Source organism: Ciconia boyciana, chromosome 2, assembly GCF_034638445.1.
Source record: "Ciconia boyciana chromosome 2, ASM3463844v1, whole genome shotgun sequence".
In the NCBI taxonomy this organism is placed as follows: Eukaryota; Metazoa; Chordata; class Aves; order Ciconiiformes; family Ciconiidae; genus Ciconia; species Ciconia boyciana.
Window position 1 is genome coordinate 78,392,465 of NC_132935.1, and position 144,179 is coordinate 78,536,643.

The following is a 144,179-nucleotide window of genomic DNA, read 5'->3' on the forward strand; positions in this document are numbered from 1 at the left end:
ACTGCAGCTGAATGTTCCCTTGAGAGTTTTAAATAAAAGTTGCAGTGGACCACCCACCCTTACCCACCCTGGAAAACTGAGCAGAGGTCTCTAGATTCAGTCCTGATGATGTTCCCACCTGTAAGCAGTGAGGGTAGAAGCTGTTTTAGTCTCTAAATCAGATTCTGAAAGAGCTCACATGCAGCCATGATGCTTGTTTTTCCATTTTTCTGCTGTGAAATTACATTAAAAGAAAGCAAAAATACACTTTCTATTACTGCTTTTTCATGCAATCAGATGCTGTACTTACTACAGGGATGTTATTTACCTGTCAGGATAAAGACAAGTTAAGGTTTGTAATAGGAAGTCCTGGAGACATTCCTTCTACTTCTCTGAACTCCATGTGATGGTGTTTAGGGGCTCCCGACTTCAGTGCGACAATGCTGCATAATTAGGATTGACAAGCTGAAACTTAAAATTGTGATTTTTTTTTCTTTTTTAAAGAGTGACATCTAATTACTAAATAACAGAAGAAAAGTGCTGGCAATCTCATTAGTTATTTGTATCTAGAGTTAGAACAGAAAACATACTAAAAAGGAATACTGGGAGAAGCCATCCTGTCCTTTCATACTTCCTTCAGATATTGGCAGTCTAAAAAAGCCTCTTTTCCCCAGTTATATAATTAGAGGAATTCATACATTTTCATTCAGGAAAGCAGTCACTTTCAAATGTGTTCTACAAAGCCATTTTATGAAAAGAGCCATTTCCAAATCATGCTGTTCTTCTAAGTGCGCTAAAGCATAAAGTGTAATTAGACTTCTTGCCTTAGAATTTAGTGGGAAATGTTTAAAAAGAATTCAGCCCTCCTTAAAGCATGAGTCATTGGCTGGCTGGGGGCCTGAAGAGCCACAGCACAGTCCTCTATCCCTTTGTTAAAAGGGATCCTTGTACATGAACTTGCCGCTAGAAAAAAAGAGACATATGTTTTGCTGGTGGTATTCCCATATGTTTGCAGAGAGATGCTGAGAATCTGTTCCTGTCTCTGTTTCTAGGACTCCCATTCCCATTACAAGAAGGCCCAGCAGAGGAAGAGTCTGCCTTTCCTCGTGCTCTGCCATCAGAGGAAGCACTGGGAAACTCAAAGAGGGACTTTCTGTTTTGTCAGCAGGGAGGAGGATCAGCAGGCAAAGTCCCTTCAGCCCAGCACTGAAGCGAGATGCACATGGATCTGCTCTGTGGCTCATTGAGCAGTTGCTGTTTGCTTGATATGTAAGACAGCGAAGGGATGGACCATACTCAGTGAAGGCCACATCTTTAGACAGTTTTGTAGCCTTTGAATGTATGTGAACTTCTGATTTCTCATTTCCAAAGGATTATCATTTGAATGTAATTGGGCACCCTCGAGAGCCAAAAAAGCCTTCTTGTTACATATGCAGTGACTGTAGCAACTCCTTCGTCTGCAGAAGTACTAAAGCTTTTAAAAGAAACGTTTATAAGAAGGGATTTTTCTTCTGGCTTTTTGTTTTTTTACTTATTATTTTCAGACCGGGGGAAATTGTGTTTTCGCACATCTATCTTGGAAATGGCTATATTACATGAGCTAAAAATTAAAAAGATAACAGTCAATTGAAGCAAGCATGTAAATGAGAGAATTCAAGCCCAAACAGTTTAAGATTCACAAAATTATAATTAACAGAAAACAAGTTTTATAACAAAAAAATGTTAGTCAATCTTAACTATATATTAAATATCCAATTAGTTACTTATTTGTGAGCATGAAAAATTTAAAAGTCAAATTGCGCCCACTTCCAATAAAATGTTAGTGGAAACATTCAATGTGCAATGTGGGGGTCATGACTTCTACAAGAACTCTAATTTTTACTTGTGCTGTTCAGTGTGGCCTCTAGAGAACCCCTTGTACTCATTTTAAATCAGATTCAAAGTGGTCTTTGCCAGTCAGTGTAAACTCACTTGGAACACTCTTAGGTTATGTATCAGAGGATGAGATGTCTAATACCAGTCTCCTCTCATCCACTTCCTTGGTTCATGGTAACATGAAAATTTAAAATACAGAGGGCGGCAAGAGCATATTCCATATGTCTCGGTCAGGAATGCCCAGCCAAAGACTCCAGTTTTCTTTGAAGCATTTTCTAACCTTGGTGCAATTTTCTGTTCAGGCTCAATTGACTGTAGTGCTCCAATATATCACCCAAGCAATGTCCTAGAGGATAACCACAAAAGTGTCATACAGAAGAAAAAAAAAATGGTGAGCTAGAGAGGAGTTACAAACAAAGTTTATGATAACAGCGCCTTAAAATTTTGGAGGTTTAGGTGACGTGTGCATGTGCCTTCCCAAGATTTGGGCCTCTTTTATTTATAGGAGAAATAATGTGTGCCCAGACAATGCATAAAGATGGCTTACATTTAACTAAAACAAGGAGATTATTTTGTAATGACATTTTGATTTTCTCAAAAAAGAGAAGTTATTCAACATTTTCATGAAGTGGAACACTCACTAACCAACTGTATGGTAAATTTTGTATCAAAGATATACAATCCTCATGTTGCTCTTTAGCTCTGACAAAATGCTTCTTGCATCATTAAAGTTGAGTTCTGCTGAATGCTTATTTATTTAAAATAATCTGTGAGCATTTTCTGTAGCTGACTGAGCATGGTTTTAATAGTCTTTTACTAGACAGTATAAATGGAGGCTGCAGGATATGTAGAAGGGAAGCATGCTGTGGAAAGATAATGGAGTCTATATCTGCATTCAGAATCTCTATGCTGTTCAGCTGTTAGCTTTATTATCTTTACTATCAGAGTCTGTATTTTTGTGTTATTTCTCATCCAAAACATTAACCATTTTTTAAAGTGTTCTGCTGTTCAGTGAGTAATTTGGATTGACTCTACAGCATAAGACAAGTTACCAGCTGCTTCTGGCAACTGATTGTATTCTTATTCATTACAGTCTTAATGCGTGCAATATACATTAATCACAGTATTACTTTTACTTTTGAATCAGTCTAATAAGCTTAATGACATTGAGGGTTTTGCCTCTTGTCAGATCAAATTTTATAGGTTATTTTACTAGAAGGATCAGAGTTTCTGAAGCAGAGTTATTGGTGAAATTTGGATTTTCTTGCAGTCAGCTGGAGTTTTCCCTGAAGCTTAGACGACAGTCAACTTTCTATGAGGAGTTTCTTCTTTTTGGGGGATGGGTCTAAGATGAAAGTGCTTGGACATTTCAAATCCGGTGTTGATTCTTTCAAGAAATCAGGGGTCGGATTGAACTTGTGTGGGCACTAAGAAAAGGAGAAGCATCAGGAGTGAGGAGATACAAGCCTCTCCCTATAAAACACCCCTCTTCGACCATTCCCCTCAAAGAAACTTCTGAACCACTTGTGCCAAAACATTTGGTGCTAACCATTGCAAAGCTCCACCAAGAAGGCCACTTTGCATTCTTCTTTCATGTTATCCTCCAAGCCAAGGCTGAATGTTGTCCCGACCTTACAGCACAAGGCATGTCTGGAGGGAAATACAATATAAATCAGGTGCTCAGACATGCTTTGTCCCCAGCAGCTGTCCTTCCGCAGCCATCACTTGTAGAACTCAAGAAACCTTTTATCCCGTTTTCAGACTGGAGCTGAGGCAGAGCTGCCTTTGGAAGATGGTCCAAGGCAGGACTGCAAACGCCTTTTCTCTGATGTAAGTAAGTTAGTCATGGTTACAGTTAAAAACTACCTCAGTTAAACTCTGCTCCTCTGACCTCAGGTGACTGCAAGGAAGAAAAGTGTGTCATTTATTTGCAGCCCTTTCAGTAACCCTAGGGATAGCATTTAGCATAAGATAAAGTACCTAGCTGTGTATGACAACACTTAGATAAAGATGATCAGAGACCTGTAACATATGGCTTGAGGAAGCATATGATGTTGAGGGGCTCCCAAAAAGATGAGACTGATGGATGATCTAGTTGTTCCCTACATCTTAGTGGGCAATTACAAAGTTGATGGAGCAATTCTTGTGCCAGATACTAAAATAAGGAAGTACCCTAGAGATATCATGCAAGCGCTTTGCAGTTTTCTCTGCCCAGCAGCTGGGACCCTGCCCCAGCACCACCAGCATGCCAGGCTGATCCCTTGTACAGTCAGAATTGATGACTCAGCTGGTTTATACTATGGCATGCCATGATATTTTTACAACGGACAGGGAGATTTCACAAAGAGAGGTCAGTGCCAGCACTGCCCTCTTCTACCTTAGCCACCTCCCTGGAAGAGTTTGAGATCCTTTCTCCAAAAAGCTACTCGAAATGGAAAGAACGGCAGCAGCCTTAATACTGGGTCTTTTCTGAGCAGTGGCTTTTTCATGGCACGTGGCAGGGATGGAAGGCAGCAGAAGTAAGGCAGCATGTGTTCAGCGTAGTGACCCCTCCTGAGGTGGCCACCTGACCAGGGGTGACTTAGCCTGTGCTACACTGCATTTCTGGTGTGTATTCCCAGACCAGCCTGTGAAGTACTTGGCTTAGGGGTAGGATGACCTTGTATGGGTCAGCTGGTGTTACTGCTTCTGCATCCCCACGTTTATCCTAGAGAGCCTTCTGCTCATCATTGTTGAGGTGAAGCATGCTCCCAACCTGCCTGTGACTGTGTAGCCTCCCTAGTGCATGTCACAGAATCATAGAATCATAGAATGCTTTGGGTTCAAGGGACCTTTACAGGTCATCTAGTCCAACCCCCCTGCAATGAGCAGGGACATCTTCAACTAGATCAGGTTGCTCAGAGCCCCATCCAACCTGACCTTGAATGTTTCCAGGGATGGGGCCTCCACTACCTCTCTGGGCAACCTGTTCCAGTGCCTCACCACCCTCATTGTAAAAAAATTCTTAAATCCAGTCTAAATCTGCCCTCCCTTAGTTTAAAACCATTACTCCTTGTCCTGTCACAACAGGCCCTGCTAAAAAGTCTGTCCCCATCTTTCCTATAGGTCCCCTTTAAGTACTGGAAGGCTGCTATAAGGTCTCCCGCAAGCCTTCTCTTCTCCAGGCTGAACAACCCCAACTCTCAGCCTGTCCTTACAGGAGAGGTGCTCCAGCCCTTGGATCATTTTCGTGGCCCTCCTCTGGACCCGTTCCAACAGGTCCATGTCCTTCTTGTGCTGAGGGCTCCAGAGCTGGACCCAGTACTCCAGGGGAGGTCTCACCAGAGCAGAGTAGAGGGGCAGAATCACCTCCCTCGACCTGCTGGCCACGCTTCTTTTGATGCAGCCCAGGATACGGTTGGCCTTCTGGGCTGTGAGCGCACATTGTTGGCTCATGTCCAGCTTTTCGTCCACCAGTACCCCCAAGTCCTTCTCCGCAGGGCTGCTCTCAATCATATCATCCCCCAGCCTGTACTGAGACCGAGGATTGCCCCGACCCAGGTGTAGGACCCTGCACTTGGCCTTGTTGAACCTCATGAGTTTCACACAGGCCCACTTCTCCAGCTTGTCCAGGTCCCTCTGGATGACATCCCATCCTTCTGGCATGTCAACTGCACCACTCAGCTTGGTGTCATCTGCAAACTTGCTGAAGGTGCACTTGATCTCGCTGTCAATGTCATTGATTAAAATATTGAACAGCACTGGTCCCAGTACAGACCCCTGAGGGACACCACTTGTCACTGATTTCCATCTGGACATTGATCCATTGACCGCTACCCTCTGGATGCGACCATCCAACCAATTCCTTATCCACTGAACAGTCCACTCATCAAATCTATCTTTCTCCAATTTAGAGAGAAGGATGTTGTGGGGGACCATGTCAAAGGCTTTACAGAATTCCAGATAGATGACATCCATGGCTTTTCCCTTGTCCACTGATGTGGTAACTCCCTCATACAAAGCCACTAGGCTGGTCAGGCAGGACTTGCCCTTGGTCATGCATGATCCAAATCTTGCTCCCCTCTGTGATTCAGAGGTTTCCCTCTTCGTAGGCACTGTCTGCAGGGGTGATGAGCCTCCTGTATGAGCACTACCTGCAACCTACCTGTGCTACAGAGTCTTTGCAAAAATGAGTTACCTGTGGGATGGTAAAATCCTGGGGGCATGAGATGAAGCCAGTGTCACATTGCCTTTGGGGTATGTACTGGAGAACAGGCCTGCTTTAGCATTAGATATTCACAGGTGAAAGTCAATGTCACAGCCCAATGGCTGGAGACACCCCAGAAGGCCCTGTCAGGGCCAAGCAGACCCAGCATTTCAACAGAGCACCCTCACAAGGCTTGCAAGTGTGCTTCAAGGCCAAATACACTGTTGCTGCCTGGGGAATTTAGCCCTATATATATATACATATTGCCTGGCATGACTAAAGTATGAGTTTGTAAAAGTGTAGTGCAATTGTTTGCCTTCCTCTTTAAGCACTTAAGCCCATTGTTTATATACACTATTAACATGCTCAAAATCACTGCATACCTATTGTCTGATTCTTTGTAGACCTGTACCTAACGAAGTCATCCACATTTCTGCTGGTAGGCCTGGGCACAAATGCCTTAAGGATGAAACTGTTCCACAATTAATAAGCTGCTTGGTGGCCTTGACATGCCCAAGGGAGAATTCCCAAAGGCTGTTTCTCCTACGTAATCAGCCAGTGGAACCTGTTGCTATGACATGATGAGACATGATGCCACACAAAATGAAGCTGGCACATTACGATACTTTATCACTGGATGTCAAGAACTCATGTGTGAACGCAGGGTCAGATCCTTCCTGTATCTGACTTGAGGCAAGCGGGGCAAGCCCAAAAGAAAAAAAAGGTTAAAATAAGCCCACAACAGCCAGTGACTTGATAATTAACCCCGTTGTTCAAAAATTTGAGTAAAATTCCTGCTCTGAACCTCTGGCATGTTTTAGTTTTGACAGTTCAACACCTATACTGTTCCATTTTGACACTGCCTTATGTGCTTCAGTCCTCCTAAGTCAAGATGGTTTGCTATGCATGTTTTATTATGAACATTTCCTGTGTTGGCACATGTTTTCTTTTTCACACTTCATTATATATTTCTGTTTCCATATTCCATTATGCATCTCAGCTATTGTATCTCCTTTGGCATTTCACACGCCATGCTGCATTAGCATTTCAGTTCTTGGTTTTGGTTGTCATTATGAATGATTGTTATCACAAATCATTTTATTTCTGATTTCACATCTCATTGCTCATTTTCCAGACCCTCACTGTGGATTTCAGTGTTCATGTTACATGATGCACTCGAGGGTTTGCTTCCCGTCAAACACTGATTTTTCACAACTTGTTATGGATTTTTCTTTCTGCAGTTCATCATGCATTTAATCTTTCATAATTCATTCTGCATATTCTCTACTGCATCACACGATTCACTACTTAACTTTGCATAGTATTTGATTTTTCCTCTTTGATCCTAAAGGTGCATATCTGGTTTTATCTACCATTACTCTTCCAGATTTTCTATTTCATGGCTTATTACAATTTTTCAACTTACTATGCATTTCTGATGTCAAATCCTGTTATGAGTTTTCATTTTCACATCTCATTACCCACTTTTTTGATTCTGCATCTCAATATGAATGCTTTTTTGCATCTCATTTCCAGTTTCCAGTTTCGGTTTTTGCTGTGCATGTTCATTTTTATTTCACTGCTTGGTTTTGCTTCAGCGTCTCATGTACTTTTAGATCTAATTAGGAATTTCATGTGTCATCGCTTATTAGTCAATTTCCCTTTTGTTGCCCATTACAGACTACGCATAACATTCTGAGCATGAGCTTACAGACTTCCCCATGCGTTTTCCTTTTCTCACATTCTTCAGTTAACTTCTTACATCTTATGATAAATTTCATATATTCCTACTAGCTTCTTACTATGATTTTTCAAATCTCTAATTTTTTTTTACAAATGTCTTTCTTTTGCACCTATGCATGAAACATATGAACCTATTCATGAAACATATGAAACATGTTCAAGAAACATATTCTTTTAATATATCATTACTCATTTGAATGGCATCATATTGCAGATTTAATTGTTGTATCTCATACTAGGTTTTCATTTACATGCATAATGAACTTCCATTTTTGTATTTTTTGAAACTTGGGGGTGGTGGTGCCTCTTAGCATACATTTTCATATTTGCAAATCTTCACAAGTTTCCTTTTCAGATTGTGCATCTTTTTCTGTGTTTTCTTTTTCAGAGCTATTTCTGCACTTTCCCTAATGCATGCAGTTATGCAGCTTGATTTATTTCTGATGATATGCTTCAGATTTTGTAGCTCATGACACATTTCCAATTTTGAATACTCTCATGCTTTTCTTCTTTATCTATTTATGCATTTTTGTTTTTGCATTTCCTTATGAATTTCCCCTTTTAGAATGAATTTTCCTTTTTGTCTCTCACCAAGCTTAAATTTTTCTTAGTAGTTTTCCTGAATGAATCACCTGGTTTGATTTTTTAATTTATACACTACCTCCTTTGTTGTATAACACTACCCATTTTAGATTTTTGCGTCTCCTCTTTTAATGTTTCTATCTGTTCTGCATTTCATTATGCTGTTCCATTATTCACATCTTGTTCCCCATTTATCTTTAAAATGCCATTAAACATTTCCATTTTACAAGTCCTTATGTATTGCTTATGTTGCATTTTTCCACTTATGAGCACTTGTTTGTGTTTTTGAGCAGCTTCATACGCACCAGATGTGATCTTTGCTCATCATCCATTTCTTTATCATCTCATTATATTTGTTCAGGTTTTTCTTTTGTTATATATGTTCTTACTGCAGGTTGTTTTTTTTACAATTGATTAGGTCTTAAATTGCACGTCTTGTTATGTTTCTCTTTTCACCTCTCATTGAAGCATTTCACTTTTTAAACTCAGTATGCATTTTCATCTCTAATACATGCTCTTTTCCCTGTAGCTCAACATCTATTTTAACTTTCCTATCACACGCACTCACATCCCCTTGCATATATTCTTGCATCTCTTATTTCCCACTTGCCACTATGTTGCACTATTTCATTTTTACTTTCAAAGCGCATGTGCCTTTTTTGTATGACACTACAGCTTTTCATTTTTACCTCTTATTTAACCTTTTACTTCTGTCACTTTGAATATTCTTTTCCTCAGGCTGTTATATTTCCTTTTTTATATAACATTATGTATCTTTTTATTTGCATTTCCTCCTGTTCACACATTTTTCTTTATTACACATCAGTCTGTGATGTTTTCTGCATATCTTTCACTTTTTCCTCTTCTTACATACTTGCATTTCATTATGATTTTTCCATTTCATCATGCCTTCTTCTACTCACCTATGACTTTTAAAAGTTTTACTTTTCACTTTTACACACATGTTCATTTCTATATATCACCTTTCATTCTGTATCTCCTCAGAAAATATTTTTTTCTCTTTTGCATCTCATTGCTTTTTTCCTTCTCATTGAATGTGTTCCTTTCTACAGCACAGTAGGTTTTGTTGGCATATCTCATATACACCTCCATTTTCACATAGTGCTGAACTTGCCTGCCTCCCATCATGTCTCCCTTTCTGCCCCGCATTATGCAAGTTTTTTCCCACACCACTACAGATCTGGCTTTCACATCTCATAATTCGTTTTCATTCCCTTTTCTCTCACAATAATTTTAAGTGGCTGATCACTCAGAGGTATTTATTTTGCCTTTGTATATACTATCTTAATGCTGAAACCAAAGTGTATTTCCTCACTTGGTTTACTTGGTCCTTCTTTTTTTTTCTAGTTGCTACTTGAGTATGTAAAAAAATTAAATTGATACTTCTTTCTTTTCTCCCTACTGGATGACTAAGTGCTTTTGGTTCACAGAAAAAGCCAAGAGGGAATACAACAGAAAATACATATGTCAGCACAGAAAATACATTGCAGACACTATGGGAATACAGAAAGTTGAAGATGAATGTATGCTTAAAAGGGTAATTAGGAACCTTTTGTCAGGTTTGTTCATTAAAATCATACATATTTTGAACTGCTGATTGCATTAGCAAGCACTCTCCATTTTCATAATCAGATTTATTTTATGAAAATCAGATTAGGTAGCTTCTCTGCTCTTTCCAGCCTGCCTTGGGGGAGGGAAAAGAGGTTAGAGAAATTTGGTTCTTTGGCTTGCTCCATGGCTCCAGTAATACAAATTAGGAGAACAGTGATGGAGGTTATGCGGCTGCTACCCGTGATTAACTGAGCATCATCTGAAGAACCATAGAAATGCTGTTTGGAGGAGACCTCTGGAGGGTTTCAGTTCAACAGCCCACCAGAGCTCTGAGGGCACTGCCTAGCCTCCAGGCCCTGAGACCTGCGGTCTCACCCTACCCTGCCCATGGCCCTGGAGCCCCATTTCAAGCTGAGCCTAGGGCCTTCAGCCCCTGCCTGAGCTGTGCTGTAGGAGTGCTAGTCTCCAGCCATGTCCCTGCCCATCTGGATCCTGACCTGCAAACTGTCTTCCCAGCTTGACTTCGGGTCTGCCTTGCTGCTACAGACCTGCCTGGACTCTTGGATGAACCTGGCTGTTCCCCCCGGCCTGCCCCGCCCACCCCTCTGGGATACTGTGGGACTGGGAGCTGGGGGCTGGTGAGCCCCTGCCCTGCCAGCTGCAGAGCAGCACTTGGCTCGTTGCGCCTCGATCTCCTCCTCTCAAGCGGGACAACACTAGGTTGTGTCAGCCTCGGTTTTGCCAAGCCACAGCTTGAAAGCCTCCAACCGTGCACACTCCACCTCTCCCTGAGCAACCTGTTCCGGTGCTGCATTGCCCTCCTGTGCTGGTTTTGGCTGGGATAGAGTTAATTTTCTTCATAGTAGCTGGTATGGGCCTATGTTTTGGATTTGTGCTGAAAACGGTCTTAGTAATATAAAGATGTTTTTGTTATTGCTGAGCAGTGCTTACACAGAGTCAAGGCCTTTTCTGCTCGTCACCCCACCCCACCAGCGAGTAGGCTGGGGGTGCACAAGAAGTTGGGAGGGGACACGGCTGGGACAGCTGACCCCAACTGACCAAAGGGATATTCCATACCATATGGCGTCATGCTCAGCATATACAGCTGGGGGAAGAAGAAGGAAAGGGGGACGTTCGGAGTGATGGCATTTGTCTTCCCAAGTAACCGTTACGCATGATGGAGCCCTGCTTTCCTGGGGATGGCTGAACACCTGCCTGCCCATGGGAAGTAGTGAATGAATTCCTTGTTTTGCTTTGCTTGCGTGTGCAGCTTTTGCTTTCCCTATTAACCTGTCTTTATCTCAACCCCCGAGCTTTCTCACTTTTACCCTTCCAATTCTCTCCCCCATCCCACCGGGGGGAGTGAGCAAATAGCTGTGTGGTGGTGCTTAGTTGCTGGCTGGGGTTAAACCACAACACCTCTTGGTGAAGACCCCAAGCTGCCAGATGCAGCTATTGATATTCGTTATATTGCCTGGCACTATGGAGAAAAGTTTTTTCCCTTGTCTTTGTAGTTCCCTCTTCAAGCAGTGTAGGCAGCAATCATGGTGTCCCCCCACTCTCTTTGCCAAATCCTCCTCAGCCAGAGAGGGGAACAGAACAAGGCCAGTGGTGCAGTCCGTGTTTGTGTGTGGGCTGAGTGTGTCTGCCTGTGTTGATCTGTGTGGCTGGATGTGTGTATATGTGTATAAGTGTTGTTCACATGTGCACGTGCCTGTGGCCAATACATGCTCAGCCTTGCTACTGGTTGGTCATGGAGGCATTGAGTTGCAGCAGCATTTCTCTCCTGGGCTACTGGATTTGGCAAATCCCAACATTCATAACCACACCCCTAGGTCAGGGCCCTCTACAGATTTGCTGAAGGTGGACTCTTGCACCATCCAGGCCACTCATGAAAATGTTGAACCACATGGGCACCAGTACGAATCTCCGCTTCACTCATTGCCATCTTCCAAGTGGATGTTGATCACAACCTTCTGAGCGTGTTAGTCCAGACAATTTTAAGCCCATCTAACAGTCTTCTTGTCCATTACACTCATTCTCAGTTTTCAAATGAGGACGCTGTGGGAGGAAGTACCTAAAGTCAAGGTATATCATGTCCACCTCTCTCCTAAAGTTTTGTGTCCTTTTCCACTTCCTTTTTCTTCTGTCTCCAAGAGGCATCTCAGGAAAGAAAGAAAAACTCTCTGATCCCTAGATCTTTCCTATGGTGGGAATTCCAGACATGTTAGTATTAAATTTTTGTCACACTAATTATTATTTCCGTGTCTGATATGACCTGCTACAAGCTGTAACTGGTGAGAAACACATATGATCTGTCTCTCTGTATCTACTATGTGGGGTCAGAAAGTTGGAAAGGAGTTATGGCTCTGTTCTGGCAACAAGGGACTGGGGAGTGTTGTAGGAGAAACAGGCTAATTGGAAATTACTTCCCTTGAATCCACACTAGTTTGATCCCACCTCAGTGAAACTGTTTTCAGCAGTTTGATCAAGGACTGTGGCTTTTTACAATTTTCTATGTTATCAACATTATCAATGCTATTAGTTGTCTAAATATTGTCTTAAAGTGCACTTAACTGTAAAATTATTTTTACAGGAGAGGAAACAAAAGATGTCATTCACAAATAAACTTGCCTGTTGAAGATAAATGATATTTGAAGCTGAAAAGTGAAACAACTAGGAAACAACTGAACTGTTACTCTAATCTCTCAGTGCCAGTAAAATGAAGATCTTATATTGTTTTCAGTTGTGAAAGAAGTATCTATCTCTGCACAGGACTGATTTTCTTACTTCATTTCATGGGCATGTAGAGTAAATAAGTCCATTTAAGGAGCAAAAAGTGTAAAACAACATAAGCACAACACAGCGAAGACTTTTAGCTCAGGATAAAAGTGGGTCCAGTACCTACCCAACATTAATCCTTTTTTGCATCATTCTTGAAATTCTGCTTAGAGAGGATGATAGATCTTTGAATATTCCTTTGTATCTGTCCTTAATTTCTGCATTTCTGAATGCTTAAGAGCAACATGTTACTTGCTTACATGTCACTGTTAAAATTAAAACTTAAAATCTCCAAACATTATACCAATTTAAAGGGACATGAATAAATGAGATTATGAGGGAAATTTTTGTGCATGAATACTTCCTTTATCGATATTATCTTCCCTAATGACAGTTCATTTAGTTTCAGACTCTGCTAGGCGATTTGTATTTGCCTGGACAGCAGTTTCCTGTGAATCTGGAAGGCACTTGCTTTGCTGCTGTACATAATTTAGTTCTTGGCTGGCAGTTGTAGCACTGATGTGTAACCTGAATATGGCTGTGGCTGCTTATTGCATTCACATTTGTTCTGCGTGAAAGTAGGCAAGAAAAAGCGCAATAACTTTGTTCAACCTCTGACCTCTTCTGAAAGTACATGCAAGGTCAGCATCCTTTGTGTTATAGGTTCCTTTTGCAGTTCCTTGTAAGCCACTAAACAAATGAACTGCATAAAGAACATATGGAACTTGCAGTTCCATTGTGCCTTTCAGTACATCAAATAAGAGTATTATTTTCCATTTTCATTCACTGTCTGTGAGAAACAGGATGCCTGCACTTGTTATCTGACAGATTTTCATGGGAATGAAAGATAATCAAGGGATTCTTCTAGTGAAGATTCATATTCTGGATACCTTGACAGCCTGGCTTCTGGTGTTGAGTCCTGGCCTAATATTCCCTGATGGCCAAAGGTTTAAGCCAGCTGATGACTTTTACATATGTACACAAGACAGCTGGAAGTATTTCAGAAGTTCAAGGTCAGACTAAGCTGGCATAGCCTGGGAGCAGTGCCTGAAATCATGCACTGCATTGGGCTATTGCCCAGTGTAAACATATTTGGGAAATATTAGGGCAGTATTCAAGACTGGAGATCTGACAATCCAGCTGCATCCCCTGTGGATGTAAAAAACTACCAACAAACAAGCAAAACCAAACCAAAGTATTGCATTTTGTTATAAAGATGATGGTCTAAGGATATCATCGAGATAAGGCCTATAGGCAGTAATATCTTATTAGACTAAGTGGTATAATGAGGAGAAAAGCAGACAAGTTTTGAGCAGACAATCCCTTCTCCATGAGCAGCAGATGTCAGACATAATTAGGGATTCAGTTTACTTCTTCTGAGGTGAGTTACTTATCAGACTAACTTTGAAAGGAAAGGTGTCTGGAGTCTTCAGAGCAGATAGATAGGATATTACTGCAAGGGGGGAAAGGAAGAGGGAGAGAGAGTTTTTGTATTCTGTGGAGCACAAAAAGGTTGGAGGGGGAAGAAGGAGACTGTAATGTACCATAAAAAGTGTCTTTATTGAATCCATGGGTTTTGATGTCCTAGTGTTATGTATTTAATTCCCAGGTGTATCTGTGTTTTGTAAGTCTCCCTTGAGGATCAGGACTGAGAGATGAAGTGCTTGTTCTGTGCAAAGCATTTCCTTGCTGGCTTGATGTTTCGTCCTTTACCATTACCACAGGATTTAATTCTGGCTCATAGTGGCTGCTTACTTTCAGCTCCACAGTTCCTGAGAAAGATCTCTTGGTGTGCTGGGTGAAGTGTGCAGAGGTCAGATCTGAGAGTGGAGTAAGGTCACTGGTAGATTTCTTTGGGGATCTGGGTTTATGCTTGTGCTGTTCAACACGTTTGTCAACAGGCTAGAAAAGGAAGTAAACAGTGAAGTGACAAAAGTTTGCAGCTGATGCGGAGGTACCGGTGTGGTAAAAAAGTGCCCACTTTTTTACTACAGCAGAAACTCATCATGGTACTAGCTGGGAACTACCGTGAATCATGAAATTCTAGTTAGATAAACGTGAAATGATGCACATGAGGGGAAGAATGATCCTAGTTACATGTATAAAAAGATGGGTTCTGAGCCTACTGTTACCCCTTGGGAGCGAGAATTTGCAGTTACAAAAGATGCTATCGTGCATATGTCAGCTTGGTGCCCTGAGGTGGCTGGAAAACAAATGGAGCAATATGAGGGGGGGAGGCTCAGTCCTCCAGCTGCTTTTGGTCAGGAGAAGCAGGATACTGGAATTAGCACCAAGAAGATGTATTTTAGGTTTGACTCAAGATGACCATCCTTATATTGATGATTCTGTCACATCACAGTATTAGTGGTGTTCCGTTGACAAACTTGATTGGTTGTAACAGATTTCTTGCATAGTCTAGATCCCTTTGCTATGCTTTGTATGTTGGAAATGTACTGCTGAATTTAGCAAGTTTGGGAGGCTTATTAGAGGTTAGCAGCAAGGTTTCATAAATGCTTTAGGGAAGGGCTTTTGTGTTCACAAATCTGCCTAATGTTTCCAGCTGTGTCACTTGGTCTAGTACACAAAGTGGTCAGGATTCAAAGGACTGAGTAGCCAGGATGAGCAAAAGTCCTTGGTCCAACATTGTTTACATACATCACTCACCTTTCAAATGTAATACATAATTCCAGCTATATTCCACCTACCTTTTCCAAATAAATAAGCAGCCCACTTCCAGAAGTTTTAATTTGTCTTATTCTATTTTTCCTCTATTGAAAACATTTTTTCTCCTCATCTGCCTCCTGAAAAAGAAACTACAAATGCAATGATTATGGGCTCTCAAAAACTTTTGCTCTATGGCTGGACATATGAGATCTCTGTTGACAAATAGTAGTTCATTGGTCATTTTATGCAAACTTGCATGTAAAATAATTGTCTGAGGGTAATCATAAAATTAGTAACTCTTGCCATCGTAAACTTTCTGGAGTACAGTTTGAATGCATAGCTTTCTTTATAAGCTCTCTATACGGACAATGATTTTCCAGACTAGAATACCATGCAAAACAAAATGAATTGAATGCATGCAGAAGGAAAAAGAGCGGAATGTATTTTATGTTAATGCAATCAAAAAATCCACAGTGCTAGTTAACAAATCTAGTAGAGTATAACAGCAGTAGAGAGCTGTCTCCTGTATCCTGTCAAATTAGCACTAGAAAATAACCCGTTTAATGGATGGGCTTTCTTAAGGTGTGGGTCACAGCCTGAGATTTAGCTAAGTGAACAGAACATGAGAAACTACAGGACATGACATGAGAAACTGCTGAACATAACGAATAACACAGTATGAAGCTAACGAAAGTTACAGGTAGTGCCCTGAGAAAAGGCCAGATTTCACGGATGGTTATGAGTTATGTGAGAGGTGGTCAAACTTCACTGACAATTGGAGTGGAGTATTGGGGGTCTTTGGGGGAGGACAGTCCTGCAAGACCCACAGTGTCTGGGTAACCATAACAATAACATCATGTAAGGCCTAAATGACCTAGATAACAATATCAGAAATACCAAATTTGGGTACATATGTGGCAAAACAGCGACCAATAGGAAAAACTAATTACAAATGTGTTGTTTTTTTGGGAAGGAGATAAGGATGAAGAAACAGGGGGCTGAAGGTAAATGGGGAGAGAAAAAGTATTGGGAAACAAAGGTGAGGATGAAAACTCATGTGTTAAGAAGGCTTATAAAGTGTAATCAGCTTTCCTACCTAGACAGGGGAAAAACCCCAGTTAATCATTTCATGTGAGATTCCTGTGGGAACAGACTATGTCCCAGGAGTGAATTAGTGTTTAAACTAACAGACCTAAATTCTGCCCATTGCACTAGTTAAGCCCTAGACCTGCTCCCAGAGGAGGAACTTCTCATTTTTCTCAGTTACTTTTCTTCCTGTCAAGTCATGCGCAGTAGTTCATCACTTTCATACCAAAAATGAGAGAGACACCTCCCCACATATACTTTTCCCAGTGATATAACCACCGCACCTTAAATTCTGGTTTCAGTCAGTTCAGAAAAATACCACAACCTGCAGTCTAGTTCAGACGGCATTAAAGAGTCTTTGTTTACTTTATCCTATTGAATCTGTTCTGTATTGCACAAAATAAATCTCATCACACTAAGGAGAGAGCAAACAAAATGGGCTTGAGCAGGGGAGCCAGGGCTCTTAGCTAGGATATAAAATATCAGGATTTGGGAAGTCCTTTTGGAAGAGGTGCCCTTTTTACTGTGTCACTCCACAGGCATTTGTGCTGACACAGTGGAGGGGGTGAGGCAGGGATGCAAATGAGAGACTGCAGCTGGAGTGAAAATTCAGGGAAAACAGACTGGTAGAGAGCTTTAAGTAGCAGGTTAGTGGATATTTTAGAAACATCCTGTGGTTTCTAAATGTTGGACTTGAGTATCTATATATTCTTTTATCTCCAATTCAAAAGCTTTTTAGAGTTCTTTCCTTCATCCAGTCAGTCAGTTGCTCTTGAGTTTACAGATAATGTTCTTTTAAGTATGGCACAGAATTTTCTTGAGTGTTTCAAGATGCAGAATAAAACCAGAGTAATTTAATTTGGAAGAGACCTTTGGATACCATCTAGGCTGACCTCCTGCTCCAAGCAGGGCTAACTTCAAAGCTAGATATGGGGTACTCCTTAAAGTACCTTCTGCAATTTGCTAAGACATTAAGAGCAGCTCAGTTTAATCTCTTGCTTCTAGGCACTCTGTGCTATTTGAATGCAAAGTGCTATTTTAATATTAAATTCTGTATGCATATGTAAAAAAAAAATAATTACTGCCTTGCTTCCTCTTTATCAGTTTGTGACAGCTGTTTGGCTCTGGTTTGTTGTTCATCCAGAGGCCCACCTTTCAGCTGCTGTTGTGCTGAAAGGCTTCCTAGTCAATCCAAATGTGGATTGGGAGCTGGCCATTCAGACTAGAGTGACATGCAGCCACCCTAGATTGCCATTGCCTACAAAGCTGAACTGTCTCACTGAGGAAGTTGGTTAAGAGGCTGGAGCATGTAACGTATGTGGAGAGGCTGAGGGAGCTGGGTTTATAAGTTTGGGGAAAAGAAGGTTGGAGGGGAAGGAGGGAACCTCACTGCAGTCTTTCTTTACCTAAGAGAGTGGCAGAGAAGATGGAGCCGGACTCCTCCTGGGAAATATCCAGCCTTGGAGATTTATGAAGTGTGATGAGACAAAGCCTGATACATCATGGAAGTTAGCCCCGTTTGGAGGAGGAGACTGGACTAGATGGCCTTCTGAGGTCCCTTCCAACCTAAAGTATTCTGTAGTTCGTTGAACAGGATCCTGTGAACTGAAGGTATCTGGTAACTTCATTTCTAAGCTTTGTAGAAAATCATCACATAATATCTCACAGACCTACTTAAGAATCTTCTGTAGTATTGGCCAAAGAAAGTTGGAAGAAACTGTAGATAAATATTATATAAATGCTAGATAAATATTACTTACTGCTATTTTTACTTTGAACAAAAGGATATGTCATCCTAAACTGAGAAATCATGTGCCAACATACAGTTCACATTAAAGAATCCTATGGACTATTCTGCCTGTGACTACTGCCTTCACAGAATGCATAGGTAGAAACTACCTTGTTTTCTTTAGCAAAATTTATTATATTTTTGCTATTGTTATTTTTTTCTAAAAACAAAAGATTAGAATAACAGAATAACTAGATTATTTTCTTCCTCATTTTTTTCTTCCTCAATTTTCTTCCTCAATCAATTTTTTTATAAGGAAGGATTCACATGAATTGCATAAAGAAAAGACAAAAAGATTTTGGCTGTGGGTTATGGAAATTGTCTGTTTTGCCTTCTGTTGTTATCACAGCCAAATTTCTGCAAGGAGTAATAAATTCTTAATGGTCCACTGTTCAAGCTATCTGATAAGAACAAGGTTACCTGTCAAGGAGTGAATGAAATACACATCCTATGCTGGCTGAAGTATAGACTGCCTGTTGACTAGATTTGCAGCTGTTGTGAATGGTGAAAAATTACATAGCATAAGTACTCATATACATTAAGAAAATGAGAACCCCATCCATTAATTTTAACTAGTTAGATTCTGTAAGGATTGAGGCACAAAAGACTGTGTATTGAATAACATCAAAGTGTGGACTGGAACCTTTTCTATGCCTGAAGCACACGCCAGTTTCATACAACACATTTTCATATAGTGTTCAAAATTTCTTTCAAAGCTACAAAAGTAAATGACCACCCTCCTTGACCTCTGGTTATCTTCAAAAGTCTAATCTGGAATTTCTTGAGTACTATAAGATTTGATATGACTGATGCATCTCTCAAGGAAGAGTATTTTGCCCTCCAGCTCACTAAAGAGTACTGTGATCCAAAGAGGACTTGATTGCAAGTCATTTTTGAGACCTAATGTTGTTTTCATATGTAGCTCTTTCCCAAGCCCCAAGAAGACTATGCTTTCCTCAGACATGAAAATTAAAGTGAAAATCCATGACCGCATTTGAAGCAAGACAAGGATTCATCTATGAATGCAAGCCAAATAATTTAATGCTACTTTTTGTCAGATCCAGTCCAGCAGGTCAAACCAGGTAGTCGGTCCACAGCTCAGGCACAGCAATCAGGTCCATGGCCAGGCACAGGCATGATATAACAGAGCTATAGACAAGCAAACCTACAGCATAGATCAGGCTAACAGGGACTAACAGCCCAGGACAGAGCTTAAATGGGCCTGGACTCATGAGCAGAAGGGGTGGATGGAGCCCATGGGTGAGGTTGACCAAGGCCTCTCAGTGCCCTCAGGGCTCTGACCCTTCTTGGAACTGTCAAGAACTGTCACTAACGTTACACAAACAGAAGATAATGAGATTTTGGACCCTGAAGTTGACTATCTCTGAGTCCACTGTGAGGCTTAGAACTTCATTAGATGTTTCCCATGGTCATCCTACCTCTTTCAGTGTACAGCCTAGCTGGAGATAATTTAAGCAAGTGCCTCTTCATTACCTGTTTTTTTCCTCTCTATTTTTCAATGAGACCTTGTTTACTATACACCACTCAGAACTCACTTTGGTGAAAGAAACAAATATTTTCTTCACAAACTATTGTCTGGAACTCATCAGAATATTATGAGCATGGATAATACATTGCTATTGTATCTTCACAGTACCCCTGGGGGGAAGGAAACTCATAGGTTCAGAGAAACTGCACTATTCATTTAATTTCAAGCTGCAAGTACTTGGTACAGTTGCAAATCAGAAAAATGAATTTAAACCAGGCAATACAGTCTCAGTTAAGGAATCCAAGAATAGAGGAACATAAATGAGTTATTACCTTCAGGTAACTTCATTTACTAATTTAACAAGCATCCTTACAGGAATGCTGAAGAGGCAAGGCTGCATACTAGGTCTACTAATTAGCATTTAATTTCCTTGATCAGGAGACCAATGTGGTCTCACATGGCCCCCTGCTTTGATCACACCATACCTTCAAACTCTGGCAGTTCTACTACCTCTGTTATTATACTGTCCTGTTTCATCCACAAGGCAGATACATCTAGTGTGCTGCATTAGATATTTAAGAGAAAAAAAGAGGATTTTTGCAGTGAAGATTAATGTTCATGCTTCTGAACTTTTTGCGCTTGAGTCTACTCATAACTTTTCCTTTGTATGACATTTGCATGCCTTTTTTCTGTTTTAAAACAGCACAGATCCCATCACAGAAGGGACTGTCATAGACCCCATCGTAAGCAGATCTCTTGCACACCTGATTGTCACTAAAGATAATGGAAGGACTAACATCAACAGCTGGTGTTATATTCTATTTCTATCAGCCCTCATTCCACAGATGTTTGTTGACAGCAGAGGAATGATAAAACTTGAGAATTGTAGGCACCATTAGACTTTCCAGAGTGGAAAGATACACTAATTGCCACAGGCTGTCATCCCATCACAGTCTCTTTTCCACTCTGTGCTCCTCTTTCTTGTATACCTTTTTCTGTCTTAGCTCCCCCAAGGGAAGCAAACGAGAAATACTGTTGCATTGGGAGTCTTATAGAAGACATTGTGTTTGAGGAGTCGGTGATCTTGAGCAAGGCCTGACAGCCATAGCGGGTCTTATGCTTGTGTCGTGGTTTAGCCCCAGCCAGCAACTAAGCCCCACACAGCTGCTTGCTCACTCCCCTCCCAGTGGGATGGGGGAGAGAATCAGAAGAGCAAAAGTAAGAAAACTCATGGGTTGAGATAAAGACAGTTTAATAGGGAAAGCAAAAGCCGCGCACGCAAGCAAAGCAAAGCAAGGAATTCATTCACTACTTCCCATGGGCAGGCAGGTGTTCAGCCATCCCCAGGAAAGCAGGGCTCCATCACGCGTAATGGTTACTTGGGAAGACAAACGCCATCACTCCGAGCGTCCCCCCTTCCTTCTTCTTCCCCAGATTTATATACTGAGCATGACGTCATGTGGTATGGAATATCCCTTTGGGCAGTTTGGATCAACTATCCTGGCTGTGTCCCCTCCCAGCTTCTTCTGCACCTGGCAGAGCACAGGAAGCTGAAAAGTCCTTGACTAGTGCAGCAACAACTAAAACATCTCTGTATTATCAACACTGTTTTCAGCACAAATCCAAAACATAGCCCCATACCAGCCACTATAAAGAAAATTATCTCAGCTGAAACCAGGACAGCTTGATATACCCATATGTTCGCATGAGCGACTGCTGCATAACCCCAGGTATATAGCGATAGAGGGCAACATGCTGGAAGGCTCTGGATATGTACTGCTCCTGGATACAGTTCCTAGATATGTTTACCTAGGTATGCTCCATCGGGCATAAAGAAAGAGACCTGCCAAAACAAGATGTATAGGTTTTTTTGCTACACTAGATACAAGGAGACACGGTACTGGGAGGGAGTGAACCTCACCATGGATGGGATCTGCACAGTGTGCTGTGGCTATGCATCTGGGGCCTGTCCGATGCTGAGGAGAGCAGGGTTCCCAGCACCTGAAAAGACGTAAGATTTACCCACTGTCTATATTTCTCTTCCTATTTCTGTTGTGTTGTGTTGTTGTTGTTGTTGTTATTATTATTATTATTATTAAAGCAGTTTTCTTACACCATTTGCTGCTGTGCCTTTACTACTGAGATCCAGAAAGAACCCTGCACCCTTCCTGGTGCAGAACAACTGTGCAGCTGAATGAGGAGGAGAGGAGTTAGCAGTTCCTTTATGAAATATATAAATAGTTCATATTGTTTACATAAAGGACTTTGATGGGACATGTCATTTAAGGCTTTGAGGGGTAGAATGCCTCCTGTGATATGTAGTTGTTAAAGCTGTGCAGTGAAAGAATGGTGAGAAACATATGTGTTGTCATACCACTCCCCCATGACACATTCCATCTTTTTGCATACTGAAGGGAAATAGCTCCAAGACTTTGTGGAAAGGTTATATCATATATCACTTTGAGGAGAAAGCATTTCAGCATTTGCATCTAAGATGAGCATTGTGTATAGCTCCTTTATAAAAAAAAAATCAACATAAGAGCAAAACATTTTTGCCACACTGCCTGCCTGTCTGTTTTACTCTTCCTATTACTTGGAAAGCAGTTTCAGGATGGATAACCTGATTTTCTACTAGTAGAACATTAAGTTCTACTATTACGTCGAACTCCTGTGAATACAAAGTAAGGCATTTCACTGCAATCCATTGTTCTATTACCAGGGATATCATCAGCAGCAATCATCATTAAATACCTCTTTCAGTTCCAGTGAAGTCTATCTTCACCTTTTCATCTGGAGAGAATAGTATATTTCTCAGCCTGCTAGATAAAACAAACAGGAAAAAAATCGCAGGGAGACTGAATGATCACTTAAAGGAACTTTCTCTGTGCCCCTCTCTCTCTTTTTTGTCTTGCTCTCCCTTTTATTTCCCCTTCCTAAGAAAGACACTTACTTTTGATTCAGCGGTAGTTTCTTCTCATGCTGAACTCTCATCAGTGAGAAGATATGCTGATACAATATATTGCTGTCTCCAAATCTTAGCTGATAGTTCTCAGTCTTAGTATATGCATTCAGACTATGCTTTCAGCTTATCCAAGAAAAAAGGAACTATCTTAGGAATTTAACTTTTCTTATAGTTCCTCTTCAATAAAGAAGAGAGATAAATCAAGGAATTCAAAACTCTTAGATGAACTTCTTCCTAGGTGAAGATGAGCTTGAGTTCCCCTGTGAAGTCATATGTCTTGTTCTGGAAATTCCTAGCTGAACTGAGTTCAGTGGGGTTGAGGACTCTTCCACCAGGGCACGGAGAATATACGGTGTCTCCATGGAAATGATGTACATTTTGTACTTGTCTTCTGAGAGTAGACTGTGGTTAAGCGTTCTGCAGAGTAATCCTGCGATTAACAGTCCTAAAAAGCAAGCCTCTAGCACTTTGCATCCAAACAATCATAAAGCCTTTTAGAAAATAAATGGCAGGACTTGGAAAACACAGCATAATTTCTTTAAAGAAATTGGACATGTTTTTGTTTGGACAAGCTCACACATTTTCATGATAAATTTATTTCAGACATTGGAATAGTCAAATACTGTGCATATAAATGTATGTTCTGAATTATTTTAGCCCCTTGAGAAAATACTATCAGAATGCAAAGCAGAAGAATTAATTTTACCAGCTTCCTGTTTGGTAGACCTTGGTGCAACAACGAATCTGGGTGAGAGATTTGTGAGATCTGCAGAAAGGTACAGGGAGACAAGAGATTTTAATGAAAAAGAGAAAGAGACAGGGGCTATTTTAATTTGTCTGCATTAAAATTTTTTCCTAAGCAAAACTTTCTCTAGCAGAACAACTCTTACCTGTGAAATCAGAATTAATGATACTAACAGTGACTCCTATTGCAAAGAATAGTATATTTTTCTATATTTGTTTTCACCCTACATGAATTATCCAGTCTTATACCACATAAAGGGGGATTATAGAGTACATGGGGCATGAGTCTTCTCACAAGCACAACAGAGAAAAGGGAAGAGGAAGCACTTAAAAGGAAAATTCTGAATAGATGTAAGGAAAAAATTCTTCACCACAAGAGCATTTAATCACTGGAATAGGTTGCTCAGGGATGTTGTGGAATCAGCATCCTTGGAGATGTTCAAAACTCATGTGGACAAGACCCTGAGCAACCTGAATTATTTTTGAAGACAGTCTTGTTTGAAATTGTGCTTGAGTCAGATCTTCAGAGTTCCTTCCAGTTTGAGTACTTTTATTATCCGATGATCTCAGTTATACCACTAAGTGATAAATAAACAAAAAAACAACAGGACTAATAACCAACTTTGCTGAGAAAAGGCATGGGACTGCATGAGTACATGAGGAGCAAGCAGCAAAATGCATTGCATCCAGTCTTGAAAAGGAGTAGAAGAGGTGGCATGCTGTGACAGCAATGGCTGCTGAGTTCAGAAATATGTGGAAGTACTTCACAGGAGGCAGATCAATGCAGGAATTTCCTTCATTGGGAAGTCATGATGTGAATTATTGAGGTAAAGCAATATCTAGTTAGCTGTACAGAAAAATAATGACATTTGCTTTTCCATAATGCTAAGCAAGGTGCAATCCAATATTTACATTTTGGATTTACAGACTGGTTACTTGCAGCACCTTTTGCATTTATGGCACTAAACATTAGGCCAGATGGTTTTAGATGTAAAGTCACTTAAATATTTCAGTTTTGCAGATCTCTGTAGTAGAGGTGAGGATGAAAAGCAGAACACTAAGATAAACAAGTCAGTGGTAAGATCCTATCAAATATTATTGCTATCTATCTCTTTCTCTTTGCTTGTCTGTGCAGATTAGATGCCTGTAGGCAAGTGTCCTTTGAGAATTCCAGGAAAGCTCTCCCCATGCCCTGTGATGAAAGTGAGTCTTGCTGGTATTCAAAATTAGAAAGGAGGAGTATACACTCCATTGACTGCGGTATGGTCAATGCAGCAAAAAGGATTGTTAAAAGATAAGATGCAAGCAATAGGTTTGAAATTGCAAATGTGTCCCTGCCTACAGTATTCTGTACACTGGTATGAATTTTTTTTCTGAGCATGCCATGCAGCTGTTATGTCTTGCTGCAGCATTGTCAGTCTCTTGGGTTAGCAAAGCCAGCAGGTTTCACATTCTTCTCCTAAGGGGGTGTTTTGTTTGCTTTTAGATTTAGAGGATTATAGTAAAAGGTGAGCTAATATGACCGTAATTTTATAATAGACATCAATGATTCATGGCATCAGAATGTAACATGCAGTCTGGAACGGATCACAATGTTGATCAAAGATAATAAAAGCATAAGCATTGACAAGAACTTTCCAACTTTTCAGCTTATTTGAAATCTGGAAATGTATGCTGAGGAAGACTTCAATCAGTTTCCTTTTATGTTCATATCATATATTCTCTATCTCCTAATTTCTTGGGTATAATAATTTTCATTATCAATAAGATTGGATCACATTTGAAACAGAGCTATTATAAATGGCTTTGATCCTCTGAAAGTCTTTTGACAAAGAATTTCAAACATTACAAAAACTAATTATGACAACTGAGTAATGCATTTCTGAATTGTTAGAGTAATTTCTAAAGATAAATCTTAAGAGCCAATAAAACTAGTGAAAAGTCTAGTCTAGATTGAAGAATTAATATATTTGTGACAGTATATTTTATTCCAGAATAGTATCCACAGTTTTAGATATGAGAAGGCTATGCATCTATCCAGTTATTTTCTAAAACAACGTTCTCACCTATGAGAAATTCAGTCCACATCTGATCTGAAGATAACTGAAGAGAACAGAAATAACATGTTGACATTACTGGTCTTTGGATATTACCTGATGCATAGAGATACAGAGAAAAGCTTTTTTAAAAAAAAGCACAGAGGAGTGAAGACCCTTATTTATGCATGATTTGTATAGCTGTCACTCTCTATTTTGTAATTAGCTTAAGTTATAAAAAAGGTTACAAAACCAGACAAAAATTAGAATAATGAGACGCTTTAAAAATATCCAAAAGTATTATTCCCTTCTCCTGTCAAACCCAAGTACTGCCAGCTCCTGTGTGAAGAGAACAGAAGAGTAAGTTGATAACCTTAGCAATGAGTGGGTAATGTGTCTGTATTTCCATGAAGTATTTCACTGATCTCAGTACTCTGTTAGCAACTTGTTTCTCCCTCTTTCTTTCCTTTTCTCCTGTAATTTTTGATTAAGAACTCTGTACTTCAAAGTTACAGCATGGAAGAAATTCGGTTGTACTTTCTCTGATCTTGTGGTTCTCAGTCCATGTGAGCACTGATCGAGGTCTGGCTACCTATCTGCAGGGGAAAAAGATCAGCCTAGAGCAGAAGAGTCTTGCTTCTGTAGCCCAGGATGCTCCATCGCAGTGTGCTCTGGGGCCACCTTTCATGGCAGGCATTACCTGATGCAGCAGAAGCAGAAGCTCTAGCACCAGTTTCTGGAGCCACAAGAACCTGACTTCTTAAAACGGGACCCCAAGCTCATCTCCCCAGTTTTCCCACTTTTTTGTGACAGGTCTCGCCTGTCCAAGCCAGGAATCCAACCCCAGGTTCACCACCTCCTACTGTAAACACTCACTTTCTGCTCTGAAGCCTGGAGCCCTCTGAGCCTTCCTCACCCACCTGCAGTATGTTCTGCCTCAACTGGTGCCATGTGCTGAGCCAGAAATGCAGACTCCAGACAGGATTATGTCAGGCACCACTCGCTGGGACCTCACACATCAACGAATTATGGCCAGGTAAGCACTGCAGCAGCATATTGGGAAAAAGTGTATTCTCATAACATATCCAGAGATGCTTTTCTCTATGTTCTAGACCTTACCTTACCTGATATCTTACCTGATATTGGCCATGTCTGGTTTTAGTCTTAGTTTGAAAGGGACTCAAGTCTTCTCTGTGCACAGCAGAAACAACAGCTAAGCAGGTTAGTACTGAAAAGCCTTAGGCACCCTCTCCATGTCCAACAGTGGAAATTAAAAAAAGATAATAACCTAGCAGGAGCTGAAGCAATGTGACTGTGCCATGGTAGTTTAGCAAGGGTGTTGGGGGATTAAGGTTTACTTCTGTACTGCAAGTGCTGATGATACAGGAAGACTCTTAAAATGAGTTTTTCTGGGGTTATAGCATTTTGTCAGAAGTCAGTGGGCACAATATTATCTCTTTTTTCCTCCAACTTGTTCAGAAGTGTCACATTTGAGAGTGATGTCTGAAAATGCTCTTGTGGTGCCAGGAGACATTTTTATTTCCAATTCTGTGATAACATTTCTGGAAATAAATTCTGCCAAAGGCAGTAATTAAAGAGACCTTCCAACTGTGCCTTAGGCTGCCCTTTCGTGTTTGTTTTCCATACAGGCAACAAAACTGGTCATGACAGTAAAATATTCTGCTGGCGTATCTTGGAGGCATATGTTCACCAAAAAGCCTTGCTCAGGTCCTAGATTCCCAGCTCAATTAATTAGCAGTATTTGCTATTAAGCTAGAAAGAGCTGAAACTTATAATTATGCCACTTCAGATGTTTAAGAGTGTATGTTACACAAGGGCATGCCATACATCCAAGCTTACTACAACACTTTCCCAGGGAACGCCTTTTTTTTCCTCATCTCTGGCAGATCAGTGTGGCTGTCTTCACTGGCTAAGATGACATTTTAAAGAAGTTTCTAGGCTTGAAGAGTGGGAGCAAGTGCTGTGCCTTTTCTGCACTCTCAAGAAACAGACATCTTCTGCTTCCCACTGAACTCCCTTGAAAGCCTCCCAAACTATAATCATCCTTACCCTTCCCACCTCCTGTCTTGTCGCTGGTACCCCCCCTTCCTAACAGCTTCCCTTGATTCTCTTAATGCTGCCTAGTAGTGATTCTAAACCCAGCTGGAGCAAAGCAGAGTAGCCAACACTCATTAAGACTTCCTTAGTTCAATCTCAAATGTCATGCCCTGTATGAGAAACAAACAAATTAAAAAAAAAAAATCCCATATGTTTTTAATACTGGGTGTGAAGTTTGGGCTAGAATATCATTAATCCCATTTTAAAGAGGAAATTTGCAAAATAAAGTTTTCCACACTTCCTGATATTCCTTCTGTACCTTGCCAATGTGACAGGGGAGTCCCACAGAGTCCAGTTCTTCAAGTACATCCTTTCAGTTCTCTTGTGAACTTTTTAAGAAATCTGAAATGTTAGCAGTAGAATAAATACTATTTGGTCTGCATTTCAAATAGTGATCACCACCAGGAGTAATTCAGAACACTTTTCTTTTATACCTTTGAGGAGAGCGCATGCAACAGCCAATGTCTTCTTTAACTGAACAGCTCAAAAACAGATTGGGTAGGTTCAGTCTAAAGTTTGAAAAGCCGAGAACAAAATTCTGAGGCATGAAGTAATCTCTTCAATAGACGCTAATTGAAGAAAGCAGGAAAACAGTTTCAAAGCTGAGAGTTTTTAAATAATCAGAAACACAAGGTTATTTGCATAATGTTTGACTGACTTCTTAAAAATGTAACAGAACAGTATATCTAAAAGATGATGTGTGCTGCAAGGTCAGCACTGATAGCAACCTTTTTCTTTAATACACTTAAAGCTATTTAAATCAATTAGCATGACGTGGAATAGACTTACAGAAACAAATAGTAATACAGTTTCACCTTTATAACATGGGGAAAAATGACTAATGAGGTGTCTGTGAAATACAGTGGTGTTAGTATGGGGGATTTATGTAATGAATATTAATTTAAAAAATCAGTTTAAAAAAAATCTGTAGCTTTACTCTTCCTTCTGAAAGGATGGCTTTTGTTAAAAAAAAAATAGAAAAATGAGGTGGTAGGACCATAGGAAAATTCAGTCTGGAAGGTGACTCAGGAAGTCATCTAGCTGAACCTCCAGCTCAAAGAAGAGTCAGCTATATGAGGTCAGGTTAGGTTACTTGGGGCTTTATCCAGTCTGGCCTTGAAAATCTCCAAAGATGAAGACTGCACAAGCTCTCTGGGCAACCTGTTCCGCTACATGACTGTCCTCATGGTGAAAAAAGTTCTCCTTATAGCCAGTCTGAATCTCTTTCTTTTTAACTTATGCCCATTGTCTCTGGTCCTCCCACCATACACCACCATGAAGAGTCTGGCTTCATCTTCTTGGTGACCTCCTCATCAGAATCTGTGTCAACTATCAATAAAATACTTGTCTCAGTCAGCAACACTTCCTTGTTAGTGAATATCAGATCCAACTGTGCCTCACCCTTGTTTGCCCCAAGAAGTGCTTTTATAAATAAGTTATCCCTGACACACACCCAAAATTTCCTTAACTGCTTACATACCACCATGTTGCTATTCCTGAAGATCTGTGACTTATAGAATTACTGGATTTGTTTAAGAAAAGCTTCTCTGCAAAGCTGCTTTCCAGCCAGTTGGCTGTCAGCATGTATTGGTGCATCGGGTTATTCCTCCCTATGTGCAGGGCTTTCATTTCCCTTTGTTGAACTGCATGAGATTCCTCTTTGAAGATCTCTCCAGACTCTCAAGGTCCTTTTGAACAGCACCACAACCACCTGGTGTATCAGCCACTCCTCCCAGGTTTGTATCATCTGCAAGCTTGCTGAGGGTATACTCTGACCCATTATCCAGGTCATTAATGAAGATACTAAACAGGATTGGACCCATTACCAATGCCTGGGGAACACTACTAGTGACTGGCCTCCAGTTCAACTTTGTGCCCCTGATCACAACCCTTCTGAGCTTGGCAGTTCAGCCAATTTTCAGTTCACTTCGCTGTGTACTTACCTAGCCTGTACATCATCAGCTCCTTTGTGAGGATGTTATGAGAGACAGTGCTGAAAGCCTTACTAAAGTCAAGGTAAACAACATTCACTGCTCTCCCCACACCCACCAAGCTAGTCATCTCATTGTAGAAGGTTGATTAAGCATGATTTCCCCCTTGTAAATCCATGCTGACTACTCCCAATCACTTGTTCTTCAACTGTCTGGAAATGGTTTCCAGGATTAGCTGGTCCCTCACTTTCCCAGGGATCAAGGTGAGACTGATGGATCTGTAGTTCCCTGAGCCCTCCTTCTTGCCCTTCTGAAAGACAGGAGGGACATGCACTCTCTTTCAGTCCTCAGAAACCTCCCCTGATCATCACCGCCTTTTAAAGATAACTGAGAGTGGCCTCACAAGTATGATGTTATCATAACATCAGCTGTTATGAAGTATATTGTCATAGGGGGAGAACTGTCCTGATGTTACATAGGCTATAGATTTTCTGTATTGTATGAAACTCTCTTTTAGACCCAAATCATGTGATTAAAAAAACCCAAAACATTTTCTCTAGTATTTGCTGTTTGATTATGAGCTTCTTAGAGAACATTTCCAACCTTTTTTTAATGTGGTTGTAAGACCTGGAAATTTATTGGTTTCAAAAATGAAAGCTAAAATAATCTCAGGACTGTATGCAATCAAGAGATAGGAGTTTCAAACTCTGTGTCATGTATCATGATATTTTTGATGAAAGCCAGAGTTCTGACATTGCTACTGCTGCACAAGTGAAATATAAGACTTTTCATTCCTCAAAAGTGGAAACTAATCTTTAGCACTTTTCTCATCTTTTCTCATCATTAAAACATCTGTTATTCAGACATAATATTTAATAAGTTCACAGCAAAAATTACATTCTAAATACTTTGTGATATGATACTTAGACACTGCCTTTTATTCAGATCTTTTCAAATAGTTTAAAAAGTAATCACATTTTATTGTATTAACTGCCTGCTTTGAGCTCATCTAAATGGCAATGAGGGAGAAAATGAATTAATTATTTCATTAATTTTTCATGTTTTCCATAAGTATTGAACCATTTTCCCTAAAACTTCTCCTTCTATTGGTTAGTGCACCCATTTCTGTGGATTATCACTACCCATATACTGAAATAATTATCTTTGCAAAGTAGCTTTTTCTTAGAGAAAAGTCTTAAAACTTTCTCTACTTTTCATGTAAGTGAAGAGCAAAGCTGATTTTTAGCCTTATCTTTAAGATCAGCTTCCTGTAAAATCTGCTTTTTCAGATTTCTAAGATAAAACATTCACCCTGCCTAATTTTGCACCATGAACGCTGCTAGTTCCAGGAGGAATACTTCTGATTTGTAACATCTCCAAAACCCGGTCCAGGTCCACTTAAGTGCTGAATTACCACTTCATTAAATTCTTTGCTCACTGAGTCAGAACCATGGAAATCTGTGACAGTGCCCATTCATTTTTGAAAGCTCTTATTCAGAAGCAGTCTGAGATGTTACTCAGAGATGTGACTGGGCCTTTTCTCACATGAGATAATAACTAGTATACCCGTTTAAAATATCGACGGTGTTAATTACAAAGTATTTTAACACTGAGTTGCCAAGCTCATCCCACAGACGTTTCTAGCACACCACCTTTCAACAGCTGCTTCCCAAATTACCAAAATTCCTGACTACGCAGCATAGCTGTGCATTTTCAAAATGAAATCAGTGCAAACAGTAGAGTATTATAGACCTGGGTAAGCCTCTGGAAGAGGCTTTGCTGAGGCAGAGGGAAAATGGATAATATTTCTTTTTGCAAAATCCCTTGTTATCAGCTTGCTGAAGAGACAATTTCAGGTTACACAGAACAAGGCGAAAGGCTTGCTTGAAAGCTGACCTTTCTGAGATGAGATGTCATAGCTCACAGGGAAGCACAGATGCTTTGGAGTCTCAGCATGGGTTTACAGGAACTCCTGGGGCTCCCACAGTGAAGTGAGAGAGAAAAGAATAGTAAACTGTAGTATATGGACATCTATCTCACCTGGAGATAGTAAGAATATCAACAAGCTGTAAGGAGAGAGCTCCATAGCCAGCGGAAGGAAGAAAATATATCTGTGAAAGCCTCTTGTACAGATACTGAAGTGACAAACGTCATGGTATATGAGGCAATGCAACACAGAGCAGAAGAATATAAAAACAGGTTCCTGCAGTTCAGCAAACCCACTACACATCAGCTGGGAGGCAGTAACTGGCCTTTCATGTACCCAGGCTTCTCTTATTCCACATTCAGTTCATAACCTTAGACACCCAAAGTGATTTAAACCAATGCGTTGAGCACCACAATTGTAATGAGCTAAAAATGGATTTACAGTCTGTTATGAAGTCTTGGATGACAGGCGATGAATTACTGAGCAAGTAAACTTGATCACTTTCTGGTAGGTGACATGCCCTTGGTGAAGTGTAAGGTAAAATCAGTTTAAAGCAAATAATTCTATTTAAATCTTTAAACCAGAATACTCTCGTGGTCTTTCCAAAACGTTTTCGTCCTTTGTTGAAGAACATCTTTGGAGACTCTTTGTAATTGCACTGCAACCTGAGGGATTTATTAATATAGAAATTGAGTTAGGTAGAAATAGCTTAGCATATATTTTGGATTCTTTGCTATTCTAGACAATTTGGAACCTGATAGATTAAATTAACAATGAGGAATGACAGTTAGAAGCAACTATCTTAAATCGTTATGGGAATTAAGTTACTAAAATGATGTATCAGTCTTATGAAAAAGTGTATAATAATGAGAGCATTCTCTGAGACAGATGCATGTAACTCTAGGGCTATTTGTTCACCATTTAACTTCTTCAAAACATTTGATTTGACCTTGGGATTCTTTCACATTTGAAATGTTTGTGCCTACAGTTTCAGGTTATAAATGTAATTCCTTCAAAACTTATCTAAATTAAAGCATTTGGATAAATGTGAAATATCAATTTAATACAATATTTCAAATACATTTTCTGTCATGGCTGTTAACTGATCAAGAAATTGAGGAAACTTGGAACTGTAAAAAGGACATGCTTAAATCTATTCAAAAAATTAAATTACAAAATCTTAAGTATGATTTCCAGTTGATAGAGAAAACAGTCCTTCTAGGGAACTGATATGCTTTCTGAATACTTCTAAAAAATGAAGCATGGGAATATAATGTAATGGGATGAAAAATTATGAAATATCGAAGCACTACAGGGAAGTGTGTCTCACAGACACATTGCATAAATTGAATGAATGGGTAGATAGAATAAGTATTGTAGATTACAATGATAAGTAATTATAAATATCCTAGTTTTCTCATGAAACAAAGACCACATTTTAAACAATGTCTGACATTTTGATATTGAAAGGTAATAGGAGCTAGGTACACTTGTAGTGTACCTGCAGTGTACACTGCTCTTTCACTGTCTGCAGTTAAATTGAAACTCTCAGTCTACATTTATACCATCTTCACTGTGTACACAGTCTGGTCCCTAGATCAGGTGGTATAGAATTTCTCATATCCATCCTTTTTATCGTCTAGAGAGCCCTGGCCAGGACCACAGAATCCTTTGCACCTTTACAGTAAAGCTTCTCACAAATATATGCTTCTATTTTAAACTATTTTAGAAAAGGACTGATGCAGCTTGTTGAAAGGGAAGGCATGGCAAACTTATGGCTAGCTAATGTTTTTGCCTGCTCAGTGGTTCTGCACCTTCAAATAGGCCATTTTAATTCTTTCTTTATATTTAAGATAGCATTGCTTGGTGCCATGCTGGGAGCTGGCAACTAGCAGTGCTGAACTGCCCAGCAGGCTTTTCACCAGCATAGCCCCATAATACAGCAGAGTTCTGGCTGGGAGCAAGTTCTTTGCAAATGTAGGCTCTGACTCCTATCCCCTCTGGACTACAAGTTGCTTTCTGCTGATCCTAAGCCATCACAATTGATAAGCACAACAGTACATATAAAAGGATTGCATTTTGCAGCCTGACAGACTTGATGTTTTACAGCATAATGTCAAGCACGTGGCATGCATACAAGGGCATGGCAGAGCCTGTGAGCACAGAAGATATCCTTGGATATCTTAGAAGATTGTATTAGAAAGAAGAAGCAAAATCTGGCAATTATTTGGGACTAAACTCTTTGCAGAACAAGGACCTTGGCAGAAAGCATCTTCTCTTCCACACCTATGTTTCCTCATGTAAAGAACTAGCTGGCTTGTTCCATATCAGAGCAGTGTGGACAACCAGAGTAAGGATCCAAACTGAAACAGGGAATGAATTAACTTGGCAAACAGATTTGAACAATGATTCAAATAATCTTAATTTTGAACCCTAGCATTCCCAAGCTGTGTAAGCTTGGACTCCTGAGCATACTTGAGGTCTAGAGTGAGGGGAACGCACGTGCACCTGGTATGATTCAAAACCAAGGTCAGTTCTGCTCAAGTCTCCATGGAACACAGAAAGTTAAGCATGCTCACGACCTAGGCCCAAGGTACTCAGAATGTTTTCAGTCCACTTACAAGTAGCTTTGACGCTGCAAGTGGCCACTTTTACATAATTATTAGTTGTCATTCAGGAAGGTGGAACATTTGGGTTCTGTGCTTTCCTAGTATGAAGAGGGTTGAACCACATCTTTGACATTCCAGGGAAATGTCCTCATTTCAAGGATCTTGAAGGACCCATCATCCACAGGTATGAGTACAAGAGTCATGGTACTAAAGAGAGAAAGAAAAATGATAAAACTGGAACATGACTAAGGTAAAAAGAGAATTTCTTTGTTGGAGGAAGTTGTGGGTTGCACATGTTAAACTATTGTTATAAGAAATCATACCTTTGAGTGTAAGATCACCCCTAAAAGAAAATGAAAAAGAAAACCACAGATTGACAAGAGTAGAAAGTGTAAGAAAACCAAGGCCTTACTGATTATACTTACTTCAAGAACAGGAGAATCTTATGGTGACTTGAGAGGGCTATTAACAACAGCAGGACTTTCTTTTAATCCTAACCACAGACAGGTGAGTTTTCATTGTGGCTTTCTGATGTTTTATCCCTCTCACACAAGTACTTCGTCCCCTACATTAGTATTTCTATCAATTTTTTTCTATTATTTCTATTCATTTTTACATAAGCAATGTATGCTTAATTAGATTACTTCCACGGCGAACCAGCCATGAAAAACCTTGTTGTCAGAAATATTAAAAGATAGTATGGCTATTGTTTATAAGAAGAAATTATTTTTTCTTTTTTTACTTTTAATGAACATAAAAGTCAGATAAAATCCATTCACTTGCTGCAAAAGTAAATTCTGATAATAATTAGGATTTTAAGTTGCTTTATTTGCAAGCATATTTCCTCTCATCTGGAAATATTCCAGTGTACTGATTAACCTAGTATAGCAATCTAATCTGGAATAGTCATGGAAGGAATTATAAAAATAAAATGAACTTTACTAAAAGCAATGTAAAGTCAGTGCTGCATTCATGCCCTCATATAACATTAATTACAGTTGAAACTCACCAGTTGTGCCATTAACATGTAAAAAATTAATCATTCAAAAATCCTTGTGCCTTACAACATCTCAAACTCAATCACTACTTTCAATATAGAAAATTTTAGACAAATCTTTCTGAGATGAAATTAATGAAAATCAGTTCAGTGTCCAAAGCAGGAATCGAAAAGTTGGTACATTTTTCTTGTATGAACTATTTAATCTTTTAATCTTAGAATTCACTTGAGAAATCAGTTATGACTATAGCAAATACCTTTGTCAATTCATGCATTTTGCATGAAATGAAACATATCATAGTATGTGTCTGTATAGTAAACCCCAAAATTTTCAAAATGGAAATGCTCTTCAAGTTTTTCTGGTTAGAAACAAGCACATCACCAGGGATTTAAGAAAAAAAAAGGATTATTCAATTAATCAAAACAAAAAATGAAAACCTGTAAGTAACTATAAGGCAGAAAGATTCCAGATGACAAAAGGCTCTTTAAATAGCAGAAAAAAAACTAAAGTAAGATTTAATGCTATCAAGATGAGGCTAGAGAAATTTGAACTTGAAACTGCAAATTTTAGTGGTACGTTAAGTTATTAATCACTGGAGCAATTTTCCAAGCATGTAATGGTACTCTAGAATTTGAAGTCTTCAAATCATTCTCCACTAAAAGAAGGAGACTCTTCACAGAAGTTACTTGGTGAAATCATATGGCCTGAGTTGTTCAGGAGATCAAAACAGACACAATGCTGATCTTTTCTAGTTTTCAAAATGCAGTCTATGGAATGCACTTAATATTGCAAGTATATATTTCAAGTCAGCAAACTATATTTGTATGAAATTTGAAATTTCACATTCTGTATAATGTACATTGAAATTTACATGTGAATTTATACATGTGAATTTATACATGTAAATATATACATGTAAATGTATACATGTGAATTTATACATGTAAATTTACATGTGAATTTACATGAAATTTATAATGTACATGTGAAATTTCCCTTGAAATTTCACATTCTGTATAATGTACATAATGTATAATTTTTGCCAAATTAACAATTTGATTTCATCTAACAGCTCTACCTCAGGACAAACTTTCTGGAAAGTTCAAACAAAAACATTCCAGGTGTTTCTGAGGACAAGAATAAGACAAAATGTGTATTTTTGCATTAAAATGGTCTGATGATCTTTCAGAGACACTGATGATTTTTTATGCAAAGATCTTGGCAGAAAAATGACATTTTAATCACGAATGTAGTTTTTCTTGCTATAGAAATCAACTAACTGGAGATTAAGATACAGGATTTTCAAAAATATCAGCCTGCAAATATTTATTAAGGAATGTTGAGAATTTATTCAGTAAAGTCTCTGAAGACTTGTTTTTCACTGAGCAAGGTAAAGTACCTCAGAGAGCCGTCCGTGCTAATTACTTGGCTATACAGTTTCCCCACACTGAAGATGCTTACCCCATTTCTTCACAGCTCCCAAAGCTGATGCATGTCTGTATGTATTACAGTCACTGTGAGACTTGAGTATCCTTCTGTCCAGAACTGCAGGAGTGAAGCTAGATTTTCTCCAAAATGTGTAGTAGCTCAGAATTAGAGGCAAGCTATTACAGCTGTGTAGCTTACAGGTCTGGTTTGTATTTGGACAGTCCAAAGTACAGCCAAAGTTTATATAGACATGCCCTGAAATGTTCTGTAAGGTTACAAAATTTTGTGGCTTATGCTGTGCATCATCTATTTTGGGAAATAAGTATATATATAGAGATATGTATATTAGATTAGTTGCTGATTTCAACGAATTTATTTGTTCCAATTTAGATCAAAGTTACTTGTGTAATATCTTAATGCTGACCACACAAACCTGATTTTTACCTGGCTTTTGTTTTTTTCATTAACAGAATTTTATAAAGTAGTTATTTGCTGATTACTTCTCTTGGTTAACCTTCCTTTATAGACATTCAAACTAAATTTTGAATTTTGATTATATGGGAAAGTTTCACAGCTGAAAGCTTATGGAAATAAATCTCTGCCTATTCCTTGTGGATTTTAGAATTTCCATAAAAGTATTAAAAGGAGTGTCAGTTTCTGTGAACTTAGTAACCTTTCCTATCCACAGACTGCTGAACAGGCTATGAACTTCAGCATAAATAGACATGCACCTTGAGTGGGATGTGAGTGGGGAAAACCTTGTCTGAAGGAAGGAAGCGAGGTGTGGGCATATTTAATAGATGTCTTGACCACTCTTTCAACAAGACAAAGCACTGTGCAGTTTTAGTAATTGCTTATGGAAACATGGAGGTGTCAGGAGGAAGAGGATGCTATTTGTAGCAAGCTCCTTTTCACTTCTACACAGAGAGGGTGACTTGAACACAGCTGGGTGCAAAGCCAAGTATCAATTCCTTTGAGGGCTGGTTTTGCCTGGCAGTCATGCTATTGGCACACCCCGTTACTGGTCATCGGTAACCTGTAGCAGTTAGTCACTGTGTGGAAGTAACTTTCCATCAGCAATCAACATAAAAGCCTGACAGTTTGTGGGTCATCGCTCCCCTTGTCTGCTGATGGTGTATAGCAAGGGGAAATATGGAGAGGAGATAATATTCTGGAGAATTATAATTAGCACTGGTCAGTGTATCCATGTGATGCCAGTCTCCTATCCAAAAAAGGCTTTCCAGGGTCCTATGTGTAAGTTCGCCGCCGATATGCCAAACTCCTTTTGCCTCCCAGACAAGTGCAACTAAAATGTGCACTCACAGAGTTAGGCTCTTCCCTTTGCCACAGTCTTTCAGATGTCTTCAGGTTGCGGGGTGCAGCTAGTGACTATGTGACACTAGAGAAGGACCCCTTCATGACATCTGCAGGACTGGTCAGGCCCAGTGAGTTAAGAAAGAGTACCCTACTCCCTTTCTTGTTTCTTCTCCTGAGGCTTTATTCAAAGCTTCTCTTGAAGACTGAGAAGGTTCTTCAGGACCTTGTCCTTGTAGCTGTACTGGCTTTAGCTAGGATGGAGTTAACTTTCATCATAGCAGCCCACATGGTGCTGTGCTCTGTATTTGTGGCTAAAAGTGTTGATAGCATACCAATGTTTTGGCTATTGATGAGCAGTGCTTGCACAACATCAGGGCTTTCTCCTCCATCCCCCTACCCAAACTGAGTAGTCTTGTCAAGAAGTTCAGAGAGGACATAGCTGGGACAGCTGACCCAAGCTGACTAAAGGGATATCCCATACCATATGATGTCATGCTCAGCAGTAAAAGCTCAGAGAAAGGAGAAGGAAGGGGTAATGTTCATGCTTATGGTATTTCGCTTCCTAAGCAACTGTTACTTGTGCTGAGGCCCTGCTTTCCAGGAAGTAGCTGGACATCTGCCAGTCAATGGCAAGTAGTGAATGAATTCCTCTTTTTGCTTTGTTTGTGCATGCAACTTTTGTTTCAGTTATTAAACTGTATTATGTTGATCCATGAGTCTTCTCTCCTTTCTTCTATTTTCTTTCTACCTCATGGGAGAGGGGAGTGAGTGAGAGGCTTGGGTGGGTGTTTGGGTGCTGGCCGGGGTCAACCCACCACAGTAGCCAAAGAGCCAAAGCAGCTCAGCACACTGGAAGTGCGCACACTGAACTGTGGTCTGCGTTCCAACCTTTCGCATAAGCAACTTCTAGCTTTTCCATATGAAGCTATATTGCTGAGATCTGTTGGTTTTTTGGCAGAACCAGAACTCTGTGCCTCCTTTTCCAGCTGTGCCTAGCAGATGCTGCTTGCAGGGGAGCTGTAAGTAAAGAATATGTACATTTGGAGACTAGTCCCTGCTCTGCGCATGTCTCAGGTGGCCCCTATGGCCCTGCACTGTTGTTTTCCATAAAAAGGCAGAAAATAAGAAAGCTACTTAACAGCCTACTATACCTGTGGATGTATACCAAGTCAGCCAATTGGTTCACTAGAGGTAATAGCTCAGGAGTGACCTAATATCATATGGACTGTGAGGGGTAAAAAGGCTCTGAAGCCAAACTGGGAGCAAATCACCATGATTTAGTGATACATGCACTCTAATAATATCTTCTGTTTGGAATATCTGCTTCTGTAAATTACCTAAAATTTTTATGTTGTGGTATCTCTAGTTCAATTAGTATCATCACCATATCAAATTTTAGTGCCAACAGAAAAAAAAGCTTTATGTTTGTTGTTCTCTGGGCAGCACTTCAGGTTAAAAAATGGCATAAAAATTGTGCTGAGGTTTTCGGGCCAACAAAGAATATGGAAATAACAAAAAAAGGAACCCTGCCACTCTGAATTTAGCAAAACTCCTTGATCAACTACAGGCATCAACATATAAATTTTAACTTAGGAGTCGGAAGACCTTCAGAAATTGATCACTATATGAAGTGCCAATTGACTAGAACTTTTAATTCAGCTGCTGATTTTCAAATTTATAGGAAAATGTAGAATTGTCACGAATGAAGAGTTAAGTCCCATTACTATTGTTTGCTGGTGAGAAAATAATTGCCTTAATAACTATATAAGAAAATAGGGCAAGGAGAACAGTATGTTGAAACAGTCAGTACAAACTGTTCCTATTACAATGGCTAGTAGGGTAATGGGTGAAACAAGCTGTTCCAGGGACGCACTAGAAGCAGAGTACCTCTAGGCAGAGCAGTTTGCCTTTAGGTTCTTCATAAGTGCACTAAACTATTGGTTCTCTGAAATCTTGTGCTGTTGTTAAGATTTGGGTGGCTCTAACAGTCACATGAGCAGGAAGGATTCCACACACTTGCATCCTCTAACAGGGATCTGTTCCTTTTCAACATACAGGGCCAGCCGCATAATAATGTTACTGTGTTAACAATTCATCCTCAAATATCAAACTGATACATAACAGATCCCTAGAACCCAGTTAGAGACTTATTAAGATACAGTATTTGTCTTATTGTGATGCCATAATGAATGCTTTAGCAGAACATGTCAGTTTTCTAGAGTGAAGACCTTGGTAGAAATAAAGCATCTGGTGTATGGTTCACATGTCCCCTGCCCATCCTTGTTATTCTGGAAAATGTTTATGTCATTTTTAGAGACGTTGTTTTCCAAAATGGAAATTTAAGTAAAAAAAAAGTCTAAGAATCAGATTAGGAAAAAGAAATCTACATAATCTTGTATGTGAATACAAGAAAACAGTGTAACAGTTTGTTGGAGAAGTTCTAGTCATAACAAACCATGCAAATATGACATCCTTATATATTTTCTTATTTTGAAAAAATCCTTAACTCTTGAAATGCTGAGACAGATAATTATTTGGGTACTCCATCTGAAGCAAGCTTGAAGTTGAGGAACTGAACACAAATTTACCTATAATTCCTGCCCCACGGCTTTAGAATCTTGCATATGACAAGGGGTAATGGCTCTCCTGTGATTGCAGTACTACTCCTGCTGGTGAATGCAGAGGGAGTGACTGTACCAGACTGATGTTGCAAGAGCACACTTTCAAGGAAGTGTCAGGAGTAGACTGGGGAAAATGGCCTGATCAGGGAGATTGAAACTGGGAAAAAATCAAAAGGTGTGGGAGAATGGGAATAAAATGAAAATGAGCTAAGAAGAGATGAAAGGAGAGCCTGGAATAAGTGGTGAGAGGTCATGGGCCAGAGTATTCTAACACCAAAGGACAAAGTTGCAGAAAGGTGAAAGATTTTTTAACAGGACGTAAGATCTCTGACCAGTATAGCTCCACTCTGTCAAAATAGGTGTAAAGTCCACTGGTAGAGTGTGTATCTTCAGTGGTTAAGTCAAAAAAGAGGACCACAACTGTTTTTCTTGCCAGTCACTCTTTTGGGACAATTAAAAGGGACCTCTGAAAATAAATCTAAAATTCCAAATCTCTTATCATACAAGTTACTAATAAAACATCACAGTTCAGACACTAGAAAAGAAATTTCACAGTGAAGCTGGTTAAGCAGTGGAACAGCTTGCCAAGAGAGATGTTGAAATTTCCATCATTAAAGATAGTCAAAGACTTGTCTGGACATGGCCTTGAGCAACCTGTTTTAGCTTCAGCGTTGCACTTGCTTGGAGCAGAAGTCTGGCTGGAAGACTGGCAGAAGTGTCTTCCAATCTGTATCTTTCTGTGAATCTAATATGCATTTTCTGGGGGAGGTTCCAGTTTCTATTAGAAGAGAAGAAAATCTAAAACTTACACACACCACAATCAAGCAGACAAAAGTTTATCTTAATCCTGGCATTTCTTATCTCTGCAACCTTGATCTGATAGCTTCCAGTAAGAATTCTTTTAGACCATTTTCAGGCATAGCCCTATGCTTCAGCCACACGATCTGTGCCTTATTTAGGTGATGGGCTAACTTGGGGCTGTGCAGCAGGGAAGGCAGCATTGTCAAGACCATGTTCTGATTCATTGCAGCTGCTGAAGTCAGTGAAGAAAGCTTTGTAGGAAGAAAAGAAGTTTCATTCAGGCAAACCAGTGTAGGCCTGGAGAACTAGAGGTTATCCCCACTTGTGTCACCGAGCTCAAAGGATTGCCTATTCAGAGTAAATTTTTGATGAATGTTTTCCTAGTTTTACATATGTACAACTTCCCATCCAGAATCTATTTTGTGGAAGTGCTGGGCACAGGACAACAAGTTAAATGCATGAAAGAGCTTTTATACAAGCAGACATTAAGTGAATTTAGGATCTTTCAACATGGAAAAGAAATAATTGAGGGAGGCAATATGACAAGGTCATGTAAAGTCATGACTGGCCTGAAAAAGGTGAATAGGAGATAATTCACTATTTCTTACAAGAACTACAGGAAACATCAAAAGAAATTACCAAGCTGCAGATCAGAAGCAAAGGACTTCCACACAAAGTGTAATTAAACTATAGAATTCATTGCCCCAGAAAGACATACGTGCCAAAATTATAAATCATTTGTAAAAGTGATTAGATGAATCCACAGAAGATCATACATCAAAGGTTATTACAATGAAAAAGGCAGATATAACCTTTGACTTGGGAAGTCCATCAAAGAAGTGACTTAGCATGAGGAGATCCATTTTGCCTGTTGACATAAGTGCCCCCATGCTAAGTTTTCTCATCCATTCACAAGCAACTGTGTAAACAGTCTGGGCAGAGAGTGAATGGCATGTGCCTAACAAACAGCAGTGTTATCTCCTTTGACCAGATGCAAAGATAGATACTATGATTTAAGTGCCCATTTACTTTACACAAAGGATGTGACATATTGCAAAACATGCTTATTTTATTGCCATGAATTCAGTCATACTGAAACCCAAGCCTTGGGATCCTGGAATAGAGCCAGCTATAATGTAAAAAAAATGCATGAGGAAATGTGTTATCAAAATAGAAGGACCAGGTTTGGGAGATTGGATTTACCACCACACCTAAAGAGTTTCTTTCTTTTACTGGAGTTATAATTGGGGTTTGGCTTTTTTATTTATAATACCTTAACTGAAGGATAATTAATTGTCGGTTTTGTTTTCCCATAACAAGTGGTTTTCCTAGTATTCGATAGAACTGTATCACTCTGTATTAGCCCTGTTATTATTCTCTTTCCCCAAACTTTCAGTTCTGGCTGCTGATGTATGTGAAACACATTTTTGTCTTCACACTTGTAACAGTAACTGTCAGTTTTACTGAGAGTTTTCCATTACTGCTTTAGTCAAAGATTTACTAGCATTGCAAAGAAGCAATTAAAATGCCTTCCCCTAACTTTTCCTCTTACATTTGGGGGGGGCAGTATTCTTTTGGCTGAGCAATCACAGTTTTCCACATGTGCAAGAGCCTTTGCAACTTCAATATATTGAAGTTTAAAAATTCCCCTACTGACTTGGTATTTTGATAGAGCATCCAGTGCTCTTGCTGCTACTTTGAGCCATTGCATTGCGCTGTCTCCCCAGCTCAGCAGCAATGTTCCTCTTGAAGTTCCTTAGGGACAGCTGGGCCATGGGGATTGATGGAACCAGAATGGCGGGGACCTAACAGCTGCAGAAAGGATCTGGAGGGAGTCCATGTCTCTCCTCTGAGGTATGAGGACTGCTTTTAAAAGGGGGTGTGAATGTGGATAGATGCCCAACCTCCCTCTTGTTAAAAAGTAATGTGAACTGGGCACCTAACAGACAAACAGAAAGAAATCCCAGCAGGTGCCTTTTTACATTTTTAGTCTCATATATCTTCTGTGAGTCTAGCCCTAGATGCTAAAAGGGCTCTTCTCTGACACTGACAGTTAAAAAGCTCACTGTGGTAACACATTAGACAGAGACATGCCCCTATGCAGTGGCTGGTTCAGATCTATAGCAGATCTGAGCAGACCAAGCACAGTAACCAGCACATCAAGGACATCCCATTGTGCTGCTGACTACAGTGCTGCTTCTCCTGCCATCCATCGCTCCCTGGCAATCTCCTCCAAGTGCCAATGCCTCCAGAGAATCTGTTGGATGGTCCCATCTCACTCATTTCTCAGGGCCACTGGCCAGCAGATAGCCCTGTCTAAAGCTGTGTAGGAAACAATTTTTATTCTCTTCACTGGAGTAAAGGTGACATATTTGGAAGAATTTCAGGCAGTTGTTGCACAGGCAGCATTCAGAATAGACAAAACCTGATGATGTTAGGGTTCTCATGCAGGGCAGACAAGACCATCATAGAATCAAGAATGGTGCCTCAGTCTGGCATGGATATGAACCCAGGCACTAGCCTACAGGCTATTCTCTGAAGAGTGTTTCTCGTGCTAGCTCTGGATATATTAGATTTTGTATATTTAATTAAGCTGTAATTAGGACAGACCGTAAACAAGAGAATGATGCTAACACACAGGAATGAGAGGCAAACTATCTCCTTCAGGCCATGTTAAATACAATTGAAGACAGACACTCTTCCTGGTAGGCTGTAGCCTAGACAGCAAACTGTTGGTTGTACCACTTTTTTCTATGATTCTGTGAATTTACTAAATCTGAGAGAGAGTGAAATGTGATTCTCTAATCTGTGAGCAGAGGCTCTCACCTCAGAAGAAGATGACTTGGATTCCAGTTTCTTATTCAATGAATACTTGATGTAAAATACTTAAACTTTTATCAGAGCAGCTACTTGAATCCAGGTGAGCAATCTAACCAAGTAGAGTAATTGCTGTTCTCTATAGACTGACAGTAAATGTATTAACCCATCTTTTGATGCTATCAGAACTCCTCCTATAACACTGCTGTTCTCCCCTTAACATGACAGGCGTGCAAATGTAATTCTTCCTCCAGGAAGGCTGATGAACAGGAAAAGCTGAAAGTCCTGATTTCAGTGCACTATTGAGGAGTTGGTTCCCTGTGCTTCAGGAGGTGGTTCTGAGAGAGCCACCCCTTAGATTATACTAGTTCCTGGAGCCTACTGGGTGGCTGGGGAGAAAATCTCCTCAGAAAGGGCACTGATTCCAGCTTAGGCTTTCTTCAACCTGAATGAGTCCTTTGAACCATTATAAGTTAGACTTAGAAAATGAGTAAGTCTGACTGTCAAAATATTGTGGAAATTTACAATGAAACTAATATAGAAGTTCAGGTGTCTCAGCTGTTCAGCCTATTGTCCTGCAGATAACAGGGTTTCCTGAAGAGTTTGTCAGAACTAGGCTTAACTGCTTATGTCACACATTTCCAGAAGCTAATTCCCTATTAACCAGAGAAAAAAGGCAATCAAAAGAGCTGTTAGAGAAGAACAAAAAATAACCACAGCCTCAGGCACAGAAAAACTGCATGGGTCTGATAAATAACTCTGTCTCTGGATCTCCAGAGCTCCACAAAATAAACTAAATTAGAACTTTGTAGTGTGAGAAAACAAAACTATGTGCCATTTTGACAGATTTTTTGTCAAATGACTAAGTTGCCTTCTATCATTATTTTCTCTATCTAAACCAACAAAAACAGTGTGTAGAGCCCCAAATATTGCCTAAGTACTTAGGTCTAGTAAAGTTAATATTATGGACCAAATGTTTCACTTGATGCAATTATAACACCTGACAGCAGGAAGTTCACAGATCAATAAAACATTATTGTGTTTCAAAGCCGCAAGTCAAAAAATTCTCTAAGAAACATTTTACTTTGGGAATAATATATTGACACACCACCTTCCTCTGCAGAAATAAATAAATAAATAAACAAATAAATAAATACATACATACTTTTGTTGGGAATAACTACTTATAGCTCATTTTGTAATTCTATGGAACATTGAGGAGCAATTTATACACAAATATGAAATATATGAAGTATGCGAACACAATGTAAAATTCAATAGCTTTCTAGATACCTTAGGAATCACCCCTTGCCTTTTGCTTGATGATTAAAAATAAAGCAGAAGTTAATAGACATTAATCTACAGTCTGCCCTGTCATGTGTGTTTAACATAGCGTCTTCCTAAAGAGATATAGGACTTCATGCAAAATCTTCTGAAATCAACATCACTGTTTGAAATTTTAAAGGAAACAACCCACATCATAACAGAGCAGGTAAAACTGCTAAATGTTTTACATTAAGTATGTTTTTTTATGGCAAACTATTTAGTTAGAGAAACTGAGGATGGAGTGACCCTTTTTAAAGATTCTTTGGTCACTGTTGCTGACCTCTCAGACTAACTATGCACTTACTCTATTGAAAAGTAAGTCCTTGTCTATTTCTAAGGACCTTCACTCAGTCATCCTGAAAACTAACAAGTATATTTAAAGGAATCAACCCCTGCTGAAACAAAAAAAACCCCTCTTGTGGCATTCTTGTTGTGACAATAGCTGCTAGTGATCTGCACATATAAATGGGTATCTATTCAAAGCAATATTTGCCACAGTCACATCACATTAGTATGCCATACTTATTTAATGGAAGTTGTAGAGAAACTGTACACCATAGTGACCATGCCAACACTTCTTCAAGGGCTTCTGACTGTTCTCCAAAAATGAATTAACTAACGTTGAAGAATAAAAACTTCAAAGTGAGACTTTTTTTACTCAATGCCAAATTGTTATTTTATGTTTTTTCTCCTCTAATTAGGAGGATTCTGGTTTTATTTCCCTTCACATCTGGCTACTCAGCATTCATTCTCAGATTCTGCCAATTCTACAATTAAAAAGCATTTACATATGCAGCTTGTATGAAACACAGTGACAAAAAAGTAAGTTTGACCATAAAGCACAAGAGAAAGAGATTCACTGATATCTTAGAAAAAATGTGTGTTGTAATAGAGGGTGACAACAGCAGTTGTTTCAGTGCTTGTGTCCTAGTTATCAATCAGGAGTCCCCATGGTTTGTCTTGTCTATGTAACCAGAGGCTCAGCTCAGAGGTAAAAAGTCAGACAGGCTTATTATAACTGGTAAGACAATGTGATAACATAGAATCATATCACCTTTGGCCAATAAAAAAGGATGTGGGTTTGGCTATAGGAAAACCTCTATATGAATAACAAATCACAGAATAATTACTGGAGTGTAAGAAAATGTGTACAGTTGCTTTTCTCCCAAACTGCCTTGTCTTCTCTGCTTGGTTCCCTGCTTGAAACACAGATGTTTTCTTAACCCACCAGATCTAGTTTTCAGGGGATGAGCACTATTGTGTCTTGTGAAAGTGCTTGTGGGCAAAATCCTACAGTGAATACACAGAATCATAGAGGGATGCAGGACTGAAGGGAACTCCAGACATCTCTAGTCCAGCCCCTGCTCCAGGCAGGCCTGACTTCAAAGCTAGATCAAGCTGCTCAGGAGTTTATCCAAGCATGTTTTGAAAATCTCCAAAGATGGAGATTCCCCTTCCTCTCTGGACAACTTGTGCCAGTGCTTAGACACTCTTGCGGAGGTGCATTTTTTCCTTCCATCCACTTGGAATTTTCCTTGTTCCAGCCTGTGAATATTGTCTCCGCTCCTTTCTTCATGCACCTCTGAGAAGAGTCTGACTCTATTTTCTCTACAATACCCCTTTGGGTAGAAGAACACAGCAATCAGATTCCCCCGAGCCTTCCCTTTAAGCTAAAAAAACAAATTCCCAGCTTCTCACTATACATCATACTCCAGCCCCTCAACCATCTCAGTGGCCCCCTGCTAGACTCACTACAGTTGTTCTGTTGTGCTGCAAAGTCTATAGCAGCCATTGTCTTTTATCTACTCCTGCTTCTTCCACTACCCAGCTGTGTAATTCTGAGAAGACTAAACCACAATAATTTTTCTTATTCTCTTCCCACTTTGTTTACTATGTCCCTTTGGGATGTGGATGCTTAGAAGTAGGAATTGCTTCTACCACTTGTACGTACAGTTCCAAATGTATCAGGATTCTGATCTCTGTTGGCTTCTGGGCATTGCTACAATAGAAAGAGCAATAATACTTATCCACAGTATGCACACAGGGAAAAAATAATGGAATAGGACAAAAAGAGAAAGACTTAACCATAAAAAAAAAAGCTAAAGTATGAAATGAGGAATGATGATTTTTTTACTGTGCACAGATTGTTTCTTTCACAGAGCAAAAGTAGAGGTTAGTAAAAGCTGGAATAACCACTATATTTTTTTCCCCCATTTTTGCTTCACTGCCTGGACCCGCCATCCTGGTATCTTCCACAGTCACTGGACAAAGATCGACATCTTGGGAATTGCATCTCCCGTTTCCTTTACACTAGAGTGCTCTCTGCAGGATGGGCTTCACCACTGCCTTTCTCTGGGTTTATGCCAATAGATCTTCACTGAAATGTTGGAGTTGTGCTGTTGTAAGTATAATGGGTGATGACAGAATCAGGCTGTAGATGTGATGTGTTTTTCAGAAGGTTCCTGGGATGCTAGATTTTTTAATGTGTCTTCAGTGCCATTGGGTGCCTCATAGGCATCTCCAGGCAGGTTTCATTGTAAAAAATGGGGTCTCTCCTTTTTTAGTTGCCTCACTGAATGCACAATAAACCTAAAGATTCTTAAGTCCAGGCAGGATATCTGTGTAGTTATCAGTGTTCTTGTTACACAAGTGATATTGATAATCTCATTCATGTAAACAGGTGGCCAACTGAAGAATATAACATGCCATTGAGTGAAGATTAATGTTCTTCACTATACTGTTAAAGGGTAAACAAATTGTATCACTTAATAAATCTTGACCTACCTTACTAGTCATTTAGAGTTTTATGTAAGCACAGTTTTTTCCCCTTTCTGAGTAGACAAGGCAGAAATTGTGTACATGAAGAATTCAAGGTACAGTGGATCAGAAAATTGTTAGGTGTTACAGAACATTTTTTTTCCCCAAACTTTTTTTTTTTCCAAAACTTTCTTTTGTTCCAAAGTGTTAAAGGAAGTTTTCCCATTTCCCATTTCTAAATGAATTTTTGGAAGCATATTCTGTTGTTTATTTCCCAGTTTTGCAGGATTAAAAATAAAAAATGTTGTCAAAGAATCGTCTGTGAAAGGGCACATTAATAGGCCATCAAAGTTACTGCTGGTAGAAAACGTTTTGTTCACGCTGATTTTTTCCTCTATTTCATAGATAAAGGGATCAGACAGTCTCAATGACTAAGGTTATAGAACACCGATCTTCCAGGTTACAGTTCAAAGTATTAAGCCCAAGTTCTTGCCTCCTTTCATAGAGCTGACATATATTTAAACCAGTAGATTAAAAGGCATGGAAAGATAATGGGATTGTCCTGATACAAAATTGGAGATCAAATTACTAAACCCAAACAAATACAAAATCCACACAGAAAATCTCCTGTAATTCAATTTATTTGGTGTTGAGACTCTCTTAGATGCATTCAGAAAATGCGATTCAACTTTTGCCTGTTTTAAATGACACAGTTCCATGTAATAGAGCAAAAATGATCTGTGGGGTTTCTGGGTCATCTGTCTTCTCCACAGCATTTCTTGACCCAAAAAGTACAGGATTCTTGACTTTCCTGGTTTGAAAATTCTGTTTACAGAATATTCCTTATTGCCTGGATAAAACCCTGCAGCTTTTCCCTCAAGAAACCAAAGAAACAAAATCATACAGAATTTTTTTTCTGGGAATTATCTAGATTGGTCTAAACAAATTCCATTAACATACAGGACTCCCTCTTAAATTAAAAATTTTTAATGCCTTTTTTTTTTTTTGCATATTATAGAGTTGGCTCTTTCCTGAAAATTAATAGTTCCATGGAAACATCAGATCAGTGCTCAGTGATGGCCAAAAACCATGGTGAGTGCTAGTAAATTATTAGGAAAAGAATAGAGAATAACAGATACTGTTATGCCACTGCCATGCAGTTCCAAAACTGTTTCTTGCCAACTTCATCCTCTACTCCTTCACCGCATAAAGGCGATAGCAGGATGGGAAAACATATGGACAAGTTCAACAGTGAGGATAAAAGGTATGGAAAGCCTCTGTATGAAAACAACTAGACAAGGACTCTTCAGTTTAGGAAAGAGGTGACTGAGGTCATGGAAAAGGTACATAAAAAGCCTATGAAATCAAAACAGCCTGGGGAGAGAGAGGATGCAGGTCATTACTTCTACCAAAAAAACGCCCTAGGAGCCATCAAATAAGGCTAGTAGGTAGCAGGTTCAAAACAAACCAAAGGAGAAGGTTCTTCGCACAGTGTTAAACTATGAAACTCCTTGCCAGCTGTTGGTGAGAGCTAACCATTTGCATGGCTTTGAAGGGAGATGAGATGGTGTAAGACAGAGAAATCCATAGAGTGGTAAAATATGGAGAAGTCACTTCTGCACTAAGCTTAGTCCCCAAGCTGTGAATCCTTCATGCTGGAAGAGTATTTGGGGCGCTTATCACTACATGTTTTCTTCATTCCTATATTCTTTCCCTAGGTATCTGAGCTGGTGACAGGGAAGGCAGAGGCATGAGGCCATCCATGCCTGTGTGGCAATGACCAAATAACTGCACTTCCTGCATAAACATCCATGACCTTCAATCTTCCCTCATATCTATCAAAAATGGATTTTCTCTGCCTTCTTCCAGCCATTGCAAAGACAAATCTTTAGCTCTGGCCAAGCTCACCAGATTTTGACTTTCCCTGGATTCTGCATTACACACTGGTTTGTACCAGCCACCCAGACTCCCTCTGCATACTAAACTTAATGCAACCCCAATTCATCCTCTTGCTCTAAACATTGTTTAGAAACCAAGTCAGAGCTTCTTTTCACTCTACAGTTGCTGGCTGTCTGCACTGCTTATCTGACTTAACAGGGCTAGCTGAGCCTTAAGAGCACCTTAGCAGGCTGCTGCAGATACTGCAAGTGGTTGGGAAGCAGGCAAAGGCAAAGATAAAGGGGATGGAGAACATTTATCACAATCATGCCCATTGTGTGTGGTCTTGCCAAGCTCAAACTGGTTCTTACTGATTGGTGGTGGGATCTCAGAAGTGGATGTGCTGGTGCTAGTGTGTGTCTTCCACACGCCAAGCACGAATATTCCCTTAGGTCTGTGTGTACCCTGGCCAGAGCAGCATCCGCAGCTGATTCATCTTGCCAGGCCAACACCACAGATACAAACTAGCATTCTAGATTTTTGTCATCAATATGACACAAAGGCTGAAGTCACGGTGACAATTTCCTCTCTCCATCTGGAGTCACAGAATCATAGATTCATAGAATAATATTGGTTGGGAGGCACCTCTGGAAGTCATCTTGTCAAACACAACATTCCGTATCTTCCTGAAAGAAAAGCCTTTAAACTACAGAAGCAGTCAGTGTTATCCATCTTGGAGTTAGGCTCCAAGATCTCATCACTTTCCTCATCATTTCTTGCCAGCTGATGAAAGTTACTTTTGGCTTAGTGTTCTGGCTTCTGTTAACGTTTCTCAGGTGCACAATGTTGCCCACACATTATTTGTCTAAGCTGGTATCTCAGTCAGGTTTGAGAATTCCCTTAAATGGTACAGCACCCAAAGAGTTACCGTCATAAGGAGGTTAAGGAGTGGTTTACAAAATGGTGAATGTAGAGTGCATAAGACCCACATGGAGACAGGCTCCCATCCAAGCAGAAAGGGCTATTAAATCATTTTAGCACACCAATATTTATAATTATGGAAGGAATAAAATATTTATCTAAATAACAATCCAATAATAGGAAGCCAGAAAGAATCCTCTCTGGTTTCTTTATAAGAAAAATACAAGAGGTATTTTATTTCATAAATTTATTTTTAAGAGCTCAATAGATCACATCCTATGTGATCTAATGGAACTCTTCATAGACTATAGATTTTCTCAGACATCATATATTTTCTAAAAAGAATTTTGCACCATGATGAGTTATTTCTATCTTCTTGTTTTCCACGTTATTTTTTTACCTTCTTTCTGATGGTTCATCTGGTGAAATTTAAACTTTTAAGTATGTATTATTTCAAATGAACCTTACCAATGACTAATTCAATGTCATTTGCCACTTTTCTACAGCATTTAACTAGACTGAATAAAATATATTTAAATATAGATCATCTAATTAATTTCTGCCCCCATGTGTCTCATGTGAGGTGATATATTACATGAAGGAAGTATGGGGATGGAGAGTCGGTGATAATCGGCTACCACAAATGTGTTTGGGTTCTAGTATGTATGGAAAGAGCAGTTCTAACTTACTCAGACAGTATTGAGTCCTAATTTTGTGCAGTATTTAGCACACACTGAGTGAAAGAACGAGACTGCAATCTAAGATAAGATAGAATTCCACAAGTGTAATGACAAGAGGAGTAGGAAGAGGAGAGGTGAGTTGACCAGTGCTGTAAACTTGCATTTTCAAAAGCCGTTATGACTCTAACAGTAAAAACATGCAGGATTTAATCTTACAAGAAAATAATAATAAGCAACCTTTGCTGATGACTTTTTGCCAGCCAGCTGGTGATCCCTGTTGGGAAGAATCTACTGGAGCACGAGAACAGAGCAGAACAAAAGCATGTCCTGTGTGTGGTTGTAGGGATGGGAAACAGTTGAGTTTAAAACTCTCTGATTTGTTCCAAAAGACTGAGAATTAAGTCTGAATGACTGAATATATATAAAGAGATAAGCGATGTCATCACCAGCACAGTTAGCATAATTTTTTTTGAGAATGGCAAGCACCTTAGTTGTTCATACCACAGCAAGGTTAGCTTATGTCTTACTGAGCAGAGATTTTCCCTTCAAATTTGTTTTTTCAAGGAGATATTATCTACATTACCAAGGCATTGTTTGTTGAACTTACCTGTTACTGGTATTTTATTGTATTTTGTCTCAGCTTTGAGTTTGTTTGATATTAGTAGATCACTGTCCATGTTATCCCACAAGTGTGAGGTCGTTTACCCGGTGTGCAGGACGCCAATATACACACATGGCAGAGGTGTTTTATTTCTTGTCTCTGCAGAGATGGGTGCTAGGTGGTAGCTCCACAAAGCTAGCACAAAGTTTGGTCATGCAGGTACAGTATTTATACAGTCCAGTTATGCATATGCAGAAGTAATTACACAAAACAGTTTTCTGTTGGTCTACATTTCTCTTATTTCAACTTAAAGCTACAGTGCTACTTTAATATTCTGTGCATGCTCAAAGGTGAGGGGTCTCTGCTTGGGCCAGGGTCTCCAGCTCAAGGGGTGTGACTTTTAGTATTATAATGAGGATAGTTCACGTGAGGGTGCTTCTTATCACACTTCTACTAGTAGTTTCAGATGGTTCCCAAAACATCTTAATTAGCTTACATATTTCTCCAGGATGTGCTTGACTCCCAAGGACAGTAATTCTTGTTTAGACGTTCCATGTTCCAGTCTGAATCCCCCTTATCAGCTTTACGTAAGTCCTGGCCTTCCACCAGCTCCTGATAGACTACATCCATATCTTCATATTTAGCTGAACTGTTTCTGTTTTAGAGGCTTAAAAATTCTGTCCATAAGAGTTCTATTACACAGCCCTTCAGTCTCTGTCCTAGGACCCCAGCTCAGCACCTGCAAGTCTGCAGATTCTCTGGGATGTCAGACTTTAGCAGCAACCAGCTAAGTGCCACAAAATACAGATTTATTTATTTATTTTTTTAAATATTAAAAGTATTGCAAAGAAAGCCTATCATAAAATGAAAGCATACATCAATGCTAAAATGAATGGATGCTGATTCTTGTTCACTTGTCACTCTGTCAGTTCTGATATATTGGTACTCTGTTGGAAAGAAGGTCCTCCAAAGCAAACTGTCCAGTAGATATAATTTGGAATTTGTTATTTAATAATCTTCTTCAACAAGCTCAACCCAATATATACCACTCCTTTCAGAAGTTTCCTGCCATTTGTTCCTCTCTTATTCATTTTTAGTTCCTGTATCAAACTTCCAGGAATCCTCCAAGGAGAAAATAATCTCCAGGTCATACAAATTGGTTGTAAACTTTAATGTTGATGAAAAAGTTAATAACATTTAGCAGAAGATATTACAATAAATTAAGTTTGCTGTATCATTACAAACTTATCCATAGTGGTGTTATTTTAAAGATACATAAATACTTTCACGCATAGATACTAGTAAGTTTCATGAACTATCATTTGTATGTTTCTTTTATCTACTTGCTTTATTACTGAATGGCTTCAGGACAAGCAATTTCCTAGAATTCTCTGTTTTGATGGCACAGAAATGAGGGTATTAGATTCCTCACAGATTGTCTACATTTAGGTGTGAAGGATGAAAATGGTTTGCAAAGAGGGCAGCTGTCCCACAGAAAAAGCATGTTGCCTGAGGGATTTAGTTCTGCTTGTAACTGAACAATTTTACATTCTTAGTTTTACATTGACTTGTTGTCACATTTGTTGTGCCAAGAGAAGATGGTCCAACTGCTCACTTCAGCTAAGGATGTGTTTGTTCCATGTTTGTTATTTCAGATGTACTACTTTCCTTTTTCCTGTTATTATGACATATTGTTGCTTTTCCATTTTTATACACTTCCACCACAAATAGCATAGATAGATAGGAAGTAAAATCATTAACTTGAATGCCTAGGGATCTGTACTTGAGAAGGGTAGCAGACTCCAGCATCCTTGACATGCTCGAGGGCAGGGCTACCATTCAGAAGTACCTTGACAGGGTGCAGGGAGGGGCTGGGAGGCACCTTATGAGGTTCAACAAGTTCTGTACCTGGGAAGGAAAAACCACTCGCAACAATACAGGCTGGTGATGTTCTGGCTGAGGAGCAGCTTTGCTGGAATGAGAGTCTTGGTAGTAGCAAGCCAAACAAGAGCCAGCGGTGTGCTCTGGCAGCCAAGCAGGCCAACTGTACCATGGAGTGTATTAATAGGAGTTTAACTATTAGATTGGGGAAAACTATTATCTCCTACTCAGCATCCATTAGACTGCACCTCAAATGCTGTGCCCAGTTTTGGGCCCACTAATGCAAGAAAGGCATTGATAAACTGGAACATGTTCTGAAGAGGGCAACCAGGACAGTCAAGGGGCTGGAGCACTTATACTGGGAGGAAAGGCTGAGGGAACGGAGCTTGTTCAGCCTGGAGAGAAGAAAGCTTGGGGTGGGACACACACCTAATAGCAGCCATCTAAAACCTAAAAGAAGGTAATCAAGAATATGGAAGCAGGCTTTTCACAGAGGTGTGTGCCAGCAGGACAAGAGACAATGGCATAAGTTGAAACAACAGAGATTCAGACTGGATATAGGGAGACACTTTTCCACCATGAAGACAGTCAAGCAGTGGATCAGATTGCCCAGAGAGGTTGTGCAATCTTTATCATTGGACATTTTCAAGGCCAGTCTGGGTAAACCCTTAAATAACCTGGTCTGACCTCATAGCTGACCCTTTTTGAGTAGTAGGTTGGACTGGATGACCTCCTGAGGTCCCTCCTGACCAGGATATTCCTATCATCTTATGATCAACCTAGAAACCTTCCTGAATTTTTTAAAATGGAAAGAAGTAATTCTTTCCAATACTAGCACTGTTCTAAATATGGCTATTAACACTGTGCAAATAGTAATTTCCTTTGGCACAAAGACTTTCACTGTATAATTAGCTTCAGAGACTTTGTAGCTCTTGGTCTACATAAAATGAATTATATTCAGTACTTTCTCCACGTGTATTCAGTAACAGCATGGCAAGAACTATAAAAAAGCATTTCTGTGAATCTGTTTTTACAGACTACTGTGGCTTCAGTTCTCCCAGAATGATCCACAATTTTTAATTATATTTGGCAGAGAAAGAAAATTAGTTTTGCATTTACAGGCATTCTGGAGGAAATGAAATGTGTTATTCAGTTCAGCAGCTAATGTTTAATGATGGAACAGCACGGTCAAAGTTCTTTTATTGCAGAGAGAATTTAAACATGTATATATATGTCTCTAAAAAATATTCCCACACCAGATCCTATAGGGATGGAGTACACTGGGATAAGGAGAAGGCAGTACTTTCAGTCTCGTACTAAGCACTTCTACTTGAAATAGCAAACTTGAGTGTTCATTAATTAAATGCATGTAAGAAAGAGAAAAAAGTTATAAACCTGTTGGTTATGGTATTCATTTATAAGACTGGACATGCAGACATCAGTACTTTTTCCAGAGATGTTGTTTTGTATAAGGTGGATCGGGTTCTTCAAAAGAAATTGGTAGCACCCTTCTTCCCCAGAATAAAACGTAGGCCATTAAAACACCCTTGAGGAGGTTGCAGATATAGGAGCATGTCCTTTGAAGAAATTGTGAAACTGGAAGTTGGGTCTTCAAGTGAATGCTCTAACTCCTCACCTGCCAGCAGACACCAGCTCCTCCATTTTGGGTTCCTCTGGTTTTGTGCTTCACTTACCATTTTCTTATTAGAGCCTCTTGGCCTTTTTTTTCTCCCATCAGCTTATGCTGAAGACTGAAAGTCTGCAGTTGGGCAGGGAGGGTATCTACAGCTGTTGAAGGAGAGTTGAAGGGCTAAGTTACTTGGCCTGAGAACCCAAGGACCAGCACAAGTCTCAACAGGAGCCAGACTTGCCTCACACTCAAAGCACTACCAAGATCAAGGAACAGGAGCAGCACTGTTTTAGGAGTGAATGTTTATGCATCCTTATTCTGTGTATTTGAGTGCTGAGAACAAAGCCCACTGTGCTACTGATACATACATGTGTGTACTGGACTCCCTAGGGGGTCGTTTTAGGACAATGAAGGCTTGTACTTGCTTGGATGAAAGTGTTGCTGATGGCTCTTTGCCAAAGCATCTGGATAGACTATAAAGAGGCTTGGGTCTAGTGGGAAACAACTTTTTCTCCTTATTCCCAAACACATGTACAGCTCTCTAGTGCTAAACTGGCAATGGTGTCCCCAGCTAGACCCCACTTTGCCTCCTGCTACTACATGGTCTCTCATAGTCATCACATCTGGTCAGATGTGTGTTTTCCCACATTTCTGTGTAAATGTTAGTAAATAGCGTAAGGCTAACTTTGAAAATGTTAAAGAATAGACACTATTGCAAACTAACCCAGGGATTAACTCACCCAAGAATATCAACACTCAGCACCTCCCAAAAATGCAAAATGAAAGTATATGAAAAAATTTTACCTTTAACTGAACACCATGTTTTATCTTGTGTTATCTTCTAGCACAGAAGAACTCTTTGGGAACACTAGCTATGCTGGGAAGAATCCTTGAATATTTCAAGTAAAATCACAGGTATTTCAAAAGAGACAGCAACCAGCCTTAAATGTGATTCTGGGCAGCCTAGTTTAGCAGTTTTCTGAGATCACAAAATTCCTTGGAATTAAGCAGTTTTGGTTCATTCACACAGTTCAAAATTTGCTATATTTCACACATAGCTGTGTGCTGTATCTTCCAGTTATCCATCAGCTACATAGATATGTGACTAAATATACATAAATACATGAACATATCTTTTCTTCATCATGTGACAGAAGATGAATGTGTCCCATATTTGTCCTAAGTCTAAGGTATTTGCAAACATTATCTGCATCCTGCCCATATAATTTATCTCTTGGAGTTACTTTTAACAATAATTTCTAAGCTCCAATGCAATCCCCACATAGAAAAATAAAATAAAAATGTACAAATAAACTCAAGCTAATTTCTAAAGCATGAGTTTAGGAAACTATCTTAAAACGCATGAGATGATTGGAAAAAAAATGCCCAAGTTTCTAAGGCAGAGCTTCAATTTGGCAATATGGTTTTGTTCAACTTTATTCTCAAACATAAATGTATTTCAGTAAAATCTCATATTTGAATACCTTCTATTAAAATGCAAGTTCTTTTATGGTGCATTTCCTCACACACAAAGCTGTGATGCTCTTTGAGAGCAACAGAAAGTCTGGACAAGATGATCAGGCAATGACACATTTACTAGTGGCAGTAGCTTGCAGGTATAAGTGATACCAGATTCTTACAATAGTTAGAAATATAAGTGTGTGGTGGGTTGACTCCCACCACCAGCTAAGCCCCCACCCAGTCGCTTGCTCACACCCCGCCAGTGGGATGGGGGAGAAAGCCATAAGGGCAAAAGCAAGAAAAACTTGTGGGTTTAGATAAAGACAGTTTAGTAAGTGAAGGAAAAAGAAGAAAACAGGTGCTGCAAAGGCAATCACTCACCACCTCTAATCAGTACATCGATGCCCAGCCACTCTCTGATCAATGGCTACTTTGGAAAAACTCGTCCCCCTCCCCCCCTTCCCCGCCCCCCAATTTTATTGCTGGGCACAATGTTATATGGTAAAGAATATCCCTTTGGTCAGCTGGGGTCAGCTGTCCTGGCTGTGTCCCCTCCAAACTCTTGCCTAACCCCAGCCTACTCACAGTGTGAGAAACAGAGAGTGTCTTGACACTGTGCAAGCACTGCTCAGCAATTGCTAAAACATCAGTGTGTTAGCAACACTGATTTGGACACTAATCCAATACAGAGCACCATATGGGCTGCTATGAAGAAAATTAACTCCATCCCCACCAGACCCAGTACAATGTGAACAGAGCACAATCCCATTAAATTCTTGGTATCCTATAGTATCAAATGCTGATAATTATCAGGCAACAGATAAGTATTTAGAGTGATTTGGGCTAGATCCTTCAAACACATGGGACAAACTCTATCAGTTCTGAAGAGGTCAACATATGTGGCCAGCTATTTTAGTGAGAAATATTTCAGGATGTTCCAGAACAAGAGAAGATTTCTATGAAGAAACTGTCCTGACAGAAATATCTTCAGGCATGCTGACACAGGCCAAAGAGTTTATGAAATAAAAACAGAGTAAATACATAGACGCTTTCAGAAGATCTATGTAATATGTTTGCCATAATACATAAAAGAAAGTGAAACACAATTAGTACCATACACAATCTATACTTAACTCAGTTTCACAGAATATCCCTTAAAGCAGAAAGAAACTATGGATTTTATGTAAATAAAAATCAGCTCTCAGTACATGAGCAGTAACTGTGAATGCTCACTGCAGAATTACTTGTAGTGCCGCAAGATAACATTCAAAAATGAAAACTACCTCATGGAGTATTAATAACTTGATATTAAATAGCAAGAAGAAACATGATAAGAGCCAAGTAATTATTTGTTCTTTGAAGAACTACATAATTCTAAGCTCTATATCTTTTTTGTGATTTTTCTGTCATTCCTTCTGTGATGACGATGGCAGAAGTGTAGTGCCTGTATCCCTTCTATAGCTGACACCCCCTACATTCACAAACAATAGAATTCTAGGACAGGTTTTATTTAACATTCTTCTCCTGTTCAACAAAACACTTCAAAATCCTGTATGTGAAGTGACGTGACACAAAAACCAACATCAAAAGCAAACCCATTAGCAAAAGCAATCAGCCATTACTTGATAATCACTAAGCAGCACTGTGAAATTCTCAAGTGGCCATAGTGCACACTCCCTTGCCGTAGATGATGAAAGGCAATCATAATTTCCCTGAACAAAGTAGCTGGTTATATAGCAGTACCTGCCCAGAAATCTCCAATACAAGGAAATGTATGTTCCCTCTTTTGTGTTCATGTCTTTTTAATAAAGTTTTGAAGCTTCACATAAGCCAAAAGCCCAGATGACTAAATTTCTACCTCAAAACCCAATCTTCTTTTATCACTTTGCTAAGTGAGCATAGAAGCCTATTTTGAATAGAGCTTTCCAGACTTGCAGACAAATTCAGTTCTTAAATAAGCAGATATCAAGTGCTGTTAACGCAATGGGATTGCGATCAAGTATCACATAAGGTTGAATGTACAACTAGAACTTGGCTATCATCGCAGAAGTTACCCATTACTTACACAGCTTTTATCACAGATTTCAAGAATTAAAGAAATCGAATGTGGCTGCAATTAATGTAATTCAGAATTTGAATTGAATGCTTGGCCTCAGTTCCTGATTTCAACACTCAGATGTAATGTCCAAATGTAAAGTTCCTCATTGTGTCAGTTTTGTTACTGACAGTCACAAAAAATGGCTGAGGCAGTCCGCTCTTTCTAAAAACAATTTACCACTCAGATAGGCATGCAAGCAGAATAACAAAAGAACACTTAAGCTTTTCCATGATGATGAATTCTTTGTTTAGGAATGATTTATCTGCCAAGAAGTGAGTAAGAGACAGGTTATTTGTTACACAGAGGCACAAAACACCTTCATTGGTCTTGCTATGTGTGAATTGACAACTATACTAATAATACTGGGCTTTTATCAATAAATATTCTTATTATTGTAATTTCTGTGATGCCCATGTGCAAATACTGTTCCACAGACATGTCAAACGGTTTGGTCCATGCTTACTGTCCTCTAAGTATTCCTTGTCCAGAACTGCAGCTGTCAGCTCCATCGTTCCTAGATGGAGAATAGCTTGAAGTTAGCCACTGACCTTGCAAGGCTGCTCAGCTCAAACAACACTGACATTAAGAGGATATGAAGAGGTTGAAATTATTTATTTAAAACAACCACAGTAGACCAGGAAGTCATGAATGTTTACATATGACACACCTGAAGAAATGAACAAAAAACCACATTTAATTTTCTTATATGATAAGGTGACTGTCCTACCCCCTGTTTTCACCCAAACAACTGGAGATGTTTTCTTAAGGTGATTCATCACACATGTATTCTTCTTACATTTTAGGCTGCATCAGAAGGAAGATCTTAGCTGTGGAGCAACCTAGCTTTATAAACAGTCTCTCTCCAGTACTCCTGAAGATTTTTTTCAGTCTTTTTCTTCAAAAATAAAGTTTCTTCTAATTTATTGAGGAGATAGCAGATAATCTTATCATTAAATTAAGGAATGTTTCATATCTTAAGGGTTTGTTGTGGTTTAGCCCCAGTCGGCAATTAAGTACCACACAGCCGCTCGCTCACCCTCCACTCCAGTGGGATGGGGAGAGAATCGGAAGAGCAAAAATAAGAAAACTAGTGACTTGAGATAAGAACAGTTTAATAATTGGACAAAAAAAAAAAATTGTAATGAGAAGGAAAACAACAAGAGAGTGAGAGAGGAACAAAACCCAGGAAAAAACAAGTGATACAACCGCTCACCACCCGCCAACCGATGCCCAGCCAGTCCCCAAGCAGCAAACGCTGCCCCCCGGCCAACTCCCCCCAGTTTATATACTGAGAATGACGCCATATGGTATGGAATAGCCCTTGGGCCAGTTTGGATCAACTCTCTTGGCTGTGCCCCCTCCCAGCTTCTTGTGCGCCTGGCAGAGCAGGGGAAGCTGAAAAGTCCTTGACCAGTGTAAGCACTACTTAGCAACAACTAAAACAGCAGTGTGCTACCAACACTATTCTCATACTAAAATCCAAAACACAGCACTATACCAGCTACTAGGAAGAAAATTAACTCTACCCCAGCTGAAACCAGGACAAGGTTGCAAATGCTGTTTTGGCAGACTAGGTGACATGTCTGTACTTCTGTAGCCTCTTAACAACTCCTTGATGCAGTATGAGGTGAAAATTTCCTTCCTCCTCTATGTTTGGTGACTGAAAGTCTTCTCTAGGCTCTACATTTCATACTTATATTGTTAAACATATGCAAAAAACCTGTTTAACTAGCATTAATGAACATAGTTTCAATGCAGACAAGGTGCAGCAATAATTAGCTACCTCAGGAAAACATGAGTTTGAGGTGAAAGGTTTGGAAATCAGTTTTAAAGGGTTACTGTAAACTTGGCCACAAATACTTCATGGTGGTTTGTGTCCCTCCATTGAGCCTATTCTACCACCAAAGAAGAGGAGAAAGAGGTATAAGATAATTTTGGCATGTTCTGCCTATTCTCTAAGCTCCATATTAGCAGATCAGCTTAGAGTGAGGCCTCACTGGTGTCACTTCACTGGCCGTCAGCTTGCCACTCCCTTTCTTGAGTAGAGTTTTCATACTTACTTGATTCTTGAATAACTTGGACTCTGAGAAACTGATGTGATTCTGCTGTGAATGAAATTAAGATACATCATTTTTTAAAAATGAGGATTCACAATGGGTTTATTTCTTTCCAGAGTTGGGGAAAAAATTCTTGTTTGCAGGTAATTTTAAATTGCTGTTCAACTTCAACAGAGTTTATTTCATCAGAGCTAAAAAAATACCAAACCTACCCCCCCACTTTCTCTAAAAGCCTAAATGGGTAGCTTAAAAAAAGAAGAGAATGCTTGGGAGGATCTGATTGCTGTATTCTTCTGCTCAAAGGGTGTTGTAGAGAAAACAGATTTAGACTCTTCTCAGAGGTGCACAAAGAAAGGAACAGAGACAATGCTCAGACTGAAAAAGGGAAATTCCAGGTGGACAGAAGGAAAAAATTCACCTCCACAAGAGTGTCTGAGCACTGGCACAGCTTGCCCAGAGAGGAAGGGGAATCTCCTTTGGAGATTTTCAGAACATGCCTGGATAAACTCCTGAGCAGCTTGATAGAGCTTTGAAGTCCATCCTGCTTGGAGCAAGAGCTAGACTACAGATGACTCTATGTATTTACTGTAACATTCTGTCCAGAAGCACATTCATACTGATTCCCTAAATACTAGATCTGGTGAGGAAGGAAAATAGCTGTGTTTCAAGCAGAACCAGGTGAAAAGACAAGACGCTTTGGGAGCAAAGCAGCTCTACACATTTGCTTACTCTCTGCCGTCTTTTATTACCACGGTATTTCAATTCATTAAAACATGAATGCTTTTACCTCCTGCTAGCCATATGTAACATCCACCACTTCACAGAGAGTGAATTAAACACACAGAGCAAAGCCCTAATTATCTTGCCCAAAGGTCATATGCAGAAGCTATGGCAAATTCAAGAGCAGAAACAAGTCTTCTAAATACTATTCTAGAGCCTTAATTTTAAGCATTCATCCTCTCAAGAGGATTTACTTGCCCTATTACTACAAAACAGTGAAGTAGTAACTGAGGTACCAAAGCATCCATAGTACTGTTTGCTTCCTGCTTTATGCCTTGTAGCATACAAATGTGTTATTTATACTGGTAATGTGATTTAGAGTGTGAAAGCTAATACACTTTAACAAGCTCTGACCTAGATCCAAACAATCCTGCTGATTATATCCCAGTACAGGCAATGAGTAAGAATCAGATGTAACATTTACAATATTCAAATATTTATACTGTTGGCAAGGAACCTCTGCATGAAGCTCAATACTGAACGGTGGACCAATCAGCAGCTGTAAATGTTTTATTAACATACACACTTTCAAGCAAATTTGGAAGCTGAAATCAACCCCCTGCAACCTGGTCAGAACTGATATCACAGGCATTCTGTAGTAATTTTTCACCAGTATATCATCAATGAAATGACAACAAACAAAACAGGTCTTAAGTTGGTTAAAAAAAAAAGAAGAAAATTCAGGGTAGGAATATTTTTTCAAGCAACATGACAAATTAGTCAACTGTGGAAATTCAGGCTTCTATTTAGGTTTCTATTTTGATTAGAGCAAGAAGCCTAATCAACAAAAAACAAGGAAAAACACAGATGGTTACGTAGCTTTTCAGTGACTTCATTAAAATAGAATGTCACTTCATATTTCCTTTCAAACAAAAGTTTTTAAACATATTTGTCCCTTAAGTGACACATCAACCAAAGCCTATTTTCCTGCAGAAACACATTCTGTCCCCTGTGATGTCCCACAGTTAGCGTGCCGCATTTCTCTCCTGTCCTGCCAGACAGCACTCTCACCACCATGCCTGCCATAATCTCCACTTCCTCCACCTGCAGTGCCCCTGCCCATTGCCCTGACAGTGTTCTCAGTCCTCTCCATCGCCCTTGGCTAGCAGAAAAGCAGGAAGCGGCATATTTGGCTGTTGGTCTTTCCCGTGTCCATCAGACCCAACTGCACATACTGAGACATCCTCTGCAGAGCGCCAGGCTCTGGCTCTGCTGCCAGCATCTCTCTTCTCACCCCTCCTCAAGGTTCACAACGCTTGCAGCAGCTGCATATCTTTGGTATCTCTACTGTCCTGTCAAGTCAAGTTTAAAAAGGGATCAAAAGCTTTTAGAGCTGAACGAGAAACAGAAAACTCACTCAGATAAACTTCCTTAGGAAACTAGGATTAAACCATGGAATACTATTATTTGTATTTGTCTATTAATAATGCAGCGATATAGAAGGAGTGTAGGATTTTAGCCAGCTACTCCATACATTTTAATTAAAAGTTACACAGAGAAGCTCAGACAAAGCAGAAAATATGTTCCCAGATGGCAGTCACTGGAAACCTACTTCAATATGAACTGACAGGAAATACTGCTGAATCTAAAATAACTGCAGGACGTACTGATCTTACTGAATTTGAAAGGCAGATGAATGGAAACTGTGACTAAAACTTTTCTGGTTTACCTGATGGAAAAGAGACAAATGTATATACTGTTGATTACAGTGCTAAATTAATCAAGGACAGCACAGATGTGTGAGTCATAGTTGCCTTCTTGCTGCAAGCTTACGCTTTAAAGCTAGTCTCCTAATCCTGTTGCTGCTGTGTTTCCTTACATCAATATTTAGGAGCATTTTAATGACTCCTTGCTTATGGCTTTCTGTATCTACAAGAAGTATACTTCTTTGAGGAAAATACTGCCTGCAGATGAGTGGCCATACTTTACCTTCATCTGGTCCTTTTTAGTCTGCCTTCAGTCAGTGCATTTCTTTTCTTCCATATTTGTTCACAGTAGACTAAAATTAACTAAAAATAAATAGGATTTTAGAGAAAACAGCAGCATAAGAATCCAGCAAAGTGTTGGGGTTTTTTTAATCTGACTGAATTATACCATAATGGAAATATACATGAGCAAGAATAGAAAATAAAGAGTCCACAAAATGAAAAAATTGCTTTCAAAGCTCACATGAGAGAAGGAAAAAGAATTTTTATTTTTTCATGTGCCAATACTTAAAATATTTTTGCTCCAGGTGTTAAAATCAGCCTCTTCAGTGAGGTCTTTGTCTTCAGCAAAATATTATTTGGAGGTTGAAAAAGAGGACTTGGGACCTACAGCTATATTCTGCCTTATACTCCCTGTTCTTCCATTGGTTTGATTTCAGAGTATGTAAAAATAGTCAAGTAATTATTGTTTCGGTCTCACATGAAGTGCTCATTTACAAATATGAGGCATTTTGACTCCCTTTATTTCTCTTTTTTTCTCATTTGGTCAACTGTTTCTGCCCCAAATCCCAAACAGCAACAAGCCCCAGCATAAAGCCCTGGCTTTTGTGTATGCTATCATTGCATACAGAGTTACAGAATAGAATAGAACAGAATAGGATAGAATAGAACAGAATAGACTATTTTAGTTGGAAGGGACCTACAATGATCATCTAGTCCACCTGCCTGACCAATTCAGGACTGACCAAGTTAAAGCAGGTTGTTAAGGGCATTGTCCAAATGCCTCTTAAACACTGACAGGCTTGGGGCATTGACCACCTCTCTAGGAAGCCTGTTCCAGCGTTTGATCTCCCTCTCCATAAAGAAATGCTTCCTAATGTCCAGTCTAAACCTCTCCTGGTGCAGCTTTGAACCGTTCGTACACGTCCTATCGATGGATACCAGGGAGAAGAGCTCAGCACCTTCCTCTCCACTTCTCCTCCTCAGGAACCTGTAGAAAGCAATGAGGTGGCCCCTCAGCCTCCTTTTCTCCAAACTAGACAAGCCCAAAGTCCTTAGCTGCTATTCACAGGACATTCCTTCCAGCCCTTCCACCAGCTTTGTTGCCCTCCTCTGGATGCACTCAAGGACCTTCACACCCTTCTTAAATTGTGGGGCCCAGAACTGCACACAGTACTCAAGGTGAGGCTGCATCAACACTGAATACAGCAGGATGATCACCTCTTTTGATGGGCTGGTTATGCTGTGTTTGATGCACCCCAGGATGCGGTTTGCCCTCCTGGCTGCCAGGGCACACTGCTGACTCATAGTGAGCCTGCTGTCAACCAGCACCCCCAGATCCCTTTCTGCAGGGCTGCTCCCCAACCACTCCTCTCCCAATTTATACTTGTGCAGGATCTGGCATTTGGACTTGTTAAATTTCATCCCATTAATCATAGCCCAATGCTCCAACCTATCTAGATCCCTCTGCAAGGCCTCTGCAAGACAGTCAACACCTACCCAGCCACTTGTACACCTACCTAGCCACTTTTCCAGTGATGGCATCTTCTTGCATGGAATACGAGGACTTTGTGCACAAGAGCCTCCAGTTAATAACGAATATTAATTGTGTAAGGCAATATTTGAAAAATATGCACTCATGCAAATGGTTCGTCTTGCACTAATTTCAAACTGCACCTAAATGAGACAGGGAAGAGATCAAGAAGGTAGATTATGAGGTCATCTACCCTCTCAAGAATAGGATGATGACCTCAATAAGGACAGACTGAATCACGACAGATTTCATCTCTGCATAAGCCCTCCTTGAGTCCTAAACGGAGAGGAGCATCTCTACAAGCCTCTTACAGGCCATAACTAAATGCTTCTACTCAGCTTTTTATATAATACTACACAAAGGAGAAAGAAAACAAGGGAATAAACCTTCCCTTCCTTTCCCCTTTTGTTAAAAAGGTACAAATGTTACAAACTCTGCTTTTCGAAAGTATTCAGTAATGTTGCATATCCAGTTGAGGTTTTGTGCCCAAATATCAGATCACTTTGTATTATGCAGCACTGTTTTTATATATATATGTACTACACACAATATACAGAAGTATATAATAACATATACACAAGTCCCACTAACTTCAGTTGAAGCTGTGAATGCTCAGGACTTCTGTAAATGAGGGGATTATATCCAATGCCCAGAAAATTTGGACATACTGCCTGTATGCATAGTGGGAAATGTTACAATGGAAGTGGATCAATTCACCACAGCAGCTGGTGCTTATGCTACCTGTGGTTCCAGAATTTTGCTTCAGAATAGATTCTGTCTGGTCCCCGAAACTGCATAACCCTACAACACACATGGTTTGATGCAGTCCAAGAAAAATCTGTCCTACAAAACATTCCTTTTTTTTTGGAAAGCATGCCATCAGCAGCCCAATCTGGAAAGCAACACCCTACTGTTTCATCTGTCTCACACACAGGTCACAGTCACACATAACTGCCTCTGCCAACACTGTCAATACAAGGCTTTCTACAGGAAAAGGAGCCTTATCTTTGTTTCAGCCTATGCCATTTCTGGTACCATACTGGTTGCTTCCCATCCCATCTTGTGGAAGAGACCACATGTCCTCTGTCAGGATAGTCTGCTTAACAACAGCATGTGATGAAATGTTGTAAAATTGCCTGACTTGGAATAAAACGGGGAGAGATCACCTATCTAGAGTAATATCCGCCAAGAAGAAAAACTTGCCTATTAAATGAATTAATCCCAGTTGGATGAAGCAACAAGAAAGACCAAAGATAACATAAAGGGACTGTGCAGAGACACCCCAGTGGGGTACACCAGAAGCAGCACCTGAGAGCACTGTGACATTCCTGTGTACCTTGCCTTTTCTCCTTGCTTTCTAATCCTCCCTCCACTTTTATTTCCAATTTTGTTGCCCAGCAACATATCCTTATACGAGGATATATGAGACCCAGCTCATATGCTTAAAAATCCTCATCCTCTTTTCCTTTCTCGGGAGTTCCTAATTCATTTCTTCCCCTCCAGATCATCCCAATTCAGTGTTCAGCCACAGTCTCTCCCTGATTCCCTGTCCCTCACTCTGTGAGTCACTTTCAGGGTCAGACTTCTGTTACCGACTGCCTTCCACACATCTTCTCAACCCCCATGCTGATTTACAAACCCAGCCCCAGACTGCCCAGCTGGTCCCAGTCTCTTCATTGAAACTCATCCCTGTGTTCTTCACAGTTCTGCAGTGAGATTCCTCTGCATTGCACAGTTGTCTGTTTTGTTCCTGTATGAATTGCATTGAATATGCCTTGCTTTCAGCCTAACAACACTGCATAACAACTTTGAAAGAGCAAAACCCTTTAGCTTAAAGAGAAAGAGCAGTATTGACAGTCCTGACTCTGAGGACTCTTACACCACTTTTCCAAGTGTACAAATAAAATGGTCTCAAATTTCAGCATCATTAAAGATGAAGGCTTGCAAGTACACCATTATCTTGTGTTTTGCCAGCCTTTATAGGCTCCATTAGACTGTTGAAAGCTTTCTGACACTTTCCAGCCCTTTCTGATAACTTACTTTTGTGCACTTCTCTAGAAACGAAGAGGTTTAAGAAGAAGGAACTGCTATTCCTATTTTACATACTGAGAGCATCTCAAAGAGCTCTTTGTTGACCATGAAATACTATGCAGAAGTGGTTAATTAACTGTGGTGATGTAAAAACACCTGGGAACATTATAAGCAGCGCTATAATGTTACATCTTGTGTTGGCTGTTTATGTTGTTCTCCCAGCAGAGAGTTGCTGGGTATGGCATCTTTTCATATTCATTCTTTTAAATCTATTTGTGCATTCACCTTTTGTTCCTCAGTCCATGATCTGAAATTTTAAAGTGAACATGGGGAAACTGTGTTGTTTGAGTGTTGCAATATTTACCTATGATATGCTGGGGAGAAGCCATTTGGGCTGTAGAACAAAATTTTGTGCTTTGTACAGCCCACTTGATGTATGTCCAATGAATGCAGATTTTACCACTAGAAAAATGAGGGTATCTCAAGAGTAACTGTATGAAGTGTGCCATGTGGCAAAGCAAATTACAGAGTATAAACCCAAGTTGGGCATCCGTGTCCCTGGCATAAAAACCTAGCTCTTCTCTCTGTTATATTTCTGAACAACAACCACGTTCTTCCCTCCTGCTGGAGGATTAAGAATCCCAGTATTGGATTCTTAATTACTTAGTACAAACATGCTTCTCATTTCAGTGTGAAAAAAGAGAAAAAAACAGAAGTATAACCTAGACCAGAAGAGGTAAAGATCTACTGCTGGGTTGGATCCTGACATATGGTATGTTTCTTTTTCCCTACATAGCTGTGGTCCAAGATATCATTTTGTGGTAAAATGCAGTAGCACTTTATTGGATCATAAGGAACAGTCTACTAAACTGTCCTTCTACCAGACTTATTCCTCAAGCTTGCTCATAAACATCATTGTCTAAATTTAGCTCTGGATATATATTTAATGATTTTATTTCAAAGCATGTTAATGGCTGTCTCAGTCTCAGGTCAGCCTCAGTCCATGCTACAGCAATAACCGTTGTACCACTGTAATACCATTGACCACTGACATCACTGTCTCAGTGAACACTCTTAAGTAAAGAATGATAGCAATATACAAAATCAATACTTGCACCTTATTCTTTATTGCTGTGTTTAGATATTGAAAAAGCATATTTCTTCTTGTCAGAATCCATAGCTTTGATTCCTCTATACTTTAGCAGTATGATTCAAGTTTCCAAGCTATACAATGAGTAAAAAGCATATAACCAACAGCATCAACAAAGTTCTAGCAAAATGTAAGCTAGTGTTGCGCACCCTTTCTCTGAAAACACACTTAATTCCTGGGAGAGGAATTCCTTAATTCCAGAGAGGGGGTGGGAGGGGGACTCCACCCTCCCTACGGCTGATCTCTCCTCACCCCAGAATTTCTAGTGCTTAATTAAGGGGAGCAGGAATTCTTACATGAGCAGGAGGGAAGGCAGAAAATGTGGAGAAAATGAGAAATAAATAGATGTGGGCTGGAGAAAGAGAATGAGAAAAGGAACACAGGGAAAAAAACCCCCCAAACTCACAAAAATAACCTAGGGAGAAGAGGTGGCCAGGGTGCAGAGACAAGTGGAGGCCTGGATGGAAGAGACTGGGCAACAAGGGACTGAGGTGACAAGGATGTTGCTCTGAGTGGAAAAAAATCCAAACAACCAAAAAAAGTAAGAGTGGAGAGAAGAGCAGGAACAGGATGAGTAATACGAAGCCTGAAGTATAAGCAGACAGAGACTACATCTATTATGTCCTTATGATCTCCTTGAGGGAGCAATTAATCTTCTAGCAATTGATCCAAACAGCTCATGTCTATCCTATGAATGGCTACTCCTAATTGGTGTGAACTGAGCACCTCCATGTTGCAGAAGATTTGGAATAAATCCTAGCTTGGTATCTGTTGCAGAGGTCTTTGCACCTACTCACTCACAGGCTTATCTGCAAAGCTATGTACTTCATGTTGAGCATCTGTATGTTCTACACAATCTGTGTGAGCACATTTCTTTTGTTTTAGCTGGTCTGCTCAGAGTTATGTTCAAAACACACCCATGAGAAGCTTCCCTGCTACTTTCCTTTTCATTGGTAGGGAGATTTTGTTGGTTCTGAAGCACTCCTAGTTCAATCAAGTGTAATACAAAGCATGCAGCTATGCTGGCCTCCATTTTGCCCATCTTTCAGCTTGAGACATTTTAAGGTGTTTAAGATTCAGTGTGTCTTTACAGCTCACCCAAAATGATGAGAGAATAATTTTTCTATCAGTTATTCTGGACTCTTAGACCTTTCTGCTGAGGATGTATGTTGAATAGGCATGTGTTGTGTGCAGAGGGTCATAATAAGCTATATAATATGATGATAATAATATGATAATAATATGATAATATATGTACACTTGTTATCTCTGCTTGTTATCTCATCTCTTAATTTCAATCTGATCATTCTTTATATGTTGACTATTGAGGTTGTATACTCCTTGGGACAGGAAGAGTGTGCTAAGCTAACCTAGAAGTTACCCCATAAAACCATCCAGCAACTCTTGCTCCAGTTACTTTCACTCACTCTCACTTCCATTTACGAGCAGACAGGAAATCCTTGTACAGTGCTCATAGAACAAAAAGAGTTTCATAGGTATTATGACTATGCACTTGGCATCTCTCCTAATATGGTAGATGAGGTTTTCTGGAAGATCTTCAGAAAGCTGAAGTTGAAAGAGGCACTCTGAAGATAGGATTGTGCTAATAAAACCGTACAATATAAACGTTAAACAAAGGGATAAGTAAGGAAGTAAGGGAATCTCCATGTATGTGTTCTCCAATCAAGAAGGAAACACAGGAAAAACAGGAAACAAAGAAGATAGCTTTCTTAAGTGGAAAATAAACACGCACATAGAGTTTAAGATAGCATGAAAGGAAATCTTAGGTTTTAGTGTTTGATTATCCACTTCCTCAGGGCAAAGCTCTCATTACCCATACAAAATGCTGAGTTTCCTAATCTTTTTTCTACTCCTATTCCTAACACTACAGTCTATCACATTATAATGGATGGTTGCATCCAGAGGGTGGTCAATGGCTCAATGTCCTCAAACGACAGCAAATCTGACTGGCAAATACCAAGTTCACCAGGCAAATATCAAGTTCACTGGGACAACTGACTGGGCTTTCTATCAGGTTTATGGCTATATGACTTAGTGTAGGAAGAAATAGACTTGCACCTTCATACTTATAGAATTTTAATTCAATAGGGGCTCTTTATCTGATTCACTAGATTTAAGAACAATACTTAACAGCTTCATAGCAGTACACAACAGCATGCACAATCGTAACCATGAATTAATATTAGCAGTATGCTATTTAGTGAATTTGATTATTGATAATTTTGTTATTTTTCAATGTCCTCTTATTGTATTCATTAATCAATAACCACCTTAATCAGTTTACACCAGTTATGTCTTAAGTCTCTGATTTAAAAGGGGAGTGTTAAACTTCAGAAACACTATGTCTCTGAGCTTGGCACTTGTGTGGACACCCTTATTCCCAGAATCACTACCTATAAGAGTCCAGAAGTCTCTAGCACTGCTCTGAGGTTCTCATTGCTGGACATCCCAAAAGACCTCCACCAGGGAAAATCAACACCTTCAGAGACTTTTGGGGTCCTCTCCCTCTCACAGTTGACATCAACAACCCTCTGTATCAACACTCCTGATTCCAGCCAGGTAAGTGCCATGAAGGCATGCTAGTGCCAAAATTCTGCTATAAGTCTCACTCATCACCATTTTAGCTTTGGGCTTAGAGCTCCAGGGGCACAATATATGCCACTGGTCTGACTGAGGGGCTTCTCTGTCTTTCAGAGCAATTCCTCCAAGGCTGAAAGCTGCAGTGACATCTGAACCCACCTGTCTTCTGGTCTATTCAGTGTTGGGAGAAGCTGAGTTAAAGTACCATGCCTAGGTTTAAAACTCTTTTTCAGACAAATGTACCTCAGATGCAAGGCCAAGAAGACAAAAGAAACTGGATTTGTTCCTTTGTTGGGGGAGGGCATGATAAGGAGAGAGATCACAAGAGTCTTCCTCTATGGTTATGGAAATTATGGTTTTCATAAGGGTATAAATATCCCCTTGGGAAATGATCAGAGGAAATCAAGTTACCAGCGAAAAAACTAAGATTAGATAGAGGTAAAACTGTCTCGTTAAGATAATACAACTGGCTTGTACCAGGACTGTAGAAAAGTGTTGGAATCTCTTTCACTGTAAGTTAATAAGAAAAGGTTTCTTATTAATTAAGGTTTCTTATAAAAGGTTTCTGTACAAATTACTTAGATACACTTGATCTGCTAAAAAGTAGGGAGTAGATTATGTGTCATTTTGAGAGTCCCTCTGTATATCTATAACTGTGATAACTTGAGTCAGTAACTTCTGATACATGAGTCGTATTACAATTAATCCAAATATAATCACATTGCAAAATGAATGACATTTTAAATCTGAAATTTAGTAGATAGATAAACTAACACAGGAAAAGAAGAAGTATTCAACAAACACATTGCTGTTGATAGGTAGAGTGGCGTGATAGATCTTTCCTCAGTTTCTGTTTAGCAGGTTTCCTTTCCATGTTTTTTTAAAATAAATGAATGAACTGATGTAACAAATGAGACAAATAATGCCTTTCAGTATACGTGTAGTTCAGATTCTGAAATTCTTAACCTTACCCATTAAAATCAAATCACATACATAACATTGGCAAAATATCCCTTTTCCTATTGGTCTGACACGAATGTGCAAAAGTCAATGAAAACTTCTACACAGAAACTTTTCAACAGAGATTCTTCTGCTTTTCGCTGCTTAAGAACAAAGAGCAATGGAATAAATGTTGGATTATTTTATTTTGCTCTCCTTTGTGCCTCTTCACACTCGTACTATAAGCTGGATAGTCTCCATTGCCAATACAGACGTATTGTGTGACAGGGAAGATCAAAGATCAAGAGAAATTCAAGAACTCTGTAAACAGAATAATATATAGGCAGTGAAGATGAAAACTTCCATGAGACTACTTAGTTTCTTGAATTAAATTCTGTAAATATATGCAATATCTGTTCTAAGGTGATATGGAATAAAGAAAACCAGAACTGACTCTTTGATACCGTCTAGTGAGCTCATTCTATTTAATGCCAAAATATTACTTTGGTGACAATGTTTCTTGTTTTCCCATCAGAACAACGTTACAGTAGACTGTGAAGTCAAAGTACGATATTTTCTTCTCACATCACTACTCCTTCCAAATGGTCTTTCTATGAATGAACATACACTGCCTTCAGCACGAATATGCAAAAAAATTCGGTGTAGGAAAAGCAGCATATTTTGCTAGCAATTATCTATTTGTAACTAGCAGCTGAGAGGCTTTTTTTCCTGAACCAGTATCTTTATCTGGTTAAGTGACTTGGTTAGTAGGTTTCTGAAAAATGTTGTGTTGCTTTTAGTAATTTGACATTTGCAAAGAAGTCATTATTCAGTTCCCCAAATGATTTCTTGCTATTTGACATTTTAGGAATTGAAATTCCATTTGCATACAACCTTTGGCATAATTAATATACTAAAAATTATTATTTGAAAGAGGTGTAAACCTGCTCTCCCATACTATGACTGTATAACTGAGGTCATAATTATCATTCAGCTATTAGTTATCCTGTATTCAGTTTCATAACTCCTCAGACAATGAGTTCCAGCTTCAAAAAAAGACCTTTTGTTGTTTCTCTTCCTTCACTTGGTCTAAGCTTCTGATTTGTTTCTAGTGTCAGTTTGATAAATAAGTTCTTTCAATAACTTCAGTCATAAAAACTGAAGAAAAAAGCAGAATGTTCCTGCTGCAGATGAATCATTATAGGTTTCAGGTTTAGGACCCGTTTTAGACACTGTATGCCTGTTTGGGAGGGAGAATCATCATTTAACTCTACCTTGGCACTTGGATCCTGAATTTCAGTAATGACAATGAGTGCTGTACTTGATACCCAGGCCACTATGGAGAAATGGGCAGAACATAGGAAAAGATAACATTGCTAGATGTATTATAATTCGCCAAAAGTATTAAAATATTTGTATACATAGCTGTTATATATTCTTTATAACAGTGGAAAAAAAGCCCGATCTAGAAAAAAACCCCAAACTCCCACATTCTTTGTGCAAGTAGTATGTCTCCCTTATTAAAGTTGGAAGTACTAGTCAGAACTGTGTGGTATACGTTGTCTTTAGGCTCCTGGAAAACTTTGGATACATTTTGAAGAGCTGTTTAATCAGCATTGTGTGTAGCCACACCTTAACCTGTGGTAAGTGTTTTAGCAAATATTAGCTAGAGCTTAATGTTGAGCCTTTGTTATAGAAAGTTTATCTAGCCAGAACAAAATATAAACATCTCTCATGCAGAGCAGTGTCTAACCCAAAGAATGTGACTCAGGGCCAGAGGAAAGGATAAGGCAGTAGATTGTTTTAAAGAACTTGTAGTACCTTTAGTACCACCAGATATTCTGAGCAGTACTTGTAGGTGGCTAGGTTGTACTGTTAGGCTCAGCTCTAAACCAACAAACAAAAAATAAAAAAATCACCATTCATAACACTGAAGCATGTAACACCCTATGAGTAATAATTAGTCATTGATTACATTTTGTTTCTGTGTAAAAATAATCTAGGAAAGGATTTTGATGATTCAGAACTGGGGAAGTCATGGAATGAATGAAATCTGAACAGAGGATAAGCAATTCTTCTAAATTGAAAGATACCCAAGTAGTTTGAACTTTCAGTTTAAACATAAATACATAGAAGGGAGTTTTATAAAGACAAGGAAGAAGATTTCCTGCTTTTCTGCATTCTATGATGCTTTTCTAAAACAGAGAAGTTTTTAAAAAATGGTAACTTGTGATTTTCTTTTAAACTCAGGTCTAATTATTTCTAACATTTCTCTCCAAATTTTTAAAAAGGTTACTTTTAGGAAAGCCCTGGGCTTACACTAAACCTGTGGACTGGTCTTCTGTGGGGGGCTTGAATGCCTGAGGAATAGAGTTGTTGCAAAAGATATTTCACCAGAGTAGTGCCATTTCAGTTAAATTCCTTGCACCCTTGTCTTGCTGTTGGCCATCTGCCATCACTGTCAGATGTAAAGCTTAGAGCCCCAGAAAAGGAGGTTTTATAACAAGATATAAAAGAATATAGGGAAGCAGGAATCCTACTGAAAGCATAAAACGAATCGAATTACTAAAGATGAGAAGAAAGAAAAAGCACAAGAGGTTATGAACAGAGTCAGAAAAGCTAAGGCAGAGCTAGAGAAAAAGGTAAAGGAAAGTGAAAAACCAATAAGAAATAATGTTAAGAAGGCCAGTGTGTTTAAGATCTGTTCTGTGTTAGTCTCCAACAAAAAGTTTAACTTGGGTTAATATAACTAACAAAGGCTCAGACTAGAATAGAAAGAGAACGGATTGGAAAGTGCTTAGATGATTTCAACTAGGCATAAACAAATGAAATTCAGCTTCTGATACCTTGAGGATTTGGTCCAAGAGTATCAGTCCAGTTATCTCTGAGAGCTGTTGAATGGATGTCCTGGTTTCAGCTGGGATAGAGTTAATTTTCTTCCTAATAGCTGGTGTAGTGCTGTGTTTTGGATTTAACATGAGAATAATGTTGATAACACACTGATGTTTTAGCTGTTGCTAAGCATGTTTATACTAAGTCAAGGACTTTTCAGTTTCCCTTACTCAGCCAGCAAGGAGGCGCACAAGAAACTTGGAGGGGGCACAGCCAGGACACCTGACCCAAACTGGCCCAAGGGCTATTCCATACCATATGGTGTCATGCTCAGTATATAAACTGGGGGGAGCTGGCTGGGGGGGCAGTGATCGCTGCTCAGGGACTGGCTGGGCATTGGTCGGCAGGTCATGAGTGGTTGCATCACTTGGGTTTTTTTCCCTGGTTTTTGTTTCTCTCTCTCTTGTTGTTTTCCTTTTCGTTACAATTTATTATTATTATTAGATTTTATTTCAATTATTAAACTGTTATTATCTCAAGCAGCAAGCTTTCTTACTTTTGCTCTTCAGATTCTCTCCCCCATCCCACCAGTGGGGGGAGGGTGAGTGAGCGGCTGGGTGATGCTTAGTTGCTGGCTGAGGTTAAACCACGACAATGGATGAATGAGGTTCTGGAAGACTAGATATAGCACTGTTTTTGGGGGGGGTGGTGTACACAGGTGAGCTGTCACCAGACAATCTGAGTTTGGCTCCCAAAAAGCTGCTGGAACTGATAAACAGTTTTGTAAGCAACTAGAAAGTAACACAGTGAAAAATAACAACATGGCATTTTCAATAATGAATTATTTCAGAATAAGCTAGCTCTTCTTGTAGACGATCTTCATGATGCTGTCAAGATGAAGTTAAGGAAAAAATACAACATAAAGGTAGAGAATTGAAGGATAGACACAGCTTATTGGAAAGCTATATTCATGGTTTAACATCAAATTGGAAGAGATGTATTGTGCAAGGTGTTACAGAAGTTTTTCCTCAGGTAGGAACCTAATCAGCGTATTTGTAAATGGCTTGATTGAATAAATGTAACATTTTCAGAGATACCACAATAGAAGTTAGTTTCACGTAGCTTGGAGGAAAAGATCATAACTGAAGATGGCAGTGATGAGGCAAGGAAGTTGCCTGAAATCAGGTAAAAACCCAGAACTGTACAGAGTATGTTGTATCAGGGCAAGAAAGACTTCCACCTTCCACCTGTCAGGAAGCAGCAAAGGCCAGCTGCCCCCTCAAGGACATCAAAACATGGTCAACAAAGCAGGGGCCACTCCAGCCAATGCCCAGTCCCACAGTACCCAACAAAGTAATCAAGGAAAACAGATGGCTGCCAAGTTCAACCAAGACTTCAGATCCTCAGGTAAATGCAGGGTAATGAGGCAGGGCCAAAGTCAAGCCAAAAAGTCAATCTGCAGGTCAGGTCCAGTGATAGTAACCAAGGCCAGACATATTCCAATAACCACCAGATGGGACCATGGTGACATGGCAGGACTCAGTCCATACTGGGAAGCCAGCCTGCAGGTCATGGGGCAGAGTTTTGGGGTTCATGACCAAGCACAGCTGTGACTGAGCCAGAGATCATTACCCCAACAACAGAGATCAGACAGGCACCAACAGCCCAGGACTAAGCTTAAATAAGTCTCCTGGGCCCTGTGGAACGGGTGTGTGGGTGGAGGCCTCAGGTGAGGCTGGCCAGGGCCATTAAGACCTATCAGGGCCCTGGCAGTAGTTTTTCCTCCCAGCAAGTGGCAACCTCACAGACGTCTGGGCTCATTGGCACCTTGATATAGAGTGATTTAATTGCTATGGGGTGTCAGTGGGCCGTTTCAGGGCACATAGAGCCAGGACAAGGAACTGAGAAAGGGACATGGAACGTGGCATAGCATGGCATGAGAGACTCAGGGCTGGATGGTGGGGTTCAGGCTGGCTATGAGAGCACAGGCTGCCACCAGTGGGCTTAAGGCAATGAAAGGCCCCAGGTGCCCTTGATGGGTCTGGTCTGCTTTTAGTGAAAAGAAATTTTGGAGGGGATAGAGAACATTACTTTTGCAGTTACTAGTGGTAATATTTCTTCACATTTACTTGATGCTGCAAAGCAAGGTGCAAGAGACTCACCCCTTCTGTAATAAAATATATTTGAGCTCCTGTGTTAAAACAGCTCAGATCCAAGTCTTTTTAAGATTTTCTATCACATGTGAATTTGTGATTGCATCACTCGTAATTTCAATAACCTATTGACTCTGAGAAGACTTTGCTTTGGTGGGGGTCAGGAACTACATGAAGTTCTGCCTGTGCAGTGTTTTTGGTAGTTACTTTCGAGCAGTACCTTAAGAAACATGGATGCCTGATTAAAAACATGAGAGTTTCTACTCTTCTTGTGAAGAACTGCTAGAGGGCAGTGATTGTCACACCTGAGACTACCTGGTGGCTGAAGGCAGTTGTACTAAATTAGATTCCATTTCAAGGTACACAATCGATCAGTCTCTTCTTTTTGTACTTCTGAGGGTGCGCAAGGCAGGATGGGGTGGTAAAAGCAATGTGGATTTGGACCTTCCCCTCCAGAAGCTTGGCCACTCTCTACTTCTGCTGCTTGCTTTTTCTGTTGGACTCTAACTCATGTGAAAGCACGAGGAAACAACATGCTTCCCTTTCTTGTTTGTGCTAAGAATTTTAGGACAGGACGCAAGGGTTTAAGTTCTGTTTCGAATGTGACTGTACCAAATTAATGATTCTGTAATCATAGTGGTTCAAGCTAGGAAGCATCTTAGTTATATAACGAACGTACAATGCAGTCTGCCAAAAAACGGAGCACAGTTGTGTGGAGCTTCTCTTTGCCTGTTGATAACTTAGAAGACTGACACTAATGAGGTCCCTCGATAAGCAAAGGCAGAACTAAAATAATCCTAACTTAAAAAGGATTTTGTGCTTCCGATATTAAAGTGATGCAGTCCAGAGAAAGGGCTCACAGTTGTGGAATCCCATGAGTTAAGTCAAATTGCTTGAAGATTAAAAGCCATATCTGACCTTGTATCACAGATATATAAATGATGGAAAATCTGTTCAGAGGAGATTATTGTCCCAATTTCTGTATAATTTCTAAGGGAACTTCCCACAGGGGACTGTGTGGTTGAAGTTTGATAAGGCCTGACATTGCTGGGGATCACGTGAATGATATGTATGACTTCAAGAGCATCAGGCAGCAGTTTTTCCCACGTGTATAAACCTGGTAACCATCAATGAGGAAAAACATCAGTCATTCTTCACTAAGGATTTTAGGGAAGTTGCGGGAACCATGATAATGTCCTAAAAATAAAGCCCTAGGAAGATTTAAAATGCTAAACCAAAATAAAATATATCAGAGTGTATAAAAAAGAAAGATAGGCCAAGAAAAGTAGAGTGATTTCCAGGGTGAGATTTTACTATCCTAAAGATATTTTGTGTTTCTCACTATCTTGTAAAATTTCCCAGTCTGTGGCTACTATGAGTGTCTAATAGCAACAGATCCTGGCTGCTTATGTAGGGTCTCTGATCCCAGGAACGAGCGCTTCTGAGCAGGTAGATGAATCATGCAGGTTACCTTAACCAGGTGATTGTCAGGTACTTGGTGTTCTTGGTTTTCAGCCATTGAATGTATTTTGTTGTGTTTCACAGTCCCTGCGTGAGCCTTGCCAGATGTCAGGAGCTCCCTTCTCAGTAGTTCAATTTTTAGGAATGGGACAGAAATAGGGTAAGAGTGGCAAAATGAAGCTGGTGAGATGATGTTTGTGCTAGACAGGGGAAAGATTGGAAGTCTTGGCTGGGGTGGGGAGGGGAACAGAGATAAGGTGTTGGTTTTCAGCAGTAGGGAATAGGTGGTAGGAGAGCAGGTGTGACAGTGTGGGGCTGAGCTTTTAGTTGGGGAAGTGATCTGTTGGGAAGGGCAGGAAGAATATTATCATAGAATAATATAGGCTGGAAGGGAGCCTGGGAGGTGACCTTGTCCAACCTCCTGCTAAAAGCAGGGTTAATTTACGTGTTAGATCAGATTGCTCCTCAGTTCTTAGAGACTATGGGATCCTGACCCAGGCTTGGGGAAGGTGTACAGTTTCTGACAGGGAGAGGCAGAAGCTGAGGTGGCTCCTCTCTGCCACTTGCCATGCAGTTGGACTTTAACAGAATGCTTTAGAAAATGAGCGTGTATGGCATACCTCTTGCCTGTATAGGTTTATGATAGGAGCTGTATAGGAGCTGCCATGGAGCCAGAAGGGGCTGCCTTTTAACTTTTATGCAAATAGAATAAGGAGGCTGGATATAAAAATGAAAAATTTTGACAATCAGTTTTGAAAAAAATGACTCATTTATAGAATCATAGAATCAACTATGTTGGAAAGGACCTGTAAGATCATTGAGTCCAACTGTTATCCTAACACTGCCAAGTCCACCACTACACCATGTCCCTAGGCACCACATCTACACATCTTTTCAATACCTCCAGGGATGGTGACTCAACCACTTCCCTGGGCAGCCTGTTCCAATGCTTGACCACCCTTTCAGTAAAGAAATTTTTCCTAATATCCAATCTAAACCTCCCCCAGCACAACTTGAGGCTGTCTCCTCTTGTCCTATCGCTAGTTACTTGGGAGAAGAGACTGACACCCACCTCACTACAACCTCCTTTCAGGTAGGTGTAGAGAGCGATAAGGTCTCCCCTCAGCCTCCTTTTCTCCAGGCTGAACAACCCCAGTTCCCTCAGCCGCTCCTCATAAGACTTGTGCTCTAGACCCTTCACCAGCTTCATTGCCCTTCTCTGGACACGCTCCAGCACCTCAATGTCTCTCTTGTAGTGGGGGGCCCAAAACTGAACACAGTATTTGAGGTGCAGCCTCACTAGTGCCGAGTACAGCAGGACGATCGCTTCCCTAGTCCTGCTGGCCACACTATTTCGGATACAAGCCAGGATGCTATTGGCCTTCTTGGCCACCTGGGCACACTGCTGGCTCACATTCAGCTGGCTGTTGGCCAACACCCCCAGGTCCTTTTCCACCGGGCAGCTTTCCAGCCACTCTTCCCCAAGCCTGTAGCGTTGCATGGGGTTGTTGTGGCCCAAGTGCAGGACCTTGCACTTGGCCTTGTTGAACCTCATACAATTGGCCTCGGCCCATCGATCCAGCCTGTCCAGGTCCCTCTGTCGAGCCTTCCTACCCTCAAGCAGATCAACACTCCCGCACAACTTGATATCATCTGCAAACTTACTGATGGTGCACTCAATCTCCTCGTCCAGATCATTGATAAAGTTATTAAACAGAACTGGCCCCAACACAGAGCCCTGGGGAACACCACTTGTGACAAGCTGCCAACTGGATTTAACTCCATTCACCACTCTCTGGGCTTGGTCATCCAGCCAGTTTTTTACACAGCAAAAGAGTGTGTAAACCACTTTAATCATGTAATACAGTAAACCACTGTAAATCATGGGGATTTTACCCATCCAAGCCATGAGCAGCCAGTTTCTCCAGGAGAATTCTGTGGGAAATTATGTCAAAGGCTTTACTAAAGTCTAGGTAGACAACACTCACATCCTTCCCTCATCCACTAAGCGAGTTACCTTGTCATAGAAGGAGATCAGGTTGGTCAAGCAGGACCTGCCTTTCCTAAACCCATGCTGACTGGGCCTGATCACCTGGTTGTCCTGTACATGCTGCGTGATGGCACTCAGGATGATCTGCGCCGTAACCTTCCCTGACACCAAGGTCAGGCTGACAGGCCTGTAGTTCCCTGGATCCTCCTTCTGGCCCTTCTTGTGGATAGGTGTCACATTTGCTAACCTCCAGTCAACCATGACCTCCCTGGTTAGCCAGGATTGCTGATAAATGATTGAAAGTGGCTTGGTGAGCACTTCCACCAGCTCCCTCAGTACCCTTGGGTGGATCCCATCTGGCCCCATAGAGTTGTGTGTGTCTAAGTGGTGTAGCAGGTTGCTAATCATTTTCCCTTGGATTATGAGGGACTTCATTCTGCTCTCCATCCCTGTCTTCCAGCTCAGGTGGCTGGGTACCTGGAAAACAATTGGTCTTACTATTAAAGACTGAGGCAAAGGCGGCATTAAGTACCTCAGCCTTTTCCTTACCCTTTGTCACTACATTTCCCCCCACATCCAATAATGGATGGAGAGTCTCCTTAGCCTTCCTTTTGTTGCTAATGTATTTATAGAAACATTTCTTATTGACTTTTACAGCAGTAGCCAGATTAAGTTCTAGCTGGGCTTTGGCCTTTCTAATTTTCTCCCTGCATAACCTCACAACATCCTTGTAGTCCTGCTGAGTTGCCTGCCTCTTCTTCCAAAGGTCATAAACTCCCTTTTTTCCTTGACCCAAAGCTCTCTCTTCAGCCAGGACAGTCTTCTTCCCTGCCAGCTCATCTTTTGGCACATGGGGATGGCCTGCTCCTGCGCCTTTAAGAGTTCCTTCTTGAAGAATGTCCAGCCTTCCTGGACTCCTTTGCCCTTCAGGGCTGCCTCCCAAGGGACTCTGTCAACCAGGCTCCTAAACAGGCCAAAGTCTGCACTCCGGAAGTCCAAGGTAGCAGTTCTGCTGACCCCCTCCTTACTTCTCTGAGAATTGAAAACTCTATCATTTCATGATCGTTACGCCCAAGATGGTCTCCAACCATCACATCACCCACAAGTCCTTCTCTGTTCGTAAACAGCAGGTCCCACTGTGAAATTATCTTCCGCACACTCCAGGAACCTCCTAGACTGTTTCCTCTCTGCTGTATTGTATTTCCAGCAGACATCTGGTAAGTTGAAGTCCCCCACAAGAACAAGGGATAGTGATTGTGAGACTTCTCCCAGCTGCTTATAGAATAGTTCATCTGCTTCTTCATCCTGGTTGGGTGGTCTATAACAGACTCCCACCATGATATCTGCCTTGTTGGCCTTCCCCCTGATTCTTACCCATAAACACTCAACTGTTTCATCACCATCATCAAGCTGTAGACAGTCAAAACACTCCCTAACATACATGGCTACCCCACTGCCTCTCCTTCCTTGCCTATCCCTTCTTAAGAGTTTATAGCCATCCATTGTAGCAGTCCAGTTGTGCGAGTCATCCCACCATGTTTCCGTGATGGCATCTATATCATAGTTTTCCCGCTGCACCATGGTTTCCAGCTCCTCCTGTTTGTTGCCCATGCTGAGTGCATTGGTGTAGATGCACTTCAGTTGGGCTATTAACCCCACCACCTTTTTTGGGGGAGAAGCCCTAATTCCTATGTGACCATTTTCAGGTGCTTCCATGGTTTCTAACACATCCATAACCCTTGCATCTTTGCTGTTGCATGGCTCTCCATCCCCTACCTCCACTGAGATGGCAGACCAAAGGACCTCGCTAGCACACCATCCCTCAAACATTGGCGTGCTGCCCCCAGGCTTATCTCTAGTGAGCCTGGTTTTATCCCTTTCCCCCTTCAAATCTGGTTTAAAGCTCTTTCAGTGAGCCCTGCTAACTCCTGTTCAAAGATCCTTTTCCCCCTTTGAGACAGGTATACCCCGTCTGTCACCAGCAGGCCTGGTGTCGTGTAGACCAACCCATGATCAAAAACCCCAAAATTCTGCCGGTGACACCAGGCTCAGAGCCAGGTACTGATCTGCTGGCTTTTCCTGTTTCTTCCCTCATCATTTGCTGCAACTGGAAGGATAGAGGAAAACACTACTTGTGCTCCTGATCCCTTAATGGGGGAAAATAAAATACAGAATATATTTTCTATATAATATAAATAATAATATTTATATAATAAAATATAGAAGAAATTAAGTATTCAGCAGGAAGATCCCTATCCAGGAGTGGTATTTTGAAAAGTTTGACTGCTTCTGAGGATCATCAGTTGAAAAATCATAATCAATTTAGGGAAAAATTTTTTCAATTCAGGAGGAAAATTCAACTCAGTTTTTAAGTCTTGAGTAGCTGCCTGGGCTTCTCTTGAGGCTTCTCAAATTCACTCCAGGATCCAATTCCCTGTTCAGTTGTGTGATGCAGTCATTTTGTGAAGCTGACCAGTGTCTTGCACAGATTAGAAGGAAATTACTGCTTCCCTGAAGGAAAGTCAGAACATATTCTGGACAGGTAGATAATATTTCATATTTTGGGGGCATCTTTTAAATTGTTTTTAACTGTTGTGTTGCTCTCCTGGTAATAAAATGCAGATCTGGGTAGCTCTGATGTCCTAGATTTAGTTAGCACATCAAAGGAACTTGAGGGGCATGTAAAACCAGATCCTGAAGTGTTTTTTGAGAGTTATTTTCTTATAAAATACAAAGCACTTAGCTCCAATTTTCCTTGCTTAGATTAAAATCTCATACATAGAGTCCTGCAGATGCTTTCAAATGGACAAAAAATGAAGGATTTGCACACCTACTTCTTCTATGTCTTGTCTTGGGAGGCAACACTGCAGATGACTGAGATGTCTCTAAAAAAATCTTTTTTATGAGAAACTAGTGATTAAACATTGCAGGACTGCGCATAAAGTTTAAATGCATTAAAAGATGAAAGCCTCTTGTGTTCCTGAGAGCAGATGATAGTGCTATGTGTTCTTGAAGGAAGAATATTTTTCTTGATTTGCAGTTAGTTCTCAAAAGCAATGCATACTTTTACAATTTAGATTTGAGGATTATCTTCAGCCATTTTATGTTCCCATCTTTAGAAATGTATATTTTTAATTTGAAAAGGAAGAAAATGGAATCCAAAGTCTTCAAGTTTAGCACAAATGAGTGCTAAACTTGAGGACTTTCACTACTTGGAAAGTGCAAAATGTCTTTGCCAGGATCAGAGTTTCCTTGTAGTTTGGGAAATCTTAATATCGAACACAGAGTTTGATTTCCAGGAATGTATGTGGCAAATAATATGAACAAGGAAAAACTGTATCTAAGTGATCAAAGAACTTGTGTGTAGTGATAGGCTCCCACATTGGTAACACATTTGATTAGGGAAAAGTATAATCACTGGAGGAAAAAAATGGAGCAAAACAACAATGAATTAGAAATGTTATGAAGAATCGTACATTACAATTTATTATATTTCTCAATCACAATGAAATTCACTTCTCCTAACCTCTGTTCCACCTCTTCTCATTTCTGTATAAATCCAGGGTTAGGGTTCCAGATAGAGAAGTAGACGTGAATGTACTCACAGAAGTAGCAATAAACTCGTGTTTTCATTCAGTGAATCTAGACAACTCCTGTTGAGCACAGTAAGAACTTTTATTATGTAGTCAATGTTGGCAAGTAGACACAAAACGCCTGATCTTCCAAAGGACACAGACCAGAACTCCAATGGGCTCCAGAGTGGTCTTCCTCTGTAGACCTCACATGTGCACCTGGTAGTGCTTACCTTGTGACAAGAAGACAAGGGAAACAGAACTTCATGTAAGTAAAGGAACCTCTTTTCTCTGACTTGGTATTTATCTCTTGCAAGAGTCCATGTGAATTCTTGCTGGCATGTTTCTGCTTCCAAAGGAGGCAAGCAGGGCTTTTGGATTTTCACACTGAATTGTGAGCGTATCACGATCTTTTTAAGACATTACATGACATAGCTACAGAGCGTTCCTCCCTGATCTGAAATACTTGTTGCATTAGCACATTATTACTCCACAAACCAGAACACTGTTATTTGCAACCATTGATACTGTAATTAAAAACAAATGAAAACTTAGATATACCTATCCTAGAAAAACTGAAAGGGTGCACAACTTTTTTAAAAGACTGTTTTCATGGGGGGAAAAAAAAAGCTGTTTACTACCCCCTTTGCATTTTCAAGCTGAGCATTTAGTTTTACAATGAAATTTCTCTTACTACATTTATTAATATATTTTCCTTTGCTAAAAGCCTTGCGGGTTTATCTTAAAATATTAGTCTTTATCTTTAATTATGTGATGAAGCCAAAAACTGGCAAACTTTCCAGAAAAAAAAATCTCATTCTTTCTTAGTGTTAAATATGGTGTATGTGCCACAAGGGAAATGCAATAGGTTGGTTTTCTGAACTGTATTATTGGCTTGAGGGAGGATAGCAAAGACTTACTTTGACAAACGAACTCATTATTAATGCAAGAATAGGATAAATATACTATAAAAGGATACCAAAATGCTATTTAACATAACTACTTCTGTCTTTGTAAGAAACATTCTTATAGGCATTAAACCTGCCTTCCCCCCACACCCCCTCCCCCAGTTTCCTAAGGGGAATCAAGCTTAGATAGTAGGAATTAAAAGAAAAGAGACATTGAAAAATAGATTTGTTAAACCTGGGATGCCAGAAAGGAACTCATTTGTGAAATAATTGTCTGAACTGAATTACAGCCGCCTTCTCTGCTGCTTGTATTCAGCACTCTAGGTTTTAAGTTCTCATTGCTAAAAGTTACAATCTAATAATAATAGTAATAACACTAGTACTAACGCTAGAAGCTTCAAATGATGATGTGTTCCCTTTGTGTTAGGTATTACACAAACACAATCGAAATGGGAAGATCAAGGGAAAAATAGATGCTATTATTTTTCCCATTTCACATCAATGAGTCACAATACATTTAAGCAAATTTCCAATGTTCTCCTGAATTAGGGTTTGATTCTGGAGTGAGGGTTAGAGCACACCGACTACATCTGAATTAATCTTTGCTGGCACGCTGTGCTTTCCCCCTGCCTCCTGTTGCTTTGATTGTCCATGTTAGGCACCTCTTGTAGCACATGCAGGACACATGCCTAGACTTCCTTTGAGTGAAAATGAGTGTGCAGGGAAGGGTGTGCAGCGTAGGTTGTAATCTTCACCGTTTCACTTAAAATGGAAGAGGATCACAACAAGGGATCTGTCAAGGATTGAGAGCTGAACTTTATAAGCATAGCTGTGTATGATCAGAGGTCCACCTAACACAGTATCTCACCTCTAACAGTGATCAGTGGAAGGTGCTTATGGTGGAGTATAAGAGCAGACAAGCATATTCTAAATACTCACCTAGATGCCTTTGTTCTTTTAACACAATTAACACCTTTTTTGTTTCATAGCCATCGGTGTCTTTTTTCCCAACACCAGAAATCTTCCAATCTCTTTTTAAACCTATAGGAACTCTAAAAACTCATCAGTTCTTGTAGCAAGGAGCTACTTATCTTAAATCTACCCTTTGTGAAGTTTGTTGTTTGGGGTTTTTTTGTTCTGAAAGCATTGCACCTAATTTCCTTTGTTGCTCCTTGTTGTTACTGAAAGAGACAGAGAAGAGCTTCCTACCCTCTGCAGGCCGTGCTTGATTTTATAGGTCTCTAGCATATTTTCTCCCCAGTCACCTCTCTTCACAGGCTAAATAATCACATTTTATTAGCTATTCATGGACAAAATCAATGCAATATTCTGATACTCCTTATCTTTCTACCAGTTTTTTTTTTCCTCTCCTACAACCTTCTTCAGTCAGGAGCAAAAGCACATGTAGAGTTCAAGATACAGATCTCATATGGATTTGTACAATGCGGTTATGCTTACCGGCTTTTTTTTTTTTTTTCTCTCTCTCTCCTAACAGGTCTTAAAACTTGATTTTATTTTTTAAACAACAGTAAGCACTGAGATGGTGTTTCCCAAAGTGTTACTATAACCCCAAGAACTCTTTCATAAGGGTCATACTCAGCTCAGAATCAACAACTGTACATACAAATTTAGGATTCTTCCCTGTCCATACTTGTCCCCAAACAATTTTAACTTCACAAGTTTCCTGTTGGCTCACTTTTCCAGTTGTCATGGCCCCTCTGAATGGCAGCCCTGTCTCTTGAGGGAGCAATATTGATTGCTCTTCCCAAGTCCTTCCAGCTTGGCGTCATCTGCAAGCTTGTTGAGCGTGCACCCTGTCCTATCATACAGACTGTTTATAGAGACATTAAACAGAAGATCAAAGACATTCAGTCACTTGTCCTCCTCTCCTAAAGATTTTAAAAGTTTCAGAAGGTGGTTTTTTTATCATTCTCAAATACATAGAAATTGAAAGTTGTTTCTTCTCAGGTGGTTCTCTCCACAGTCTGCAGTGGAAGGTATATTAAAATGTTTCCTATTATTAGAAGCTTTTTCTGTTTTAGTCTATTATGCAATTGCATTTTTTGGGTAATAAAGATGGAAGTGATGCAGAGGCCCTTGTATTGACCAAAGGTTTGGATATAGCTTGTCTTTCTGAGGAATATTGTCTGAGAAATTCAGTAGAACATAAAAGAATGTTTCAGATCCTATATTAGGGAGTGGGCTGATACTCCATATTTGATATTAATTATCTCAGTTTTAAAATGTGTTGTCTTTATTATATCCATTTCTCTCTGATACAGAGAGGGAAAGAATATTTTGCTGCATTAGACTGGAAAAAGTAAAGGTATATTAGGCTAGAAAGACCAGATCATTGAATTAAAATAATTGATGCATATGAAAAAGGAACTGTGAAAATAAGAGAAAAATATATGATACATTCAGAGATGTGATGTTTCCTTAAAATGTCCTTTGAAAGTCCTTTAGTCTTCTTGTGCTCATCCATTTGTTTTATATTATAAAAGGGTCTTCTAACTGGACTAATTGGACTAAACTTACTGATTGCCACTTGATGTTCAAGTGATCTTGTACCAACAGAATCAAGTTCTGGCACAAATAACTTCTCCCTTCTCTTGTTTACTACCCTTATATTTTAATTTTCTGTCAGCCTGTATCTTGTTAGGTTTGAACCAGTTAAATCACTGTATTTTCTCAAGAAATAGAATAGAACGGAGATCCTGTTATGTTGCTAACTATATCTGACTCAAAATAGACGAATTTGAAGTGGGTGGCCAGAATTACAGGCAATATTCTAGATGAGCTCTTACATAATAGCATTCGAAGTGGAAAACTGGAAATAGTTTGCCTGATGCATCTTAGCATTGTATTTGCCTCTTCTATAACTTCTTCAAACTGGTGGTCCACAGTCTGACTAACCACAGGCATTTCTTTCTCCCCTTGTCTTGCAGCTGGTTTAAACTGAGATTCTTAGTGTTAATTCGCCAATAAATGATGGGAAACTGCTGTACTTTCACAAATTGTAGCATTTCTGTTGTTCCATTGTCAAACTCTTCCAGTTTGTTTTGTTCCATTTCTTCTCTGCTTTAACAAAATATTCCTGTTGACTCTTGAGTCTTTCTCCTAGCCCCTGCTATCCTGGCACACCAAGGCACATCAAGTTTCTCCCAAATTCAGTAGTTCTAACCCATGCCCTCCCCAGATCAAGGTTAAAACAAAGCAAGTACTCAAAAATATATCAGACTTTCTGTGGGCTGTACTGTGCCTGGAAATGGCAGGAAATTGATTTCTAGAAGCACAGCAAGTTTAGTTGATGTTCATTGTCTCCAGCAGTGTAGGCAGGTTTGCTGTTCTGAGGGATCATCAAGAAACAGCCAGAGCAGGACTGCTCCATGAAGGAGGACCAACAATAGCAGAGGGTGACTGCAGTGCAGCTAGGGCTACTGCTCTCCCCAATGAGGGTGCAGTCACCCCACATCTGAGCAGGGTGGGTCATAGCCAGGGCTCCACCAAAATGGTGTGATTCATCAGGTCCACTGTCCCCTCAGGGATCCCAGTCATGAGGAGGAGAAGATGCAGCCAGAGATGAAGAAAGAAAAGGAGGCAGGGCTGTAATACATCTGAAGTCCATCCAGGAGGCAGTGCCAGCAACAGACAAGAGGATACATAGAACTACAGCTGTCACAGACAAAGGAAATAACAGCCCATAGTGGATCTGGAGTTTATTTAAGAAAAAAAGAGAATAGAGAATAGAGCTCTTACTCTATTTGATGATTACACACACACACACGCATGCGCGCGCGCGCGCACACACATACACACACATGCATGCACGCTTGCTTCCCCTGCAGAGCTGCATCCACTAGAACCTATATAGCCTATGTGCAGGTGGTTTTGTCTCATGTCCCTTCATTAATCAGAGGATTCCAAATGTGCTGCTTTGGTTTAGTTCAGTTGTTACCAAAATTTACAACCAGCCTGTATCAATTGCAGCTAGCAGGTTCCTCTCTGAGAATTCAAAAGTTCAATTTCAAACAGTCATCCACAACCAATTATGCACAGCCTGTAAGCGTTAGCAATTTAAGTTATGCTTTTCACCTACAAAAGCAACATAGCTCCACCTAGGACTGAAGGACCAAGCCTGAGCTTAAATGGAGTTCCTGGACCAATCTGCAGAGCTTGTGTGGATGGAGGTCCCAAGTGAGATTGGTCAAGGCAATTTAGGCCTATTAGTGCACTCATGGCCCTGCATTCATGAATTGCCTAAAAAGCCTTCTGAAACTCTTCAAATGACCAACTCAAAATGTTATTGATAGGCTAAAATATTCTGCTCCATTTTATCATTGCTTTCTTTGTTCTCTTCTTATGCAAATTTCTTCCTGGATTTTCAGCTCCATCCATCTGATCTAAAAGGAAGCATTAATCTGCATATATTCTAGAGCTGAAGCTGGCTGAAGTCACCACCTGCTTCTTGTGTTTTACATGCGATATAAATCCAAAGTATGCTGTAATAAGGGATTCCAAACCGCAGTCAGTTGTGGTAGCCAAGAGGGTTTTAGGAGACCTGGCTCAGTCAGTTGCAAATACACATGACCTTGCAGGATTTTACCCTGAGTTTGTTTTGACCTGGTCAGATGCAAGACACTTCCAAATCAGAAGCAATGTAGTTGCGATGCACTGGGAGTAATGGCAAAGCAGCTCACCGGTGCGTGCAAAGCTAGTTTGGAAATAGCTTTGTTTCTGAAAGTATTCCCTCTTCTAGAATAAGCCGATACCAGATTTTTCAATCTAGTAAATAGAAGAAGACAAGGTGCTCATTAAAAGTAATGTACCTTATATCTTGGCCATATGCTGCTTATAAGCAGCTGTAAATGTATTACTGTTCCAGTGACAATAGTTGATCCTTAGAGAAATGTTCCTGTGAAAATACAGTCCGCATATGTCTTCAAGACTGACAATCACTGCAGCGTTTAACATACAGATACCCTTATGCTAATCCCTCAGTACAATTTTTATTGCATCAGTCTACCTCCAAGTGTGGAGAAACTTCTGTTTTATATTTGTCTGAAAGAAAATAAATAAAACCAATAATGTCTTTTAAAAAGAAATGTTCCATTTCAAACAAGAACAAAGTCAGGAGAGTGCTGTGATTTGAGCTATATCATACAGCTGACAGAATCATTTCTGCATGATGTATGGCCCATGTGTAGATTACAGCTCAGTAAGCAATACCTTTTGGTGACAGATAATTTATGCCATTTGGCTCATCATCAGCTGAGAAGGGAAGTGTGATTCTTAGCTGGCTGACCAGTCAGAGTAAGCATGTCTCTGAGTAGCCAGCCAAAAAGGTGCCTGCCCATACCTTCCAGACTGGAGGTATGCTGGTTTGTCAGCATGCCAAGATGCTCATGTGTTTTCCTTGTCCTGCTGCCCAAGGAAGGGCGTGTGCAGGATCTTGGCTCTGTGTGGCTCTGCTGTGGTTTTGCAGGCAAGTGAGCCTGTCAGTGCACAAGTATATTCCAATACTACTTTAAACAACTTTTTAATCTGTTTTGATAGGGAAAGGGGACAGCAGATTTTGGGGCAAAGGGAAGGAGAAAAATATACTGTAGCAGAAAAAAAGGTGCTGCCTCCTGTGGATAAATTAAATATGTTTAAAAGTTCATTCACTTATATTTGACATGCCTGGGCTAAATTCATGCAGTTTTGCCTTCATAAGCTACAGATGGGTGACAAACAGGCAATTGTTTCAGATTATAAATATTTCATTTTTTAGATAAAGTGAGGAAACAGAATGTATCTTGCCTTGCCTTTCTGAAAGACTTTGTCTATGTCACTTAAAATATTAAAAGGTCATTTCTCTTTCTCATCAAAAAGCTTTAATCTCGAATAACTTTTTTCTTCTTGTGAAGAAAACACTTCTGTCATATTGAAATGGTAGAGAAATAATAATTTTGTCATTCTTTAAATGTTAAAATGCAGACATTGCTGTAAATATGGCTGCTACAGACCTGGTCTAGTGCATTGTTTTTTGCAATTCATCTCAGCTGTTTTTAATCCTTTCAATGATACTTTTATTTAAGGAATCAGCTTTATGCAGCCTCAAAATTCTTATGCGTGGAGAAGAAAGAGCTCTATTCTAGGACTTACAAAAGCAAAAGCTGATAAGAAGATATCCCTAGCTGCCCTCTCCTACAGATTTCATTTCCTCAGTACTTGGGTATACACATTGTCATATTTGCATTTAGCATAACGGCTGGCAGAAACCTCTGTCAGGACAGAGCAGAGGGGAATGTGTATGTAGGTGTACGCAAAAGACATATCTAAGTATAGAAATGAAAGCAAAGGGGGAAAAAAGTCATAATGAGAGTGGTTAAGCACTGGAACAGATTGACCAGAGAGCTGGTGGAATCCCTGTCCTTGGAGGTTTTCAAGACCCAGCAGGGCAAGGCCCTAAACAACCTGATTTGGCTTAGGAGGTAGGACTGCTTGGTGCAGCCGGTTGGACTGGATGATCTCTGGAGGTCTCTTCCAGCCTAAGTCTTTCTGTCATTTTCTGAATCAGCACTAACCAAATAGTAACCTTCTACAGAAGTAAACTATCTACTTCAGGAGATTCTCTAGCTGCTCGTTTTATCTCACTAGCTCTTAATGTGGTTCCTCAGTTATGCCAAAGTAGCAAAATTAGCATTCCTTTGCACACAAAATAAGCCTTGTTCATATGCCATAATTACTTTCACTTCCCACCTTGCAAACTTAGGCAGACATCTCCATGATTAGATGTTATCGCTCTGTTGACAATGTCTGACTGTGCTTCTGAACATCTTTGTGTCAAGGACGAGATAGTGACTCCTTGTTTGTGGAACGCTGCTTATGCATGTGCCTTAGTCTAGGGGCACTTCCGACAAGTAAGATTCATGGGGGACAGAAAAGAAAGCAGTTTCCTCTTGCTCCTTGGCTCTTCTCCACTTTTCTTTATTTCCTCCCCCTCTACATTTTGAGTCAATTGCAGGCTTCAAATCAGCCGCCAACCTGTTTGTTCTCTGTTTTCCTGGAAGTTCTTAACCCTTTTTTCATTGCCAGGGCTCACTGTGCTGCCCTGCACGCTGCATTTTCAAGAGGCATCAGGAAAAATGAAAAAAATTCACAATGATGATGAAATTAGTTATGAAGGAACAGATCCTACCTAATTCAGCCACGAATTTCCTTGGGAAACAGTAATGTCAACCATCATATGCAGCAATCTCCCAATCTCTTCCATTTTTATTTTTCTGGTAGTTGTTTTTTACTGTGAGACTCTGGATGTTTTTTCTCCACAATGCATTTCTGTGTGCTTACTCTCAGTCTCCAGCAATCTACATGATTTTTTAAATTACCCACTTTCTATAGCTAATTGGGCTAATCAGAGAATTCAGACAAAAGGACTAACTCTTGACAGTATGAATAATGTTTCCTCCAACTATTAGACTCAACTGATAATTCATGGGAATCAAAAGCACAAAGTCAGAGTGTTTTCCTAACTGAGGGTATATTTTTCACTGTTTTCCCACGCTGATAAACTCTACTACAGTCTTTCTGTAGTGTACAGTTATATATGACAACTGCACCATTGACATAAGTTACCTTTTTAAACCGTACAGGTTGCACATCCTGGTTGCTCCTGAAACATCTCATGTGGGAATCAATACAAATGTTCTCTTGTAAGTGACTGCTGAATGGAATCATTCCTGAAGTGCTTAACAACTCACATTCATAAGGGACACTTTATAAGCTTGCAAAGCCTATGTTTCTGTTGAAAATTTCAGCATTAGCTCTACATTTTCAGTTTCAGTTCACAGCTGATACAGTTTGTAGTTCAATGAAAATTCAGACACTACATCAATGCTGCCCCTTAGCTCCCAAATACGGAGTCTTATCCTTAGATTGACATTTCTGTGCTGTATAAATTGGGGTGTCCTTTATATCTGCCTATAAACATATCTCAATTTGCAATCAATAGTGTCAGGGCCCAGAGCATGCTCCCCCTGATCTGGGAGTTTAGCTGACTGCATGCATGCCCAGCTCACTGATGGGAACTGGACTGAAGAAACAGACAACAAGACTCAACAGAGGTTCCCTCTCCTTGCCTTGGGAGCTGCCTTCTTGCTGAAGCTCTCTCCCCTGGTCCCCACCTGAGCTGCACTGTAGCCATGCCCGTGCCTGCCCACCTACTCCGCTGATCCAGATTCTGACTGTGGCCCACACACTGGACCTTCCGTCTTGACCGCAGACTTGTCTGTCACCGGTACTTGGCTGGAGCTCACTGGATTTTGCTTACCCTGCTTAGTGTCTCCAGACTTGATCTTCATCCTGACTTGCTGACACAATTTCCTGGTGTGATCCCAGACCTGCTTCATTGCTGTGCACTTGTCCACAGCGATTGTCATGTGGACTTGGCAATCTGAACTCTTGACTGAACCTGGAGTCTCGCTTTCCCTTAGGGAGCACCTTGCCCTTGCTGCACCCTGACACATAGGCAGTAGCTGAGTTGCCCTAAGGTAATGGCTCACTTTCCCAGGTTTTTTTTTTGCATGCAAAAATTAGGGAGTTCAGAGCCCTGGGTGAACTAACAGTGAAGAAGTTTAGGTCTCAGAATTATTAAGACTGATTTGTGCTTAGCGTGAAGGGTCAAGGAAAACTACTCCTTGTTACCTCACCCATAAAAATGAAACAGGAAATTGCAACTTCAGTGTGCTCTCTGAGACTCACCCTTTTCAGAGAGACGAGCTTTTAAAAGTCATGCAGACAACAATGACACTAACATGATCTTTAAGCAAAACAAAAGCATTTTAGTGTTATGTAATTTGGTTTGTATGAAAATCAGCCCTTTGCAATAGTCATGATTTGTTTATTTGACCTTATGTCCCAACGGTACCATTGGGCTTGTTTTTTCTAGTCACGGTGAGATGGAATTCTTGTGCAGCCACTAGAAAAATTCAGTGGTTATATAAGACTTTCAAAAAGTTGCTGTTTAGACTCTTCCTATCTGTCTTATTTTATCTGTTTGTAACTGGTAATTATGAGTTCACGCTGATCTACAATTTCAGTTTCTACAGCAGTGCTTTGTAAAAGTAATTTGGTTTTAGTCTGTCTTATTCTTCTCCAGCAATACATTTCAAGGTTTGGGTGTAACACTGAAATATTCATAAAGTTCCAAACCATTTTCAATTTTTTGCACTGTATTATAGTAATGAGAGCTGCCCTGACTGAAAAATTGGGCACAACAGAGTAGAAAGAAGGGTGAAGGGAGAGCAAGAGAAAAGTAGAAAAAAAAATATGAAACTGATCACGAAGAAACAAGAGAAATGCAGACTGTAATAAAAGAAAACCAGAATAAGGAAAAGCAAAAACAGTGGGGAGGAATAAGTGAAGAATCATTAGAAACAGAATATAAATGTTTGGTCTCTACCCAACAAATAGGTTAGCAAAATGTCAATTTTTATCCAATCTTACACCCATACACTTGACATACTACAGTAGCTGAAAGACTAACAAGCCAGTGTGACATTTAAGTTTCTGAGGGAAAACAAAAAACTTGAGGTCAAATACAGGATAATAAAATTAATAAAAATTGTTGCTGAGAAACTGCCTTTAAAACAATTAGAGGGTTTATCTGAAAGCGAGTTCTTAGAGACTAGAGATCAGACTAGCTGAATTTTAAGAAATGGCAGAGTTCTTACTTTCTTGGGGATCTGTTTCTTTGGATAACCACACCAAACTGGATGGCCCGATGTGTTTGAAAATCAGACTTTTTATAGATTATCAGTTGCATTTGTTGTGTCAGAGAATAAATCAGATGTGTCTGATAAGATCTGCTTTCCTTCACAGCCCGTTTATCAGCATTAATTCTATTGCTATTCTTTAATTCCTCTGCTGTTGTATTCCATGGTTTGGGGGATTTGTTTGTTTGTTTGTTTCTCCCCCCTCGGGATTATTATAATTTAAGTAGCCAATTGTTGCATCAATTACCCTGCTTGACTTTCTTCATTCCGTGGTGGCACGACATTAGCACTCTCCCAGCCCTTGGACCTCCTTAGCTGTTGTGTCAGTTATGATCAGATGTAGTCTTCTGGCCTCAGCTCAATGAGTGAAAAGTTTTGTATTAGCAGATTAACACTGCCCCTCCCCAAAAGTTATCACCTCCTTGGGTATGTCAGCATAAGTTCACATGGAATATCCCTCTCTAACCTAGGTTTACTGAAAAGATCCTAGGGATTTTTGACCCATTGAAAACAATAATAATTAAAGTATTTAAGCTAAGGAAAAACTGCTGATCACTGTTACTTCTTGAACAGCTCCACTGGAGCCAGAATATCACATCTCGACATGTTTCCAGGCTCCCCTCTCGGTTAGCATTCCCATTTTAAGATGCTGGGAGTTGGATGAAGGATTTCTGCCTTTGGCATCTTAGTAAGCATTTCACAGAATCATTAGGAATAGGCTGCTTGTTGTAAATTGCATCTGCCTCTGTTAAACCTAACTCCAAGTGACACATTTGTGATGTTCAGACCCAAGATGACTTGATTATATTGAACAGTGCACTGCAAAGTGCTGGTAACTACAGGGCTGTTAGCCTAAGTGTCCCTGCTTAATAGCCTTTTGGTCCAGACAGCTATTAGTACTGAAATTCTGTGGAAACATACCACATTATACTCACATGCCTCTTTAAAAATGTGATGTAGAACAACTTTGCCACACAATTTTTATCTTTGTGCCAAATCAGAATTTTGTCTACCAGTGATCACAAATAAGATGGAAGGGTAGATCCCAGATGGCAGGCACATGAGCTCATAGAGACACAATTGTATAAATTGTTGTCACTTGAGAATCTTCTTTCATATTTAGATGTTTACAACAACATTGCAATCAAAAATTTCCACCCACAGCACAAAACTTTGCACACCTCCAGAGAACACCAACATGCTTATACTGCCTGTAACCCAGAGGTTTAGGTTATCTGTCAGAGTTCTAAACAATTGCGATGTGAAATTACTGATCTGCTTGTAAGCTCTGTGTGTGGATTTGTTTTTAAATCTCTAAGTCTAGGAACGGTAATGAAGGAAAGGCAAAACATTTCCAGTTTGTTTTTTTTCCCCATTCACTGATGGCATGTTCTTCTCCAGCAGGATATGAATATCAGTGAACAGGACTGCTTTCCTGATTCAGATTTAAAGACTAGATTCAAAGTAGGGGCATAGCAGCTATGATGGACGTTGTTGAAGCATCTGCTTTCTAGCTGGCAGTGTAGCAGTACTCACAACCGTGTGTTCCCTAAGCAGTGTGTGGGAGAACTGGCTGTCCCAGGGAGGGCTCCAGTCTCAGAAACTGCACCCCAGTAGTAGTCAGCTGGAAAATGCTAGAAAATAAGGCTATGTCTTGAATTCCACTCTGTGCCCTTGATGCCTAACTCAGGGTCACATAAAGGTCTTGACCACTACACAGTGTCCCCTTCTTCTTAAAATAGTCCATACAAGCTTGAAATAAGCAGGGATCACTCCTTTATTTTAAATAGAGTTTGTTGGAGGATGAGAAGCCATTACAGTCCTGGCCCCTCTTCCCTACCCTCTCTCCTCTATAAGCAAGTTTAGTAGTTCATATACGGGAAAGACAAGCTGGTTTCCTTCCTCCCTGTTGTTTCACACTCATATTTCTGTCTAGGGTTTATTGTATGTGTGTTGTGTGAAGAAGGGGTCAGGAAGGTTGTACTCCCCTTCTGTTGGCACTAGTCCACCATGAACTAGTCCACACTGAACTCTTACTGATCCAGAGAGGATAAGGAAGCCCTCTGGAAAAAGAAAGGACTCAGTTGCAGTCCTTTCAATAATGGTAGCATATGCAAACCTTTCACAGAATAAAATACTGCCTTGGAAACACAGACTAGAGACCAAGTCCTCTTCTCCCATGAGTACTGAACAATTAGCTTAGAGGATTCATTTTTTAGCCAAGAAATTTTGAATGTTTCTGCAAAATGGGATAGTTTCAGCAAGGGTTGTTTTCCAGGCTGCTCTCTCTAATGCTTCTGGCATCTTTCAGGGAGGCCTGCAATGGGCAGTAGAATCCCTTCAACACCATGCTACATACAGGAAGGAAATGGAACTAGGTCTCCCACACCCTAATAACTGCTCTAAAAACTAAAAAAAAAAAATATAAAAAGGAGGAAGGGAGAGTTTTATCTGCTCCAGTGCCTGTGATTGATAAAAAAAATCCACTGCAAGGAGCCCTCTCTTGCACATGTACATTAACAGATCTCAGACTGCAGCTACTTCAGCAAGTCCTCAGATGTTTAGAGAAACAGTAATTGGTCTTTTGTGTTAGCTACCTTCTGAACTGCTCAGATCTGTTGATGCTGAGGCATTTCTAGACATGCTGAGAAGCAGAAATGTAGAGAACTGGGGAGTACTAAAGGAAAAACAAACATAAGCAGCCACAGAATTTATGTATTTTCAATAGCAGAGAGCAAATAAAAATTTTAGGATTGCAATTTTGGACATAGATAGATGCTACTTATGTCTCATTTCAAATATGCCTTGCATTTAACCAGCCTGTTTGCCTGAGTTTAAATCTGATGCTTTATCTTTGTAAGATTTCGTCCTTCAGTTGCTGATTCTTCTTATAAATCTTTCTATAATAAGAGATTTTTAAAAAGGATTTAACATAAGTTGTCTACTGTAAAGACTTTGGATTACAGCTTCTGAGATTTAGATTAATCTTTCAATGTGCTCAGCACGTTTCTTAGTCTATTCTGAAAGGTGAATTACTCTACTTAAGTTTTCTATGAAACAAAAAGACACTATTTGTTTCCATGGCAAAATCATAGTTTCTTTTTCAGTGATCAGTTTGCGCCTTTGTACTCATGACACAAACAATCTGTTTAAAAGCATAAGAAATAAAGCATATTGGCCAAAATAAAAGTGAAGGGCAGTCAAACTACAGGAGATAGGTTACATAAGATGCAGAGGAGAAGGTACAAAGTAGGCTTTAAGTTTTGAAAATGTTCTAAGAGGGATTTCTTTTTTTTTTTTTTAACTGATTGGGTATTCTCAGATAGAGTCCAAGAAAGGTGGCAAATAAATGTAGAATTAACCATCTAATCATTTGTGTGGTTGTATCATTTGAATTTGTGCCACACTTTAAAACTTCAGAGCAATCACAGTCAAAAATTATAAAGGACTTCCCTGCCTCGTGCATGGAAGTTAACAAACCAGTACAGACATTTTATTTTCAGAGTGAATATTCCTTTGGGCACCTCTTCATTTGCCTTAACTATGAAGCTCTCTTTCAAGATTCATAAATTTTGAAAACCATTATGAGAAAATAATGAAAGTTATGGTCACTTAACCCTCAAAAACCCTTAGCAGAGTACCTGCTGGCCAAACAGAACCAGCAGGTCCCTGTCACCAGCTTCTGACAAGGAGCGGCTGACAGCTCCAAGCGGAGATTCAAGGTTACAGATAGCCTGTGACAGATTATAGCCTGATTCACACAAAAAGCAAATTTTGACTTGTGATGTCAGCTGGAATTTGCTGTTTACCTTTACAATATGAAAAGCTGATCAGAAAAAAATACAGTGTGCAAGGACGCAGACAACACTAGCACAGTACAGCCTCCATGCTTACAGCTGAGGGTAATACAGGCAACCTGCTACAGCTTTTGCAGACAGCAGGCCAGCTTCAGGCTCAGGTTAAATTTACTGCAAGGCTATTTTAGGTCTGGTTTTGGGAGACCATCTGCCCTTTAGTTAGGTGATAAAGCACACGTTCAAACTATCTGCTTAATCCTTTCTTTTGAATTGTATTGTAACACACTAAGGTGGTGACTGAGGTGAAACTTCTGATTTAGAGCATGAGGGTAATGGATTTTTATAAAACACATTACAGTATATCAAAATAAAAAGCTTGGGAGGGCAGGAGTCTCAGCCAGACTGCTGACATCCACTCACTCACCAATCTTCCCTTCAGACTCTTACAGGGACAATTACTCTTATAATTTCCACACAGATGTATGTGGACAGATTATGCTTGAATAAGCAAACGTGGGAAGAGGCCTCTAAGGTCAAGTAAGCAACAGTAATGATTTTATTAATGACTAAATTCTAGGAAATGAGGGATTATAGAATCACAGGGCTGGAGGGAATCTCAGGAGGGCTTCTAGTCCATCCTGTTCCTCACAGCAGCTACGTCACTCCCAAAGAGTGTTTCCCTAACCTGTTCTCCAGGGAGACCTGCTCTCCACCTTCAAATGGTGGAGATGTCCCTGTGCTATCTATCGCAGTTGCTTCACTATCATGATCAACACAACATGTTTTTTCAAGATCCTATCCTGAGTTTTCCTTGTTCCAGTTTACTTCAGTGGCTGTTTCCCATGCTATATTTATGCAATTAAATATTCCTGCCTCAAAAGCCTAACCATATTCACTGGTAATTCATAGTCCTGAGAACTAGCCAGTTGATGGATTTGGGCAGAAATGTAAGAAGTGTGTCCAGTTTCCTTAATGCTGAGAACTTTTATTGCACTGCTACCCATTTACGCAGGAGTCACTACATGTGACATATGTCCTACCCCCATCTTCCCTTAGCTGTGCTTTTACAGTTGAAAAGACCTCTATTTGATTTTTGCAGCTGCAGAAACAAGCAAGCAAACAAGACTCAGCTGCATGAGTGAGGAAGTGGATCAAAGGAAATCATTTCAGGCCAATTAGAAAGCAGCAACACACTGAATAGAGAAGAGGAAAATAAAATATTTTTTTTCTCCAAAAGATTCAAAGATGATACCATAAAAAATGCAAAACGTGACCGAAAAATATAGTACATTCAAATTCATGCAGAAGAACATTCCATCATAACACAGGGGTTGCTTGCATGTTTCATCACATGACAATGTCAGATCCGTCCAATGACTTGACATAAGCCTTCGTGTGTTTAATATGCAGTTTCTTGTCATGTGGGCAGGCAGGATGGAGACTGCTGGAACTCTGTTGCCATAACTGTGGTGATTCCTGGTAAGATGAGTAGGAGGGTTAGGGCATGACCATTACCAGTAAGTTAAGAGGGGTCCGTTGTGCACCCATGCTAAAAAGTTCCCAGTTGTTGCTTCAGACAACCAAAATCAATTGATCAATAGGAGTTTTCAGAGCAGCACCCTTAAAGAATGGGTTGTATTGATTTAATGGATTTTGCCAACTGTTGAGCCCCAGGTACACATACCTGCAAAATTTAATCACTGTGACACTGACGATTTCTGTAACTCTTCATGCTTTAATGGGTAAGTATATACATAAAAGCAATGCATATATTCCAGGGACACTTTATTGTGGCCTTTCAATACTTAAAGGGGGCTTATAAGAAAGACGAGGACAGACTTTTTAATAGGGCCTGTTGCGATAGGACAAGGGGTAATGGTTTTAAACTAAAAGAGGGTAGATTCAGACTAGATATAAGGAAGACTTTTTTTTTTACAATGAGGGTGGTGAAACACTGGAACAGGTTGCCCAGAGAGGCAGTAGATGTTTCCATCCCTGGAAACACTCAAGGTTAGGTTGGATGGGGCTCTGAGCAACCTGATCTAGTTAAAGATGTCCCTGCTCATTGGAGGGGGGTTGCACTAGATGATCTTTGGAGGCCCTTTCCAACTCAAGCCATTCTATGATTCTGTGATATTCCACAGTGGGAACTGATTTTATATATAACTAAAACATATTCTCATATATTTTCCCCAACCAATACAAAATAATTGGCATATGAAAACACTTACTTTTCTTTAAAAGTTCTCAAGGAGTTTTAAATTATAGCTTTAAAGAAATTCTTCTATTTCATGTAGGGCCAACATTGCTCCTTTTTGAAAATACAGGTTTTCATAAATCTTAAGGTCACAAGAGACCTTAAAACTTGACCTTTTTCTTTGTAGTCCTCACAGGCTTGCAGCAGTAAGGTTACGGACTGCTGTATTGAGGCATTCAGTCAAGCGGTTTCAGTTATATCTTCTTAGAAGTTTTGGAAGACTTTGAGAAATGAATAATCCAGCATTCTTTAGTGTTTTTTTCAGTTATTAATGACCCTTGCTTTTAAAATGTGGACATTTTTTCTCACATTTGGCACAACATGAGCCAATGGCTTTCCTAAGTGTGCCATAAATTCTAAAAAAATGAGAACCATTTGGAAAATAATAATTTTTAGGCTTTCTGCAGCTATTTATGGAGGAACTAATTTTCATGCCTGTGTTTTATACAGGCATGTATAAAACCCTCTCCTTTGGGAAAGAGGCATGCAAGAAGGGTACAATTACATAACAGTCTACCTGCCATTTTAGGTTCTTAACTTCAAGAAAGCCTTCTCAAACCCATACCCTCTGCTCTGGAGATACTGACAGTCTACTAGTGAAAATCAACAGACACATGTTTTTCTGCCAATGAGCAGATTCAGCATCAGTAAGTCCTGACAGCAGTCTTGCACTGTTCAGCACCTAAAGTCACCAGCAGTGCCCTGGCATCCTTCTTTGGATGACCTGATCCAGGAGGGATCCAGGAGGGATCAGGTCCTTTGCCCCCAGCACTTGTCTTCATATTCAGCTCTTGTAGATGGAAGAACTTACACCCGCTATCTCTGCTGCATTTCCTAACAGTGTGTTTGTTAGAGCAGTTGCCTGGTATGTGAGATCCAAACTCATAAACTACATGGGTCTGCTTGGAAGCCAGGATTTGATTCTCTACCCACCACTTCCTAGGGTAATTTTTTAGCATTTGGTCTATAAGCATGCTGAGAGAGAGGTCTTGGAGGTCCTTCTGTCTCTACCCCTGAAATTATTCCACTTGTGTAAGTCAGAAAAAGAAAGATGAAAAAAATCTAATGTTTCCTGCACAGTCTGTATATTGGATAGATGTTTATATGAGTCAGAGGAGGGATTTTATTCTTGGCTAAAAGGCCTGGTGGCACAAGTGCTTCGTTTAGTGCAAGAAAGTACTGCCTTAGCTGGGACCCCTTCAGTCATGCTCCTCACTGGACTTCTGAACCTCAGTGGCAGGTCTTACCCCAAGCCTTCTGTTCAGTTTTTCCTAACATATAGTCCAGCTGATCTCTTGCTCAGCTTCCATAAGCATGAAATTCTTCTCATTCTTTCCTCTTCAAGGTACATAGATGTCCAGTTCTGGTTAAAATCAGTGGAATTTAGGAATAGGGGTTTGGGCAGTGTAAATACCTTGGAAGAGGGGGCATGGAGCATACAATTAGAATGGAAAAAATAAAGCAGTTTCCAGTTGAGACACAAAACTTTGGCAGTGTCTAGATTTGTAAACTAAACAAGCCAGAGCATGTGTTCAGGCCTGGAAGCCTTTACAGCACAAGCTGACCTTTGCCAGTAAACTTTCTGTCTTCCAAAACAGGGTGCCCATACTCTGGTTACTCTCATTTGCTTTTACATGGATGCTTTATCACACTCTCTAGTGCTAAAAAAGTCCTGAGCCCTATGCCTCTACGCTGGCAGTTTCTGATGCAGCATTGTGCCACAGTATGTTGCATGTGACTCCTGGCTCAGCTTGGGATGTTTCTTCTCCTCCTGTTTTTGTTCCTTATGTTCATGCCAGACAAGATTTAATGACTTCTCAGGTTCATGGCCACATCTTCAGGCTGAGATCTGGATTTCTGGTTCAATTCTCATTTCCTGTAATAAGACGTTGATCTGAGTCCATTTCAGGAGATTCTGAGAGAGAGGTATGATCTTCTTTCTTGTTAGTTAAACAGTTGAATTAAACTTTTTTGATCTGTAGGAAATAACATGCACTCTTATGACAGATTAAATGAATCTCTTAACAGGAACTGTTTAACTTCTAGTGTGTGTGTGTATGTGTGAATTATCTTTGCAGCTCTTATTATGCTATCTTTTGTATATATTCTAGCAATAAGACTGTGTTGCAATGCTCTCTGACTGCTGTCACGGCTATTTTCCAGTTGTTCCATACCAGCCAAACTGCAAGGTTATTTCATTTCTGCAAAGCCGTTGATGGACTAACCCTGTCTGTTTTCCCACCTGAGACAGCAGGAGTGTAAATACTTACATAAATACATTCCTCTAGCCTGTAAGCTGTTTTGTGTGCTGTTGCCAAACAGCACAGTGCGTAAATAATCAGGCATCCATAGTATCATTAAGACTGAACTCCACGAACCTAACAACGTACAATTAATACGGGACTGTGTCACATCTCTCTGCTGACTTGACCCTCTTTCTTAATGTCTGTCAGAGGTCTTTGGTCCAAAACATTCAAAACTCAATACATGTTGTCATGGTTTAGCCCCAGCCGGCAGCTAAGCACCATGCAGCCACTCACTCACTCCCCCCCGGTGGGATGGCGGAGAAAATCGGAAGAGCAAAAGTAAGAAAACTCATGGGTTGAGATAAGAACAGTTTAATAATTGGAATAAAATAATAGTAATAATAATAATGAATTGTAATGAGAAGGAAAACAACGAGAGAAAGAGAGGAACAAAACCCAAGGGAGGGAAAAAAGGGGAAAATAAAATAAAATAAAATAAAATAATATAAAATTAAATTAAATTAAATTAAATGTTACAACCGCTCACCACCCACCGATCGATGCCCAGCCAGTCCCTGAGCAGCGATCGCTACCCCCCGGCCAACTCCCCCATTTTATATACTGGGCATGACATCATATGGTATGGAATAGCCCTTTGGCCAGTTGGGGTCAGCTGTCCTGGCTGTGCCCCCTCCCATTTCTTGTGCACCTGGCAGAGCATGGGAAGCTGAAAAGTCCTTGACTAGTGTAAACACCGCTTAGCCACAGCCAAAACATCAGCGTGTTATCAATATTATTCTCATACTAAAATCCAAAACACAGCACTATACCAGCTACTAGGAAGAAAATTAGCTGTATCCCAGCTGAAACCAGGACAATGTTTATTTTTCCAGACAGTAACGCTGAAATAAGAACACTCAGAGGTCAAGTGCATCTTCCTGGTGGCAGAATGGTAGATATGAACATACTCTGCTGCTGTAGTAATTATTTGACAGGGTCCTTTCAGAACAAATTCACTTTACAAATATCATAGTCCTAAAGGATGTGTGTTACCTCTCTCAGCCCAATCCTGGGCAAGAAACTGATAGTAGGAACAAGTTACATGTAATGTAATTTCTTCATTCAGTGAAAATTGAAGTCTTCTTGAATTTTATTGTTGAAGTAAAATGAGAAGAACAGAGATTAAATTTTCTGTTAGTTTTGAATAACTTTTAAGTTATTCACAGCCTAAAATGTTTGTCATCTCTTAATCTTTTGAAGAATACAATATCCTGTTATAAGGCTAGCAACCTGTTTTCCAGCACTGACCTGCTGCAGGTCCCTCACATAGCTATCAATCAGTTTTCTTCTAAACTTTGTTTATGTACACCCAACAAGCAACACCATCTATGCCCCTCTGACTATCACCTAAAACTGATTTCTGCTCTGAAACAGCTGTCAACATCACTAACAAACCTTAGTTATTGCTAATATCCAGGCTGCCATGGCTTTAGAGAAGTGTTATTGCTGTGCTCAAGCACAACCAATGTCAGCAATCAGTGCTGCAGCCATGACTTTCTCCATGGAGGTTAATCAATGAGAAGTTTACTGGCAGCAGGTGGTTAATTTTCCATTAAATAATCTCCATGTGAAATGGCATCCTTTACTTGCAGGTTTTTTGATAGTTGGAGAGATTGACTTAGCTGACTTGGCCATCTGTCAGCCAGACTATCTGATCACAAAAATACATCATAGAACTCTCATGGTTTCAAAAACCAAAACAAAACCAAAGAGAATTAATGCTCAGATAAATGAGTTTCCTGACCACTCCCCACTGAATTATATGAGCACCAAAGCTGCTGCCAGGGAGCCCACAGAAATGTGTGGCTACCAGTTGAGGTGGAGGCAGGACAGTGCTATAGCAACATGGGTTTTGATGACTTCAAGCTACCCTGGAATTTCATTTTGCTAAATTTAATCTAGGTGATTAGTGACATACTCTAGAAAAATTCATTTATTTGCCAGGGAAATCACTTGTGAAATGAGAGATTTCTTAATGTGGCTATGTGATCAAGTTACTAAATAGGGAGGAAAAGGAAGCAACACAATATCCTCATTGCAGAGGATAAAAAGATGATAATGCAGTGTAGTGCTTGACAGAGAACTCCATGCAGACCATGGTTAATCAGACCTAGTTTGGTTGTCTTTGCAGGATGTTGTTTTGTGACCTCTAGTAAAAATATGAGACCAAGTTGCTTATGCAGGGACACAAGAGATTGGGGCCATAACTCAACCCCAAGACCCCAAGCAGACAATTCCTACTCTCTGTTTGAGTTATCATAAAACTGAGATTTATAACTCACTGCTATGAGTGATCTTGCAAGAATATTTGTTGAGTATGAAGATGTCAAATCTCCATATCAGTTTAATGGCTGGACCTTAGCATTTCTATTTTAGTGACTGTGCCTAAAGCAGTTTACAATGATTAATAGTTCTAACAGAAAACAGATCCACTTTTACAGACCCACAATGTGACAGGTGCTAATAACTGTATCCAAGGACTCTTACTTATGCTTCTTGATATAAGTGAGATCATGTATCCCATTCTGTGCCACTTGCTCTTTCTCTTTCTTACAGGGTCAAATTTCAAAATAGATAGGATATGTACTAGTATTGCCACCAACATTTTCAAGACTTCCAGCTGGCTACAGTGTTAAAATGCAGGCTTGCAAAATCTAACACACATGGACTTTACTTACTGATGATTTAGCTCCTATTTCCCAGAGCTAGTGAGTGAAAAAAGGAATAAAATACGATTCATGAAACTCCAGGTGCTGAAATGTGTTTATATTAGCAGCTTTGCCTAATTAGCTTAATTTAAAAAGTCTTTATGTATGAGAGAGAATTAGGGAATACTAAAGCAGTGTTTTATTACTTTTTTTTTTACTCTCAGACTAATTCTTTGAAGCAGGGCTGAGTATCTAATTTTATTTAGCATTACACTGATAGTTAAACCTCAAGGAAACTGCATGTAAATTACAATTATAAATAGGTGTTAATAGCTCTCAGTCAAGTTCAGAGAGGGCTTGCCATAGATTTTCTTAGTTAAATATTGTAAATAGTATTGAGAGATGGGAATGCATTATAAAATGTATAAAGCATAACAACTGGAATCTGAATACTATGAATAACTGTTAAACAAACTCTTAGAAAACCTAATGTTCTTTAGCAAAAATCTGTATGTTAGACATTTCAATAACAGTTTTCAACATAACATTTTCACTGTGGCTTAGGATGGAACAATATATATTCTTTAAAATTCAGCAAAATATATTGCCTATTCTACTTTATTTTTCTTTTTGTTATTAACAAACTACATGTCTTTATGTGTGATCTTATTTCCAATGGCAAACACTCCAAGTATTTTGCAGACCCAAGAATACTGGAGTTGATGAATTATGTTATTGTATTTTGGGGCACTGCTCTCCCACAGGAAAAATAAAATCTCTGAGAATCATCCTGGCTTCTTCCCAGCCTTCTGACGAAGCGGGGGGAAAATGATGTCTGGACAGTCCCATTGGGAATGTCGAGTTGTAAGTGAGAAATGCAGAAGGAGGTAGGGCAATCTCAGGAGTCTGGACACTGTGCATACTGCATAGCCTTTGTGCATCTTGTTCCTGCTGAAGGCCTACATGGATCCAGAAGATGGATAGATAAAGTGCTGCTTATCCTAAGTTCCCAGTTCAGGAAGATGTTTAGGGACCTCTCAGCACAAACTCAAGTCTCACAGCTGGAAATGCATTAGCTGTAAACAAAACTAATACCTTGAGAAAATGCCACATGTTTTCTTCATAAGAACTTCCAGTTTTGAGCACTTGTCTAGCACCTACAAACTCATTCCTGTGCTTAATGAATAGGTGGCACACCATTGAGAAAACAGCTGTCCTACAGTAAGGTCAGGGAACACAGGACTCTGTGTCTTGGATTGCGTGCAGCTCTACCGGCAAGTTAGGCTGGAGAAGTTTTTAGTGATGCCAACTTTTCCCGCTAGCTCTTTGGGCTGCTAGTTAGGTCTCTTTCATTGAGCGTCATGTCCTCTGTTGAATAATAATGAACCATAGAATTTTCATGGGCTTCTTATTGCATCTTTGTAATTTATATATAACTTTTACCTTGCAAGTGGGATTGCTGACATCAGGCTGCTCTAAATTTTAAGCTTCACGGGAGCTACAGAGCTTGTGAATTAATTCATGCTATACTAATTATTTTCATACCCCTGATTCTCCATTAACTTTAATTAATCTCCAAGGTTGATGGCCTATAAGTATGTGTGCACAAATACACACACATAAATATATTATATTTACGTACACAAGTGCACATCGCTCCTTATCAAATTATTTTTTCCAGCATCAGGTCTCATAGTTATTTTTTAAATTACTTAACTTATACTACCATGCTTTTAAATACCCAAGATATGAAACCAGACTATTCAGTCTCTAACTAAACCTTATTTAAAATTGCCTACATGTTTGCATTATCATTTGTTCCTCCCAGTGCCTCTCTGTCCCCTCCCAGGGAAGTTTAGCTAAACATATTTGGAATATTAAATCCACTACAAAAATGGCATTGTTTTTCATTGCACTGAGCATCCTGCTGTAATCAGGTTTGATCTTGTCATTTTAATTGTATGCTTCAATGATGCTGACTAACTTTCTGACACTGTATATGGAGCTATTGATACATAGTATTTTAAAAGCTGATTTTGTTTAGTCAGTGTTTTTTGCCCTTGGTATACAGAAGCCTGGAGATAGCTGCGTGTCCACAAACCTTCTAAAGTCCATTTCAACCACAGATTTGGAGATGTATTTTTTAAAGTCTTTTCTCCTTCTCCCAGAGTTCATAGGCCAGTATTGTGTTCTTTTTGCTCAAGGGCATTTTTAACTTACCACTACTTTTAAAGGCTTTAGGGAACTACTTCAAGACTGAATGTCTAATCACCAAAATAAAAATTTTGCCACAATTTTTTAATAAGATTTGCGTATACTGAGGTTAGAATTTCTTTGAATAGCAGTTTTGACTTCAGTTCCTTCTTAGAATTTCCTTTCGTCTTTGTTCGAACCTATGTCCTCATGATACACATTTCCATTATTGTTTGAGCATTCTCATAAGAGCACTTTGGTCCATTTTCTGAACGTGGAAGGAAGAACAGTCACCACAGTACAAGTCCCATCTCTTCCTTTCCTTTCAGTGGATCTGTGCTGAAGCAGGATTAGTTTAGTCCAGCATTTATCTAAGAGGCTCAGATATATCTAGTATTTAAGAAAGGCGTGCCCATTCCAAATTAATCTCTTTTCACTCATTGGGTAAAATACATATAGGAAAAAAAGTACTTTAAAAGAACTACAAAAGGACTCCCTTTTCTCAATTTAAAACAAATAACTGTTTTTCAACACAAAGATTTTGCTTTTTATTTCATTGTCTTTTTCATCTCCTACTCTTACATTTGCTTTTACTAGCAAAGATCACAGATCTCATTTTTGCTAAGTGACACAATCTCAACTAGACTTTAAAAAAAAGTCTGACATTGCATTGTTTGAGAAGTAACATTTGGGTTATTCACAGTTCTGAGCACCTTGCTGCTATGTAGGAATAGCTGCATCTTACAGAAAGACAAACTCTGTAGGAACGTAGACCATCATCCCTACTTCTCTACCTCACCTACCCTCCATGACCATGCTGGCACTATACATGTGTAGCCTCATAAATACTCTTTTTCCCTTATTTGTAAAAGGCCACAGGCTTTGTATTGACCTCACAGCACAGTTTGTGGACTTGTCTGGGTCTGTTTAGGCCTTTGTTGGTTTTAGTTGGTATTAGCCATGGCACCAGTTGCCTGCTGGCCACATGACTGTTGCCTCCTCTGTGCTGGCTTTGCTCTGTGAGCACCCGGGGCAGGGGGCTGGCACCCCTATGTAGTCACTGTGGGACAAACAGCCCCTCTGGGGTAATGAGGCTGGGGGAGGGCTGCATGCAATTTTCAATGTTTAGTCTGGAAGAAGTGACAAGGAAGTGGGCTGTGGTAAGGAAACGTATAAAAATAGGCAATTAAAGTTTAATTGGTCTAACAATAAATTCCTAGCTCTACCCCTCGTTTGTGTTCCTCTCTGCTCTGAACAAGATTTTGAGTGTAGCATCTAGCATACCATGACTATCAGAGCAGCTCACGTGTACCGATATTCTAGAGATAAAAGTAGCTGCCCTGAACTGTAAGAAATTTCCCAGCTCACCTGAGAAAAGACTTCACTGAGAACCACCTATGTCATAGCTCAAACAGGCTGTAAGCAAAGAAGAGTTAGTATCTAAAACTTATCCTTAGCCAGCAAATAATCTAATGATACTGAATATTCCCACTCATGCGTCGATTCCAGGGAAAGGAACCAAAGAAAAGTCTTAACAGTGGCAGAAGACCTGCCTGGGCTAGAACAAAGCACAAGTTGAAACTGAAATATTATAGACTAATTACTTACTCTCTAGACCCCAGAATCATGTGACTGCAAACAGCAAACTTGCTTTCGGGTTGTAAAAGTATGCATTTCTTTCCCTTGTGACTTTGAGGAAAAGTTGACAATTTTACCGAAGTGTTAACAATGCAGAAATGTCTGGCTTGCTCCACAGAACCTATGCCATGCTCCTCAAAATGAATTTGATCCTCGCCCATCATTTTCTGTATATGATATGTGTGTGTGTAGTGCCTACCTGTTGTCTGTACAGCTAGATGAGATTTTTGGTTACTCTCTTGTTACTCCCAGTATAAGGGATGCCACTGTTTCCTTTTTTTGTGATTGGAAATGGCTGTGGTAGAAAGAACTCTGCCTTTATTACCTGTGTCTTTGAAAGGGATGAAAAACCACGGCCACACAACTGGTGACAGAGAATCAATACATGCAACAGAAGTTAACAGGAAATCCATTTTTTGCTTTGTATCCAAGTTTCTTTTCAGTCTGTCAAGGAAGATGAATATCATGGATGGAATAAAGTGAGAAAGACAGAAATGGTTGGCAAGAGTAATAATACTATCAAATATTCCAAGTTTAGTGGAATATTGGCCATTTTTAATGTTGAATCACCTAAAGCGTGATTTTGGGCTATCACAAGCAAAACAGTCTAAAGTCAGGGAATTTTACCTCAAGAAGGCAACGATCACCTGTTGCCCTTTGCTTAGTTTTTCTTCTGGGTTTATTCCTTCAGTAAGTACCTCATCAGCATAGTGAAAAAGTTCTCCAGAGGTGTCTTGCTAAGGTTTCGTGGATATTGCCATGGCAGATGGTAGGAATCTTTCCTTCATGGGGGCAGCTGGCTCCCAGTGTGTTGCACACTGTTGGGAGAAGACAAATGGGAATCTCACTTCTCTGGCCAGAGAGTTAAAAACATTTGCAGCACCATTTGTAGCATACCAGGTATATTCTTTAGTCTCTAGCTCCAGCAATGGTTGTACCATGTCCAGAACTACAGCAGCTAACGGGTGTGACCTAATTCAAAGTCTGTTGTTAACCATCACTCTGCAATGTTCTTCTGAACAGAACAAACAGGACTGTTGTAAGGTACACCCATTTTGGACACAAGCCAATGTTTTCTGAGACAATCACCAGATTTTTGAATTTCATTGCCAGCCCCTCAATTGGTTTGATACAGCTTTTTACAAATTACTTGGTCCCTCAGTAGCGGCCACTAGGTCTACCTGAGCACATGTAGGCAGGAGCTACACTGCCTACTCCAAAGACCCAAAGCCTTCCTGCCCTGTAAGTCCCTCTACAGTGGTCAAGAGGGTAAATCCCAATGACAGCAGGGGTATCAGGGCCAGTGGCAGTAGGTGAGGGGTACCAATCTCATCTATTCAAACCAAAGCTTTCTCCCACTAGAGTCAGACACTTCTTCCCCCACTGCCTGCCCTGTGTCCATGGGCCACAGTCCCAAGAGGTGTAAGTACCACTGTTTTCTGTAGAGATTCCCCCACAAAGAGTGTGTCTCCAGCCTCCGTCCAGCAGCTGCCGGTTTCTTTCTGAACTGTGTTTGGGCAGAGTCACTGTGTGCCTCTCTCTAATTAGATAAAGTTTCTGTGCATGATGGCTAAGGTTTTTTATGTGCTGTTTGTTTTCCACCATTGTTTTCATGTGCCTCAGGGCCGGCTGAATTATCTTACAGCCTATAACATAGGCTCATTGCATAGGCACACTTCTTCACGTCACACTTTTCCATCTTTAAAAGGATGGTGCTTAACTCTTCTATTCTGGCTAAACATACATAAGTGATTATGTATGTAATATAAGTTACTGATTTTCACATCTATCTTGACCACTTAGGAAAATATATCATATCCTACATTTCAGCAAAATGGCTTCTATGCTCATCTGTTTGTCTTCACTTATAGTCATCAGTCAGCTCTCAGTTTTAAGGAACACATTGGAAGTGATTTTCTGTAATGTTTGCTTGGGCAAGAGAAGGATTTTGCACCAGTTTAAGTGTGACTCAGTGTTTGGTAAAGATTTTTATAGCTGTAGCTTCTGGCAGTATTAATTAGAGCCAATTATAATGTGATAGACAGGTTTTGCCAGTTTAAAATGCTTAACAGAACTCCCTCTGTCTCCCTTAAAAAACTAAATGGAGATTTTGATTGCATTTGCATGCCTAAATTGTTAGACTCCTTGAATGTCAGACTCCATGAATATAATAGGCTATATGCAAATTAAATAATCAGAAGTTTACTTAAATAGACAACCAGATGTCCGTGTGTGTGTATATAGCATTAGGAAAGGTACAATATTAAGCATAATAAATATTTTGGGGCTGTTCTTCATGACATTGTTGCTAACAATGATTTTCAATCTCAGCTTAAAGTTTTCTGGTCAGACTTTATATTATTGATACTTAAGTCATTTTTCAGTTATCACAGTTGGTAATTTCAGGTTTCTATTTGACTGGAGTTGGTGTTAAGCTATTAATTGGAAAAATGAGTATACTTTTAATGAAGTATTTTCTGTCATTATCTGCTCCAGTGGCTTCCTAGATCCCAAACAAAGACACTTAATTAGTGGTTCAGTCTCTCTCTGGTCCAGTAAATGTTTTAATCAAGCACAAGGCATAAGAGCCAACAAGAAAAATCCAAAAATCAGTCACTGTACATCCTTAAAGAACATCATTACTTTGGTTTCTTTCTCCACCCACAGCTTCTTCATGAAAAGCTAGTATTGTAGGTTTTTGTGAAACACATGTTAAGAACAATTTTTTGTGTAAAAACAAGTAATTGTTTTCTGGCCAGCCCTGCTACCAAATTGCAGCTTCCAAAATTCACTTTCTTAAGATGAAGTAATCTTCAACAGCATCTTATCCTAATGGCAGTAAGAAGAAATGTGAGTTAATTATCCAGTGAATCTAGTATACTTTTCTAGAAAATGCATTTTTTAATATGCAAAGACATGTTCTTTAACCATGTATGGCATGCTACCAGGGCCACAAAATGACTCTCATGCACAATGTTAACTATACTTTCTTTACATCCTAAATGTAACAGTTTAAACAGTGAAAACAAACCTCTGTTAGACTGCATATCTGGACTTAACATGAATAACTCTAAATCAATTTTCTGTGCAAAGACAGCGGAAGTCAGATGACCAAAACCAGACTCATCAACTCTCCTTAATTAAGCATTAATCTAATAATTACTAATAGTTGTTAATATCACCTATTGTTAATTATTACATCTTCTTAAGCATGGCTGATCTGCTAATTTGACTTTGAAGTTTCTGTATCCTGACCTTCTTTGCAATTTCTGGGTTGCCAAATCACCATGTTATTTGAGTGCAGACTTTGGCTATTGTTCCCACTTCACCATGTGCTATGCTTTCTCACCACATTACAGTACATTTCATCCTCCTTGAATGCCATCTCCAGAAGCTTCAGCATGCATAGACGAAAACTGGAATCGTTAGCCCTGTGCTTGTTGCATACTTTTCAGCCTCACAGGGCAGGTTTATTTCTCTGCTTCTCCTGATAACTGCAGATGCAAGGAATAGGTAAGATTTTGTATGTCAGTTCTTTGTTGCTGCAATCCGCTCATTTCCTCCACTGTACTATTGGTTTTAAACATGTGAACCATTAACTCGTCTATAGAAACTGATGTCAGTACTGATTTTTCATGGTCTCAAACCAAAAAAGTATTGTTTTTCATAGTTAGATTTTATTCTTTGTGGCATTAAGAAACATGGTTATTAGCTCTCTGATATCTTAACTAGTAGGCCTGACCAAAACATTTAATCTATCTTTAATTCTGTTCTTGTTTTATATTTCTGAGACTTTTTTTTTTTTTTTTGAGGAAGAGGTAGAAATTCTCTCCAGGATTTCTAGTAAATTGTCTTTTTTTTTTCATCACTACATCTCTCATCAGGAACATGACAAAAGAGAAACAATAAGCTCCTTTCTCTGATGACACACATCAAGTGAATGTATTCAAGAAAACCCGATCCTTGGTCTGACCTTTTTAGAGGCAGACTGTGGAGCTCACCAAGACATCCAACCACTTTCTGTGAATACCTTCAGAAGTACATCCTGTACCATTGATCCACTTATCACTGTCTGCTTGATGCATATCACAGTGGAAAGCACAACTACAAGCCACTTCAGTGTAGGAAAGCAGAGCTGGTGTTCATCTTGTAGCAGAGAATTTTATTGAAAATATTTGCTAGAGTTCATATACAGTATTATCTAGTCTACTCTTCTAACCTGCTCATCATCACAGTCCAGTAGTGCCCATGATCTCCTTCAGTGAGATCACTGAGTAAAATGTCTCCTGGGAACAAGACAACACGTTAGACAACACAGTGGAGAACCAAGGTAGGAACATGTACAGTTTGGTTGAGGTGCTGGAGGCAATATAGCTGCAGTGATAAATACTGCAGGAGAAAAGTCAAGATAACACATATCTACAGACTACTTCTGATATGTAACATGGCTTCTGTTAGGTAACCATAACGTTAGGACTCACCATGATTTAGCAGATATTCTGGTTAATCCAGACAACATCAGTACCTGTTCTAACTAGTAGAAATGAACTTGGATATGGTCAAATGTATCTTTACTTCTTTGAGGTATGTGAAGTTCTTAGTTAATACTTACACCAAGAAGAAAGAAGCATTCAGGGAAAAATTAAGATGGTGAAAAAGGTAAATAGCTGGAAAAGGGGATGAACAAAGACATCAGGTTATACAATATGCCATTTGAAATGACTACTTGCCTAGGAGTTTCAAACAGCATATGGGCCAGGCTGGAGGTCTAACTGGGCCACTGGTTAGAGACCAACAAGGAACGGGGCAGGATTCAGGGCAGGTTCTTAAGGCCAAGGCCAGTGATAGTCAAGATCCAGGACGCCTATGGAGAAATTAGCTGTATCAGCTATAGTTGTATCAGCTACCCAGGGAAAGAGTCCCAAAAGATATCCATTGGATAAATCAAAGTTCAGCAACAAGCAACTATCAGATTGCTGTAGTTCCAAAAAGGAGGACAGAGTCCTCTGCAAAGAAGAGACAAAGGCTAACACAGGGCCAGGAAAAGACAAGTAACTGGATCAGCTGAAAAAACTCCACTATAAAGCTAGTGCTTTTGGAAAAGTTTGTGCCAGCTGGCCTTTACTGTAGCCACTCCTGAATCATTATCATCTGTGAAACTTGCAGGAATGCCCCAAAGGAGCAGCGCAAACACAATAATAATAATCCTGTCCCATTAGAGTCTGGGACCTGCTTAATCGCTGATGTTTCTCCTATCCCTTAGACTGTATTTATTTCAGGTGCTTTTGTGCAGTATTTGACTATAAATCCTAGATCCAAACCCTTTCAGAGCTATGAAGTTCAGGTCTGTGACTGGGCTGGTGGTGTGAATTACAAAGCCTTTCTGTCCAGATCCACAATCTAGATTTGATCCTAGTCATGCTTTAAAGTTTTGAAAGCTGAATCTGCTCCATACTTGGTGTTAGCGAAACACATCTCAGCATCAGTTCAGGGTACTGAAACCCCCTCTTACTGTTTCTCTCTCATGCACAACAGGGTGAGCACACTGCAGCTAGATATTCAGCATCCACCTCAGCTATGCTATGTCCAAGAAATATTCAGGATTCTATGGGACTCACTAATTTTGTGCACACTGCAATCCAGGTGTAGATTTTACTATGCATGTATCCTTCTCCCAAACATTTGCATGAATTATTCCAGCCCTATCTGCCCCATGAGCTTGAACCAAGAACAGTGAATTACAGTTCTGTGTCCAAACTCTTTGTTGCAAATCTGCAGTCAAGGGTGGTAAACCCCAGCTGAAAAAGGCTACGCAGAGCTGAGGGAGCATATTGCCACCCTAATGGAGCATTGTCTCACATTTTGTGGTTTTGCTCCAGAGAATTTTTATGCTTTCCCTGAAGTCAGACACTGTTAATTTACTGCCTGTATTATTTCAATAGCTAAGAATAAATCAGACTCTCCTGGTTGGGCTGCTATCTGAAATTCAGTATGAAAGAGCCACAGTTGAGAATTTTTACCCTTCACAATGATTTTTTCACTCTTCCTTCATCCCTCTGCTTCATTTTATTTTGCAGACAAATCCCTTTAAATAGTACAAAGATACCACTTGCAAACACATTCCCTTCCCCAAATATAAGGGGCTTTCATTGTCTTCTCTCAATATTTCATCGTCTTCCCTCTATATTAAGAGCAGTGTCCCCTAACAGAAGTCATCAGCAGCAATGTGCCACAGCTGTATGAAAAGCACCACTCTGAGTTGCAGAAGCAGTGCCAGAGTGACCTGTACGTCATCCCCACTGGGCCTCGCTTCCTTACCTCAGCAAGTCAAGAATTCACCAAGTAGTTCAGTAAATCTATCATGCTATTTGCTATTCCTAAGTAGTCTTCTGAGGTTTGTCTGGCAGGACTACAAAGAGCAGTGAGATCTGAAGCCTGTTTCAAGAATTATTGGGTGATAAGTTGAAAGAACTCCGTACTTCTAAAACTAGGTTGCCTTCTTAAGAAAACCTGTCATAACCGTGCTGCAACTGCAGCCATTACGTCCCCTGAGCACAAAAACATATTTTTTGATACATTTCTTGATGTCCCTTTCCTCTTGCAATATATGTTTTCCCTACTATTTTCCATGCAGATCACTGAGCTCTCTCGGAGGTTGCTTCAGGCAGGTGTCCTGGTTTTGGCTGGGATCAAGTTAATTTTCTTCCTAGTAGCTGGTATAGTGCTGTGTTTTGGATTTAGTATGAGAATGATGTTGGTAACACAGTGATGTTTTAGTCGTTGCTAAGTAGTGCTTACACCAGTCAAGGACTTTTCAGCTTCCCATGCTCTGCCAGGCGCACAAGAAGCTGGGAGGGGGCACAGCCAGGACAGCTGACCCAAGCTGGCCCAAGGGCTATTCCATACCATATGGCATCATGCTCGGTATATAAACTGGGGGGAGCTGGCCAGGGGGCAACAACTGCTGCTCGGGGACTGGCTGGGCGTCGGTTGGCAGGTGGCGAGCAGTTGCATCACTTGGGGGTTTTTTTTTGTTTTTCCCTGGGTTTTGTTCCTCTCTCTTGTTATATTCCTTTTCCTTACAATTTTTTTTTTTTTCAATTATTAAACTGTTCTTATCTCAGCCCATGAGTTTTCTTACTTGTGCTTTTCAGGTTCTCTTCCCAGTCCCACCAGGAGCGGGGAGGGTGAGTGAGCGGCTGTGTGGTGCTTAGTTGCCGACTGGGGTTAAACCGCGACAGCAGGGCAGGCCATTCTTGCCAGAGTTAGTTCCCCTCAATGACTTCAGTCCTTCCATGGGTTTTTCTTCACCTCTTTAAGGGAAAGAGCTGTAGTGGTTTCTATTAAAAATACTAGAATTGTCCTGCCACCATCTCAGCTCAGGAATTGAGGCCTGATGTATGGGACCAAGCCAATGCTTTTATCTTACCATGGTTGCATCTCATGCAGTTCCACCCATCCCTGTTCTTCTCTGAGTCCTTAAGATACTGTCTTGGTCTCAGTATCTTGTGCTTCAAGGCTCAGTTGGCTTCCTGCATTAGACATAGCCTGCTAGAAGGCATTTCAGGAAAGTGAAAAGCAGCACTGCAGAAGTTTAAGTTATCTGGCTTTTGGGATGCCATGCAACTTGCTGTGTCCTGACCAGATGAGAAAGTTTTCTGTAAAGTTGTGAGAATTTGAGAGAAAAAAGGTAAACAGGTGGGAGGAACTCTTTCTTCAAATTTTGACTCTTCTTTAGGCCTTTCCTTTTACATGCCTGCAGTATTGACCCCATTGGAGGCTGATATTGTCTGGAAAAATTCAGAAGCTGTAATAGTTTAGTAATCAAGCATTAATAATAGTTGAAAACTGAAGAAAAATAGGGCAGAGAAGAAGTGGGTACAAGTTTCCCAGTGAAAGAAACATGATGACTGACTTTTTTCACTGATCTCCTGCCCATGTTGTTCTTAGAAAGAATTCATTTGTTTCATTTACACAACTGTTCATGACAAGGAATTGCTGTGGTAATAAATCCCTGCCTCTCAAAGAAGGTAAGATATATTTGTCATACAAATAATGCTTAAAGTGAGTTAAAGCAACAGGAGGTTAAAAAAGGAAATTAAACCAAGGCAAAACTTTAGAAATGCCAGTAGGAATAGCAAATCAGCATTGGAAGACCCATCATATGTCAGGGTAAAAATTGATAAAATGGAAAAGAAGCTGCGGATTTGGGTTTTGCCTGTCAGATTTACTTCAAGCAAACTTTCAAAAATGTACCACTACTGGTGACAAAAGCAATTTATGTTTTGTTTTGTTGTTTGCTGTGTTGTGGTCAGTGCTATAAGCATTATTTTAAGCTTCCTTTCAGTGCACAATTTTTTTAACTCTGCAGTATGTGATTACAGGAGCAGGGATTGCATGTATGTGTGTGTATGAAAGCAGGTGAGCATGTTGTCAGGAGTATGGTAGGCCCAAATGACTGTTCTAACAAACTGTTTGAGATTAAGTAACAAAACTACTATGTTCTCAACTGTAAAAAAAAGGTGGCAAATTAGCTCCTATGCCTTTCAGTATTGTGCAATGGAAGTAGACAGTTATCTGAGTTCAGAACTCTGAAAACAGAAATGGGAATAACATAATTTAATTCTCATCTTTCTCTGCCAGAATCCCTGGTTCTTAAGTTTCCATTTCCTGAGCTCCAGGTTACTGTTTACAGCACAAACCCTCAAGTGTTCCCATCTGTAAGCTCCCCAAATTTGAACTCCCATACAGTAACTGTACTAAAGCTCTTCTCCTAGAACCCCTTCCCCCCCAAGATTCACAATCACAGAAGAGTTGATGTTGGAAGGGACCTCTGGAGGTCATTTGGTACAACCCCCCTACTCAAGCAAGGCCACCCAGAGCCGGTTGCCCAGGTCCGTGTCCAGACAGCTTTGGAATATCTCCAAGGTTGGAAAGTCCACAACCGTCCTGGCAACCCATGCCAGTATTCAGTCACCCTTACAGTGAAAAAGTGTTTTGTGATGTTCAGAGGGAACCTCCTGTGTTTCAGTTTGTGCCCATTGCCTCTGGTCCTGTCAGTCGGCTCCACTGAAAAGAGCCTGGCTCAATCTTCTTTCCACCCTCCTTTCAGGTATTTATATACATTGATGAGATCCCCCTGAGCCTTCTTTTCTCCAGCTTGAACAGTCCCAGTTCTCTCAGCCTCTCCTCATATATGCAGTGCTCCTGTCACTTAATCATCTTCGTGGTCCTTCACAGGACTCTCTCCAGTAGCTCAATATCTCTCTTGTACTGGGGAGCCCAGAACTGGACCCAGCACACCAGATGTGGCCTCACCAGCATTGAGGAGAGGGGAAGGATCAGCTTCCTCGACCTTCTGGCAACACTCCTCCTCCTAATGCAGCCCAGGATACTGTGAGCCACCTTTGCCTCAAGGACACATTGCTGGCTCATGTTCAACTTGGTGTCCACCAGGATCCCCAGGTCCTTTTCTGCAAAGCTACTTTCCAGCTGGTCAGCCCCCAGCATGTACTGGTGCATGCCTTTCTGACCACAGGACTGCACCCTCTTCCTCACCACAGTCTCCACATTCGTCCTGTGATCTCCTCCCACCCCTCAGCTTCTGCTCCCACTTAGACCTTCCTCCACCCCTTTGGTCTCAGCCCCCATCCTAAGCCCACATGTCTACTGTCTGCAGTTGCTCTGCAGCCTCTTTTCTATTTTAAAATCGCTGATAATTCTTCCTTCCTCCCCCACCTCTGGACTTGAATTACTCTCCAGCATCCATTTGTCATTGATTCCACCTCCTTTCCTGACTTTCCCCACAGGAAAAACAAAAGCTGGCTCCAGGCTGCAGCTATCAAAAATCTGCCTGGATGTATTCAGAGGAAATAAAAAGAGCAGCTGTCTGGGAAAAAAGATGATGTATGATAGCCTGTATTATACAAGTAGGCATTTTCTTGTTAGCTAATAATTATTGCCATCAAGGCAGAATCTGTACAAAACTGACTGGAACTCTTTCGGTTAGGAATGAATGCCAACACAAAGTTTGAAACACTCAGAGATTTAATACGATTTTATGTCTTTTGTCCTGTATCTATTCCTACAAATAAGAATTAATGCAGTTGGACAAAAGCGGGACACATTGCAGTATTTTTAACTAGCTTTTCTTTCAGTATGCAGCAAATCCTGTCAGTCTCTTAAGTGGGGTAAGCAGATGTACTGAGTTACCTGCCACGTTGCCAAATGAGCCTTTCTCTCTCATCCCTGCAATTCACTTCTTCTCCAGCAGTCTACCCGAGAACACAACATTTAACAAGAAATCAAAACATTCATAAAGGAAAGCCAAACTTCCCTAAAATTTAGGACTCTTCAGTTTCATTGCATACTCCAAAAAATACAGATCCGTTTCATTCAGCTGGTATGTTAGTTCCATTTCGGTTTGAAAACAGGATGATTTTCCAGAGAAAAATAATCTCTTTTGAGCCAATTGGCTCAGAATTTTAAAATACAGAATTCAGAAAAAGTACATTGCATATGGTTTTGATTAGAAAAGAGGTTTTTCATCAAATTCTGTTAAAACATGAAATGGTGGGCACAGGACTGTCGAGGATAAAACAGCAAAGGAAATTCCCCAGAAAACCAGCAAGTTTCTCCGATCAGTGCTGTCAGATCACAAGGCTGTGAGTGAATTACTTTATATAATGAAAGGGTTGTTTGAGTCTTTCTCTTTTTGTGCTTTTCTCCTCTTGTGCAGGCCTAGGGAATGCAGAAGACAAAATGGAGAATAGAGGAGCAGAACAGGCAGGAACGGTTATGATAATTTTGTAAATGTGTTCAGATTGAGTTCATAGCAAACCTTCAGCATAGGGTGAGAAAGGCAATGACAGGGAAAAGGCTGAAGTACAAGATATGCTTGTAGTTGACAAATGTATCTGACTGTTGTTAGGCATACGTGGAGACTGAAACCAAGAAAGTAGATAAAATCAACAACAGATGATACGTGGATGAGGAAGAGGTAACAGAACTTGGGAAGGCTTGACAGAGTAGAGAAAATAATACAGAGGTTGAGGTCTGGCTGCAGAGGCACAAAAGCTTATTTCCAGAAGAAAGAGACCAAACAAATATATGTAGCTTTCCTTGTGTAGTCACTGAAGAAAACCAGACTGACTTTTATAGGAGACTAAAGCTGCTTCATTTGATGTTGAAAATACATACAGTGGTTTTTTCAAAATTTTACTTAATTTATGCTTTTCTATCTTTATTTTTAGATTGTAATTAAAAATGGTTACAAGGTGTGGCTTTGTATTCTGTATTTTCATGTCTCCTTCCTTCTTAGTGTGAATTCTGCTGAAATCTTTTAACAATGAAAATAATGTTGACTATTTGACATAAAGAAAATAGTTATGGAAGCAAATTGGTTAGAGTATTTGAATCATCCTAAATTAGTAAGTCAATGAGATTTATTTTTTCTAATTGCTTTTGATTTCTAGATACTCCCCATCTTCCTGGGCTTTATTTAACTTAATATCATGGATGTGGACTGAGCTTTCCAGTAGGAATGCCTGTCATCTCTATGGATGACTCTCCTTCATCTACACTCTATTTTTAAAATAGAAAGTGTGATGGTTGGGAAGAAGTAAACAATTCCAGTAATTGTAGTCTCATGCAATCTAGCATGACAAAATCAGTGCCAGTTGCACCAACAAATCAGTATAATCAGCACAACAACTGTACACATGACCACTTTAAAATTTGAAGGCTTGTATGTGCTTAGTGCTTGTGAAAACTAGCATGTTGACAGCATCCAAATCTCATATCTTCCGTTTCTCCACAGAAGGGTTACACAGGGGGAGCTGGAGCACAGGAGCCCTAACAGTGACATGACCCATTCTTGGGCACTGATTACCTGTTCCCATCTTGTGCATGAGATCACCTTCAAAGTGAGGATATAAAGACACGGGTCTTTCGTTTTCACCAGTCTCGGACTTGCAGGCCTCCTCAGCATAATACGGACATTTCCAGAGCAACAGACCTTCTGCCATGGTGATTGGAGCTGCACGCTGCAACGCAGTCATCCAGAATCTCTCAGAAGTAATAGCAGCATAACTCTAGAATATAAAGCACCCATCATGTATTTCCTTCACCACCGTAATAGTGTGCTTTACTAGTGCGATATTGGTTGAGACTAAATCCTATGTACCTGATGTTCGGGGGGGTGTTCCTGCAGCTGAATGCAGACTTCTGTACATGTTGGTTTACAATTTGAGCATGGTTCTGTTGGCAAGGGAGGGACAAAGCTTCAGCCCCTTGAACATTTCTGTCCTCTGCCCTCTTGCCTTGTGAGGAGGCATATTCTTTGGAGACAGAGGTGCCATGCTTGCTACAGGAATCATCCTGCTGGCTACCAGTTGGAGGCTGCCACTCCCTGTGGGTGGCACACAGCCCAGAAGCTGAACTGCAGAAATTAATCCTAAAAACACTTACAGCCTCCAAAACGAACAGCCTCCTTTGAAAACGAATCTGCTTCTTCATCCTCAGAGAAAGGTGTAAGGGAAAGGTAATAAATTGCAGAAAGAAATAGTGAATGGGGACAATATAACCTTTTTTAAGATGCTGCTTTTCTCCTCAGTACATCTATTTTGATACCTAGGTTCAGAAGCAACACCCAGCACATCTCTTTACTGCATCATTTTTTCACAATTAGAGTGTTCTACCAGAGCACTACTGACTTACGTTGCATTTTTCCTGTTATTTCACTTCTATGAGGAGAAATCTGAAATATTCATTTGAAAGTGAAGAGGTTAAAAATAATTTTTTAGTTATCAATAAGCAGAATTGAGGGAAGCAGTCCTATGGCCTTTCATTAATCTACTTCAACTCTGTCAACTGTGATTCAAGATGTCATAACTAGGAACAGAGAAAACATTTAATTCTGAATTTAAACAGTCAGAGAGCCAAAAATATGAAATAGTGTGTCATAATATAGTGGATCAGAAAAAAAATATGTGGATATATCTGGAAAGCTAATGTTTTAAACCGTTTGACAAAATGCTGAAGAAATACTTAAAGCCTAGTGATGAAGTTTGGCACTTGAGGGCCAAACTAGTTTGATGTCCAAAACCACTCATTTCATTCTTTCAGATCCTTTCTTGTTTCATAATAAGGTTTTCTAATGCTTGTTCTATGGTCTGTATTACTGTGAAAGATGCTAGAACAGTTCTACTGGTTTGCTCATCATTTAATTTATGCACACTGTGTGGTATGTCCTACTATAAAAAGAGTGGCTGTGCTACAAGGCAAGAGGGTGTCTCTCTGCTTTTTAGTGGCTGCTGTGCTCTGGACTGAATGGAGGCCTCCGGAGAGGAGGAGACACTGCTTCCCTTAGAGCTACCCAGCACACAAAGCATGGGGAGGCTCCAGCATGCTGGGAAGGGCAAGACCTACAACACCAGGGAGGTGTTGGGAGGCTGGAGAAAATGGAGAGGGGAGGAGGGGGAAGGTGTCTTCTTGCAGCATGGGTAAAACTTTAGAGCTGACTGCAAAGACAAGATATTGCTAGAAATGCCGAGGTGGTTATGCATGGTGTGCTCAACCCAGGAAGACACTGGAGAGGAGCTGGACTGCAAAACATGAGAGGAAAGGCTGCCTCACCCCACAGAGAGTGCCAGAGAAGGGACTGGGCTCTGTGACGAGCGACAAAGCAGGGTGGCATTTAATATTTTTGTCCACTAATGAAATCTGACTTAAGGGTTCAGAGGAATTTGACTTTTGGGTAACTCCTTTATGTGAATGCTTCTGCCTCAAATTGATACTCCATCATGGCTAATTTACTTTCTGCTCCTGGCATGCACACTCATGAAACTGCATCCACATTATCAAAAGTACAATAATAAGAACATTTACTTGTCAGCTGAACAAAGCCAAAGGATTCAATGCATGTGAAAACCGAGCATGTTGTAAATGTAAATAAGGCCAGGGCTGGAGAGGTTTGATGTACTGCTGGCATTTTGTGCCTGGCCAGCTGCAACTGTCAAGGGAATATTTGTGCAGAAGTACTATATTCACAGTATAAAATTAAATCTGAATGCATTTGTTCTGAAAAATAAAATAGACTTCTCTTATTTTCTTTGCCAGAAAATAATGACAGACAATTCTGCCTCTGAGGAGCTGAACTGCAGAAAAGGAAGGCAGCCTAACTGAGGTCAGAAAGTATTCGTATTGTACCAATGGAGAGGATGGAGGGAAGGCAGCAATGGTATGCAGCAGGAAAAGATGGGGTTGTTAAAGAAAGGGCAGGTTTTATGCATGTACATACTCATGGATAGGAAGAGGTTTACATACATGCTCATTCATACCTGCTGACATGTCAACAGGTGTGCAACTAGTGGAGGGGTGACAGTGGCATAGTTATACCTATATGCTTGGAGGACAGTGAGCTATTGCAGTTTGGTGATGGTTCCATTTAAGCTTTCCTTTCAGGGCAGGACAACTTAAACCCCCACATTTATGGAGTTCAGCACAAGGGATCCTTGAATGGGATGCTCCTAGAGATTGTCAGAAAGCAAATCACTGCAATAGCTCATCAAAACTGAAGCAATATAATGAAAAACATACCTTTGCAAGTATTTTCCCCAGTACAGTACAGCCAAATACATGCTTTGGCATATCTTCCAACAGCAAAAAGAGATATTTATCATTATTTTTCAGATTCCCAGCATTATTGTTTCTGTCACTGAATTATTAGGGGGCAATGAACCTAGGCACAAAATGAACTAAGAGGGCAAGCTGTGTATGACAGTACCTCCTCCTTTAAGAATGTGAAATAAATTGTGATCTGACAGGACACTAGCAAATTACCTGCAGAATGTGCAGTAACCACTAATAGTTATATTACCACCTAAAGGGACTGAAGGCTTAAATTTTTTATGCCACAATAATATTTTCTCTCCTTTAACTAATTACTTCTCTATAAGGTCAAGAACATCCTTTTTCTATCTGTACTAATGTTAAGGACACCGACAAGACAACCGCATATTCCAGGTTCTTTTTTTTTTTCTTCATGATGATAGCGAACGACTGAGACATGTTGATTAAATATTTGGCATCAGAGGATCAGTTAGGGAAAAATGGGAACTTGTGACAAACAAGGCTCAACCTTTCCACAGGGACAATGAATTTTTTGGTCAGAACTGCACAATTTTTCTCATTTCTGTCTTTCTTTCTCTTGTTATTTATAAATAGAACCACAGAGTCATAGAAAGATTTCAGTTGGAAGGGACTCTGGAGGTCTCTAGTCCCACCCCACCTTTAAGCAGAGCCAAATTCAAAGCTGTAAGAGGTTGCTTAAAGCCTTGGTCAGGTGACTTTTGAAACCTTCTAAGGATGGTGACTGCAAAACCTTTCCGGACAACCTGACATTTACAAAGATACAGAAATATTTCTTTATTTACATGAAGTGGAATAAATAATTGCACACTAGTGCCACCCCCCATTATTTTCTTTTTCTGATTTTTATTATTTACTTAACCAAGTAAAGTAACACTGTTACTTTACTACTGTTAACATAGATGAAAAACTTAACAAATTGAAACTGAAGAAACAATTGTTTCTCTTTTAAACAAAAAGAGGAGTATCTGTGCTTTAGCTTTTACAAGTGTCCAGCTCTGCTTGGAAGAGAATTTTCCTTATAGCAGCATAGGTCCCAGTAACAGACAGACACTTTTTGAACAATCCTGGCTTTTCCAGATTTTTTTAGCAAAGTAGCCAGCTCTTTTTCTTGCTGATGGTCCTGATATGCTGTCATTTGCCCTTGCCCATCCTCCTCATCTTCATTTTTTTTCCGGGCAAGGGGCAAAGTCTCCAGTCAGTTCCTCCCACCTCAGCCTAAAAATAAAACACTTGCCCAGTTCTCTGGTAAGATTTGATATTACAAAAAATAATATTTCTTTTTTTCAATAACATGTCTTTTGCGACTGCTTGTTCTTCTGCATTTATTTTATAGGCATGATATTTGTCAATGCCAAACACACAGAAGAGAGGATACCATACACACTAGATAGATAGCTTCTCACCTGTGTATTTATTGGGATTCAAATGCAAAACTTGAACAGAGCTTTAATTTGCTGGAGGATCAAGACAGGTGTTTCTCCTGTCAGAAAATTCTTTGCAGCTGGAGCTCTCAAGTAGCTGAAATTTTCTTTCCTGCCAGAAAGAGTGGTGCCTGCAATGACAAACACTCCTTCAGAGTCTGTCTAAGATCCTGATGGAAGGTTATCAAATGTGAGCTGCCCTGGTTGTACCATGATTTGAGCAGGAAGGGTTTGCACGGCATTTGGCTACTTCCACATCAGAAAAAAATCAGGCCTCAGCTGGACATACCCTGTCAAGTTACAGATAAACAACCTTATTTTCATTATATACACAGTATTATCTACTTCTGTGATTTTTTTCAGGTAGGTCATTTTGAAAGTACTCAATGATCCTGACACAGAGAATGAATTGACGCTAGATGTTACCAGACATAACTGGGTACAGGATGGCTCCTGAGACTGGAAGCCTGCAGGTCATTAGGCTGCAAATTCCAAGCACTTTTTATGACATCCATCATGTGGTAAATATCATATTCTACCTGGGGTGCATATTGTGTGTTGGAAGGTGTTAAAAGGGCCTCAGAGATGACAGTTGCAGGCATCTTAGGTAACACGCAAAATCAAGTCAATAAAGCTGACAATGATGTTTTATACCTATCAAAATCAGGCTACTAATTAAAAAGCTATATGAAAATGCATGTTGTTGAAGTCAATATTTTTTACTGTGTTTAATCTGACTCCAAAAAGGATTGCTAGTTCATTGAAGACTGTGGCTTTTTGTCATCTATTATCTATATGCCATGCAAAAATGTATTTGTTGACGAAGGTCACTATGTTCTCTTTTCTTGGAATTAAGAACAAATTATTCTATTTATGGATGTTTGCAACCCTTTTAGTTAAGAGTTGCTACTGATGCATATTCTTTATCTTCAGACACTTAATCGATCTTCATAGGGTATCTCTGTCTCATCCATTTATCACTCCATTCTCCATTCTCATGAGAGATGTGTTTCCTTTCTTTCTCAGATGTTGTCAACATTTAGATTGTGAACATGCAGATTCTGTTAGCAGATCAGGTTAGAAAGCTACATGAAGTTTTCCTTTTTATTTTGACAGTACAATCAAGTTGTATAATTTTAGAAAAAGAAGACGTGAATGCTGTCCCAACCACCTACATTTTGGCAGAAAACCTGATGTCAAACAGGCACTCTGATTTGTGTCAAGATTGTTGTTTACTTTGCACCATATGGAGAAAATTCAAATAATTTTGCTTTGTAATTATTTGATAGTTCTTGCATATTTTGCAATACTGATTCAGTGCTGAAGCAAATGCCTAAACTACATTTTAGGGGAAAAAAGTAGAAATTATTTGAGTTTTATTACCTGTTATTAACCTAGTCCCATTTTTCCTTTCCTCTTTTTAAATGCTGTTTAAAATACTGTCCACTTAAAAATAAAAATGTTCTTTTTATGTTCTGTAAGTTAGTAGAAAGACTGTGAAAACCCATTGATCAGGCCTGTTGAGATTACATTTTCCATGACATATTTTACAAATATGCATTTTAACTATTACCATCAGTTTTCAATTAGATGATGAGAAACAACTCAAAAGGAACTGACTGAAAAAGTTCTGCAGTAATCCATTTCGCAGAATTTTAATGACAATTTTCATTTCCAATTCATGCCTTATTAGAATGCCTTTAAAATCCTAATCCTTCACAAGGAATAAAAAAATGCATAAGCTAGAAATATCAATATGATAGAGTTCTTTTTTCCTTGAAAAAAATCCCAATTCACAGTGAAATTGAGCAAAGAAGATGGCTCTGAACAATAAAATGAATCTTTTAGGCAAATGTTTAAAATCAACTTGGGTGGATGGTGCATAACTGAAAACGTGCATGTTTGTATGTATCAAAATTGTAGAGTTCTCAGGACAAATACTTGGTATCAAATGCTGGTATTTGCTTTTTCTTATTCTAATAATCAATGAAAACCTTCCTTCTGTAATATAATAATTTCAGACAAGTGTTCTGCAGAATCAGGACAAATGGCCAGTTATGAGACACATGCATCTTCATTTTGTTCAGCCACCCTTTCATACTTTCACACTGGGGAGTCATGCTCTGGTCTGACACAATAAATGTGCTAAACTAGCCTTAGAGCGCTTCTATTTTCCAGTTGCAAGACTGGTTCACAGGGATTGTTCTGGCTGTCAGGACCACTGAAGGACAGTGCATGTCGGTCATAATGTATTCCCACCCGCCCTGCACCTTCTCTAAAGTGTTCATTGAGCAAAGTGAGGTCAAAAGCTGATGATACACAGCCAACAGCCTCCTCACATACAGCATCTGGAGGTGTTGCTTCTGTAGAGGAGTCAGTTGTTGACTGTTTGGGAAAATTTTAATTTTTTATATGCTGCTGAACATACAAAGTACAACTGAGGCAGAACAGAGCCAGGTTCATGGCCAATTGTTAATGTAATTATTCGGAAGGTTCTTGCTTTGCATTACACAATGCAACTATAAAGCAGACCTGGAGAAAACATATTTCATAAAATGGTTGTTACTAGTAAAAGCTGAAGGATGGTAAAAATGACAAAGGTGTTCCTCCAGTAAGTGGACAGCCAAACACAAACCTTCCTTTTTCTGGCTTTTATTCTTCTCCATTTCCCCTTCCACCTCTCTCCTTGTTTCTGCTGAGGTATCCAATGCGATGCTTTACAGCATGTCAGATAGCTCCTCTCGTGGCTCTCCCTGCACAGAAACTTCCCAAATCTGATTTCTCAGCTCTTCCCATTGATGTCTAAAATACTGTAGACCTAATTGTCTTAAGTCTACAAGACAGTTCTGGAGTTTAGATGACATGTAATCATTATTGCTACTGTTATTGATTTCAGATAGCTGAATCACATCACACTACCCAGAAAGTCATGCAGTCATCTTCCCTCAACAGGAAGTCATCTTCATTCCCTTACTGGGAAGCGCTGAGCAACATGGTGTAGCTATGAAGCTAGTCCTGTTTAGAGTAAGTTTAGTCTAGAGGACCTTCAGAGGTCCTTTTCCACCTGAATTTTTCTATAATTCTTACAGTACAACTTTAACCTGGAAGACTGGCACTGAGTATATGTAATATTAACAACATTATGCAAAACAGCAATGTGGAGGGGGAGGACTGTTAAAAGGCTTTGACAACTGTATAGGAATTGCACCACTTGTGCAGTCCTCTCTTTTTCAGTGTGTTCAAATACAGTTTAAAGTTAATTTTCCTAATACTATTGTGTTCCTAGTATAGACATAACGATATGCAGGCTTGTAGTTAGGAAACTGCAAGAGACTAATGCAAATCTTTGCAGCTGTGACATTCAGAAACATTTATTAGTTTATAATTCCTGAAGTAATATGCTTTTTGTCAAATTATTTTCAGCAACCATGAAAAATGCATAACCAAAAGAAAAGAGTTTAAGCTTTGAAGCCAGTCAGCCCCTATGTACAGCAGTTGTTTAATGCAAGGAAACATATTGCTTCTCTAAAGCAGATGCTGTTAAAAAAAAAAAAAAAGAGGATAAAAATATTCTCGGATGAGCGATAGGAGGGTACTAGAACTCTGTGTGTTTGAGGCAAAAATTATCCTCACAAAGACAGCAATATCCTCTTAACATTGTGATTTGGTATAAATCATTACAAATGTGTGTAGAACCTTCTTTTTCCTTTTACATAAATATAGGAACAACTAAGGTTCGATTCCAGCTTAGTGGCACTAATAATTAGTAGGCAATCTTGTTGCCATTTGAATGATAATTGTATAATACATATTCGGTAGTAGCTGTTTATCTGGAGTTTACAGATGCTATATGTTACCTTCCCTTAAAAGGGCAGTGGGAGGACAGCAGGAGAAGTGTGGTTTCTTCCTCTGGATTGCGGGGGGCGGGGGGGGAGTTGGGAGTCTGCAGTACAGCGTACACTAAGAAACTCCTGGGAAGAATAAGGCTTGGCACAGAAATGGTTTCTTAGAGACCCAGAAGGCTAACACAGTATTTGCCGCAACTGGAAATCTGATGAAACCTGTTAGACTGAGAGCAGAACTGGAAGGGACTGTGAAAGGAGACAGTAGGTAGAGGGAGGCATGTTTACAGACCTTCCTGTTTAAAAGACCTTTTGCTCTAGTTGCTGTTGTACTAGCCTAGCATCCACAAGTACTTTAGGTGTTCAGATTAAGGAAACAGTGCAGGCAGAACCATATCAGAAGTTTGGCCAGTTCACACAGAGGTAAGAAACAGTGTCAATCCCTAACATAACTGTGTTCCACTGGGTATCTCTGGAGTGCTGTGTAGTGCCCTACTAGAAAGGGAATCCTGGCTGTATTGTACTCCACCATATCCACAGAAACATCTCAGCTTGTCACTTTTGCCACAAGCAAGGGAGTAACCAAATGCATGAGTGGGAATGCTATCTTTGTGTGACCTTCCCCATGTCCTCAGAGAAGCATGTTCAATCCAGCCTGCAGGACAGAATTTTTCCCCTTTTCTGACTGAGTAAATGCCTTACCTTTGAATCACCCTCCAATTTTCAAGCGAATAAAAACACCTATTGCCCACATCAGTTAACCCTAGGCAGTACTGAACAAAGTGAGCATGTAACAGTTGTTCTTTCTCTCTCCAAACTCCTGTCTCCAATATACTTGTTAGTGCAATTATTGTGTTTGCATTATTACTTGAAAAATAACACATTTCTCTATGCAGGTAAGTGGAAAGAAAAAAGGAGCAGATTATATCACAGTTCTATTACAAAGACGCATTATTAAACCTAGATTTTTTTGTCACCTGTTCCTCAGAAGCAGGAAAAAAAACCTGAGGACCTCACTAATGTCAGAGCTATTCAAAGACTGCATCCTCTGAGCAACCATTTGAGCATGGAATATGCAACCACAGATCTCAAAGCGCATGCTAAAAACACTTTCTTCATCATAATCTCTCAAATCCACTTAGATTTCTGAAGAAGACTTCTCCAAGGTCTGACAGTATGGTTGATACACAAATTCACTATCAGTAGCAGTCTAGGTGTCACAGAATAGCTGACTATAAGTGAGCTTTGGCCTGCTTCACATGATGGTTCAATGTGACCCTCGACTGTGCTTTATTCCAGAACACAACACCCTCTGGACACGCACACATTGGGCTTTGAATGCCATGCCAATATAGTGAACTACCACTGAGTGGATTGCTTTGCACTATCTTAAAATGTTCAGAAATGTAAAAAGTTAACAGTTTTATGAATATATAATTCTGCAGAGGCAAGCATGTGTAGGTGCTCTCCTCAAAAAAGTTTAGGGGACTATGACAAAGCGATGCATTCAAATTAGTATTCCATGGTTCTAAAAAGAATTTGTGAGACTTGCTGGATTGTGGAAAGGGATCTTCTGTGGGTAGTTATGCTGTAGTGAAAGAATTACAAATGTGAAATAGGAATCTCCAACTTTGTTTAAAAAAAAAAAAGAGCCTGTTGCATAGATATGGTAGAGAAAAAAGTATGGCTGAAGAGAATGACACTTTAAAGAGTGAAGTCCCAGTACCTGTCATCTCAATTGGTTTAGTGATACAGAAAAGAAGGATTGCTGATCAGAAACCAGCTAAAGCCATGAGCAAACTGAGTTGAGATAATTTCATTCTCCTCTAGGAATTTATTTTCTCCTTGGGAGAAAGCTGTTTTTTCATCTTTATATGCATCTTGCAGATGTAAATATGTGTTGGGTTAGCCTTGGCTAACAACCAAACTCCCACCCAGCTGCTCACTCACTCACTCCACCACCACCACTCCAGTGGGACAGGGAGAGAAAATAAGAAAAAACAGGAATGAGAAAACTCGGGGGTGAAGATAAAGACAGGCACATTGCTTACTGATTACTGTCACAGGCAAAACAGACTTGACTTGCCAAAAATTAATTTATTTTATAGAGTTGGGCAGTGAGAAACAAAACCCCAAACACTAAAACAACCCCTTTCCTCTCCCCTTTCCCAAGCTCAACTTCACTCCTTTAGAGTCCTCTACCCTACCCAGGGGCACAGGGAGATGGAGAATGAGGGATTATGGTCAGTACATAGCAGTAGATTATGTATAATCTATTTATGTATAAATAGATTATATCTATGTTATAGATTATGTATAGATTATGGTCAGTACACAACATCTTGACACCTACTCGCAACACAAAACATCAAGGATATGGAGAATGCTTTTTAAAGAAACCAAGACAAAATGGAGGGTAACTGAGGGGTGAACAGTAGAGTAACTCTTTGGTGAACAGAAGTTGTCTGAAAATTGTTCTGGACATTTGTAAAATCAGCCCTCTGACTGCCTCCAGCTGCGAGCAATACCTTGCCAATCAGCCCTGCATTTCCCAGAAGCTGACTACATTGCTTATGGCTCTGCTTCAACTTGTCAGGGGGAAAAAAACAGGTTTTGGGTGCTTTGATACCCATTTAGCCATACTAATCAGGCAAAAGCTTAATACTGGGAAGGGACTGTACATCCCTCACTGGTATAAGCATTGCTGCAGATATGAACAATGAAGAGTCACTGCTTCTGCGGTGATGCCCCTGGCAGTGCTGTGCTGTGTGGCTCTGAGATAATAGAAGCTTCTACTTCTACTCCTGTTGGAAAATAATACCACTGTTAATATCAACTGCCTTCCATTCTGTTGCTTTTCTGCTGAAAAACTGCATAGGCAGGATGTGCCTTGGTACTGCTGGTTGTGCTTGGGTCAATCGCTGCAGGTCTTGGCATCATCATGTGCTCCTGGAGACAGGTGATTATTTCAATGCCACACAGATGACTGATACTTTCAGTTATCTTGCTCTTGGAGTGGGAGCTACAACCCCAAGTCAGTTGCCTAACACCAAGTCAGAGGCCATAAATAGGATATCCACAAAGTTAGCATGTCAGGGGATCAGTCTATTACCCGTGCTCTGGGATAGGCACAGGCTATCTCTTCAAAGTCCTTTTGTAGGTCTGAAAACAAGATGGAGGAAAAATAATTTCTATCTTATGACAGAGAATAAATGAGATGCAATGGCTGAGCTGCTTAATAGCAAAGGGGTTTGGGTGCTGTTGGACCCTGGAGGACTTTCCTGGTGACAATATAGTTATCAGTGGACTTGAATATGCAAGCAGCAAGAGCAGATAAAGAGAGTTCTTAAAAAGTCTGAGCATTAAATGTTTTTTCCTAGCAAGGCAGTTAACTGCCCAATATCTAGATTCCACAACTCAAAATGAATGCTGACTTCTCTATGCAGTTAGAAAAGAGAAGTTTGGAGGTTGACCTTTATCTCCATGCTTCATAACAGTGACATGAGGTGTACCTCATTGTATTTAGTATGATCTCAAATAATCATTGTTGGTTAATACATTGGCAAATGCTGTGTAACAAACGTAGTATTTCTTTATTGGAACGAAAATTTGTTCAATACAGGTATAAGTGTTAGGGTAATATGCTTACATTTCTGCAAGGCATTTAATGTAGGCTCACCTGTTCTGCTAAAACAATGCTGTACAGAGTCAGCATATGTAGTAAAAGTAGTTAAATAATAGTCTGCAAAACTAACTGTGAATGAGAAACAGCCATTTGACAACAATGCTTCTAGTGAAATCTTGCAGAGGTAGACTTACTAGGGCTTGTTGAGTCCTGGCCTCTCCTTGCACAAGCACAAAATCTGATAAACCTCCTCCCAAGCACTTGAAATACCATTTGTAAAAGTAATAAAGCTTGGGAACAGCCAGATCTCCTTTTGGAAACATGGTCCAGAATTTCACTGCTCTGGTATTTGCTATGGACCTTCTTTTTCACCCAACTACACTTACATATAGGCTACTTTTATCCATTTGCTTTTATGATAGTTTTATCATTTTGATCTTCTCTCTTCCTGGTATTAATGCTCCTCTCTATTTATAGATAGCAATTGTTCCAGCTAAGACTTAATTTTGCAACATGAGGAAAAAACAAGCTCTTCTAGTCTCCTCTAAAGTATAAATAGTAAGACAGTTTTTTATTGAATTGGTCATTAAGAATATGCCTGTCCTCTGGAAGTCAGGGACACTTCCCAGGTTGAGTTGTGTTATCCAGTAGGATTCTTGTTCTGTGTTGGAGCGAAATCTGGATGTACACCATTCTGTTTTCCTCCATTTGCATGGGAAGAAAATCAAGGCACAGAAATGAAATGGAGCAGCAATAGCCTCCAGCTGGTTACCCTTTTAGCAAGATGTAGGGAGAAAATGCTGTGGGGTGCACATATCCATAACATAGACATAGTTTTATAGTTCTCTGCACCTGATCTGTTTTGCACTCATATTTTTAATCCCTGATAGTCAGGAGGTTATCCTGTATTCCTGATGGGGTCCCACCACTATCTGTTATAATGATACTAATATTTCCCTCTCTTTCTCTGAAATACTTTCCTTATACATAATAGAATTGCATTTGCCTTCCTTGGTGCTTAATCTTGATGGCTTGTAGTGAACCTGTAGCTAATTAGTTGAGATTACAAGTCTTGAGGCTTATCAAGAGAGTTATTTCCAAAAAGAAACTCCCAATTTACGCTAAGATCTACAGTGTTTTTCAAGTGCATCACCTTGCATATAGCAATGCTGATTTTATTCCCATTTTCATTATTTCAGTCCTTGTGGTCATCAGTTATCGCAGTCCTCTTTTATGGTAATACATCCCAGCCTAACATATTCAGTATGCTTTATTGGCATGCACCTTTTTTTATGCCAACATCATTAATGAAAATTTTGGAAAAGATCGGTTTCAGGGGCAGTACTTAAGAAACTTCACTAATCACTTCTGCTGGCATGATATTTATTCTTTCAGCAGTACCTGCTGTATTCTCCCCTTTGGTGAGCACCTTACCTGTTCTGCAGCTCCTGTACTAACCATCTAATTCTGTTACTCATTCAGATCTTTTTGAAACAGAGTCCCTCAAGTGAGACACACATCCATCTTGTATTTGGTACTTCTGAAAAAAGAGCGGAAAAGCATGCCAATGAACATGAAAGGTAGACAGACGTCTGCCAGCTGTTAAGTTGAAATGAGTTGTATAAATGAGTAATCTTTGAAATCCTGTTAACTTTTGTCTAAATTGCTTCTATTTTTTTTCTGACAGTGAATTAATTCCATAGCTTAAATTCTACATGGTATTTTAAGATACTCTTTTTTTAGTTTTAACTGTGATATCTTTTAATATAATAATTTCATATTCAGCACATAATGAGCACTTTTCTCTACATCATTGTTCATATAACAGATTGTTTATGTCATATCTAAACTGTCATCCACTTTTGTAAAATTCTCTATCCAGAGACTCACAGATAATTCTAGGAGTCCTTCACAAATAAAGGGCATACAGAAGAGATAGATGCTAACAGCAACTATTGTTAATATTTCATTCAAAAATAATCTGTAATTTGCTTTTTCATTGATCAGAATTATGGTCTTAACCTGCGTATAGTTGGTGGCCCTTTTCAAACAGGAGCCATTTATGTCGAGTTAAAATTTAAAGAGAAATATTTGGGGATACTTACATTTTTTTTTTTTTCTCAGAGAGATATAAACTGGTGAAAGGAAACATTTCAAAATAGAGTTTATAATCAACCTGCGGAACCTGCTGAAAAAAAAAAATCCTTTACTGAGATGAAGAGCTTGGTTGAATTCCAAGGCTGGCACATATCTATGAATTCATCTCAGCCCCCCTCTGACTGTCACTTCATGAAGTCTTACTCCACTAATGTTTGACAAGCACTCTGAGCTGTTCAACCAAATAGAAATAATCCCCTGAGGGTTTTCCTGACTGCCCTCTCTACCTCCCAGCTATCTCTGACATACTCTTTAGACAGCTTTAAATTTTGAAATTACCTCTTAAACAATGAATGAAGCAGGGATTTGGATGCTCAGCTATCTCACACCTCTTTTTCTAGTGGGTAATCTATTTCTAAAGCAATTAACATCACCTGCAGAAGATAAAATATCTCAAAACTGTGTCAGGATTTATAAAAATGTCTGGAAAAAGTGAGTGCACAGAGAAATGGGGATATATTCCTTAACATGTCATGAGGCAGCACTTCTCACTACTATCTCAGAACTGTAATATATCCAATAATCTTTGCCTTAGGGAGTAGGAGGGAGATCAAAAAAGATCTGCATGTTATGAAAGTGGATCTGGAAATGCTTTCTAACTGGTTTCAGTAGGTACAGTTTCTTTAATATACAGAGTAGGCACTAAGCAACTGAATCTTCTATTGAAGTTATTTTACCTGCCTTCAGCATTGGTTGGATTAGTAAGAACTGTATTTGCGGCTGACAGATGATCATACCCAAAGTTATCAGAGTTCTGTCTACTGAAGTAAAATGAGTGTTTGGTAGTGTCAACTGCATACATCCTCATTTAAATGGATTGAAATGCATTTAACTTCTATAAGTACTGGCCTTATTTGTTCTAGCAGCATGGCTAAAGCCAATTTGAGATAATGTTCCTTCCAAAATGTAGCCATTACAATCTAGCATATTAAAGTTACTCTATTGTCATTGATTTTGGTTCTGTGCCACACTGGTGAACACATCATCCCCATTTCAGAAAGTTTAAGACAACTCTTTGGTATCATTTAAAGAGCTTCTCTGAATCAAGATTTTTAACAGGGCATTTGTCAATATTATTTTTCTTTCCTTAGCTCACAACTGCTATACTTGAGACTCGGTTAAATATATAAGCAAACATATACATTTTTATCTCAGACTCATACAGATAAAGGAGACAGGCAGCTGTTTTTTAACAAAGAAGGGAAGAAAAGGACATATTTTATTTTCTTGCAACTGCAGGTCTATACAGAGTAAAATATGAATTCAACAGGTAGTGAAGTATACCTACTTCATCTTCCTTGTACTGCTTCCACAATGCCCATTGCTTTGGTCTTCTCATTCTCTCTCCTCTTGATCTCAGCTGCACTGTATTGGTCATGTAAGGCAGATACCAATAAAACAGAAAATAAAGTTTTTTGTTCTGAGAAACCATGGGCCTCTGTAGTAGGTAGAACTTTAGAAAATGGCTTAGTGCTTACAAAATATTAGCAATTGCATACTAATCCTACAGTGCCTTCATTATACTGCTAACAAAGAGCACTGCAGAGCTTGGGGGGAAAAAAAGGGAAAATGGATAGTACTTTTCCGACTGTATTTTAGAAGCCAGTTTTTTACTTGTTTCTGAATATGGAAGGAGGCTGGTAGTATAGCTGAGCACTGGGGAGAAAAATGTTGCTACTCAAAACCCAAAGTAGAATTCTTGATATTGCATATAGCTTCCCTGAGGAGCAGGCAGTTTCTTCTGTTTCAGAAGGCCAGATGGAATGGTTACATTTGTTAGGGAATTAAAAGAGTAATCTCGCATTGATTTTTTTGACCATTCTGGTCAAAAAATGTGTTGAAAAAAACAATTGTGTTCTCTGCTTACTACAAATTACATTCATTCATTACCACACCCAGCAGCAGGAAAAATCCAGCCACTAACCTCTTCACTGCAGGGGGCTCCAGGAAGGTCATCAGTATTCAACACCAGTCTGAGCTCCTTCATCCACTCCATCTGCCCTGTGTGCACTTCCTCATCAGATAATCTGAAGAAGGGAGGACCACAGGCATGTCATTAGTATAATGCCGTATCAGTATTTTCCAGAGATGTGGAAAAAACATTTGTAAGTGCAGGGCAAGAAATTCCAGAGGTTGTGGTCAGAACTGAGTGATGACTCTCACATGGTAGATTCCTTACTGGCCAGAGAACTGATTTGCATGCTTGGGATGCTGAGTACTGGGAGACATCCTACCAGATGAAGAACCTCCTCTGCCCCGAGTTATGGGAGAGAACAGCATCTTGTCCAAGTGCTCATGTCAGTAATTTAGAGCAATAAAAACATGTCTGTATTGCAGAAATATACACTGGGAGGAACAAGAGGTGGCCATGTGTGGGGATGAAGTGTGAGAGACAAAGATCTATATTCATCTGTCCATGAGGTGGGCCAAAAGCGGGGCTATGACTGTTTTACTACAGGACTAGAAGAATTAAATTGAATGCTGTTACCTAAATGAGGCATAGATTTTACCTTTGCTCATTTTTATATTTGTATAGAAATGCTTTAACCTCTTCTGGTGTGCAACTAGGATGCCAGCTATTTCCCAAAAAGCCCATCCTTAAAGTGGGCTGACTGACCAGATGGGCTATATCATCCTCTGCCCTAGAAAATAGGCTGCCTCTTCCCTATCTGTATCTTGGTTGGATTTACAAATGGCCTGTAGAGTGCTAGTGCGTAGATACGTGGCCAGGTCTTGGCAGTCATATAGGTAATTTTTGGGGTGTCCAGCAATGTTGACTGGCAACATTTCTGCTTTTTTTCCTGCCAGTACCATCTTCAGTCCTGTCCTGTGCCTGTTCCTGCCCTGGGTGTGGTTGTATATCCTTTCAGTGATATGCTAACACTATTTAGCTGATCATGGTTATCTTGTTTAGTATTGGACTGTTGGTAGTGTTGCTGACCTGTCTCCTGTAATGCCATTTCTGAAAAAGGGGATCTTCCAGGTATTATGGGATCAGTTGGGCCTTTGGTGGGATAGGAAGCTCTTCAACAGTTTTGGATAAGGGAAATTCCTTAATGTCTGCACTGGCCGCATTTGCTGTTTGCTGAAGCTCATGGTACATGCCATCTTCAGCAGTAGGGAGTGGGAATGCTTGCAATGTCTTTTTGAAACTCCAAAATGTGAAGAGAGAACAGCTGAATAGAGAGTGTCGTGGTGTGATGAATCACGCATGACCTCCAACTACAGCACAGATGCCTAAGTATTCAAATGAGATTGAAGGGTCTTTTTCACTTGGAATGGGGCCCTGGGTGTTTAGGCTAGAGTCTGTTGGATATCTGGGGGAATTTGCCACCTCTCTCAGAGGGCAGCTTCCCTGCATCTAGCTACAGGAATCCCTTTGCTCTTTGAGTAACTCTACAGGGAATTTATGTGATAAGAATCAAATTGAAAGAGCAAGAGGGAGCTAGGTAGATCACTATGAATGTGAGGACTTCTATGCGATCATTTCATATATTGTTACTAAAATTAATATTGTGCTTCAAGTAGCAGAAAGAAGACATTTTTATGCAGAAGTACTAAATACATTCAGCATATTTACTACCTTCTGTGCTTCCCTGGTATCTACACTAGACTCTCATCTTTTATGTTCTGGATACCTTTTAGGGAACAAGAATTTGGTGGTAGCTGCAAAACTAATAAGCAGGTAAAGTGAGAAAGGAAAAAATCCTGTACGCTTCCACTAATAAAGATTCACTTTAATCCTATTTTAGAGGTTTAGAACATCAAAGTGCAAATATACTGGCATCTGCAGTTCTAGTGTAAGAATTCTAGTCCCACCTCTAGCATTTTAAGGGAGCTATTAGTTTTTCAGCATTTCAACACACCTTCAATGTCTAAAATCCAAGAACAGGTTTGTTCAAAGGGACCCAGATATGCTCCTAGCAAGGCAAAACAATGATTACAGTGAAAATTGTACATAGTGGAAATATCAGGTGGCAAAGTTGGGGCTACTTTAAAAATAGATAAACAATGCTCTAGTAATGCCTACTTTCTGACTTAAAATTTTCCTTTGCTCCTATAGTTGTGTCTGGTATATGAAAGCTCTATTTATGTGCCTTCCATGCCCAATTGACTTTCAGTCCACCATTCTTCGAACTCTTTTGCTAAACTTTCAAATCCCAATTAAAAGTTTCATTTTGTAGACATTCACCGAGAGAGGAAATTCCAGGTGAGCTCCACTCCTAGGTTACTATAGTTTTGGCATTCTATTTCCAACCCTAGGCCATTCTTAATGGTGACATAGTCACATCGATGCTGCCACCAGGAGCTCCCTGATATGTAAAACTGTATTTATCAAGAAAAAGACCTTTCCAGTGAAAAATACAAATTCATCAGTTCCAAAAAAATTGCCATGAAAATGCTGCAAGTTTGACAAATTCATTAAATTATGAGAAGATTTCCTTGGATTTCCTGCATGGTGTCATTTTCCAGCTGACTTCTAAGGAAACAGGTCTCTGAGATTCTATAGGAAGACTTATATATCAAGTTTTGATTTTGGCAATCATGAAAGTGTGGGAGGCCTTCTTCTAACCAAAATTCCCACATTCTGCATTCCCAAGTCTTTACCTGGGTGGCTAGATGCCTGGGAATCTCCATTCAAACTGAGGATACATTCTAGGCTCCCCAAGATGCCGTTTGAGGCTGGGACACTCTACAGACTCCCAAGACCTTCCTTCTTCAGATCCAAGAAGCTAGTTGTCTCAAGTGATAAGCCTGTACTGCCAAATAACTTAGGTTCACAGTTCCGTCAAGGGTTCTGGTCCTCTGCTTGTTCACTTATTTTAATTCAGCCTCAGGATGTCTTTTGGAGTAAATCAATTTCTTGCATCCAGAACAAAACCCAGCTATGGTTCTGGGACACCTCCCAACCTGCAGTTTTGGATGAGCAGTTTTGATTCATACTGCCATATGCAATACCTCAGCCTTATCTGCCATATGCAATACATCAGGCTTATCTCAGAATAGTTTGTGTCTCAGTGTGCTGTATTGCAGGATATGTCCCCAGTTTCACATTAGAGAATAACAGTTCCAGTGGGCTGCAGCACAGCCTTTGCATTGTTAGTAATAATAATGTCACAATGCCATGGGACAACAGATAGGCCAAAAGAGACAAGTGCCACATAAGACAGACACAGGCAGCCTCCTCTAGAAGACGACAAGACTAGTAGGCCCACTTGACCAAGGGCCATAGTCTCCCCCTGAAATTGATGCATTTAGCACTCAAAATGGAGGCCTGTATCCTGAAGCTCTGGAGTAATCCCATCACCTGTGTCACTCCAAACTATGGATTTCTTGATGTCCATCCTTTTGAAATAGGCAAGACTCCAAGCTTCTGAGCTGTTTGCCCTGGGAAACATTATCAGTGACACCTGAAAGCCCTACAAGAACCCTGACATCACAAACTATGGATCCTGTAAGCAAGAAAACATATGGGCCTTTACATAAGTACCAACACTCTTTTAACAGAAATAATATTTCAGGCAAGTAGCTACTGAGGTTCTCAATGTTTAATGTTACTGCAGGAGCTATAAAGCTATTCTTGAACCTGGGCTCAGAAAATATTTCTTACTGACAAAAATTAAGATCTAAAATATTCCAGAGTATTTTTATGTGTCATGAAGGTTCCATTATATAAGAGTTACTGTTGTCACTGTCATAGATAAGTTAGGCACTGCTTCAGGGCTGGGGGAGGTAGGAGGTGAGCAGTTGTTACACAGATGACTTTAAGGTACATGTGCAATAACCATCTTTTAATGAACACACCACCTTGCCAATTAATAAATAAGGTAGTATGTTGCTGTTATGTATGTATGCTGCTAACATACCTGTGCCTTGCATATATCCTTGATATCAAAGGCCACACTATGATGTTCAAAAGCATATGCCAATAGCAAAAAGTTTAAAAGAATTAGCCAGTAAGTCATACCTGGTCAAGTGTGTTCATTGGAGTGTCCTTGAAAGGGTTTTTTGCCTAATCACATTTCCTCTTTGTTTATTCCATTTCATCATGCAGCTGTTGTTTGGGTATTGCTCAGCCAATCCTTTGGTCCGGATCATGACAGATGGGTTTTATTATATGAAGAATTCTTTAATATTAAGAAAAAATGCTCTGAAGACTTTCAAAACTTCATATCAGGATCTATCAACTTGGCCTCATCTTTGAGATACAGCAAGAAAGATAATGTTTATTTTACTGATATGGGAACTATATTAAGTTTATATATATATATATACACACATTATGTAAAGCTAGGATGTTCAAGCTTTAATTTATTTAAGAAACAAATATTTTTCAAGATACTAAACACTCACAGTTTTCCTGGACTTCACTAATACCTACTTTAATCAAAAAGAGATCTCATGGTATAACTTCGGTCATCCATCCCTAATATACTTGGACAATTCCATTTGTACAAGTCTTAGCAGAGATAGTTTCATGGGCTTAAGCGAAGTTATGTTACCAGGAAATGTGTTTGCTATGAATTGAACCCTCTTAGTTGAAAGCGCTGTTCATTCTCACACATGGTTGTCATGTCACAAAGACTCAACCCGTGTTTCCCAAAAGAAAAACATTTGTGTTGATGGGCATATCTAGTTAAAGCAGCATTTCTCATTGGTAGCATGACTTTTACATAGAAATTGCAATGCAGCATAAGCAAATCATTCATCATATAAGGATGACTGCTTCATTGCAACGTATTTTATTCATTGAACTTTGAGTTACACATCAGTATGCCAAATCAAACCCTGGGTAGCTTTTACCTAACACCACTGACAAAGCAAACATTTGTTCCTCCTTCTTTGATTCCTCATTCTCTCTGTTTCCTGAAGTCACATCTCGTCAACCCAAGAAAGTGAAATACTCACTGGTGTAACAGTGACATAAAAATGTCACTGTTTATTGTATAGTTTATTGTAGAGAATCTCCTGGTCCCCAAATAGGAGCTTGCTAACATGGGAGGGAAGAGAATGTCTCTTCCTAGAAAGTTCAGTCTTAAATGTGTTGCATCTTAAATCTGTAGCTACTCTAATATTTTTAAAATAAACAGTTTTAAAAAATCACTTCAATTTGTCTTAGAAGGTTTCCATAAGCTCTTCAGATAACTGTATCCAGTGACTCTGGCAACTTGTTTTGCAGGAAGGACACTCAAAAAAATCCCAGCAAAACAATTTTTAAATCTCAGGGAAAAAATCAGACAGATTATCTGTAATTTGTTAACAGACAGATACACCCAAATAAACACTCCAAATCCCTTCAATACTGCTACTATTAGTTGTATCAGAAACTAGTAATTGGAGTCAGTGTGGTGGGTTGACCCTGGCTGGACACCAGGTGCCCACCAAAGCCACTCCATCACTCCCCTCCTCAGTTGGACAGGGGAGAGAAAATGCAATGAAAGGCTCGTGGGTCGAGATAAGGACAGGGAGAGATCCCTCACCAATTACTGTCACAGGCAAAACAGACTTGACTTGGGGAAATTAATTTAATTTATTACCAATCAAATCAGAGTAGGACAATGATAAATAGAAACAAATCTTAAAACACCTTCCCCCACCCCTCCTTTCTTCCCGGGCTCAACTTCACTCTGAATTCTCTACCGCCTCCCCTCGAGTGTCTCAAGAGGATGGGGAATGGGGGTTGTGGTCAGTTCATCACACATTGTCTCCGTTGCTCCTTCCTCCTCACACTCTTCCCCTGCTCCAGCGTGGGTCCTTCAGGAACAGACTGTTCCAGCATGCATCCCCCATGGGGTCACAAGCCCTGCCAGCAAACCTGCTCCAGCATGGGCTCCACTCTCTCCACAGGTCCCGCCAGGAGCCTGCTCCAGTGTGGGCTTCCCACAGGGTCACCACCTCCTTTAGACATGCACCTGCTCTGGTGTGGGTTCCTCCATGGGCTGCAGGTGGATATCTGCTCCACCGTTAACCTCCATGGGCTGCAGGTGGATATCTAATCCAGCGTTAACCTCCCTGGGCTGCAGGGGACAGCCTGCCTCACCATGGTCTTCACCACGGGCTGCAGGGGAATCTCTGCTTTGGCACCTGGAGCACCTCCTCCCGCTCCTTCTCCACTGACCTTGGTGTCTGCAGGGTTGTTTCTCTCACATATTCTCACTCCTCTGTCCCAGCTGCTGTTATGTGGCAGTTTTTACCCCTTCTTAAATATGTTATCACTGAGGTGCTACCACCGTCACTGATGGGCTCAGCCTTGACCAGTGGTGGGTCTGTCTCGGAGCCGGCTGGCATTGGCTCTATCGGACATGGGGGAAGCTTCTGGCATTTTCTCACAGAATCATAGAGTCATTTAGGTTGGAAAAGACCCTTAAGATCATCGAGTCCAAGTGTTAACCTAGCCCTGCCAAGTCCGCCACTAAACCATGTCTACATGTCTTTTAAATACCTCCAGGGATGGTGACTCAACCACTTCACTGGGCAGCCTGTTCCAATGCTTGACAACCCTTTCGGCGAAGAAATTTTTCCTAATATCCAATTTAAACCTCCCCCGGCACAACTTGAGGCTGTTTGCTCTTGTCCTATTGCTTGTTACTTGGGAGAAGAGACTGACACCCACCTCGCTACAACCTCCTTTCAGGTAGTTGTAGAAAGCGATAAGGTCTCCCC